The sequence below is a fragment of the Delphinus delphis genome, chromosome 2 (assembly GCF_949987515.2).
Source record: "Delphinus delphis chromosome 2, mDelDel1.2, whole genome shotgun sequence".
NCBI lineage: Eukaryota > Metazoa > Chordata > Mammalia > Artiodactyla > Delphinidae > Delphinus > Delphinus delphis.
The window spans coordinates 33097577-33219472 of record NC_082684.1 but is presented as its reverse complement, the minus strand read 5'-3'; the positions used below and the strand labels follow the sequence as shown (position 1 = coordinate 33219472).

Here is a 121896-nt window from a genome sequence, read left to right as displayed (position 1 = left end):
AAAGGACCTTCCAAATTCTTTTGTACCAAAGATCTTATTTGAAACATAAGTAAGGGGTCACCAAGCTAGCCTATGGTACACCTAGGACTAAAACCCAGGTTCCCTACCTCCTAGTCATCCCAGTTGCCCGAGAACATACTAAATGCTCTGTCTTTAGGTAGTGGCCTTTGTAAAGGTATGTGATTCAGAAATGGAAGGAAAGACAAATGCTTGGTCACGGATTTAGAAATTTCCTCCACTGGACACAAATATAGGGAAAGAAATCAGTAATTCCAGGAAAAACCTGAAGTCCAATTCCAACTGAAAAATAGCATGTGCGTGCACACACACACACACACACACACACACACACAGACACTGGCACTGGCAGAAGACAGAAGACGGACGTCCGTAAAGTCTATTGTCTGTCTCTCCTGCTGAGTCCAGCAGAGGCTGTGAGAGGTGGCACGACCCCCCGCTCTGCTGAAGAACCCGCGGCCCTTGGACTCACTGTCACTGGGATGCAGGTAGAGGCAGGCATCTTTGGGCAAGAGAAAGAAATGCCAACCTAGACTAGAGGAAGAGGACAGTCTGTGCAGGGACACGGGGACAGGGATGCCAAGGGAGAGCAGAAGTTGTGCCTGGCCAGGCCACCACGGAGCCCTGCCACCACTGGTCCCAGGAGCGCTGGCAGCCCCAACTGTTTCTACCACCTACCAGGATGAAACACCCCAAGATTTATGTGCTGACAAAACGGCAGCATGATTTTAAAAATTCTCTCTGCTTTCACATCAGCTCCAGACACTGTGTACAATTTCAGTGTCCAAGCCAGACTGATGGGCCTTTTGATCGCTTCAGAGGGTGACTCCAGTGAGAGGGGACACGTATGACTATAAACATTGGCTGTAGAAACCCTCAATTGCTTTGAAATGGTAAATTTCCAGGCAAAGTGGATCTGATGTCACACGCCTCCTGCATTAACAGCTTTTTCTTCCTCTTCAATTATTTTGGCTGGTAAGGGAGTGGAAATTACACTTCAGAATATATCGATGGGTATTTTCAGCCTTGCTGAGAGCTTCAAATTATATACCAATCCTGGGAACATTCTCTTAGTTTCCACTTCCCAGTTTCTCAAGGAAAATGGAGGTTTCGATTATAGGCACCATTAGATGGAAGGAAATGCAGGACAAGGACCACGGGTCTCTTTTCAATTCAAATGCTCTCTGGTCTTATCACCTGACCTATTTTTGAGCCAAATTTTGTTCCGGCCCTAGGTGTAGAGGTCCATCCTAACATGTACGAGATGATGAGGTCCTTGATAAAAAGACAAGTATGTCTAACAGCCTGGGTCCAGGGCTTGAATCAGGGCATCTGACAGGCAGGGGAAAAAAAAAAAAAGCCAGTTCTGTCTCTTCATCTTCACACAAGGGATCCAAAAGTCCTGATCTCTGGTACACACGGCCTCTCCCCCGTGCTTAGGTGCTGGGTACACGGGCAGCCTCCCAGCTGCGTCTTTGCCCCAGCTGTGTTCTGGTTTTCTCTTCTCGACCTGACTGGCCTCTTCTGCTCTTCACCTGAGGACCAGACCTGGATTTACAGCTCCCTTCCTTGGCAGACCACAGAGAACTCAAGTTCAACTGAACAAGTCTCCCGAATCTGCTCCACGTCCTGTGTCCCCATTTCAGTTAGTGGTTACCTTACACCAAGGTACTTGTCTCCTACACGAGAAACGTACGTGTTATTCTCAAATCCTTTCTCTCGCCTCCGCCTCCAACCGATCCCCAAATCCTCTGAGTCTAACCCTCTTTCTCTTCTGCTCCAGTGTTTCTGCCCTAACCCAGGCTCACAGCACTGCTTGCTGGGACTGTTGCAAAGTCATTGTAATCCCCCACCACTACTCTCCAGCCTCTTCACTAAAATTTATAACTGATCATGTCATTCCCTGTTACAAAATCTTGGGTGGCTCTCCGTGGCTTACCAGAATAAGTCCAAACTTCTTACAAAAGCATACAAGACATCTGTTAACTGGCCCATCTACCTCTCTAATCTCGTTACCATCACCACTCCCTACCCAGTACACACCACCCGCTGACCATTTCCTGGTCTCCCTCCCATACACTTCCACACGTTAGTTCCTTTCTTTGCTCTTCCTCTGTGCAGAATGCCCTTCCACATCTTGTCCACCTGCTTATCCTTAATACTCAGCTCTCAGATGACTCCTTCCTTGGATGAAGTCCCCTTTGTGTTTGACTAGAGTTCTGTTATACCCTTTTGTGACCGTCTGTGCCTATTTCCCCATTATCAGTTACCGGGCTCCTCGGGCGGTGGAATCAGGTTTTGTTCGTTTTTGTATTCTTGGAAGCTAGAAGTGCTCGGCGTGGTAGGCATTCGAGAAGGAAAGGGAAGAAGGGGACTGGAAATACCACCCTAATGGGCAAACAGGCATTGGCTTACCATCTGAGTGGGCTAGGTGGCATTTTAGTGGGACAGAATGGGGAGTAGCAACCAGCCTGCTGCCCTAGATACTTATTCATTCATTTACTCATCGCACAGATACTTAGTGAGGGCTGCCATGATGGCCCATGCTGTGCTGGAATCTGGTGATACACAAAAGAAGGCTGCCAGGCCCAGAGGGACTCCCATTCGAGGGCAAGAGACAGGCATGTAACAGGCAGCGGCCTGACATTTTGGGCCAGCTGGTCTGCTCTGAGGATCTTTGCCACTCAGCTCCACAGAGGCTGTGGAGGAGGGGAAGGGGCGAAGGAGACAGGCAGTGAGATAGGGAGGTCAGGTAGGCCTTGCAAAGGGCTCTGCCTCCAGGACCAATTCTGCTGACCAGCTGGCTTTATTTATGCATTTCTCCTTTGTAGGAATTCCTTGCTGTTAAGAAAAAGCATGTGACACATTTCTAATTAGCCCTCTAACTCTGCAATCCTATTATTCCCAAATGTAGCAGTTGGGTCATTTCATGATCAGTAATAACGTTTGTAGTTCCTGCAGTTATTCACCAAATTGGGGTCATTCCTTCCCTGACTTCTGGTGGAACCACAGAGGATTTTCTCATCCCCTCATCTGGGGCAGCGGGGTTTGGCTCCTGGCCCCATGGTTGGGGGGCAGCCAGCTGCTCCTGTGGAAGCGCTGGGAGGGAACCTGGGTTACTCACTACACCGGCCCACACTGACCCAGATGAGTTGCGCCCTTTCTCTGGGCTCTAGTCCTGCACCATCTCTCAGGTGCTTGACTTAAGACAGAAATGCATGCTGCACTGAGTACCCTGCCCATCTTCTTCCCTCCTTCCTTCCACCAACAAATACTAAATGAAGGACTTCCCTGGTGGCGCAGTGGTTTAGAATCCGCCTGCCAATGCAGGGGACACGGGTTCGAGCCCTGGTCCGGGAAGATCCCACATGCCGTGGAGCAACTAAGCCCGTGCGCCACAACGACTGAGCCCATGCGCCACAACTGCTGAAGCCCGTGCACCTAGAGCCCATGCTCCGCAACAAGAGAAGCCACTGCAATGAGAAGCTCACGCACCACAACGAAGAGTAACCCCCGCTGGCTGCAACTAGAGAAAGCCCACGAGCAGCAGCAAAGACCCAGTGCAGCCAAAAATAAATAAATAAAATAACAATAAACTTACATTAAAAAAAATACTCAATGAGCATGGACTATATACACCAAGCAGTGTTCTAAGCACTGGGGAGACAGATGAACAAAACATACAAGAACCCCTGCCCTCATGGGGCTTATACTCCAGGGGCAGAAACTGATATAAAAAGCCACGGTTCTCAGACAAACAGAATGATGACTAATAAAGAACTGAGTTCCTTTCAAAGAGCCAGGTCCTCAACTTGATCTATAATGGTTCGTAGAAACTTGACTTATAAAAAGCTTTTCCTTAGATACGCTGGTGCATTAAGTGGGGACAGTGGGTAGCATACCTGCCACCTGGTGGCTGGGTGACCTCTGCAGCCATCCGTCTCTTCATCTGTGAGATAGAGAGGGTGGAGCCTTCCTCACAGGGTCGTCGTGAGTGTTCTGAGATGGTGTATTGGCACAGTGTCTGTTTCATGGTAACGTACATTCTGTTCACCATCCCTGGCTCCTCTTTCTTGCTTCGAGCAGACATGGGAGTCTAATCAGTTCCCTTCAGCCTCCTGCTGGACCCCTGCTGCAGATGCAGACAGGACAAGAGGCTCCTGAGGTGACCCAGAGTCTCGAGGGTAATGGGTAAGCCTCGAGAAGGTAAGCCAGCGAGAATGGACACCCAGCAGAGGCTGCGGCCGTACACTCTGCCTCTCCCCTCCCCCCCAGCCCCACTGAGCAGAGGCTCTGGAAGAGGCAGCCACGCGCCTGTGGGGCAGGACAGTCATCCCTGTCGGAACTTGGGTGTGGCTGAAGAGGCCTGTCTGGGGTCTGTTCTCCTTCGCGGCCCAGGTGAGCAGTCCCCCGCAGGTGCCCTGGCGGGCCCTTCGGGAGTCCCCGTCACCCCAGCAGCCAGCAGCACTGCCTGTGAGAGTGGGCCTCCAGGGGACGCCGGTGGTTACCAAGCACTGGATTTTACTTGCTTCATTTCATCCTACCTTTCCCAACAATGCTGCAAGTTAAGGGCTGTCACTGCCCCATTTTACCGTTGAGGAAACCGAGGCTAAGAGAGGGAGTAAGAATTTGCCCAAGCCACTCTAATATGTGACGGAACCAGCATTTGAATTCAGGCTGTCCAGCTCCAGAGCTCGGGCTTCACACTGACCTATACCCTTTCTGCCCTCTGTTAACAACCCCAATCCCCAGATCCACACATCAAACTCACAGGGGCAGACAGTTCCCTGGGCCCTCTGGGAGCGCCGGGGCCACACGGCACTCTGCCCAGCTTACCTGAGTGCTGGCTTCAGCAGCTTGAAAGAGAAGGGGACCGTGCCTGAGAGCAGTGACAAGGGAGACAACTGCAAGTCCAAAATGGCACAGCTGGAGGGACCTTGGAGGTCATCTCTCGGCAACCCTTCTTTTACCGAAAAGAAAACGGAGGTCCAGAGAGGGAAGTGAGGTCCCTACATGCAGAACTTCTACCACCCTGCAGACTGCCCAGTGGCCTCAGAAGCCCGGCACGGAAAATGGATTCGAACCCAGTCCCTCCACCCACCTGTTGTATGACTCTCAGCGATGGAGGGCTTCACTGAGCCTCAGCGTCCTCTGCTGCAGGTCGCGGGGGCTTTAGAGATAATGCGTGTGAGATGTCAGCACAGCAGCTGGCACCTGCTAGGTACTCAGTGAACTGTAGCTATTATTATCACTCTTGTTGGCTCCGAAGTTCAATGATGTTAGGCAACACTACCTCTCTTAGGTGTTGCTTTGATTCTGTGGTTCTGCTAGCTAGGCCCAGAGAGGGAACAATGTTCACAGCCACCTCTGAACGCCGAAATCCATCTCAGGGAGGGCTAAGGCTCAGCTCGGTGCCTCTTTGGGATTAGAATCTGGAAGAATGACCGTGGGCTGTAGCCGAGGTGGCAGCTGCAAGTTCCCAGCTCTTCCAGCGTGCCTGTGGCTTGAGACCCATCACTCAGCCTCTGTCTATATCAAATTTCTGTGAGTCCAGTGAGCGAGGTAATCACCTGCCACCTTACCTCCACCACCCACACCCAGGGAAGTTTATTGTGCTCATTTAAGGAAGGGCTAGCTATGAAGTCTAACACCTTCCAGAAAGGCTACACTCCTAGGGGTTTTGGGGGGTTTCTCTTTGTGGTGGGGGGTGAGTAGAGAAGACTTCTCTCTGAGACAGAGCTACCTGGCGGTGACAATTTGGTGCAGATGTACAGCATCCTCACCACTGAGCCCTGAGGAATAAGGGGTAAGACTTGTAGAAACTTGCCAAGTTCCAGCTCCTTCTTCCCTCCCTCTCCTCATGGAGCCCTCCTTCTGGAGCCATCAGTAACCCATCAGCCTGATTTCGGTTTGGCATGGTCCAGCTTCATCCTCCATGCCTAGGGGTGACTTTGGAGCCTCTCACTATGGGTTGATGTGATGTCTTTGGATCCCACGTTCTCTCACCTGGTTCTTTCAAGACCAAAGGCAGCTAGACCTAATAGACCAGGCTGGGATGAGAGAAGCAGCCTATATCAACAAAGGGTCATTCCCCAGGTCTTCCCACCTGGCTGACCTGAGAGCCTGTATGGGGGTAGGGACACCAGAAGGGCAGTGCCCTTACGTTTCCTCGTCATCTAGAGATGGCTGTGGGGCCTGATTCCTAAGGAGCAAGTCTCCCTAGCTTCCCACAGAGGACATGACCACTGGGTCTGCCCCATGATTGCTGCAGAAACAAGCCAGTGGCTTGACAGGGGTTATCGTGGTCTATGGAAATGAATCCTGGTTCCCTACTGCAGTCTAATTAAACTCCCCAGGCAAGGGAGACCTGGGAGAGCAAGGCTGGCCTGCATCTCCACACCATCTCCTATTGCTCCTGACTGCCACGCAGCTCATGCCTCAGATTCCCTGATATTCTTCTTTTTTTGCGGTACGTGGGCCTCTGACTGTTGTGGCCTCTCCCGTTGCAGAGCACAGGCTCCGGACGCGCAGGCTCAGCGGCCATGGCTCACGGGCCCAGTCGCTCCGCGGCATGTGGGATCTTCCCGGACCGGGGCACGAACCTGTGTCCCCTGCATCGGCAGGCGGACTCTCAACCACTGCGCCACCAGGGAAGCCCGCCCCGCTATTCTTATAGATTTCTTTGTGAGGCCCTCTTTTACGTGTCCCCTTCTTTCTAGGGTCACTTTCTTGGTAGGGCCATTTTTGGACTTGTCCTCGTGGTTAGTCTTCTGAGTGAGGAAAGGGTATTGCAGTTAAAACAATGACTTTTCTGCAGCAAAAAACCCATTCAGGTTTTCTTCCTTCAATTCACTTCACTCCAACCGAAGTGTACTGAGCAGCTATTACAAAAGTGCTTCACTCCTGAGTGCTGGAGAAACAGGGAAATGCTGATGGGGGTGGTTGGGGGAAAGCATGAACTGTGACCTCACCATCTGCCTGATTCCCGAGGTAGCTTCATTCAGAGGCCAGGACCTAATGTGGTCCTTCAGATGAGCCAGTGCCCAGGAGTACCAGCAGGATGCAAACAGCCTGACAACCCTGTGTCTCACATGAAAGGGCTTCCTGAGTCCAGACTCGCCCAGCCTGACCAACTTCAACTCCCACCAATAACTTCCCAGCATCCTGGGCCGTGGCACCGCCAGGTAGATCTCTTCCTTGAAAACATCAAGCACTTTCATCCTCTGGACCTTTGCTCATGCTGTTCACGCAGCACATCCTGCCCTGTTCTCCCTTTCCTGCCTCTTAAGAATTTATTCAAAGGAGTTATCTACCTTCTGTGAGAAGCCTCCCCCTAAGACCACCTCGCAATACAATATTTTTCCTCTGTGATCCCTGCTTAGTTTGTTTATTTCACATCTGAGTGTCTGTTCTGTCCCTGACACTGTGCTGATCTCCTAGAACTAATTTAGCCCACCTTCCCTTCTGCCCGGAGTGAGAGTAGTTCACATCAGATTCTCAGTGCCACCAGGGCTGGGGCACAATCTCAATGATTTCTGTGTCCGTGTCTCTCAACACGGTGTTTTGCACTTTGTTCAAAGTGTCAGACGGAGAGGTGGTTTCTAGACTGGGCTCTGCCCACTAATTAGTCGTGTGGTCTCCAGCGAATCTTCCAGCCTCTCTGGCCGCCTCCCTTCTTCCTGATGAAATGGTGATGATAATACCCCAGGGTTGTCCAGGGGACAACGAGGCGGGGTGGAAAGAAGCATCATGAAAGCTGGGAGCCCCAGGCCAACGGAAGAGGGGGGGTGGTTGTACCCCCATTCTCCTTTCACTGGCTATGAAACAGCGTCTCTTCCCCTTCGCTCTCTTCGAATGTCAAGTGCACCAGCTTCCAATCCCTCCTCGGGGCGGGACCTCCGGCGGCTCGGAATCCTAGGCTGCGGAGGATTCCGGTGCAAACTCCAGACTCTCCTCCCGCCCAGCCGTCCCTTTCCAAAGACACGCCAAACACACCTTAAACCCTGTTCCAGAGCGCAGTTCAGAGCGCAGTCCAGAAAGGCAGCTCCGCAGCGCGGGCCCGGGCCGGGGTCGCGCATCTCCAACCGGTGACTCAGGGCCGCTCGGTCCGGGGGTGGGTGGAGGTAGGCGGGACAGACCAGGGCCGCGCGCGGGCAGCCGCCAGGAGCTCGGTCGCCGAGCTGTTGGAGCCGAGACTGGCTCTGGCCCGTCGCCATTCCGCCGCGGGCGTCTGCCTCGCCGGGCCTTCCTCCGGCGCCGCTTTGCACCCGCTACGCTCCTCTCTCGGGGCGCAGCGGCCCCGCAGCCGGCCGGGGCTGGAGCGGGGGGCGGGCTCTGCGCGCGAATGAATGGGCGCCCGCGGGAGGTGCGCGCCTCGGACTGAAGGGCATTAGGACCGTGAGGATCGCTCCGTGCTCCTGTCTCTCCCTATCCCCCCCCCCCAACCCCCCACCTCTCTCCTTTTTCTGCTCTGCGGGACTGAGCAGCCCGGCGCGAGCGAAAACAAACAGCTGAGGCTGCGAGTGCCCCCGCCCCGGCTCCAAGAGCACGCCGGCCCGGGCCCCTACTCCGGGCGCCCAGCCGCCCACCATGAGGAAGATCCGCGCCAATGCCATCGCCATTCTGACCGTAGCCTGGATCCTGGGCACTTTCTACTACTTATGGCAGGACAACCGAGCCCACGCAGCATCCTCCGGCGGCCGGGGCGCGCAGAGGGCCGGCGGGAGGCCGGAACCGCTCCGGGAGGACCGCACCATCCCGCTCATTGTGAGTACGCGTTGCGAGCCGAGCGGCCGGCCGGGGAGCCGCGGCGCGCGTCCTAGCCCCGCGCGGCAGCAGAGGGCGAGAGGCCAGGCCGGGGGCTGCGTGCCCGCCGCGCCCCGCCGGCTTTGTATACGTTGGAGCATTCCTGTCCGTTGTTATGGCAACCTCTGTCGGGCTAGCGGGGCCAGGGCGCACGGATGGAGGGAGGGTGACAACGGGTGGGGGTTGGGAGAAAGTACTGCAAGTTTGGTGGGCCCGGCGTGCACGCGCGACTGGGAACGTGGCGGCTCTCTGGGTGCTGCGCAGCCTGGGCCGGGGGCCGAGGGCCGAGGGCCGGGGGCCGAGGACTAGGGGTTGTCCGCGTCTCATCCGCCCCCGAAGGCGGCTGGACCTTGCGCGCGGCGAGCCGGCAGTGGGAACCACACGCTGCTAAGCGCGTAGGTGGTTGTGCGCACCCCACTTCAGCCCCTCGGGGGCAAAGGACATGGGGTGGGTGCGCTGGGTGAGGCAGGGTCGCTAGGGACTTGCTGGACTTTGAGCTCCCTTCTCAGTCCGGGTCAACTTGAACCTGGTTTTTGGGGGGCACGGAGGACTCCCCACTATCACCCCCGGGGTTCTTCGGGTCGGGGAAAGGTCTTGTCCTGAAGGCGTCTCACGCCCCAACACCAGTCCATCACGACGCGCTAACTAGCAGTGTCTGCGCCCAGGCTCGGAGATTGCCTCTCACGAGGTCAGCCCCGCGATGTCAATGCGAGCGGGGAAACCAAGGCGGCGGGGCACGGCGGAGGTGCGGGGGAGCCCCCCAGGCGCTCCGGGGACCTGGGCTGGGGCGTGCCTGTCGCCGCCTCCGCCCGGGCCCCGGGAGCCGGCTCTTTGTGGCAGGGGCACCTGTTGAGACGGGAGGCTCTGGAACCCGCGAGAGGCGCGCTCAGGCGGGCCGCAGTCTTCCGATGGGGGTGGATGGTGGGCGAGACTCTTGGGCGACCCGACTCGCAGGACAGACTGCTGGGCCCGGTGCAGCCTGGCCGGCGGGGGCCGGAAAGAAGGAGAGCAGAGTGAGGGGTTGAGGGTGGGGGAGTGGAGCAGGGTGGCCATTCTGAAAGATCTGGGTCTGGGGAGGCAGGGGTGAGGAGCTCCTGGAGAGGCGCAGGGTCAGGAGGGCAAAGACTTGTGTGGAGTAGACTCTGAGATCTTTGTGCCAAGGCAGCTGAGCCCCAGGAATACGGTGTGTTGTTTGTAGTGGCAGTTGTAGGCGTGGAAGTGCTCTCGTAGTCCCATCCTGCCCTAGATTCCCTTTCTTGTTACCTACCCGGAAAGAAGTGAAAATCCCCTGCAAAAGAACCATATTTCCAGGCTTTGCCTGAGGAGACCTTGGGGTTTGTGGGTTTTCCCCAGCCCCACTCCCCCATTGCCAGATCCCCGTCTGGTTGAGCTCTCTGGGGGTGAGCCTGATTAGGTGGAGTGTTCCCTTCTGGGCTGAGGGTCCCTGCCACTAAGACACTGTTTCCAAAGCACTTGTGGATGTTTGGACGGAAGGGCTGATGAGGGAAAGCCTCCTGTGTTAAAGACCCCAGAATGTTGGGATCTAGGTGGACAGATTCAAGTTGGAACTGGGCAAACCAGGAGTGGCCCCATACCCCCAGGGAGCTCCCACAGCAGGGACTCATCCAAGCTGCCCTGTTCTTACGTTCTGAGAGGGCCAGCTCTGGTCCAGGGTAGGCGGGCCTGGAGTGGCAGGGAAGAGGCAGGCTGCCCAGATGTTCTGTCCTTCTCTGTGGTGACGTGATGGAAGGAGGGTCTGAGCTGGAAGAGGAGGAGGGGAGAGAGGAGGGGGAATGGAAGGGAAGAGCACAGAGATACTAACTGCTGCTCAAAGCCTGAGGCTGGTCTCATCACAGGTGCCTCTGCTTCAGAATCCGGGAAAGCCACTCAGACTGAGAGCCTGGGAATGGTGCCGGGGGCTTGGGGGGGCATTGCTGGAGGTGGGCGACACTCGTTTTGAGTGGTGGCAATGGCAGGTCATGGGGGCTGCAGTGAACATCCTCTCGGCCCTCTCCCTGTTCCCATGGGGTTTGACTTACTGCAGATTAGAAGAGGGCTGTGAACTGGAAGCCGAGTGAGTTTAAAGTGTGAAGGAGTATCGGCGAGCCAGGAATGGAGGTGCAGGAAGAGAGGGAGAGTGGAAGTTCCTGGGAGTGAGCCGCGAGCCTTCTCTGGCCACTCGGGGCATAGCCAACTCCCTCGTTGTTCTTAGGCTTTAAGCCCTGAATGTCTGTTCCATAGGCATTGATCCCCAGTCACACCCTGCTTTTGACACAGCCTTGCATTGTATTCCCATATTCGGGGTATTTCGCTTCAGTGGGACTTCCAGTCATCGGCCTGTCTCCTCATTGAATGCAAGCTATCGTGCAGGGACAATGCAGGAAGCTTCTTGCATCCCCACCTTGATGAGCACAGCAAGACTTAATAAGTATTGTTACACGAGTGAAGTAGGATTTCTGCCCAACTCTGGGAGCAATGATCCAAGCTTCATATCCCACTAATACTTTATTCCAGCTCCAGCTGACTATAACTAGAGAGCCAGGGGAATGTGTGTTCAGCTTCTCTGGGAGGTAAACCCTTTGTTCAACTTAAAAGGGGCAGGTGCAGCTGAAGATTTAATTTCTCTTTGAAATCTGTGGTTAACCTCTCACTGGTCTTCTTGCCATTCCAGAACACGTCTCTGTCTAGTTGGACCAGAATGCGCTGCATGTGGATTTTCAGATTCTTAGGGAATGATGTGGCTAGTCCGGCTGACAGAGGCTGAGAAAATTCAGACAAGCATCATCATCACTCCCCTGGGGAATCAGAGAGCTGAGCTGGAAAAGGGAGGGTCTGCATAACAGCCTGGGCCAGGAGGCAGCTCCGTCTTCACAATGTCTGGGTGATTCCAAGCCAGCCAAGTTGTTTCTGGACCTTGGAGACAATTGTTTGGCATTGCAGGGTGTCGGCATGGCAACCGTATGGCCCAGATATCTCAGGGAGGTCCTAATTTTTAATATTCTGCCCTGTTGTCAGCCCATGTGTCATAAATTTTGATGTGAAAAATTGGTTATAGAATCTGTAAAACTAAAGGGAGATACGGACTTCATCCATAAATGGCTGCTATGATGTGGCAGGGTTTGTGATTTTTCCATGCTGTACGTATGGGCAAGGCAGTGGATGTGGGGGTATCCACTTGAATCTACATTGATGCTCACTGGCTCTGGACTGCATCCAAAGCAGGAAGTGGAGCAGACACAGCTGGCCTTCAGCCTTTAGGACTCACAGTCGGGAAGAACATTTGTGGTTGGTTTGGTTTTCCATATGCTAATTCTCTAATAGGCATGGGTGGGATGCGAAGGTGTTACATGGAATTTCACTTTACAGACATATTTTTAAAAGACTGTCCATTGTGGGTATTTTCAGGATAGGTGTACTCATTTGCAACGTCTCCTATTTGAAACCATGAACGTTTTAGGCAAGAGTTTTCCTAAACTGGAGTTTTTTATCCTACAGTTGGGATACTGCTGAGTGAGCATGGACAAAAACTTACATCTCTGGACCTTGGGTATTTTATATGTTAAATTTGGGTGAGGGAAATTCCCTGGTGGTCCAGTGGTTAGGACTCTGCGCTTTCACTGCGCAGGGCATGGGTTCGATCCCTGGTTGGGGAACTAAGAGCCCACAAGCCTCACGGTGTGGCCAAATAAATAAATAAATTTGGGTGAAATGGTTTGTTAGGTGTGTTGATCCTTGGGTAAGCTGATGATAGCTTCCTTTCTAGAAGCAAATAAATGGCTTTAAGAGAGTTCTTTTGAATGGTGTTGTGAGATTTGTGGCTAGCTGAGGGATACCCCTGTCCAGAGTTGGTCCTGTAGTAACCCCTGAGGCTGCACAGGGATCCCCACTTACCTAGTAGAAGGGAACAAAGAAGATGGCTTTTCCAGCACTGTTCTCTGAGAGCAGAGGCTTCAATTAAAATAAATATAAATTAAATTATATTTAATTTGTGTAGGTGCCCAGTTCTCTTTGCCCCACAGACACCCCCAGTTCCCTTTGCCAAAATGTCTGAACTGAAAGAGCTTGGTTTCCCATCCCGTTCCAAGGAATGGAACTGTGGCTAGCGGGTAAAAGTTGCAGGGAGAGAGATTTGTTTTTACCAGAAGCAACACTTTCTCACTGAGCTGACTGTCACAGGAATGGTCCAAAGGCTGGCCAGGGTTTCTCTTCACACTCCCTGTGGCCAGGTCAGCGCTTTCTTCCAGCAGCAGTGGGAGGAGGAGAAAAAGGCCCGTGGTCCTGACTGTCTCGGAAGATGTTAGACAGCTCTGTAACCGAGTCTGAAATAGGGCCCAATTATTATACTGCAAGAGACCTGGCGCCCTGGGAAGCAAGGCTGGCTGAACACACTGAGGCCAGGGAGGAGGGTGATGAAAAAGAAACCCATAACTGCCACAGTGCTGTCCCCTCCCTGTTCCTTTGGAGCTGCCAAACAGGGAAGGAGAGGGGGCCAAGGCTGGTCAGAGGCAAGGCTGCAAAGCCGGAAGTGCTGGTCTCAGGCTCTTTCCTGCTCCCCAGAACGAGGCCCACAAAGGTTTTCCACCCACCTGAGGCCCCTTGAGTCTGACCTTCCCATATACCACTTCTATTTCCCTCATCCAGCCTGGGGAGAGTTTCCAGGTGGCCTGTCCTGCGTCCCGGGGCCTTGCCCATTGCTTTCCAGGGCGGTGCCGGCTGGCAGTGCCCCTGAGCTGTGTTTATGGAGGAGACTGAAGCCCAGGCCTGCCTGGCTCCCCAACACCCTGAATTTCAGCCACACCCTTTGCCAGTATCTGGTTAGAGACAGTAAGGCCACCGGAGGACTTCTGTGAACATTTCAGAACCGGTAGGAGTGGCAGACAAGGGGTGTTTGGGGACAGAGGGGGCCATCATTATACTCTGTAGGCAAGATAAGGCTCAGGCCACAGCTGGGGAGACACCGAGGCAAGTCTGCCCCAGGTATGGCCTTTCCACTTTTCTGGACCTATTAGGAAGAGCTGCAAGTTTAGCCTAAGGGCACCAGTGCCACTTCCTTGCCATTCCATGAAGTGAGGTGTGGCTCCGTGCAGATGAAGACAACACTGTCTCAGAGCACAGGGGTTGGGGGGGGGGGGGCGGTGACCACATCTCTTAACATGCTCCAAATTGTGGGCCCTGACGTTGCGATTCACCCAGGCCCTAGCTAGGCCAGGTCCAGGCAGAAGGAAACGGCTCAGGATGGAAACGGATGTTGGCTACCAGGGATGAGGAGGTGAAGGGATAGAAAGAGGATGCAGAATGAAGGCCAAGTGATCCCTCTTCCAGGCTCAACCCTACTCTCAAGGGGCTGTGTTTCCATAAGTGAGTCACTTCCACTCTCGGGGTCTTAGTTTCCTCATCTGTCAGATGAGGGTTGAACTAGAGGATCTCCAAGGTCCCTCCCAGCTCAAACCAACTTTGACCTTTTGGACCCATTCCTGCAAAGGTGAGGTGGCCCCAGGCCAGGGCTCGTGGTCTGATGGTGCTTGGATTAAGGAGAATAGGGCCGGGGGTGAGGTGTACAAAGACCAGACCACTTGTGTTCAGAAGAGCATGAAACCAGTTCTCATAAGGAATAAACTGTACCAAGCCCACCCCGCTCTCTTCTCTTGAAACACTGTCTGATGGAGGGACGCAGCTCGCCTTCTGCTGAAGGAGAATTCCATTGTATTTGTGCGTGTCTGGGAGGCATGCAGACACATGTGCAGGAGTGTCTCTGGGTGGACTTCAGACTCGCAACAATCCGGGAAGACCAGAAGGACTTTGCAACAATCTGCAAAGACCCCTGAGTAGAGAATTCATAGTCTCAAGCTCTTGGACTTTATTCAGAAGACAGGCATGGAATTAGGCCACAGCCTAGAAATCCGCTTTTTTTGGCCTCATTGCGAGGCATGTGGGATCTTAGTTTCTCGACCAGACATCGAACCCATACCCTCTGCAGTAGAAGCTCACAGTCTTAACCACTGGACTGCCAGGGAAGTCCCCGAAATCCACACTTTTTGTAAAAATCAGTTTAAGGAGTTCAGAAGGTTGTCCATCTCCTGGTAACCTTCAGGTTTTCATAGGTTACATATACAGCAGATTAAAAGAAGCAAGATGAGGGCAGAGCTAGGAGCTGCTGATACACTGAGAAGTGACAGGTGACAGCAAAGGACCAACCAGCCATGTGAGGTTGGAGCAGCCCTCCTCCCACAGGTACACACTGGTCAGAAGTGCTGAAGGCATCGTTTATTCCTTCACTTGACAATTATTTACTGAGTACCTACTGTGCCAGGACTGTTATAGGCTCTGGGGATAACAAAACAGGCAAAATCCCTGCTCTCAAAGAGCTCACATCCTAGTCGGGGAGACAGACCATAAATAGATATACTATACAATGTGTTAGGTGATGGCAAACGCTATGAAAATAAAATAAAGTGGCAAAAGGGGACAGAAAGATGAGAGAAGGATGGCCAGAAAAGGCTTGTTGGATAAGATGGTGTTTGAGCTGCAGCATGAATGAAAAGAGTGAGCCATGCAGACATCTAGGGAGAGAGTGTACCAGACAGCCAAAGCCCAGGGCAACTATCTCTACAGGGTAAGCAAGGGTAAAAGTGGCCCAAGGTGAAAGCCCAGATCATCAGGCCTTGTAGATCATGGCAAAGATGGGCTCAGAAACATGTTCCTGAGTCATCAGGAAGTGATCAATTACATTCAGTGTACTGGCTTGGGATGTCAGGGAGCTTATGTCATTCAGTTCAGAAAGATTTCCAGCAGTGTCGTCAGATATATTAGTAAGTGTTGGTTCTTAAAGAGGTAACTAGGTTCTTTGAAAAATGTTCTATGGCTGGAACACTTCATTTCCCCACAATGTGAGATCAGTGAGGTACTTGTGTGTCGTGTGTGTGTGTGTGTGTGTGTGTGTGTGTGTGTGTGTGTGTGTGAGAGAGAGAGAGAGAGAGAGAGAGAGAGAGAGAGGAGGCTGGTGAGGGGGGACAGAGGGTGCTAGTGCCTGAAGAGATTTAAAAGACAAAAGATAATGGAGCCCTTGTTGAAATGTTGCAGTAGGGCAGGACGGGAGGCTGCTCTTGGGGAGAGTTTTGTGCAGGAAGGAGAATTCCTCTGTGCGCTGGTACCTGATCCAGCACCCCTTTGTTTCTTCGTCTGGTTCATCGTGTTCTCTTCAGGTGCATTCGGGACTCCGGAAAAGATGTTTTCTGGCAATGCAGGAACTTGGAATTCTTGCCCTTTCCTGCCCTCTTCTGTACAAACAGACCCTGGAGGCTGAAGCATCCAGGGCCTTCCCGCAGACAGGGAGGTGGGCACCTATGCCTGGGTGGACACCTGAGGCCTGGCAGAATCAACGAACCCACACAGCTTTTTGTTCAGGCAGGAGGTGGGTGAGAGGGGCTGCTTTCTGGAAGTGGGCTCTGCCTGGGCCTGTCTGAGGCCATGTGCACTGATGTTTCGTGGATTTCCCAGTGCCCGGGAGACTGGTATGATGGGGCTTCATGTGGCCGGCAAGCTGCAGCCATTCTATTTTTGTGGTTCAGGTCACACACCTTCAGTCCCAAAGCCCTGTAAGTCAAGCGCTTTTAGACACCGCTTTTCAGACTTCAGATTTCCATCCCTTTATCTTCTTACAGCAGCTCCGGCTTTTAGCTTCTTTAAACTAACTGCTGGGGAGGGCTTCTGACATTTCAAGGTCTTTAATTTCAAGAGGGTCTGGCCTTGATGCCAGAGGGAACCTATGTTGCCTTCCAAAGTGGCCAAGTCAGTTCCAGGGGGCTTAGCTTCTGCTGCCTCATAAGTCTGCGACCAGATTCTTTGCTTGGAAGCCATCTTTTCCCCTTCCTGTGAAATCCCTTACTGGGTGCTGGGGGACAGCTGGCGGGGGGTATGGGAGGCTGGAGGCATCATCCCAGCGTTTGGGGTAGAGCCCAGCCTGAGGCTCAAGGAGAAAGAAACTGTGATTGATTAGTGATGTCTGCTGTGGTGCTGGTGGCTTGAAGGAGTAAAGTGGTAGGACTGAGCCACAGCCCCCAGATAGTTCACCAGCCCAAGAGGCCAGAGGAAGAAAGGGAACCAAGGGACAGAGCGCACCCTACAGGGACCAGGGAAGGCGATGGAGGACCTTCTGGAGCCACAGGCCAAGAGGGATTCCAGATAGGAGCAGAGGTGCCCATAGTAACGTTTTAGTACCATCTTGGTGCCACCTTGTATGGGCATGAAAATGGCAAGGGCCTTCTCCCAAAACACCAAAAGGAAATGACTTGCCCCTGGATGAACCCCCAAATTGCCCACCCCTGGTTTTTTGCAAAGCAGAAACACAGCATCACCTAGACAACCCTTCCAGCCAAGCAGGGTCCCTGAACCACACCTGGGCAGGGGCACAGAGCCAGGTTGGGGTGGACTAGCCCAAGAACTGCAGAGCATGGAGCCTGGGAGATCTGAACACCTGTGCTGGGACACAGCTGAGAGCAAGCCAAGCTGAGAGAGTAAGAAAGGGCCTGGTCAGAGAATGAAACCGGTTGTGAGGCCCACACCTGAGCAGGAGTGTTCAGAAGAGCCAGGCCATGGGTTCCCTGAACATAGTCACAGGGGCTCTGATGGGAGATGGCAGCTGCCCACAGGTAGGGAGAGCCCTGCAGGGTCCAGACCTGCACTGACCAAGGTCAGCAGCCACCAGCCCCATGTGGCTATTGGGTGCTTGAAACGTGGCTAGTGCAACAGAAGAAACTGAATGTTTACTTTATTTAATTTTAATTGATTTAAATTTAAAAGCAGACACCCATTTCAGTTATTGGAAAACTTCTAGGAGTGTTTAGAAGAACTTCAGTATATGGAATCTACATTTTCAGCTGTAAATTTTATGAAATCTCAATATAGATAAAATATTTCGGGTGAAAATTTAGTATCTTGTTTTTAATTTGATTTTTAAAATATTTATTTATTTGGTTGCACTGGGTCTTTGTTGCAATAGGTGGGCTCCTTAGTTGCAGCTTTGTGGGCTCCTTAGTTGCGGCTTCATGGGCTCCTTAGTTGTGGCATGCGAACTCTTACTTGGGGCATGCATGTGGGATCTAGTTCCCTGACCAGGGATCAAACCCGGCCTCCTGCATTGGGAGCGCAGAGTTTTACCCACTGTGTCACCAGGGAAGTCCCAAAAATTTAGTATCTTAATTGAAATGTGCAGACTTCCCTGGTGGCGCACTGGTTGGGAGACCACCTGCCAATGCAGGGGACACGGGTTCAATCCCTGGTTCCAGGGGGATCCCACATGCTGCGGAGCAACTGAGCCCGTGCTCCACAACTACTGAGCCTGCGCTCTAGAGCCCGAAAGACACAACTGCTGAGCCCAAGTGCTGCAACTACTGAAGCCCACGCGCCTAGAGCCTGTACTCCGCAACAAGAGAAGCCACCGCAATGAGAAGCCCCTGCACCGCAGTGAAGAGTAGCCCCCTCTCGCCTCAACTAGAGAAAGCCTGCACGCGGCAATGAAGAACCAAAGCAGCCAAAAAATAATTTAAAAAAGAAAGAAAGAAAGAAAGAAATGTGCTATGAGTGTAAAGTACATACTGGATTTCAGAGACTTAGTACAAAAAAGAATTAAAATACTTTACTAATATTTTTTATATTCTGTGTTGAAATAATATTTGGATATATTGGGCTAAATAAAATATATTATTAAAATTAATTTTACCTGTTTTTTTCCTTTTTTTAATGTGGCCACTAGAAATTTTAAAATTATATATGTGGCTTGTATCCTGTTTCTTCAGACGTCGCTCGTCCTTACATGTGTTCACGACCCCTTTCTAAAGCGCTATGAGGTTGTCAGCAGAAGGTTATATATAAACTAAAGAATGTGGCTGTGTTCCTAGCTTACCTTGACTTCAGGATGAGTACTTTCTGATCCAGCTGCTGCTGAGTCTTTAGTTCCTAATTCACCATTATCTATGGGCACAGACACCTCCCAGTCTGGGCCCTCATCCTTATACCATCATTAAAACCAAGGTCAATGTTTTCTTTCAGTGTCTTCTCTTTTTAAAGTCCCTTCTAGGGCTTCCCTGGTGGCGCAGTGGTTAAGAATCTGCCTGCCAATGCAGGGGACACGGGTTTGAGCCCTGGTCTGGGAAGATCCCACATGCCGCGGAGCAACTAAGCCCGCAAGCCACAACTACTGAGCACCCACACCTAGAGCACATGCTCCACAACAAGGGAAGCCACTGCAGTGAGAAGCCTGCACACTGCAATGAAGAGTAGCCCCTGCTCGCCACAACTAGAGAAAGCCGTGCACAGCAACGAAGAACCAAAAGCAGACAAAAATAAATAAATAAACCCAAACAAACAAACAAATACATAAAGTCCCTTCTAGACATACAGATGGCCAAGAAGCACATGAAAAGCTGCTCAACATCACTAATCATTAGAGAAATGCAAATCAAAACTACAATGAGGTATCAGCTCACACCAGTTAGAATGGGCATCATCAGAAAATCTACAAACAACAAATTCTGGAGAGGGTGTGGAGAAAAGGGAACCCTCTTGCACTGTTGGTGGGAATGTAAATTGTGGAGAACAGTATGGAGGCTCCTGAAAACAGTATGGAGGTTCCTGAAAAAACTAAAAATAGAATTCCCATATGACCCAGCAATCCCACTACTGGGCATATACCCAGAGAAAACCGTAATTCAAAAAGACACATGCACCCCAATGTTCACTGCAGCACTATTTTCGATAGCCAGGTCATGGAAGCAACCTAAATGCCCACTGACAGACGAATGGATAAAGAAGATGTGGTACATATATACAATGGAATATTACTCAGCCATAAAAAGGGATGAAATTGGGTCATTTGTAGAGACGTGGATGGATCTAGAGACTGTCATACAGAGTGAAGTAAATCAGAAAGAGAAAAACAAATATTGTATATTAACACATATATATGGATCTAGAAAAATGGTACAGATGAACCAGTTTGCAAGGCAGAAATAGAGATACAGATATAAAGAACAAACGTATGGACACCAAGAGGGGAAAGTGGCGGGGCAGGGTGGTGGTGGTGGGATGAACTGGGAGATTGGGATTGATATATATACACTAATATGTATAAAATAGATAATTAATAAAAACCTGCTGTATAAAAAATAAGTAAAATAGGGCTTCCCTGGTGGCGCAGTGGTTGAGAGTCCGCCTGCCGATGCAGGGAACACGGGTTTGTGCCCCGGTCCGGGAAGATCCCACATGCCGTGGAGCGGCTGGGCCCGTGAGCCATGGCCACTGAGCCTGCGCGTCTGGAGCCTGTGCTCCGCAACGGGAGAGGCCACAACAGTGAGAGCCCACGTACCACAGAAAAAAAAAAAAAAAAAGTAAAATAAATTCAAAAATTCAAATAAAAATAAAATTGAGGTATAATTGAAAAAAAAAAGTCCCTTCTAAACTCTTGCTGTGATGAAAATCGGTTTTGGAGGAGAGGTAAGAGCAGTGGAGGCAGGGAGCGTTTTTACTCCCTTGGAAACTAGAGGGATTAGTTCCAGTCTGTTGCTTTTGGTGTTTTGTCTTTGTCCTGTTAGAGCCAGAATGACAAATAGGTCTCAGCTCTACTGCCACCTCAGAACCTGTGGAAGTGGTGTCCTGGAGCACTGTGGTGAGAAGGATTCTGAAGCTGCATCCAGACTGAGTGGGAAACAGGCAGTTGATTAGCCATGTCTGTAAAGGGCAAGTAAGGGGACTGTAGAACATGTACATTGTATTTACTGATCCTGCATTGATGAAGCTGCCTTATCCGAGAGATTTTCTCCACTTAAAGCACATGCTTTGGGACTTCCTTGTGGTCCGATGGGTAAGACTCCGCACTCCCAATGCAGGGGGACTGGGTTCAATTCCTGGTCGGGGAAGTAGATCCCACATGCATGCTGCAACTAAGAAGTCTGCATGCTGCAACTAAGAATTCTGCATGCTGCAACTAAAAGATCCCGCGTGCCACAACTAAGACCCGGCGCAGCCTAAATAAGTAAATAAAAAGAAAGATATGCTTTAAGACATTGACCACTTTGAAGAAGCAGGGATGAGCCTTGTATTGAGTCAGATGTGCAGAGGAATGTTCTTTTTTCTCCCTTTGGACATGGTACATGTTTAATATACAAGAGATGGGAAATCAAAAAGGACCTGAAAAATCACCCTAAAACCCACCATTCAGGCTTACCACTATTAACATTTTGGTGAATAATCAATTCAGATCTTTTTTGGTGGATTTTTCTTAGTGAAATCATACATTTTATCCTGCTTTGTACCTGGTTCTTTTCATATAACACTTTATCTTTCTATGTCACCTTTCTATGTCATTGTCTTCTTCCAAATATTTTTTAACGGCTGCCTAGAATTTCAGTGGGTGAATGTTCCATAGATTATATAATCACAGTTCATAAATGATGGATATTTACATTAGACTGAACAATATGAAACTGTTCTTTTTAGATGAAAAATAGTCAAATGTTCGCAGTTTCATATGGTTCAACCAAATGTTCTCCTGTTTTTTATTTTCGTGAACAACACAACAATGAATATCCTTGCAGGTAAATCTTTACACATAGCCTTGATTAATTCCTTAGATAAATACCTGGAAATGGAGTTGTTGAATAAAATATCAAAAAATAAAGACATAATCTGATAGGGCTGGGATTAGGGTGAGGTGAGTGAGGTGAGCGCTGTAAGTGCAGGGCTGGATCCTGTCTTTAAAATTTTAATATTTGATTTAAGAAAATATTTCAGGGCTTCCCTGGTGGTGCAGTGGTTGAGAGTCCGCCTGCCGATGCGGGGGACACGGGTTCGTGCCCTGGTCCGGGAGGATCCCACATGCCGCAGAGCGGCTGGGCCCGTGAGCCATGGTGGCTGAGCCTGCGCGTCCAGAGCCTGTGCTCCGCAACGGGAGAGGCCACAACAGTGAGAGGCCCGCGTACCAAAAAAAAAAAAAAGAAAATATTTCAGTAAAATATAATCTATGTTGATTCCTGAATTTTTTTGGTGCCCCTTTACATTTTGCACCTGAGTTCCTCACTTCTCTCACACTAATCCCAGCCCTAGATAACAGTAGTATTTACCTTTTTGAATTGTTATGATGAGTGACTGCGCGTAAACCTCTCAAAACAGCATCCACGGTGAGCACAATAAATGTTGTGTGCATTTCCACTCGGAAGGCATTTGTTTTCTAGTGCGTGACAAGCACTGAACTAGAAGTTGGGGTGCAAAGGTGAATGAGCCCCGGCTCCTGCTCTCTAGTTGCTTGGGCTTGGAAGGGAGCTGATGAGGGTGGGGAGGTCTGTGGGTACCATCACAGGGCATGTGCTGAGTAGAGCAAAGTCTTTGCCTCCCTTGCTGAGAGGGTGATGATGTGGCTGAGACTTTATTTATTTATTTCACAAGACAACTTCAATTAAAAACTTTTATTACATATATATACATTCTTTTTTATATTCTTTTCCATTATGGTATATCAGGATATTGAATAAAGTTCCCTGTGCTATACAGTAGGACCTTGTTTATCCATTCTATATATAACAATTTGCATCTGCTAATCCCAAATTCCCAATCCATCCCTCCTCCCCCCCTCACCCCTTGACAACCACAAGTCTACATCTGTGAGTCTGTTTCTGTTTTGTAGATAAGTTCATTTGTGTCATATTTTAGATTTCACATACAAGTGATATCATACGATATTTGCCTTTTTCTTTCTGACTTACTTCACTTAGTATGATAATCTTTAGGTCTATCCATGTTGCTGCAAATGGCATTTAAATCTTTTTATGGCCGAGTAGTATTCCATTGTATATATACACCACATCTTCTTTATCCATTCATCTGTCGATGGACACTTGGGTTGTTTCCATGCCTTGGCTGTTGTGAATAGTGCTGCTATGAACATAGGGGTGCGTGTATCTATTTGAATTACAGTTTGGTCCGGATATATGCCCAGGAGTGGGATTGCTGGATCACATGGCAACTCTATTTTTAGTTTTCTGAGACACCTCCAGACTGTTTTCCATAGTGGCTGCACCAACTTACATTCCCACCAACAGTGTTGGAGGGTTCCCTTTTCTCCACACCCTCTCCAGCGTTTGTTATTTGTAGACTTTTTAATGATGGCCATTCTCATTGTAGTTTTGATTTGCATGTCTCTAATAATTAGCAGTGTTGAGCATCTTTTCATGTGCCTGTTGGCCATCTGTATGTCTTCTTTGGGGAAATGTCTATTTAGGGCTTCTGGTGGCCAAGACTTTAAAGATGAGCATATGCTGGCTGAACATGGAGAGAAAGGAATATCAGGCAGGAGGTGTGGCCTGAGCAAAGGCATGGTATGCTTTGCCCAATTCCAGGTCATTTTCTAAGGTTGTAGCCTGGAATGGGGGGTGCGGGGTAGGTCAACAATGAGACTGGGTGGGCGGGGGAAGACCCTGGGATTCCACCCTGAGCCGAGCATTCGTTCTGTTCCCAAGTCTCACTGACTACAGGAGAGCTCAGCCTAGGATGGTCCACTTTTACTCCCAGGCGTGCCGCTTTCCCTGGGTAACAGAAATGGCAGTATTGATGCCTAATATTGATTTCTTCTTCTTATTTTCCTATGTTTAATTGCAGTAAAATACACATAACATAAACTTTACCATATAAACCATTTAAAAATGTACACAGTGGCATTAAGTACATTCACACTGTTGTGCAAGTGTCACCACCATCCATCTCCAGAACACTTTCATCATCGTAAACTCAAACTCCGCACCCATTAAACACTAGCTCTCTATTCCTGCCAGCCCTTGGAAAGCACCATTCTACTTTCTGCCTCAGTGAATGTGCCTCCTCTAGGTACCTCCTGTAAGTGGAATCATACAGTACTTGTCTTTTTGAGACTGGCTTATTCCACTTAGCATAGTGTCCTCAAGGTTCCTCCACTTTACAGCATATGTCAGAATTTCCTTCCTTTTCGTTGTTTTGTTTTTGTTTTAATTTTTGGATTTTATTTTATTTATTTTTTTATACAGCAGGTTCTTATTAGTTATCCATTGTATACCTATTAGTGTATATATGTCAATCCCAATCTCCCAGTTCATCACACACACCCCCAACCCCTGCCACTTTCCCCCCTTGGTGTCTATACGTTTGTTCTCTACATCTGTGTTGCAATTTCTGCCCTGCAAATGAGTTCATCTGTACCATTTTTCTAGCTTCCACATATATGCATTAATATACGATATTTGTTTTTCTTTTTCTGACTTATTTCACTCTGTATGACAGTCTCTAGATCCATGCATGTCTCTACAAATGACCAAATTACATCCCTTTTTATGGCTGAGTAATATTCCATTGTATATATGTACCACATCTTCTTTATCCATTCGTCTGTTGATGGGAATTTAGGTTGCTTCCATGACCTGGCTATCGAAAATAGTGCTACAGTGAACATTGGGGTGCATGTATCTTTTTGAATTATGGTTTTCTCTGGGTATATGCCCAGTAGTGGGATTGCTGGGTCATATGGTAATTCTATTTTTAGTTTTTTCAGGAACCTCCATACTGTTCTCCACAGTGGCTGTATCAGTTTACATTCCCACCAACAGTGGAAGAGGGTTCCCTTCTCTCCACACCCTCTCCAGCATTTGTTGTTTGTAGATTGTCTGATGATGCCCATTCTAACTGCTGTGAGGTGATACCTCATTGTAGTTTTGATTTGCATTTCTCTAATGATTAGTGATGTTGAGCAGCTTTTCATGTGCTTCTTGGCCATCTGCATGTCTTCTTTGGAGAAATGTCTATTTAGGTTTTCTGCCCATTTTTGGATTCCGCTGTGTTTTTTTAATATTGAGCTGCATGAGCTGTTTATATATTGTCAAGATTAATCCTTTGTCCATTGATTCATTAGCAAATATTTTCTCCCATTCTGAGCGTTGTCTTTTTCTCTTGTTTGTAGTTTCCTTTGCTTTGTAAAAGCTTTTACGTTTCATTAGGTCCCATTTGTTTATTTTTGTTTTTATTTCCATTACTCTAGGAGGGGGATCAAAAAAGATCCTGCTGTGATTTATGTCAAAGTGTTCTTCCTATGTTTTCCTCTAAGAGTTTTATAGTGTCTGGTCTTACATTTAGGTCTCTAATCCATTTTGAGTTTATTTTTGTGTATAGTGTTAGGGAGTGTTCTAATTTCATTCTTTTACATGTAGCTGTCCAGTTTTCCCAGCACCACTTATTGAAGAGACTGTCTTTTCTCCATTGTATATCCTTGCCTCCTTTGTCATAGATTAGTTGACCGTAGATGTGTGGGTTTATCTCTGGGCTTTCTATCCTGTTCCATTGATCTATATTTCTGTTTTTGTGCCAGTATCATATTGTCTTGATTACTGTAGCTTTGTAGTATAGTCTGAAGTCAGGGAGTCTGATTCCTCCAGCTCCATTTTTTTCCTTCAAGACGGCTTTGGCTATTCAGGGTTTTCTGTGTCTCCATACAAATTTTAAGATTTTTGGTTCTAGTTCTGTAAAAAATGCCATTGGTAATTTGATAGGGATTGCATTGAATCTGTAGACTGCTTTGGGTAGTATAGTCATTTTCACAACGTTGATTCTTCCAATCCAAAACCATGGTATATCTCTCCATCTGTTTGTATCATCTTTTATTTCTTTCAACAGTGTCTTATAGTTTTCTTCATGCAGGTCTTTTGTCTCGCTAGGTAGATTTATTCCTAGGTTTTTTATTCCTTTAATTGCAGTGGTCAAGGGGAGTGTTTCCTTAATTTCTCTTTCAGAGTTTTCATCATTAGTGTATAGGAATGCAAGAGATTTCTGTGCATTAATTTTGTATCCTGCAACTTTACCAGATTCATTGATTACCTCTAGTACTTTTCTGATGCCATTAGGATTCTCTGTGTATAGTATCATGTCATCTGCAAACAGTGACAGGTTTACTTCTTCTTTTCCAATTTGTATTCCTTTTATTTCTTTTTCTTCTCTGATTGCCAGGCCTAGGACTTCCAAAACTATGTTGAATAATAGTGGTGAGAGTGGACATCCTTGTCTTGTTCCTGATCTTAGAGGAAATGCTTTCAGTTTTTCACCATTGAGAATGATGTTTGCTGTGGGTTTGTCATATATGGCCTTTATTATATTGAGGTAGGTTCCCTCTGTGCCCACTTTTTGGAGAGTTTTTATCATAAATGGGTGTTGAATTTTGTCAAAAGCTTTTTCTGCATCTATTGAGATGATCATATGGTTTTTCTTCTTCAGTTTGTTAATGTGGTGTCTCACATGGATTGTTTTGCATATATTGAAAGATCCTTGCATCCCTGGGATAAATCCCACTTGATCATGGTGTATGATCCTTTTAATGTGTTGTTGGATTCTGTTTGCTAGTATTTTGTTGAGGATTTTTGCAGCTATATTCATGAGTAATATTGGTCTGTGATTGTCTTTTTCTGTAGTATCTGTGTCTGGTTTTGGTATCAGGGTGATGTGGCCTCATAGAATGAATTTGGGTGTGTTCCTTCCTCTGCAGTTTTTTGGAAGAGTTTGAGAAGGATGGGTGTTAGCTTTTGTCTAAATGTTTGATAGAATTCACCTGTGAAGCCATCTGGTCCTGGACTTTTGTTTGTTGGAAGATTTTTAATCACAGTTTCAATTTCATTACTTGTGATTGGTCTGTTCATATCTTCTATTTCTTCCTGGTTCAGTCTTGGAAGGTTATACCTTTCTAAGAATTTGTCCATTTCTTCCAGGTTGTCCATTTTATTGGCATAGAGTTGCTTGTAGTAGTCTCTTAATATGCTTTGTATTTCGTGGTGTCTGTTGTAACTTCTTTTTCATTTCTAATTTTATTGAGTTGAGTTCTCTCCTTCTTTTTCTTGATGAGTCTGGCTAATGGTTTATCAATTTTGTTTATCTTCTCAAAGAACCAGCTTTTAGTTTTATTGATCTTTGCCATTGTTTTCTTGATTTCTGTTTCATTTATTTGTGCTCTGATATTTATGATTTCTTTCCTTCTGCTAACTTTGGGTTTTGTTTTTTCTTTCTTTAGTTCCTTTAGGTGTAAGGTTAGGTTGTTTATTTGAGATTTTTCTTGTTTCTTGAGGTAGGCTTGTACTGCTATAAACTTCCCTCTTAGAACTGCTTTTGTTGCATCCCATAGGTTTGGGATCATCATGTTTTCATTGTCATTTGTCTCTAGGTATTTTTTGATTTCCTCAGTGATCTCTTGGTTATTTCGTAATATAGTGTTTAGCCTCCATGTGTTTGTATTTTTTATGTTATTTTCCCCTGAAATTGATTTCTAATCTCCTAGCGTTGTGGTCAGAAAAGATGCTTGATATGATTTCAATTTTGTTAAATTTACTGAGGCTTGATTTGTGATCCAAGATGTGATCTATCCTGGAGCATGTTCTGTGCGCACTCAAGAAGAAGTGTAATCTGCTCTTTTTGGACGGAATGTACTATAATATCAATGAAATCTATCTGGCCTATTATGTCATTTAAATCTTGTGTTTCCTTATTAATTTTCTGTATGGATGATCTGTCCATTGGTATAAGTGAGATGTTAAACTCCCCCACTATTATTGTGTTACTGTCGATTTCCTCTTTTTTTTTTTTTTTTTTTTTTCTGAAATCATTCTTTTATTGTTCACACACAGATTTGCTATTTTCTGGACTTTGTCTAACTAGGAGTCGAAGTTCCCATTGGACGAAATGTGCCCAAATTCCTGTCTTGCTCCAAAGGCTAAACTGGGAATTCATGAATGTTTTACATATTTAAATTTTCATAGACGGCTCAGATGATTAAAGCAAAACTTCTAAAAAAATAGGCATGTGCGCTTTCCACTCTTAGGCCGGTCAGTGCATACTCCGTGTGACCCCGCTGAACTCTGTAAGCTCCTGAACAGAAGGTTTCTTTCCCAATATTTGGAGATGCTGCAGGTCATGAACTCATGCAGTTGGAGCTGTTTAAAAACTTTGTTCAATTTGTCTGGGTGCCTCAATGTCTATGAGAACCAATATTGGCATTTTCCACACTGGAGGCTTGATGTCTACGAGAACCAATATTAGCATTTTCCATATTTTTTCATGGGTATAGTTTCAACATCATCGTCATATACATCTTCAGAATCCATTCGACGGTAGTACTTAGCCAGCTTTACGGCAAAAATGATAGCCGGAAGTAAAAATGCGGTAGCTTTTCCTATACCAAACCAAAACAAATTCAGGGGGTCAATAATGTAGCTGCACAGAAAGACATCAATAGCCGAATCTAGAGCGGTGGCCACTGGCTTGCAGGCTGCCATTTGCTCAGTGATAGAGATTTTGACCCACTGCAGATAATGTTCAAAGTAGCTGATTATCGTATTCCCATACTTCTTACTTTCTTCAGCAATAATTGTGGAGATTCGGTTTGTGATGAAGTCCTGAGCAGAATCCAAAAAGCGAATGATATTGGCCACTTTCACCCCCAATCCACTGCTTTTCTGTTGAAGCTCCTTCAATTTTTGGTGCACAGCACTCATTAATTTTTGCAAAGGAATGATTTCGTCACGATGAATATTTCTTAAGATTCCTGCATTATTTTTCAGGGTCTGTTTCAAATTTCCTGGGGGCAAATGGTTGGCTTTTACTTCTAGATCATTTGCAAATGATAAAAGATTCACTTTTGTGGGATTTTTCCCAGTCGCAGCCATGAAGGCACCATAGTCTATTTTGTCTATTCCTGAAGAACTGAAATCCATAAGGTTTCTTCTTCCTGCCTCATCCAGCAGAACTATATTGTCAATTCTTATATTCATATTTTCAAAATTATTATTTATGTTTCCGGTATGCTCTTTAATGCTGAGATGTTCACTGATATTGTAGGTGTTCTCTAGCTTAAGTGTGGCATAAATGCCTTTATTTTCTTTGCAATCACTGTAAACTTGTTCAAAAGTGAGATGAATATCTGGTTTGTTAAACACCATGCCAGAGAGATAGTATTTCCAATCGGCATTTAGTAAATATGGCGTGTCCAAAACCTGGAATAACATTTTGTTTTGGTAAGGTTCACAGACCAGTTTTTCCACATTTCCACCAACAACAAAAGTCAGAACCACGATGGTCATCAATAGCCAACAAAAGAAGAAACTGAATCCAACCCCGACCATGAGGAAGATGCCTCCAGTGTTTGAGACGCAGCCTCGTCTGGTTGGGGTGGCATTCTGGTTGTAGCCGTACGTGCCACACAACAAGCCCAGGAAATAAAAAATCACTATGAGGGTCAGTAAACAGCAGACAACCAAGGAACCCAGCCACCTGTATGAATCGTATTCTTCCAAAGTGGGTAAATGGCGGTGGATGTAATTTTCAGTGTCATTAAGGTAACGAATGAAATTTGACAGCTTATCCTGAATAGGAATATTTTTGCTTATATTTTTGATATCAGAACCAATGGAATCCAACGTCATTTTGACATCTGATACGACGTTCACGGTTTCATTTTGCACTATCCCAGGGATAGCATTGAAAGATCTATAGCCCTTTTGGACTAGGCTGGACAAATTTGTTTGAAGAATATCATTAAGGTTACCAATTTGTTCATCCAAAGATGGGAGCTGATCAAAATCGATGCTGCCATCCAGAAGGCTTAGAGAGTTCATAATGTTGCTGCAGGTGGTCATTACCGGATGCACGGAGCACATGGGGTCAGTGAGTGCTTGCTCCAGGTTCCCTTTAACGTTACTCAGGCTGTTGCTAAGATTTGCAGATAACTGTCTCATGTCCGTTAAGATACTGTTCACTTCGACCAGGGTTTCTCTGGTCTCTTGGATTTCTTCTGCCATGGCCTTGATGTCATCCAGCACAGGGACCACTCTAGGTTTGAGCTGTTTGAAAATTCCATCTCCCAGCAATAACTTAATATTGTCCAGATCTGAGAATGCCCTTGCCTTCGTGGTGGTATACTGGTCCAGTACATAGTCAATTTGCCCTGGAGTTGCATTCAGGAGGGTTCTCAAGTCGTTGAAATTACTTTCTGACAATTTCCGAGTCTTTTCAATGTGAGTCCTTATGTGTTGGTTCGCCACAAAACCATAGATGATACCAAAGCTTATAAATATACAAATCACCAAGAGGGAGAGTGTGAAGTAGCTCTTGAGGGCGGCCCCATTTTTCTTCTGTCGCTGGTGCATTTCTCCACCACACTTGTTACAGCAACGACACAAACTAAAGACAAACCCCACCAGAGGCATCAGAATAATGAACAGCAATCCCAGGACAGCACAGATAATAATCCCGATCTCATAGTAGATAATCTTCTCATAATCCGTTGACAGGTCAAACTCCTTCTGTACAACTTTTCTTAAAATATCTTCAGGGAAGGCATTCGGCTGCACCATGTGGAGGAAGATGTGCACAATTTGAAAGAGGATGCCAGTAGGTCCAGCTTCATAAGAATCTCTGGTCTCATAGCTCGTTGGAGGAAATTCAAATTCCAAACCATCAGCAATGTATGCGGATGATGGCGGCGGCCCCTCTGACATGGTGTCCCCATAAAGCCCCAGCAGCAGCAGGAAGCGGAGGAGAAGGGCCATAGCTAGCAAGATGCCCCAAACATGAGGCAGAACTGGGGACCTCCCTCTTCAGAGGTTCTGGAAGCCTTGGGGAAGACAGGAGTGCGTTTCTGTGCAGTAGAGGCGTGGCGAGGTCTGAGTCTGCGGAATCCTTGGCTTTCTGGCTGGGTTGGCATGCGGTGAAGGGTGGCAGAGAACCTTCTCGGCTGTGGTGGGGGGGGACGGTCAGTCGATCAAAGCACCATCCCGTGCGCCCGGTCCAGCTACCGGTCAGCCCTCGCCGCCGCTGCCGCCCCCCTCTTTCCTCCCAGCCCTGCTCGCCCGGCCCCCGCTCATGAATGATTTATGACTCGGCTTCGGGGACCACCGGGATGGCTTCCGGAGAGGCCGCTCCGCTGTCCCGCTGCCCCGCGCGCCGGCCAGACCCCGGAACGGGGCGGGTCCGGAAAGGCCCGATTTCCTCTTTTATAGCTGTTAGCAGTTGCCTTATGTATTGAGGTGCTCCTATGTTGGGTGCATATAGATTTATAATTGTTATATCTTCTTCTTGGATTGATCCCTTGATCATTATATAGTGTCCTTCCTTGTCTCTTGTAAAATTTTTTATTTTACAGTCTATTTTATCTGATATGGGTATTGCTACCCCAGCTTTCCTTTGATTTCCATTTGCATGGAATATCTTTTTCCATCTCCTCACTTTCAGTCTGTATGTGTTCCTACGTCTGAAGTGGGTCTCTTGTGGACAGCATATATATGGGTCTTGTTTTTGTATCCATTCAGCCAGCCTGTGTCTTTTGGTGGGAGCATTTAATCCATTCACTTTTAAGGTAATTATTGATATGTATGTTTCTATTACCATTTTCTTAATTGTTTTGGGTTTGTTTTTGTAGGTCCTTTTCTTCTCTTGTGTTTCCCACTTAGAGAAATTCCTTTAGCATTTATTGTAGAGCTGGTTTGGTGATGCTGAATTCTCTTAGCTTTTGCTTGTCTGTAAAGCTTTTGACTTCTCCATCGAATGTGAATGATATCATTGCCGGGTAATCTTGGTTGTAGGTTCTTCCCTTTCATCACTTTAAATATGTCATGCCATTCCCTTCTGGCTTGTAGAGTTTCTGCTGAGAAATCAGCTGTTAACCTTATGGGAGTTCCCTTGTATATTATTTGTTGTTTTTCTCTTGCTGCTTTCAATAATTTTTCTTTGTCTTTAATTTTTGCCAATTTGATTACTATGTGTCTCGGCATGTTTCTCCTTGGGTTTATCCTGTCTGGGACTCTTCTGTGCTTCCTGGACTCTGGTGGCTATTTCCTTTCCCATGTAAGGGAAGTTTTCGACTATAATCTCTTCAAATATTTTCTCACGTCCTTTCTCTCTCTTTTCTCCTTCTGGGACCCCTGTAATGCAAATGTTGTTGCGTTTAATGTTGTCCCAGAGGTCTCTTAGGCTGTCTTCATTTCTTTTCATTCTGTTTTCTTTATTCTGTTCCACAGCAGTGAATTCCACCATTCTCTCTTCCAGGTCACTTATCCGTTCTTCTGCCTCAGTTATTCTGGTATTGATTCCCTCTAGTGTAGTTTTCATTTCAGTTATTGTATTGTTCATCTCTGTTTGTTTGTTCTTTAATTCTTCTAGGTCTTTGCTAAACATGTCTTACATCTTCTCGATATTTGCCTCCATTCTTCTTCTGAGGTCCTGGATCATCTTCACTGTCATTATTCTGAATTCTTTTTCTGGAAGGTTGCCTATCTCCACTTCATTTAGTTGTTTTTCTGGGGTTTTATCTTGTTCCTTCATCTGGTACATAGCCCTCTGCCTTTTCATCTTGTCTATCTTTCTGTGAATATGGTTTTTGTTCCACAGGCTGCAGGATTGTAGTTCTTCTTGCTTTTGCTGTCTGCCTTCTGGTGGATGAGGCTATCTAAGAGGATTGTGCAGGCTTCCTGATGGGAGGGACTGGTGGTGGGCAGAGCTCAGTAAAACTTTAATCCACTTGTCTGCTGATGGGTGGGGCTGGGTTCCCTCTCTGTTGGTTATTTGGCCTGAGGCGGCCCAACGCTGGAGCGTACCCCGGCTCTTTGCTGGGGCTAATGGAGGACTCTGGGAAGGCCCACGCCTAGGAATACTTCCCAGAACTTCTGCTGCCAGTGTCCTTGTCCTCACGGTGAGACACAGCCACCCCCGCCTCTGCAGGAGAACCCCCAACACTAGCAGGTAAGTCTGGTTCAGTCTCCTATGGGGTCACTGCTCATTCCCCTGGGTCCCGATGGGAACACTACTTTGTGTGTGCCCTCCAAGAGTGGAGTGTCTGTTTCCCCCAGTCCTGTCGAAGTCCTGCAATCAAATCCCACTAGCCTTCAAAGTCTGATTCTCTAGGAATTCCTCCTCCCATTGCCGAACCCCCAGGTTGGGAAGCCTGACGTGGGGCTCAGAACCTTCACTCCAGTGGGTGGACTTCTGTGATACAAGTGTTCTCCAGTTTGTGAGTCACCCACCCAGCAGTTATGGGATTTGATTTTATTGTGATTGTGCCCCTCCTACCATCTTGTTGTGACTTCTCCTTTGTCTTTGGATGTGGGGTACCTTTTTTGGTGAGTTCCAGTGTCTTCCTGTCGATGATTGTTCAGCAGTTGGTTGTGATTCCAGTGTTCTTGCGAGAGGGAGTGCAGAATTTCCTTCCTTTTTGAGGCTGCACATTTTCCACCATATGCATATACCACATTTTGCTTATCCGTTCATTTGTTGTGGACACTGGGTTGTTTCCAACTTTTGGCTACAGTGAATGATGCAGCTATGAACGTGGATGTATAGATATTTCAGTTCTTCCAGGTACATACCCAGAAATGGAATTGCTGGATCATATGGTAATTCTATGTTTAATATTTTGGGGAGCTGCCATACTGTTTTCCTATTCTTATTATTTTTACCAGATAAGAGAGCTGAGGCACCAGGTACACTGCCTGCCCCTAGTGATGCTGGTTGACTGAATGAGTAACTTGCCTAAGGCCCCACAGCTAGAGGTGGGGGAGTGAGGTCAGAACAAATTCAAACCCAGGGGCCAACCCAGGGGCCAAAGGCTCTTTATCTCCAGGCTATTCCCATTTCCTGAGAGGGCCTGGCTCTCATCAGTCCTGGGAGGAGTCTCACCCTCCCTTCTCCCTTCCCTCCTTTTGGGGCAGAATCTGAGGATACAGCCCTTAGGGAGCCCCCCAACCCTTTGCAGCAATTAGTTCCAAAGTTGCCAGTGATAACTGTGACTCTTAGGAAAAGAAAGGGGCAGGCAGGTCCAGCCTCAGTCACCCACGTTCAGGAGAAAAAGAGCAGCTTGGGCTGCTCATGACTAATGAAAACTTGGGGCCTTCGCCCCATGCCCACGCCACTCCCCGAGGGCCCAGGCACCCGCTACTGTGTCATCAACCCAATCACGCTAGAGATTACTCCTCCTTAGCTGATCCTGCACTCCCAGCAGACAGGGTTAGCGTTTGTACCTGACCTCCACGGTGCCTGGTATGTGGTGAGCACTCTGATTCTGGGATATTTGAACCTACAGGGCCTCCTGTATGATGGGCCCAGGGCAAAGAACTTTACCCATGTTCTCTGACTTGACTCTGTGAGCTAGGGACTGTTAGTGTCTCCATTTGACAGATGAAGATACTATGGCTCAGAGAGCGAGCGACCTGTTTGCTGTTGCAGCCAATCCTCTGCAGTGCTGGGATAGGCAGCAGGGGGCTGCTCACCACAGACTCATACAGGAGAGGGGAAATCCATGGCCGCTCCAGGCTCGTTAGGTTTGGGAGGTCTCACTTGAAGCCCCCACTTGAATCCCTAGATTAGGCAGGAGGAAAAGAGGGGTGATTCCAAACCTGGTGGACCCCTGTGCCCTGCTTGTCCGCCTTCCCCTCTTTGCAGGGTTCTGTGAGCTCCGGAGGTGGAAAGGGCTCTCCTTTGTTGCGAACAGGGCTGTGTGGTCAGGACACCAGCCCAGCCCTCCATCCTCCTGGACTCCACATGCTCCCGTGACCCGGGGAGCCCTGACTGCTCAAGACAATGACATCACTCTGTTCTCTCAGGACGCAGGCCTGTGGCATTTCTGAGGCCCGATATTTCACAGGCCTGGGGAGCCCCACTAAGTCCGCCATCACTCCAGACACAGTTCTCTGCCCCAGCATGGGGGTGTTGGTAGCAGCTGAGCCTGTCCTCAGGGCCCGTCTAAACCACAAGCCACCACGATGGTCATTAGAGAAATGATATTCCTTCTAAAATAACTTCCTGCTGGTGAGTACTTGCATACACAGAGCATGTCAAAGACCAGGTGTTAGGACTATTGATTTTCCATAAGTTACGTGGTGGTGGTTTGCCCCAAAGGACCTCTGAGAGACATCAGAATTGATAAAGATTATGTTTGCACTTGGTAGCTTTTTTTTCTTTACATGCAGACAATTCAAGCTGCACGGTGAGGTCAGTACCCTTCACAGGGGCTTGGAACCTGGGACCGCCCTTGTCCTCTAGAGGCGATTCCTTGCATCGTTCCTTTGCACACTACCAGCTTGGACACGTTGTATGTTGGAGCACACAGGCCTGAAGTCAGCCAGGCCCAGGGTCAAATCCCCTACTTTATTGATCTCTTAATGTTCCCTCTGTTCACTGCGTCCCAGCCACACTGCCCTCCTGTCTTAACATCAGGAAGTCAAGTTGTTCTGCCCCAGGTCCTTTGCACAGGTGGTCCCCTCTGCCGAGAGCCTCCACCCCCACCCCAGAGCTGACCATACTGGCTCATCTCTCCTGCCTTTTACCTTGCTTTATTGCCTTCCCCACACTTATCACTCCTGCAAATGATCTTGATTATGTGTTCTTTACCGCTCTCCAACTCACCCCCTTTACCTGAGAGCTCCCTTCTGTACCACCAGAGCAAGACCTGCCATGCAGCTACCTGTAAATATGTGTAGTTACCATGGGGCAAGTGACCTGACCTCTCTAAGCCTCTGTTTCTTCATCTGTTCAGTGGGCATAATTACTCATGAGGGCTACATTAAAAGAGATATACCATACACATGGGGGGTGGCATAGAGCAGGCGCATCACAAATGGTGAATCGCTAATGTCCTTCACTTGAGTTCCTGGAGAGCAAAGAGCACGTCTGTCTCGTGCTCTGGTAGGTTACAGGCACCGGAGAGTGTTTACCTACCAGTAAACATTGACCGAATCAGCGGGAAGCTGACCATTATTGGTAAGGCTGCTGTTTCTTTGCTCACAGCTTGGCCCTTTGTGGGCCGTATCACCCGTGTCTTGGTTGCCAGGACATCGGAGCGTCTGCCAGATTCACACTTGTCCTCTTACAGGTTTTGATTCTTGGGCTCAGGCGAGTAAGGAGCTTGGTGTAATACTCCAGGAAGCTTGTCCAGGGTAGGAAAGATGGGGTGATGGTCATCACAGGAGTTAAGACCGTGGACCCTGAAGTCTAACTGCCTTGGGTTTAAATCTAGCTTCACTGGTTATTAGCTGTGTGATCTTGGGCAAGTTACTTAACCTGTCTGTGTCTCAGTACCTACATCACAGGGTAGTTATGAGGATTTGACTGTTTACTATAAGTAGTGCTCTTAGAATGGTGCCTGGCTGTTAGTAAGTGCTATGTTAAGATTGTTATTATTATTATCCCTCTGTTTTCTCTGCTTCCCTGTGTTGTGTCTTCACTCACGTAAGATACAATCATTAAACACCTACAATGCATCCAGAACTGTGCAGGGTACCAGGGAATCAAAGGTGAACCAGTATCCTGGCCCCTGTCCTCAAGGTGCTTACAGTCAGGCGGGAGAATACATGATGACAGAGGTGTGGATAGATACCAGGGGACGACAGACCTAAGAAGAATGATCAGGGCTTCCCTGGTGGCGCAGTGGTTTAGAATCCACCTGCCAATGCAAGGGACACAGGTTCGAGCCCTGATCTGGAAAGATCCCACATGCCGTGGAGCAACGAAGCCTGAGAGCCACAACTACTGAGCCCACGCACCACAACTACTGAAGCTTGCGCGCCTAGAGCCCATGCTCTGCAACAAGAGAAGCCCGCGCACTGCAACGAAGAGTAGCCCCCGCTCGCTACAACTAGAGAAAGACCGCGCGCAGCAACGATGACCCAGAGCAGCCAAAAATTAAAAAAAAAAAAAAAAAAAGAATGATTCCGCTCAGCCGTGCCCCCTCCTGGTTTGGAAAAATAGATTCCTGCCTCAGGGCGCTCACACCTGCCTTGCTGAACATCTCTCTCTGACCCTCTCCTGGGACTAGACTCATCCTGACTTCTCATGGTCAGGGGCCATGGAGACCTGCATCTCTTCCTTCTCTCCCACCCAACCCCCGCTTCAGTTCCTCCAGGAAAGGCTGTCGGCTCTTCGGCCACAGGGAACGGGGAGCACAGCCGCCTCCTTGATGCTGGCAGTGGGGCCATCCTGCCACCTTCCAGCCTCAAGGACCCTGGACCATCACTGTCAGCAAGGACAGAGGAACACAAATGTCGGGGAGTGGGGTTGGCGGGTTGGTGGCACACAGATAGGTATAACTGAGGAACCCTCAGCCCCGCCTCAGCTCCTGGGGCTGCCACTTCAGGTAACTCGCCCTGCCTGGTGTGTTCCGAGGAGGTGATGGTTGGGAGCCAGAGCAAGGAGGTTCTTTTCACGTGGGCTGCTCGCTTGTGACAAATGCTCCAGGGCAGAAAACTTACCACCTGGCCTCCGCTGAGCAGGCACGTGCGCAAACGCCGGGACTCCCGGCTCTGCACCACAGCTCTGGTTCCTCAGCTTACCGTGAACTTGGGCAGATTACATCTCTGTCCTGCGCCTGTTTCCTCAACTGCAAAATGGGGACAATGCGGAGGATCAGGTGAGATTATGTGTTGAAACGTGTGGTACTGGGCTTGGCTTTATTATCACTTGTTATGCTGGTGTCATTTATTATTGTCATCATTTTCCAGGGACATTTAGGCCACACCTACTGCCCATCCCACGTGGAAGCAGGATCTCATGTAAGAAAGGTCCTTTCATTTTCCTAACAAACTATCCTACATACCATTGTCTGCATTTACATTCTAGGGAGGCTGTTGTAGTTTGTAGGGAGGAGAGGCCCCCAGGTTTCCGCAGACGCCGGACACCTGGAGTTGCAGCTGCAGTCGAAGGGAACTGAGGCCTTCTCTCCTGTCCTCCCTCAGGGACCATGTTGTCCTCACACAGAGGCTTGTGTCTCCTGGACGCACACTCGTGGTCCTCACTAGCCCTGGCTTCTCTGTCCTTCTGCTGACATGTGGCCCGTGACTGTGGTGACCCAGCCCCAGATCTGCCTTGTGGCCTTCACCTCGTGTCTTTGCCCAGCCAGTGCAGTCTCTCAGTGTTCTACTGATCTCGGAGGGACAGCAGTGAACCGTGGCTTGAAGCGAGATCTTAGTTCCCTGCCCAGGAATTGGACCTGGGTAGCCTGGATGAAAACCAGGAATCCTAGCCACTAGTCCCCCAGGGTCTACAGGCTAGAAGCAAAGTTCCCCTGGCTCTCCCCCCTACCCTTTGAAAGCAAAAATATTTCAAGGAGGCAAAAACTGTAAAAACAGGTGCAAAGTTTATCATTAGAGACACGGTACAACAAGGGGGAGAGCACACAGAGAAACAGTTTATTTATCTAAGACTGAAGCAAGGCAGAAATACACACCCGGAGAGAAAGAGAAAGGGTATGGGCTTCGTCCTCCTCTATAGAGGTGATTTAAATCCCTTATACAGGACAGTCCTTCCAGGTCTTTGTTTACCTTTGGCCAATTATCTAGTTTCTTTTTTCACACCTGACCTGCCCTAGGGCCCTCCCCAGTGTGCCTGCGCAACTTTTTGCTAAGATGGATCCCACCGCAGAGGCCCCTGGGGGTATGTCCACAGATTATTAGGGGGTGGCGCCCCTCCCTTTTTGACCCCCAAGGAGCCTTCCTGCGCATGTGCAGACAGGGAAGTTTTCCTTGACCCCAGGAGTGGTCATCTTATCTCTTTACTTCAGCAGAGCTCAGCTTCTGCCACTAGCTTTGCCCTTAGAGTGTCTGGGGGGAGAACAAAGCTTCACTTTTACTCCACTTGACAAACACCAGCTGTGCAGCCCAGGGGCCCATCTACCTCCTACCTTACTACCTCCTGAGAGAGCCTCTGATCGGCCCAGCCCCTCCCTCTGAGCCCGGCCACAGAGGTTGAATGTCACTAGCCAAGGCCTAGATGGGCCACCTTTGGGTCAGTGTCCACACTGGCCAGATGGCTGTGGCAAAGCAACCAGAGTCGTGGGGCGCAGATCACATAGATTACGGCAGCTGGGGCTATGGGGATGCAGTGGGCGGTGGGCCCCTTAAGAAGGAGGCGGGCAAGGGAACTCTCTGGAGGGATATTAACGTTGTATTTCTCGGCGAGGATTTGGATGGCACAGGTGTATGCATTATCAAAATTCATCTAAAGGTACACTTAAGATTTGTGCATTTTACATCCACACACAAAACCTTAAACATGTTTTGAACTCTAGTTCATGATATGCATGCTGAAGTGTTGAGGGGTGATGTATTTCAAAGCTTTCTTTGAAATACATCAAAGAATTAAGGTGGATTGATTGACAGATGGAAGGATGGATGGAGGGATAGATACACGATAAAGCAAACACAGCAAAATGCAATAGAATCGGGGTGGTGGGTACATGACTGTTCACTGTATAATTCCTTCAAGTTTTCAGTACCTTTGAAATTTTTTACAATAAAATGTAAAAGTTTTAATAAAAAAGCAAGGGAGTGTGAGTGGGCAGGTGCTGCCTGACACGATTTGTTCTTCCTCCAGTTAGAAACACAGGACACTAGCGCCCCGGGCCTGCTACAGAAGGCTGAGCATCTCTTGTCCAGCCCCTAACTGCTGTCAAAAGCTGAAATGAGTTGATGAATAATTGAGAGAGTCTCCAGGATATGTGGGTCGCTCACCACTCCTGGTTTTCCAGATCAGGTCCCACATCAAGCTAGGTCCCCAGGAAGTGGCATAGCTGGTCCCCAGGAAGTGGCATAGCTGGTGCAGTTTTGCTTGCTGTTGACAAGTCTTTTCAGAATTACAACTCTGCGTCACACCCTCACTTTTATAGACCCCCTCTCAGCATCTTTTGTACCATCAGCACTGGCATCATTGTTGTATTTCCACTGTGTGAGAATCCCCAAGATAAAATCCCCTCAGGTCTGGTTGCTATTGTAGACCCAGCTCAGTAGGCCTCTCCTAGATGCTCAGTAAGTGTTTACTGGCTAAATGGAAGACTGAGTGAGTTGCAGAATTCAGTGGAGGAAAGAAGCATCTCTCTCTTGACCGATGGATAGCTTTCTTTAAGCAAAGACTGAGAACTAAGCGTCGCACAGTGCTTCCCTTTTGGTGTGGCTAGAAATTCAATATAGCAATTATTACTGCTCCTGTAGCCTGGGGTCCCTCACCAGGAGTGGGAAAGCTACCCACTCCCTCTCTTTTACGACTCTGGATTTTTTTGTCTTCTCGTATCTGACGTTACAGGGAATACATAACAAATAAATGAACAAAGTCAAGTCCAATTCTTTCATTTTGCTGTTGAGGAAAACAATTCAGAGAGGTTAAGCGACTTGCCTGAAGGTGAACAGCAGCCTCCTGGACAGCAGAGCCAACACAGATCCAGCCTTTCCTGCTTCCACAGTTCTTTCTCCTGGATCACACTGCCTCTTGTATTCAGATCGGAGGCGAAACTACAGCTTGGAAATGATGCCACTGCCTCTAAAATGAGATACACTAGCCGAAAATCCTAACTGTGTAGGGTCCAAACCAGCAGAAAACTCTCCACTTGATCCTCTTCTGGGTATTGAGTGACTACTTCTCAGGACGCCCAGAAAGCTCTCCAGAACACCAGGAGCTCTGCATTGTCCCTGAAGTCTCCTGAGTCCTGGAAGACTGTGGTGCTGAGAAGCCAAAACGTTTCTTGGAATCAGTGACCCTGCACGTCCAGAGCAAACTAGCACAGGTGTCTGCCACTGCCTCCATCAGGTCCCCACACCCTGCTTCCCAGCTGCACCGGGAGGGAGGGCCAGTCAGATCTGAAGAAAGGACCTGGCAGGCCACCTGGTAGCCTGATTTACAAGGAAGAATTGAAGGATGGAGAGACCATCCCTTGTTTAAAGCCACACAGTCTGTTTGTGCAGACGAGGGCTGGGATGCAGGCCTCCAGGCATCCCAGCCACAACTCTTCCCACCATATCACGCTGCCTCTTCACAAAGCCACGGAACAGTTGTCCTGCATTAGGGTGAACCAGAAGGCAGTTGGAACGGGTTGACAACCGACTTCACAGAAGCCTCGGATACAGTTGTTGGTGGATGAATTTAGTGGAGATGCTACCAAATTGGACCAGCACCAACACGTCAGGCCCAGGAGACCACAGCACTCCTACCAGTAACCCCAGCACCAGTGCATCCCCAAGACCCAGCGTGGCTGGTGGCATTGACTTTATTCCTGCATTGAGTGAGCACCTAGCCTGGCCTAGTGAATTGTGGTCCCAGGCCTCACTAGTTTCCCACCTGGAATCACTTGGAGATAATGAGATTTGTGGGCTTTTCACGGGGTACATCCTCAAGGACCAGAAGGCTCCAGCAGGTTTCCATCAACCCAGAACTCAATGGGTTGGAAAATAGTCTCCACAGCCTCAGAAACTCAAAAACTCAAGCCAGGGTCTGGAAAAGTCAGCACCTAGAGAGAGAGGGAGTGTGTACGTGACCCAGGCTCATGTTTGGGTCTGACGACGACGTGGCTTTTTTCTCGGCCAGTGGATAGAGGTCATTAATTATTTTCCCTCTGGGGCCTCTGAGGGAGGCCTTGGAGAGGCTTAGTGGCTAAGCCCACCTGGAAGTCATCACTTTGATGGGATCGCCATTTTGGAGTCTTTGGTCTTAAGTTAGCATGACAGAGTTCAGTCGTAGGCGAATGTACTGCTGGGATACCTGGGAGGCTGGGAACCAGCTGCTTCAGGTGATCAAAACCTCCGAAGGCTTTACTTTGCTAGAAGGCTCACCGTCTGCACTTCTCTGTTGCTGGTCTCAAGCCTAAGGCCTAGGAGGGCCTTGTTGGCCCACTTAAGTCCCGTGGTTGCCCTTTGGTGGGAAGAAGTTGGATGTCTCCAAAGGGGCCTGAAAGGACCCCTCTGGCTTCCGTGGTAATGTTGGGGAGTGGGGTGGGAGGAGATGCTTGGATTTACCTTCTCACTGAGGTTGCCCTCAGAGACAAGAGGCATTTCTCTAAAAGGAAACCAGGGTGCTCCTCAGAAGGGGAAATAGATGCTGGGCTTCCCAAAACAAAGGCTGTCTCCATGCCCAACGTAGAAATTGTTCTACAATTTATTTTTGTTAATTAATTTAATATGAACATGTGGTTTGTTGGTCATTGTCAGTGATGTAACCTGTAAGATTCTTAAAAGCGAGAGGCAGTGCCACAATGCTTTATTGCTACGTACCCATACGTGCATCTGTGTCCACAGAACTCACATTTGTAGACACTTTGACCCACACCATCTCGCCTGATCTTTGCAAGATCCCTGGGAAGCAGTTTTACCGGATTCGGCGCTCCCAGGAGAATGCCCCTTTGCTTCAGGAAACCAACATCTTGGACGGCTTTGCAGGCAAACAGGAAGGTGGGGGAAGAGAAAATTGTCTCAAGACATGAGAAATGAACCCAGGCCGCCTGCACTGGGAACAGCTCTGCAGGGGCGGACTCCCAGAATCATCTGTCCTTGATGCCTCCCCAGAGGAGCGGAGACATCGGCCTGGGCTTTACCCTTTGGTTTCACTGTTGATGATTTTAAGATGACAGAAGCAAATGAAAAAGTTATAAAAATAGTAGGGCTCTCATTGGCCCCCAGATGCTGCGGTGGAGAGTGATTGAAAGATTCACATTAAGAATGTGGCCCCTGAGAGCACCTTCCTTCGCTCAGACCCGCGGAGGAAACTTCCCTGCACACTTTACCTCTGGTCTGGGAACAGAATCTCAGCCCCGGTGGTAATGGTCCCAGAAAATTACCAGCCCTTGGAAATGAGGACGGAGAATGAAAATGCTATTTCAGCCCTATCTGGAAAGAATTAAATGCACAAACCCTCCATCCCAGTTCCATTATTGATGACAGTTAAACTGTGTTACAGACGCATACATCAGCTGGGAAGGCACCCCACACACAGCTCTCGGAACCCACGGAGCTCCTGGGACACTTGTGATTCTCGGAGGAGGCCCCTGTGCCCACAGGGAGGGAGAGAGGGGCTTCCAGACCCCAATTCTCAACTTCAGTGGCCTTTACCTTAGGGTTAAATCATAAGGGAGATTCTTTTTGGAAGGGCTGGTCTTTGCTTTTTTTCTACAAGACTTAATATTTTAAACATTTACATAGATCAATACCTTGTAGTAACCTATAATGGAAAAGAACCTGAGAAAGAATATATATATGTATATATAAAACTGAATCACTTTGCTATACACCAGAAACTAACACAATATTGTAAATCAAATATACTTCAATAGAAAAATTATAGTCACTATAAATATTTAAAATGCAGAATGAATTCAAGAAAATAAAAATCACCTAAAATTCTGTCAACAATTTTTTTTATATAGAAATGTTTGAAGTTGGTCCCCAAAAATCTCTTGGAAGGACCTGACTCGACTTCCCGTGTCTCTACAGGGGGTGATCCCAGGTAGGCCAGCTGTGTTGGTGAGGATACAACCCAGTGAGACCAGGGCCTGTCCCCACCTCTCCTGCTCTTGGTCAGGGCGGTGGGAGGGGGTTTTCCTCCCACAGACATATGCCAGGCCCTGACCTTGACTCTGGCCTGCCAGGCCTGTGGTCACAGACCACAGGGCACAGAAGCTCGGGCAGGAAAGTGAGTACATGCCGCAGCAGGACAAGCCCTCACCTCTGCCACGATGAGCAAAAGTGATATGGAACAGAAAGCCCAGGGCCCCGGGCTTCAGTCTCCCTTCACTAGCTGTGCAATCCCCCCTTGAATCTCTCCATTTCTCAATCTGTAGAAACGCAATTATAATACACACGGGCTTAGATGAGATAGTGCACGTGAAACTGCTTTACAGACTGTCCAATGCCGTAAAAGCATAGGGAACCACAGTCGTCACTGTAGTGGGTATGGTAAGTGGAACCCCACAGGAACTGCTAACTTGAGAGGGGTTTGGATGCCCCTCCTGGGCACAGATCAGGTGGCATCTTGCTGTGTCCCTCTTTTAAGACAGGAACCTGGGGTGGGAAAGGGGACCTGTGGATGGCTTTGTCTCAGCCTCAACGCTAGCTTAATAATAGTGCTATTTGTGGAGCAGTAACTCTATGCCCAGCACCGGCCTAAGCGTTTTACACACATGATCTTGTTTTCTTCTTCCAGCATCCCTGTGGGATAGTTACTGGGGCACAGAGAGGTTAAGTAACTTGCCCAAGGCTACACAGCTAGTCAGGGGCAGAACCGGGACCCCCACATAACTTGTCTCATTCTTAAGTTAGTGCTCTTAGCCCGTTGGCCAGACCACCTCTTTGTTTCCCATTATGACCTGTACCCTGGGATGGAGGGAAAAGGTGGGTCAGCTGCTTGATGGCATTGCTCGTGATGGGCCCTGCTCCTCCTGGGAGAGGAGACCGAAGCCGAGGCAGGCAGGGCAGGGAGTGGAAGCACCATTCCAGAGCCCAGGGGAGCGTAACTGACTGCCCCTCAGCTGTCCCCTGTCCCCCGTCTCCTTCCACACCCTTCATCGGTCTTATGGCCACAGAAGTCCTTCTTTGTGCCTAACTTGGCCAGCCTCCTGGCCCAGCCTAGACCCAGCTGCTCTTCTGCTCTCTGGGGAGATGGAGAATTATTCCATCGTACCCACAATAATCTTCTACCAAACTCACAGATCTACGTAAAGCCCCTCCTTCCTTTGGTCTTTAGCGTAGTGAGGTTGGCTTCCCATCACCCATCTGGTTTGCAGGCCCTGTGGAGAGGCTGGCAGATGCCTCCTGGGGACAGTGACTGTAGTTCCCAGCTCCCCTCCAGGGTGAGGACAGGGTTGGCCCACTGGGCAGCCTTGTCCCAATGTCGAATCACAGTGTTGGGACCACAAGACATTTGGTTAATCTTCCTCTACAAGTGCAATGCTTCCTTAATGATCTACAATGAGAAATCTACCCGTAGATGATAAGAAAATTAGATAGAAGACAAGCGCCTCCACTTACTAAGCCCTAAGTGTGTGTCGTGAACTTGTGCTGATCACTTTATACATATTATGTAATCCTTTCAACCCCCAAGCTGGTCCTCTTCTTTTTTTAACCCATTTTACAGATGAGGAAGCTGAGACTCAATAGAAGTTAAGTATCTTGTCACTGATTGGACGGCCAAATTTGTGGAGGAGCTGGGATTAAACTCGTTCTGTTTCGCCGTAAAGACTGGGCTCCGGACGCCTCAGCACACTGTCCCACCGCCTTGCAAAGAAACCCAGGCACTTAAGTACATATTAGGAATAGCATTGACTTCTCCCTACTCTCTCCATTCCTTCATATCTAAATCAGATAGAGAAGAGATTTCTTTATGGCTGCTCTGTAGGGTTTAGCACTTTCCTTTCAGACTATTTCTTAGACAGGCTTGGCTCTTTATTCTCTGAACATTTCAAAATACAATTGGACGAACACAAGCTATTTGAGTCAATTAGATGGTGGTTTCTCCCCTCTGTAGCGTTTACTGAGTACTTAATGTAGGTCAAGAACTTTGTATTAATTATTTTTATTTAGTTCTCATAATAACCTGAGTTAGGTGGTGTCATCGTGAGGTATTGCAGTCAGGTGGTTAAGCACTCGGCCCTTGAAATCAGCCTACCTGCTCTTCTGCTTGCTAGCTGTGTGAGCTGGTGTGACCATGGGCAAGTCACTTAACCTCTCTGTGCCCAGTTTCCTCATTTGGAGTAATGCCTGGCATTCGTTATTACAGACCCACTTTACGGTGTGGACATTGGAAGGAAGTAGCTTGCTCAGCTGAACTGGGAGAGCTGACATTTTAACCCAACGAGTCTAATAATGCCAAGACCCTTGCACTTAACCACTACCACTCCTTAGTAGCCCCAATTCTTTCGCTTTTTTTAAAAATTAATTTTTAGGGCTTCCCTGGTGGCGCAGTGGTTGAGAGTCCGCCTGCCGATGCAGGGGATGCAGGTTCATTCCCCCGTCTGGGAGGATCCCACATGCCGTGGAGCGGCTGGGCCCGTGAGCCATGGCCGCTGAACCTGTGTGTCCGGAGCCTGTGCCCCGCAACGGGAGAGGCCGCAACAGTGAGAGGCCCGCGTACCGCAAAAATAAAAAAAAATTAATGTTTACTGGAGTAGAGTTGATTTACAACGTTGTGTTAGTTTCAGATGTACAGCAAAGTGAATCAGTTATACATATACATATGCCTCCACTCTTTTTTATATTCTTTTCCCACATAGGTCATTACAGAGTATTGAGTAGAGTTCCCTGTGCTATACAGTAGGTCCTTATTAGTTATCTATTTTATATATAGTAGTGTGTATATGTCAATCCCAATCTCCCAATGTATCCCCCTCCTTACCCCCTTGGTAACCATAAGTTTGTTGTCTACATCTGTGACTCTATTTCTCCTTCACTTTTTAAAGCGACTTTAATGAGGCATAATTTACACACCATAAATTACATTCTTTTTTTTTTTTTTTCCGGCTGCACTGCGTAACTTGTGGGATCTTAGCTCTCCGACCAGGGATTGAACCCACGCCCTTGACAGTGAAAGCACAGAGTCCTAATCACTGGACTGCCAGGGAACTCCCCAGATTCATTCATTTTAAGTGCACAATTCCATGACTTTTATTAAATTTATAGAGTTGCGCAGCCATCACCATAAGCAAGTATAGAGCATTCCTGTCATCCCAGAAAGAGCCCTCCTGCCCATTTACAGTCACTTCCCCTTCCCAGTCCCAGCCCTAGGCAACCACTCATCTACTCTCTTTCTCTATGGAGTTGCCTTATCTGGACATTTCCTAGAAATGGAATCATACAATATATGGTCATGTGTCTGGCTTCTTTCACTTAGCATGATATTTTTGAGGTTCATCCAGGTTGCAGTTTGCTTATCGGTAGTTTGTTGCATTTTACTGATGATTAGTGTTCCATTGTATGGATAGACCACATTTTGTTTATCCATTTACCAGTTGATAAACATTTAGATTATTTCCAACATTTGACTATTATGAATACCTTTTATTTTATTTATTTTATTTTTTTATTTTTAAATTTATTTTATTTTTTTATTTTTGGCTGTGTTGGGTCTTTGTTGCTGTGCGTGGGCTTTCTCTAGTTGCAGCGAGCAGGGGCTACTCTTCTTGGCTGTGTGCGGGCTTCTCATTGCGGTGGCCTCTCTTGTTGCGGAGCACAGGCTGTAGGCGCACAGGCTTCAGTAGTTGTGGCACGCAGGCTCTGTAGTTGTGGCTCGCGGGCTCTAGAAGGCAGGCTCAGTAGTTGTGGCGCACGGGCTTAGTTGCTCCGCGGAATGTGGGATCTTCCCGGACTAGGGCTCGAACCCATGTCCCCTGCATTGGCAGGCAGATTCTTAACCACTGAGCCACCAGGGAAGCCCCTTTTATTTTATTTTACTAATTAATTTATTTATTTTTGGCTGCATTGGGTCTTTGTTGCTGCGTGCGGGCTTTCCCTAGTTGCAGCGAGCGGGGGCTACTCTTCGTTGCGGTGCATGGGCTTCTCATTGCTGTGGCTTCTCTTGTTGCAGAGCACAGTCTCTAGGCGCGCGGGCTTCAGTAGTTGTGGCTCACGGGCTCTAGAGCGCGGGCTCAATAGTTGTGGCGCACGGGCTTAGTTGCTCCGCAGCATGTGGGATCTTTCCGGACCAGGGCTTAAACCCGTGTCCCCTGCATTGCCAGGCGGATTCCCAACCACTGCACCATCAGGGAAGTCCCATGAATACCTTTTACATTTTTGATAATTTACTGTGAAAAATTCTCAAACATACAGTGTACCCCCACAGACCCATCTGCGAGCTTCAGCGTTTAGCGTTAACATCCACCGTCGTTGCTTCATCTAGATCCCTCCCAGACAACATATCATTGCACTCCTTAACTTCTTCCTTTAAGCATATAAATTTTTATTTAACTTTAATAAGTTATATATTCATAAGATTCTAAGACCAAAGAGTATAAAAAGGTATACAGTGAAACGTTTCATTCTGGAAAGTTCTATGTCCCATCTGCTCAGTTTTCACTCAGTGCCCTCCAACTTCTGTTATTTTCATGTATTCTTCCAGAGTGCATATGTAAGAAAATAGGAATATATAGTCTTTGCCCGCGTTTTACATAAATGGTAGCATGTTTACTATAATACTGTTTTGTACTTTGATGCTTTTAACTTAATAATATAGCTTAAAAATCTTTCCAGGGCTTCCCTGGTGGCGCAGTGGTTGAGAGTCCGCCTGCCGATGCAGGGGACACGGGTTCGTGCCCCGGTCCGGGAAGATCCCACATGCCGCGGAGCGGCTGGGCCCGTGAGCCATGGCCGCTGAGCCTGCATGTCCGGAGCCTGTGCTCCGCAACGGGAGAGGCCACAACAGTGAGAGGCCCGCATACCACAAAAAACCCCCAAAACTTTCCACATCAGAACATAGTTTCCTTATTCTTTTATCTTTATTTTTACAGCTTATACTATTCCATTGTATGGATGTACCATAGCTTAGTCAAACAGCCACCTACTGGTGGACATTTGGGCTGTTCCCAGTTTTTTACTATTATAGGCAATGCTGTGGTCCATAAACTTGTATATACATCAATTCTCACTTACACAGAATATCTGTAGGATACATTTCCTAAAATTGAATTGCTGGGCCAGACAGTATATGCATTTGTAGCATTTGTGGTTTTCATTGGTTCGTCCTGTTTAGCAGTTGTACCATTTTATACCCACCAGCAATCTATGCAAGTATTTGATTCCCCATTGCCTCGCCAATAGTGTGAGCTATCCAGTTTTTTAACCTTACATAATAGTTCTGTTTGTCAGCTCTTGCCTCATTTTCTTTCTTTCTTGCCCTTCTTATTTTGCTTTAGTTTATACATTTTTTTTTTTTGCGGTATGTGGGCCTCTCACTGTTGTGGCCTCTCCCGTTGCGGAGCACAGGCTCCGGACGCGCAGGCTCAGCAGCCATGGCTCACGGGCCCAGCCGCTCCGCGGCATGTGGGATCTTCCCGGACCGGGGCACGAACCCGCGTCCCCTGCATCGGCAGGCGGACTCTCAACCACTGCGCCACCAGGGAAGCCCATAGTTTATACATTTTTACGTTAAGAATTTTTGAATGAGTTATTGACTGACCACCTTGAGTCAGTTTTTAAGGCTTTTCTTGGCAACAGTTCTTTGAGATATAATTCACACATCATACAATTCATCCATTTAAAGTATACCCTTTGATGGTTTTCAGTCTGTAGCTCATTTTTAACGCTCATCTCTGACCTTTTATAAAAGCTTTTTTTTTCTAATTACAGAAGTAATACATGTTCCATTCAGAAAACTTGGAAAGACAAAAATCAAAGAAAAAAAGAAAACATAGTGCCATCACCTAAAGATATGCATTGTTAACAGTTTTTTTAATTTTATTGAAGTATAGTTGATTTACAATGTTGTGTTTAATTTCTGCTGTACAGCAAAGTGACTCAGTTATACATATATATTCTTTTTCATATTCTTTTCCATTATGGTTTATCACAGGATACTGAATATAGTTCCCTGTGCTATACAGTAGGACCTTGTTGTTTACCCATCCTATATATAATAGTTTGCATCTGCTAATTCCAAACTCCCAGTCCTTCTGTCCCCCAGCACTCCTGCCCCCTGCCGGCAACCACAAGTCTGTTCTCTATGTCTGTAAGTCTGTTTTTGTTTCATAGATATGTTCATTTGTGTCATATTTTAGATTCCACATATAAGTGATATCATATGGTATTTGTCTTTCTCTTTCTGGCTTACCTCATTTAGTATGATAATCTCTAGATCCATCCATGTTGCTGCAAATGGCATTATTTCATCTTTTTAATGGCTGAATAATATTCCATTTTACACACACACACACACACACACACACACACACACACACATATATATATAAATGGGCAATGTATATATACGTATACGTAAATGTCAATGGACATTTAGGTTGTTTTCTTGTCTTGGCTATTGTAATAGTGCTGTTATGAACATAGGGATGTATGTCTCCTTTTGAATTAGACTTTTGTCTGGGTATATGCCCAGGAGTGGGATTGCTGAATCATACAGCAACTCTAGTTTTAGTTTTTTGAGGAACTGCCATGCTGTTTTCCATTGTTAACATTTTTTTAAACAAGAATGATACTTAATATATATACTGTGCTGGGGTTTGCTTTTATCTTTCTCTGTTCTTTTGTCTCTCAATTATGTCTTCAACATTCTAGGTCTGCTAATCAACATAATTATCATTGATGATGATAACAGTAGCAATAATAACCACAGTACTCCCCACTTACTGTGAGATTGCAGTGTGCCGGGCACCTGTGTGTTGCATACTCTATGGGCTTAATCCCAGTTAATCCTGGAAATAATTTTATGGCATTGGTACTATGCTCATCACATTTTACAGCTGAAAAAAACTGAGGCTCAGAGGTTAAGTAATCTTTTTTTTTTTTCTTGCGGTACGCGGGCCTCTCAGTGTTGCGGCCTCTCCCATTGCGGAGCACAGGCTCCGGACGCACAGGCACAGTGGCCATGGCTCACGGATCCAGCCTCTCCGCGGCGTGTGGGATCTTCCCGGACCGGGGCACGAACCTGCATCCCCTGCATCGGCAGGCGGACTCTCAACCACTGCGCCACCAGGGAAGCCCGGAGGTTAAGTAATTTGCCTAATATTAAACAGTAAGAGAAGGAGCTGAGGCTTGAACTCTTATCTGTGTGACTTCAAAACCCCTGGTCACTAAACTATACTTCAGATTAAAGACGTTCAGGATTGGTTCAAATAAACGGCTTCTCTTGAGACCAATCAGGAGGACCCAGGGGTTACAGCGCCCTTGTCAAGAGCAACCGTGGGGCCTGCCAACACACTCTGTTCGGAGTGGAGTTGTCTCAGGCCCAGTGCCCTTTTTTCTCCTGGCTGTGTGTGGTCCCCTCTCTGCCCCTTGAAGTCCCCCTCCCTCCTTCACCTTTCAGAAAGGGGGTGGAAGGGGTAGGTGGGTATTGCTGGAGACATGGCCTACATCACAAGAAGAGTGGGGACCCCTCTGGCACAAGCTCTTTATAGCTCTCCCCACCCCAACCTGTTGGTGGAGAATTGTGGAACAACTGCAAGAGCACTGGGCGCTGCTCCTCACAAACACCCGCCCGTCCCCCACTCACTTCCCACATCCCCCCACCATGTTCCAGCCTCTCAGACACTTTAGGGGTATCTTCCCCTGGGTTCACCAAGCCAGATAGCCAGCGGGAGGCTTGCGGCTGCTTAGCGGGGAACAGCGGGCTGGCTGCTTGGTTGCCATGGCAACAGCTGTTGTGAGTAAGTGGTCGCTGTGGCAGAAGATTTAATTTAATAAACTAAATTTGGGGGCCCAGTGGGAAGGTCTGGTACAGGCTTTACTGGGTACCTTCTGTGGCGCTGGGGCTGTAGCAGGGCATGTGTCGGAGGAGGGCTTTTGTCCTGCAGAGGTAGGCCCGGTGATGAGAACTACATCCTGTGTCCTCAGAGATCCTGAGACTCGGCTCTAGACGTCACCCATGAGCGGCCGGCTGAGGCCTTGCACCGCTGCCTGCAGCTCAGAGGTATCAGAGCAGCCCTACCGCTGGGAACAACTGGAAAATCTGGACAGAGTGTGCAGACCTTCTGCGTGAGGTCGAGACTGAGGTGGACAGGGCAGGTGTCCACCGCTAGGGATCCATCTCGGTGTGTGCAGTGGCCCTGGGGAAGCAGAATGCTGTTTCTGGGTCTCCGTGCTGTGATTAAAATAACAAACTGGAAAGTCTATGCTTCCGTTCTTTCTTGATCTACTTCAATCAGGTTTTTGTCCCTACTATTCCTTTGAAATGCTCTTGTCAAGGTCACCAATGACCTCCACATGACTAGATCCCGTCATTAAATCTGGGTCCTCATCCTTCTTTTCTATCAGCTGCTTTTGACACTGTCGGTCACTCTCTCTTTTCCTCGTCACTCTCGGCTTCTGAGAGACCGCACTCGGCCGGCCATTCCCTCCCCTCTCTGTGCTGGGGCTTCCTCCTCCCTGACCCTTAAACTTTGGAGGGCTAGGACTCAGGGCTTGGTCCTCTTGTTTGTTCTGTCTTCTCTGGCTCCCTAAGGAATCTCACCTAGATTCTTAGGTTCCCAGGAAACAGGCTCTGAGACAGAGATTTACGTGGAGCCGGTTCACTGGGAGTGCCTGGGGATGAACGCCTGTGAGGGACTGAGGGATGCTAGGGGCACAGAGGGAGAAGTTGCACCAGTGATGCCATTGCAACAAAGGCTCCAGCCAACAGGGCTGGGATCCAGGGAGCGCCAGGCACCGCGCTTTGCGGAATTATCTCAGTGAATTCTCATAAAGCCCTCGTGGAGCAGATTTTGTCAGTGTCCCCATTCTGCAGGTGCAGAGGTTGAGGCTAGGTAAAGCTATCCAACGTGCCCCCTATGAGGAGCTGGGACTCAGACCAGACGGGCTGCCTCTCAGAACCCTACACAGAGCCTCTGAAAACCATACTGAACCTACTGTATAGCACAGGGAACTCTACTCAATACTCTGTAATGGCCTACATGGGAAAAGAATCTAAAAAAGGGGGGATATATGTATATGTATAACTGATCCACTTTGCTGTACAGCAGAAACTTACACAACATTGTAAATCAACTATACTCCAATAAAAATATTTTTAAAAATTAAAAAAATAGGGGCTTCCCTGCTGGCGCAGTGGTTGAGAGTCCGCCTGCCGATGCAGGGGACGCGGGTTCGTGTCCCGGTCCGGGAAGATCCCATATGCCGCGGAGCGGCTGGGCCGGTGAGCCATGGCTGCTGGGCCTGCGCGTCCGGAGCCTGTGCTCTGCAACTGGAGAGGCCACAACAGTGAGAGGCCCGCATACCACAAAAAAAAAAAAAAAAAATTAAAAAAATAGAACTGCAAAATAATAAGCATATTGAGTAAAACTCTTGGGCCAGGTCCCTTGGAGGTCCTGCCAGAGTCTACAGCCCTGGCACTTACTCCCCTCACCACTGGCATCCTAGGATGAACCCCCGCAGGGCTCCCAGGGCCTGTTCCCAAAGCCTGTCACCTTCCTGAGGAGAGGGGACACATCCCTCCGGGGCTCTGGGGCAGGACCTGAGGCCCACAGAGCTGTGGGAGTCTCCTGTTTCACTTAAAGATGTATGAGAAGTTTGTACCTACTTCTTGTGTAATAGAAAAATAGCTAGCTCCCAGATCTTTCAACAAAAGGAAGATGCTCTGTGATTATCTCATGTCTTTGGCTGGATTACCTCATATTCTTGAGGTTCATGGGCCTTCCTTTGATAAGCACCGACGTCCCCCTTTACTTAATAGACGTGGGCTCTGAGAATGAGGGCAGGTGGGCAGATTCTCCCTTCCCCACACCCGGTCCTGGAGCAACTACACTCCTCCCCCCATCCATCTTTTCTTTCCTCCCTGATCAGTCACGGTGACTCACACTGCCCTGGGCTGGCTGCCGAGAACCTCCAGCTTCTCTCTGTGTGGCTGTCAGGGTGAGGGTGGTAGAGGTGGTGCCAGAGGGGCCTCCCCTGGGTTCCGTCCCTAAGACACCAAGGTGGCCATGTTTCAGGGTCTGATGGAGCTGTTTGCGGTTGATGAAAGAATTCTATCAGCTCCAGAGCAAAATGAAGGGATGAAGACCTGCCCAGCTGGTGGCTTTCAGCACATATGTGTGCAAACTTCAGGGAGGGACGTTTCTTAGGGTGCTGCCATATGTCACAAATGGTTCAGAAATTTGCACACAAAAGAAGTCCATGCCGAAACAAGCAAATCTCTAACCTTTGGGGTGAACCCCTCTGCCTTCTTAAAGAGCTTTTAGGGCTTCCCTGGTGGCACAGTGGTTGAGAGTCCGTCTGCCGATGCAGGGGACGCGGGTTCGTGCCCCGGTCCGGGAAGATCCCACATGCCGCGGAGCGGCTGGACCCTTGAGCCATGGCCGCTGAGCCTGCGCGTCCGGAGCCTGTGCTCCGCAACGGGAGAGGCCACAACAGTGAGAGGCCCGCGTACCGCAAAAAAAAAAAAAAAGAGCTTTTATATTTAAACATTTAAAGTAGACGTGCATGTGCCACATCTGCGCATGCACGCACACACGTGTGTCCTGATGCACACAGCATGCCCACGTCCTCACAAAAGCTTGTGCCCATGTATATACATAAGCATACCTGTGCAACCCACCAGCATACCCGTGCAGACAGACATACGCACCCCTGTACTCATACAAACATGCAGACTCAGAATGGAAGCCCTGACCGGAGTCTGCCTAGAGCGAAGCCATTCTCTCCTTTGCTGTCCCTGGGGTCACCAGGGATCGAGGGGACATTATCTGATCTCTCGGAAAACCATTCTTGCCTTTGCGCACTCAGAGCCCAGGGTGATGTTTGAAGCCTGCAGGAGAAACTTTGCATGTAGATTTGGGGGATGGCCATTGAGGCATCTGCAGAATGTTCACAGCATCCATTGTGGGGCTGGAGGGAAAGAGGGGTAGGCTGGCTTTAGATGCGACCCCTTGGATTTCACTGACTTTTGAAGTCCTGGGTGTCAGTTTGGGGCCCATGAGAGGAGGGCTGAGGACTAGGCTCTTGGTGGGTGGTGGCAGGTGGAGGTGGAGGGGGGCCTGGTCTGGTGTGGAGTCCCTGGGACAGGGCAGGGAAGGAGTGGCTTCCCAGTGGCAGAAGCCAAGAGCATCGGTTGGTCCATCCCTGAGAAGGCCAATTAGCAGTGCTTCGTTTTAGGGCCGTGGGCTGTGCCCCTAACTGGTCCAACTGGAGGATGCCAGAAGGACTGGAGCTTGGCAGACTCCTCCAATGGAATAAGAGCTGCTCAGGACGGGGGTGGTGGTGGTGGTGGTGGTGGTGGTGGTGGTGGTGTGAGGGGGCTTCCCCCTGAGAACCAGGGGACTCTGACAGTCCCGTTCGTGCTCCCTCATCTCATTCATAGCCTCAGATGAAGTACCTCTATTTTCTGGGCCTCGTTTTCTCTGGGGACAGCTCTTTGCTCACGTGACTTCATTTAATCCTCCTGGGAGCCTGAGGTAGAGGCAGGAATTGTGCCCATTTTATAGCAAGAACGTCAGGTCAGACAGTTCATGAGGGGTGGAACGAAGAATTAAAGCCCATATTCTTTCTTCTTTAAAAAGGATTGTTAGATTTTCAAAAGTCACAAAAGCAACATATGCCTGTTTTTTGGGGTTTTTTTTTTTTGCGGTACAGGGGTCTCTCACTGTTGTGGCCTCTCCCGTTGCGGAGCACAGGCTCCGGACGCGCAGGCTCAGCGGCCATGGCTCACGGGCCCAGCCGCTCCGCGGCATGTGGGATCTTCCCGGATCAGGGCACGAATCCGCGTCCCCTGCATCGGCAGGCAGACTCTCAACCACTGCGCCACCAGGGAAGCCCAACATATGCCTGTTTTAACACGTGCAGTGATACAGAGCTCTCTAAAGAAAAAGCTAAAACTCTCTCTTCCTGCCCCTTTTCCCCATCCCACTTCAATCCCATCTCCCTGAGCTAAATATTAACAGCCTACTATGGAATTTCCTATTCTTTTCTCTATGTTCATAGAAGTGCATATACACATATACATAGCTAGCTTTCTCTCCCTTGCTCTCTTTACACAGAAAATGGAACCTTATAAATGATTCCTCAACTTGCTTTTCCTCTTAAAATATTGGGGACATCTCTTCAGAACAGTGTGCTTAGATGTACCTCTTCCTTGGAATGGCCTTAACACAATTGTTTACCCATTCCCCACTAATCGGCATTCAGGGTGTTTCAAATCTTTGCCAGTATACACAATGCTATAATAAACACTCTTATACATAGGACTTTGCACTCATGCCTTTATTTCTGTTGCATAAAGTTCCCAAACTAGGATTACCGGTCAAAGTTTTGTATATTTTAAATTTAAACACACCTTGCCAAATTATTTTCCCCCAGGTGGTGGAAATGAGTACCTCCGCTAGCTGTGTTTCCTGCAGCCTTATCAGCACTGGATGTTATTATTCTGTTTTCACTTTCGCCCATCTGATAGATGAAAATGGCATCTTATTTTATTTTGATTTTTTACCTATCAGTTGTTTCATATGTTCATTGGCAATTTGTATTTCCCCTTTAATGAGTTGTCCATATCCTTTGCCCAGTGATTTGGGTTGTCTTTTTCATATTTCAGAGATTAATTTTTATCTGTCAAATGTGGAATAAATAATGAGTTATTAATTCAGAGGATATTATTCTGAATTTAATAGTATTTCTGCCATAGGAAAATTGTTAATTTTTGTAAAGTCCAATCTATTTACTTTTTCCTTAATGGCTTATGGGCTTCCTGCCTTTCTTAAGGATCTTCCTCAATGTTCAGTGATTCTAAATTTTATTATAATATTTTTATTGTTTTAAAAATATTTATATTTAAAATTCATCTGGAATTTATTTTAGTACCTGTTATGAAGTGAGGACCTAATTTTGTTTTCTTCCATATGAGTAGCCAGTTATGTCAACACTATTTATGCCAAGCTATCTTCCTTATTGAATTAGAATGCTCATATGTCACATACTGAGATCTCATATTTCTAGATCACATTTTGTTCCACTGATCTGTTTTGTCTTTTCCTCAGCCATTACCATATTGTTTTGATTATAGTAGCTTTAGAGTTAGTTTTTTTTTAAATTTTTATTTATTTATTTATTTATGGCTGTGTTGGTTCTTCGTTGCTGCGGGCAGGCTTTCTCTAGTTGCGGCTAGTGGAGATTACACTTCCCCGCTAGCAGTTGCAGTGCACGGGCTTCTCATTGTGGTGGCTTCTCTTGTTGTGCAGCACAGACTCCAGGGGTGCAGGCTTCAGTAGTTGTGGCTCGCAGGCTCTAGAGCGCAGGCTCAGTAGCTGTGGCACACAGGTTTAGTTGCTCCGTGGCATGTGGGATCTTCCTGGACCAGGGCTCAAACCCATGTCCCCTGCATTGGCAGGTGGATTCTTAACCACTGCACCACCAGGGAAGTCCTAGAGTTAATTTTAATAACTGGCAAGGCAAATCTCTTCCATTGTTATTTGCCTTCTTTTGGGGGTATGGGGCAGGGGAGAGGTCTATTCTAGAGAGCCCAGGGCTCTTTTCAGATGTTCTTCCAGATGAACTTTAAGATCTTTCTGTCAAGATGAAAACAAAGAGAAAAAGCAACTGGTGTTCACACTGGAAGGACATCCGTTTTAGTCTTAACATGAGCTTCCAAGCCCAGGCTCCTGCCGCTGTACAGGGCTGTCGTAGGCACTTGCTGGTCTTGTGATCCTCTGAGTACATAAGAATGAGGTGAAAAAGATAAAGGTGGCTTTAGCCCGAGCTTGGAACTTGCCCTATGCAGAATATTGTTGTGTTTTTCCCTAGGAAAAGAAACATAAATTTGTGTTATGTTCATAGGGTTTGGTGATTATGTTTTGGTTTAAAATGTATAGTGGATTGGAGATAACTTTGTGTCGGTTACCACGCTCCAAAAAAATACCCTGTTCATTCCTCCTTGGGTATGTAGGTTAAGTTTGTTTGTTTGTTTTTTAAGAGATGCCAAGATGTAGAGCTGCTAGATAGGAGGGTGTGCACGTTTAACAGTCCAATAGCTACTACTAAATGACCCCGCCCTCCGTGGGGCTGTCCTCCCAGGCTCCCAGCCCTCTCCCACACCTTGTCAACCCTTGTCAAGGGTTTTAAGGGCCATAAAAGAGATTGGTTCATGTTACTTAAGTCCCTGCTTAAGAGCTATTGAAAGGAGTGGGCGGCCAACTTGGAGTTGACACAGTACTCTGTATTCCACTCCCACACCCTCTCCCTGCCCCACGCAGCCATCCCAGGCACAGATCATACAAAGCAAGAAGTACCAGCTTTGGATCTCCCTGTGGTTCTTCCTGTCAACTCCAATGTTTTTCAACAGCACTCAGGGTGCAAAAAGCTCTTCCTCTGCATCTTTCTCTCTCTCTCTCTCTCTCTCATACACACACACACACACACACACACACACACACACACACACACACAGCTTAAAAGTGCTTGCTGTGTGATGGTGCCCTGGGAATGCTGCGCTAGATTCTATCCCTGGCTCTGTTGCTTTTTTCAAAGTCTATATTTAACCAGTTTGGCCCTGAAGGGAATTAACCAAGTCAGGGCTCCAGTGAGTGCCAGAGGCTTGGGATTACACCAGAGGTTCTGACCTGGAGTCTGAGAATGGACCTCAGGGAGTTTGTGAGCCTCAGAAACCGCCTGCAGCGGCATTTGGGTTCATGTGTGCTTTTTTTTCTTAGGCGAGTCCATAGCTTTAAATAGAATCTCAGAGCAGGTGTGAGACCACTGCCCGACCCCCGCAGAAAAAGGTTAAGAACAACTGCCACAGGGACAGAGTAAGTAGCTTTATGAGCAAGCAGAATAAAAGAATGGCATTCTAGAATCTAAGGAGGGATTCTTAACAAGAAGGACTGAGAGGGGGGACTGTATGCAGAATTTTCTGTGAAAATACCTTCTGAGTCTAGGACAGAGAGACTTCATTAGATCCCCAAAGAGTTCATAACTTCCAAATTGAAGAATCTCAGACATAGAGGCTTAATGATGTTAAAGTACTAATGGCATCTGAGAGGCTAGATATTTCTAATAGCAATTTTTTCAAAATAAACGCATTTAGTTCATCATAGAAAATCTGAAAAAGTCTTCTAGAAATCTTCTAAAAATCACCTATAATCCCAACATCCAGAGATAATAATTAAAAAAAAAAAAAAAGGATTCTTGGGAATTCTCCGGCAGTCCAGTGGTTAGGACTCTGCACTCCCACTGCAGGGGTCATGGGTTCGATCCCTGGTCAGGGAACTAAGATCCCCTGTGCCTCGCAGCCAAAAAAAGGATTCTTCCAGAGTGTCTGTATCTTTCTCTCACACTCTCCCATTCTCTCTCTCCACATATGTGTGTGTGTATATGCAAACCTAGAATCGTACTGATTTTTTAACATGAATTTTTCTACTTATTATTTTATAGCGCTGTCTCCTGTTGTTAAATAGTTTTCTAAAACAGTGTTTTTCAACCTTCTTTTAGCAATGGAACCCTTATTTTCAAACCAAATCTTATGCAAAGGCTAAAATATAAAATAAATAAAAGATGTGATGTTCTAGCTAAAACATAGGGAGAGAAGAAACACAATTTGAAAGCCCCTGCTCTAAAAATACAAGTTTTAATGGCTACATAGTGTTCTATTATATGAACGTGTAGGGTGGCCAGATTTAGCAAATAAAAATACCAGATGTCCAGGTAAATTGGAATTTCAGGTAAACAATGAATAATCTTTTAGTATAACTATGTTCCAATTTAAATTTCAGATAAACAACAAATATACTTTTTTAGAATAAGTATATCCCATGCAATATTTGGGATATACTAAAACATTTTAGAAATTCTTATTTAACTGGGCAACCTGTATTTTACATGGCAACCTTATCATGTGCCATAGTTTACCTAACTAAGATCCCATGGTCGGACATTTAGATTATTTCCAATGTTTTACTAGTATCAAAAATATTGAGCGGTATATCTTGTACCCATATCTTTATATATTTATTAGTTTATAACACCTTAGGATCAGAATTACTATACCAAAGCCTGTAAACATTTTAAAGTCTTTTGCCAAGTTGTTTCCCCCAAAGGAATGTACTCTCGAGGGCTGTGTATGCAAGCACCTGTTCTAGGAGGGGTTAAACATGCGTCAATCCATTATTAGTGGCGTATGTTAGGTGGTCATTCTGCCCCTGCAAGACCCTGAGACATTAAGGTTCAAAGCTGGCAAATTTGATCCATGGGCTCTGGGATTAGCCAAAGGGGGCTGGTTAGCTCAATAGCAACTGGGTGCTTGGGGTCAGGGGTCCAAGTTGATAAGCAATAGGGTAGAGATGTACAGGCCTATAAAAGGAGAAGGTGTCACCAGGATAGACTTCACCCACAAGAAGTAAAGGAAGCTGCAAAGAGCTAGGCCCATTGTAAGGCATTATTTTAAGTAAGCAGCCTTGCGTTCCCTAAAGACAACCATTCCAAGCAGGGGAAAGGCTACAGAGGAAAAAATCTCAAAGGAGTTTTTTCTACTTGAAAAATAAAAATTACCTAAACATAGTAATAACCGAAAGGATGGAAAATCACTCATAATCTCCCCATCCTAACAAATCGCTGTTTTTATTTTTTGATATGCCTTTCTTGTCAAGCTCCATAATTTTTACATAACTGCAATCACAGAGTATATACAATTTTTATCTTGCTCTTTCCTCCCATTATTTTTTAAATTTATTTATTTTATTTAGTTTTATTTTTGGCTGCGTTGGGTCTTCGTTGCTGCGCACAGGCTTTCTCTCGTTTCAGTGAGCGGGGGCTACTCTTCATTGCGGTGCGCCGGGCTTCTCATTGCGGTGGCTTCCCTTGTTGCGGAGCACAGGCTCTAGGCACACGGGCTTCAGTAGTTGCAGCACGCAGGCTCAGTAGTTGTGGCTCGCGGGCTCTAGAGCACAGGCTCATAGTTGTGGCACATGGGCTTAGTTGCTCCGTGGCATGCGGGATCTTCCTGCACCAGGGCTCGAACCCATGTTCCCTGCATTGGCAGGCGGATTCTTAACGACTGCGCCACCAGGGAAGCCCCTTTCCTCCCATTATTGTGCAAGTAATTTTCTGTGCTGCTACACAGGTTTCATAGCTAATATTGCTAATGTTATTTTTTCTTGATTTCACAAGTAATAATTATTCATTAAGACAAATTAGAACATCTAGATAAAAATGGAATCACAATGCACATATTAATTTGTAGCCTGTTGTTTTTTTTCACTTAACTGTGTATGGCGAACATCTTCCCATGTTAAAAAAATACATTTCTACATCTTTTAAGATAGTTGCAATGTATACTGTTGGTGGGGGGGTGTACCAAAACTTATTGAACCAATTCCCTGTTACTGGAAGTCTATGGGATTTTCCTCCACCATCTTTTGCTATTGTAAATGGAATCCATTTTTAATCATTTCCTTAGGACAGATTTCTAAAATTAAATCATATGTGCACATCTTTTTCAGACTCTTGATACACACTGGTAAGTTTACCTCTAGAAGATTTGTACCAGTTTATACTCCCTCTAATAACATGAGAGTGTATTTATTTCCCCCAGCCTATGACAGTTATAGTAAAAGGTTGCCAAATATTCTTTTTAGTTGATGGAACATAATTTACTTAATCTTTTCTCTGCTGTTGACATTGGATTGTTTCCAAATTTTCATTCTTATAAATAAGACTGTCATGAACATCTTTATGCCAGTATTTGTCTATAATTAATTATGTGGTTAAAATAAGAATCCTAGATGAGAAGGCATATTTACACGTCACTCCCTTCTTCCAAAGGTTAAATTTAAATCTTCTGGGTATGTGGGAGATTTGGGGCCCATTTGGTACCCTGCCATGACTAAGGGAAGATAATGGACAGAATAAAATAGAAAAGGCCATGTGCCAAAAGATATAGCACTAAAAATGTACTGCCAGACTGTTTTCCAAAAGGGTACTAATTTAATAACCATTCTGTTGACTTAAAAATTAATATAATCCTCAAAGATATTAGTCAAGGGAGAAAAGCACTGTCTGCCATTTACCCACCGTAATGTCATTTCCTGCAAATGACTCAAACCACAATAAAACACACATTTCTGTCCCTCCTGGGCCCAAAGCTAGCATGTCCATCTGCCTAGCTCCTGCACGTGGCAGAAGCCACAGTGGGGGTCTCAGGTTCACCCGCTTCCTGCAGCTCCCCCATTCTAGAGGTCCTTTGTATTCTTACTTCCTGTTCAAACCCAAGGCCCCAGAAGGAGCAAGTACCATTTTGGTGACACTTAATCAGAGCTGCTGACCATTCTTCCAGCTCCCTCGGAACCTGGATCTCTGGGGAATAATGTACACACCTTCCTAATGTGACAAACACCCTCCCTGAGCACCTACCATGTATCAAGGTCACCTATGAAGACGCTCTTGGCTCTCTAGAGGGCCTCCGTGATCTGCAATAAATATGTCTTGAAAATGATGAGGTGAATGGATGTAGTTATAGTTCATTTAATGTTCAAGATGGAAGAGGCCTCAGAGGCCATCTTGTTCAACCCCCCTCCTTTTATACAATCATTTAGTGAGGGCCTCCCATGGCCCGGATGTGATGTATCTTACTGAATACGCTTGACACCTCTGGGTGGTAAGTATCATCACCTCCTTTCTGCAGGTGAGGAAACTGCTATGCTCAGAGGTTAACCCAGGCGCTGCAGAATGGCTTGTGGGCTAGCTAGCCTGAGGGGCTCCACCGACAGCCCTTCGAAGCCCTCCTTGGCCCGCCCACCCCTTTCAACCAAATTACTAAGTTAAGCACTCAACACCAGGCACTTTTAAAAGGTTGCAAAAGCTTAAAATGGACAAAATGAAAAGGAAATGACACCAGTCGCCCGTGAACCTCCCCACCAACCTCTTCAGAGTGTACTTCTCTGGTCGGTACCTGAGATGAGGTTAATGGCCCCTGGTCAGGATTTGCCCTGCACCCCATTTTCAGTTGTTAGACTCACGCTTTGGGGAGAAATCAGGAGAAACCCAGCTGGCTCTCAAGCATTACCTGAATGATGGATTCACCTGCAACAACACCCCTATCCCTGCTCTCCCCCGACCTTACATACTCTCTCTTCATCTGGCTCTTGATTTGTATCCTTTGTAATAAACTGGTAACCTAGCGAGTTCTCTGAGCTGCTCTAGCAAATTAATTGAACCCAGTGAGGGGGTTGTGGGAACCTCTGGTTTTAAGCCAGTAGGTCAGAAGCACAGGTTACAATGTGGGCTTGCAGTTGGCATCTGAAGTGGAAGGCAGTCTTGTGGGACTGAGCCCTCAACCTGTGGAATCTGATACTACCTCTAGGTAGATAGTGTCAGGATTGAGTTGAATTATTGGACACCCAGCTGGTGTCCAAGAATTGCTTGTTGGTGGTTTGGGGGAAACCCCAGCACACCTTGGATTTGGGTCCCAGAACCCTTTATCTGTCTTTATTACAGGAGTCTCAGCTAAGAATTCAGAAGGGCAGAAGGAAGATTATTTTTCCTCCCTGAAACTTCCCTTCCCGTCCTCTCCATCTGGTGCTTCTGCCCCTGGTTGTTACTTCTGCCCCCAAATGTTACAGCTGAGGAAGGGCTTACTTTCCATCAATTTATTTATATCTGAGATTCACTTTGAAGATGCTAATGTTGGTGATGACAGTAATTAGCTCAACTCTTCTGGGTAGAGAGGAATTAAGCTTCATCTGGTTTTTAAAAATAATTTTATTGTAAAAGAATAAGTACTTATTTACAAAAAAATTCAGATTTGTATAAACAGAAAGGTAAAATTCTTTAGTCTTCCAGCCCACTCCTGTGCCGCCTGCTGGAGGTGACCACTGTTTAGCAGTTTGCCGTGTATTTTTGCAAACAAATCTATGCATTTAGATATGCATGTTTTTATGAACTCTTTATAGGAAATGAATCACAATATTCATACATAACTTATTCCTTCTAACATTTGTTCAGAATTCTACTGTAAGGATAAACTGTAATTTATTTAATCAGTTCTCTACTGATGGGCATTTAAATTATTTCCAGCATTTTAAATAAATACTACTGTAATTAAGATACTTGTATATTTAAAATTCTCATGTGAGTTTAATTATAGAGTGAATATCTAGAAATGTAAGGTGATCATATAATCTATCACGTAAACTAAGGCAGATTCTAATTCAGAGGGGCTCCTGAGAGCACAGGTATGTACTGAGACTGTCTCAGGAAAACCAGGTATGTGTTTATACAAAATTGAAACTTCTACCGAGTCAAAAAGTAGCATTTAAAATGCTGATGTTGTCAGGCTTGGTCATACCAATTTATAATCCACCAACATATAAGGGCTTCTGTTTCTTCAAACTTTCAAAATACTGAGCATTGTAGTAATAATTATTTGCGAATTTACCAAATTAGTAAGAAATTGTATCATTTTAACTTGCATTTATATAATAATCAGTGATGTTGAACATCTGTCATTTATTATTGGCCATTTGTATGTCATATATATATTTTTTAATATTTATTTATTTATTTGGCTGCATTGGGTCTTCATTGCTGCGCGCGGGCTTTCTCTAGTTATGGCGAGCAGTGGCTACTCTTCACTGCGGTGCACGGGCTTCTCATTGCGGTGGCTTCTCTTGTTGTGGAGCACGGGCTCTAGGCGTGTGGGCTTCTGTAGTTGTGGCACTAGGGCTCAGTAGTTGTGGCTCGCGGGCTCTAGAGCACAGGCTCAGTAGTTGTGGCGCACGGACTTAGTTGCTCCGTGGCATGTGGGATCTTCCCAGACCAGGGATCGAACCTGTGTCCCCTGCATGGGCAGTCGGATTCCTAACCACTGTGCCACCAAGGAAGTCACAGTATGTCATATTTCTATGAACTACTTGTTCATATCCTTTATGGCTACATTTCTGTTTTTAATTTATAAGAAATTGAGCCCTGGAAATTAGGTGGCATCTTTTTTTATTAATTGAAGTATAGTTGATTTACAATGTTGTGTTAACTTCTGCTGAACAGCAAAGCAGCTCAGTTATACATAGATATACATTCTTTTTCATATTCTTTTCCATTGTGGTTTATCTTAGTACATTGAAGATAGTTCCCTGTGCTATACAGTAGGACCTTGTTGTCCATCCATTCTATATGTAATAGTTTGCATCTACTAACCCCAAACTCCCAGTTCATCCCTCCCCCACTCACCCCCACTTGGCAACCACAAATCTGTTCTCTATGTCTGTGAGTCTATTTCTGTTTCATAGATAGGTTCATTTGTGTCATATTTTAGATTCCACATATAATTGATATCATGTGGTATTTGTCTTTCTCTATCTGACTTACTTCACTTAGTAGGATAATCTCTAGGTCCATCCACGTTGTGCAAATGGCATTATTTCATTCTTTTTTATGGCTGAGTAATATTCCACTGTATATATGTACCACATCTTCTTTATTCATTCATCTGTTGATAGACATTTAGTTTGTTTCCATGTCTTGGCTATTGTGAACAGAGCTGCTATGAACATAGGGGTGCATATATCTTTTTCTTTTTTAATTTTTTGAAAATTTATTTTTTGGCTGTGTTGGGTCTTCGTTGCTGCGTGCGGGCTTTCTCTAGTTGCGGCGAGCAGGGGCTACTCTTTGTTGGGGTGAACAGACTTCTCATTGCGGTGGCTTCCCTTGTTGCAGAGCATGGGCACTAGGCGTACAGGCTCAGTAGTTGTGGCGCACAGGCTTAGTGATTCCGTGGCATGTGGGATCTTCCCAGACCAGGGCTTGAACCCGTGTCCCCTGCATTGGCAGGAGGATTCTTAACCACTGTGCCACCAGGGAAGTCCCAGGGGTGCATATATCTTTTGGAATTATAGTTTTTCTGGATATATGCCCAGGAGTGGGATTACTGAGTCATACAGTAGTTCTATTTTTAGTTTTCTGAGGAACCTCCGTAATGGCTATGCCAACTTACATTCCCACCAACAGTGTAAAGAGGGTTCCCCTTTCTCCACACCCTCTCCAGCATTTGTTGTTTGTAGTTTGTCTACATTCTTTTGAATTCTTGGTTCTTATTGATTCATAAGAGCTCTTTGTATATTAAAGAAGTTAGTTCTTTGTTTGGCATATATTTGGCTAATATGCTTTTTTCCCAGTGTGATATTTGTATCTTGACTTTCTGGTGTTTTTAGTCATAAAATCTTTAAGTCTTTATGTAGTTTTTAAAATAACATTTGAATTTCATGTCCAAGATTGCCAAAAAGCAAGAATAAAAAGTAAACAGTTTTTTCTTTATACTTCTTAGTTTCTTTTTTAAATTAAAATTTTGGGGCCACCTAGAATTAACTTTGGTTTAAGAAATGAATTCAGCTTTATTTGTTTCCACGTTGTCTAGTCACTTTTCCTAGCATCATTCACTGAATAGCACATCATTCCCTTCCCCCTGCCATTTGAATTGCAACTATATCTTATGCCAATGCTTCATATTTACATGAGGTCTATTTCTGATCTCTCCATTTTCTTCTATTGACCTGTTTGGTTTTATGCCAGTAGTATCTTGCTACATAGAGCCTGCAGTCTTTGCTGTGTCTTAATATCTGTAGGTCTATTTCTCTATCTTTATTTTTTTTCAGATTTTCCCTGATTGTTCACTCATGTTTAAGCGCTCCCAGCTGAATCCTTCCTGTCCCCACCACCGCCCCTCCCACTGCCAACACAGTTGTTTTTTGTTATTTAAACAGATTACACTGAGTTTGTAGATTAAGTCAGGGAGGAGTCATACCTTAACATCACTAAAACTTTTTCAAGAATGAGCTATGTCTTCCCTTTAAGATTCTGTTTAGCTACAGGCTGGCCATCAAGGAAAACGTGGATGAGCATATATAATACGTGGCTCATTTAGATTACGTGACAACGCGTGACGTAGTTGTTTGTTGTTGCTCATTAACAACGTATGGTTCGGTGCATTGTGCAAAACTGCAGTGAATGTGGTACATAAGATCACACTTCCATGGATCCCAGCACATGCATCTGTGATACGCTGTGCTCAGATGATCTGTGTCTCTGATTTCTCATTGAATAAAACTGCATCTTTAGCATATCCCAGGAGAAGTCATCAAAAGGGCTCTATTGGTTAAAAAATATTAGTATTATCCCTGCTTCCAGATTTTTACGGCCACTTTGTATACTGTACCTAGATAAAATGCTGGGCTGCAGGGGAGGTGAGAGTCCAGAGCATGGTCCTGTGGAGGGGACAAGTTGTACCTGTCCCAGCGGTGGCCCTTGAAGAAAGTTGCCCACGAGGCAGGCTGCTTTTTCCAGTTCCCCTTCCCAGCCTCCTTTTTCTTTATGTTTAACCTGATTTTAAAAGTCTGCCTTGTTAAAGAAGATGTGGCACATATATACAATGGAATATTACTCAGCCATAAAAAGAAATGAAATTGAGTTATTTGTAGTGAGGTGGATGGACCTAGAGTCTGTCATACAGAGTGAAGTAAGTCAGAAAGAGAAAAACAAATACCGTATGCTAACACATATATATGGAATCTAAAAAAGAAAAATGGTCATGAAGAACCTAGGGGCAAGACGGGAATAAAGATGCAGACCTACTAGAGAATGGACTTGAGGATATGGGAAGGGGGAAGGGTAAGCTGGGACAAAGTGAGAGAGTGGCATGGACATATATACACTACCAAATATAAAATAGATAGCTAGTGGGAAGCAGCCACATAGCACAGGGAGATCAGCTCCGTGCTTTGTGACCACCTAGAGGGGTGGGATAGGGAGGGTGGGAGGGAGGGAGACGCAAGAGGGAGGAGATATGGGGATATATGTATATGTATAGCTGATTCACTTTGTTATAAAGCAGAAACTAACACACCATTGTAAAGCAATTATACTCCAATAAAGACGTTAAAAAAAGAAAAAGTCTGCCTTGGGAATTCCCTGGCGGTCCAGTTGTTAGGACTCTGCGCTTTCACTGCTGAGGGCCTGGGTTCAATCCCTGGTCAGGAAACTAAGAACCCACAAGCCGCACGGTGTGACCAGAAAAAAAAAAAAAAAGTCTGCCTCTGTCATGCTTTATCCCATTGATGGGTCTAACCTAATTGTTTAATTACATTAGTCATGAACCACAGGTAAAGTACTTCTTAACGTGACCCACAATGCCAATAACGTACTGCATCAGCCACTACACAGATTTGGCTCTCTGTTCTGAAAAGTGTTACAAACTGAGGTGCTCAGCCCATGATCAGGGCCTTGCTGAGTGCTAATGGGTTGAATTTTATCCTGGCCCAGCTGGTCCCGACCTCAGTGTTGAGACGGGAGGCTATTGCCGCCTTCAAAATCGTCGTACTCTTTATGTTCTATGTGTTACCTGGCCCATTATTGCTTTTATTTTTTCAGTTAATATCTGACAGGTTCAAGTTCAATAGATTCTGAATATGAAACACCAGAAGTGCAACGATAACTTACAAACATTGACATATTACACCTGTGTGACTAGAGCAGAACGGGGTGGTGACCCCCACCGTATGTTGGCCAAGAGGGTGTGTGTTGGGCCTGGGGAGCCCTGAGAGCTGTCGCGGCAGTTCTTTCCGCTGACATCCTTTCTCTCAGCTGCAGAGCGTGGCAGTGTTGTTTGGGGGATTGAGAACGATCCAGCAGACAAGAACCTGAAGGGGAATCAACTTTGTCCCCCTTTTGATGTGACTGCAGCTCAAGGTCACCAGGACCCTGGAGGCATCCCTGACTGAAAAGACCAAGCAGGGCCTGGGCTGACCTGAGGAGATCTGGTTATGTGCTGTTTTGGTCTGAGTAATACAAACTCTTACGCTTTCCGTTTTTCTGTCTTCTTTCTAGCCGTAAGCAGAGAAGTGTTTCCATGCTCATGTTAGGCCAAGAGATGACAGCACTGGGCAGGTCCCCATCAGAGTCATGAACTGATGCTTTGAACCCTGAGCCCAGGAGGGAGGCCGCCTCTGGCCTGCACTTGTCAGGGCCTGGCTGTGGAGCTGAGGGACTCAGAGTTGGAAGTGGGCTGCCAAGCACATCTGGCCCAGAGTAGTCTGAAGGCACACAGAGGTAGCTTTGTGTTTAGGCTTTCCAGACGGACCGCCTCAATTCTAGTCCCAGCCCAGCCACTCAGCAGCTGTGTGACCTTGGGCTTGTTGTTTTACCTCTCTGGGCCTCAGTTTCCACCTCTGTAAAACAAGGGTAAGAAGAGCACCTATTTGGCAATAAGACTACTTGAAGATAGAAATAAGCACCTCGTATAGCATCCAGCCTATGGTAGGCCCTCAGTGAGCAGACAGTATCGGTTCAGATTAGAAGAGGCCTAATCTTTCCTCATGTTCTGCGGCAGCTGTGGCTGGGAGGGTCAGGCAGAGATCTAGTACCCTTCACAGACCCAGGAATGCTCTACTCAAGCTGGGTAAACTGATAAGCAGGTGGAAACTGAGCTATCACACCACGTATTCCTAGCATGGACCACCTTCAGAATCCCTCCATCCCTACATGGCCTCTGGGCTGGGTAGAGAGTGGGAAATGAGACTCAGAGAGCTTGACTGGGCCTGGAAGCTTCCTGGATCTGAACACAGGTGGTCTGGAACAGTGGGCCTGATGCCTTGTCCCAGCCTTAAATAGAGGATCCTAGTTGGCTCAGATATCTAAGAGGATGGGAAACGTGCCCTCTCTCTTTCTTGGTGAGATCACCATAGCCACTAGAACTCCTTCTTGGTGAGACCACTGGTATCATAAAGCTGTGCAGTCATTAGCACCCTGGAGAAGTCAGGTCATGGTGGGAAATCTAACTGGAAGTTCAAGGTGGGCCTCCCAGGCAGCCCCTACCTTGTGCTCCTTGGTATGAAATTGAGCTAGAACCTCCCAGGCCTGTGAGCATAAGTGTTGCAAGGTGGGATTTCTATAGTAGCCTTGGGGGCTCTAGCTGAGTCGCAGCTGGCTCTGCTGATGGTGAAGCTCTGGGTCAGTACAAATAGAGGCCAGAAAACCAGACTCACGGTGAGGCTCCTGGGAAGGGGTCAGGGGAGATGGCCTAGGTCCCTCCTCGTTCTTGGTCTTGTGATTTTAGCAGCCCATGACTAGCCGTCGCTCACCACCCTGCATCCATTCGAAGCAGCTGCTCAGCCTTGGTAGCACATTGGAACACCTGGAGAGCTTTAAGAACCCCTGATGCTTGTGACCCACCCCTAGAGGTTCTGATTTAATTAGTCTTGGGTGGGGCTTGGACGTCAGGATGTTAAAAATCTTCCCACGTGATTCTGATGTACAGCCAGGGTTGAGAGTCACTGCTAAAAAGACAGGCAAGCTAATGATAATTAATATATAGTTTATGTGCAAGTTACCATGCTAAATATATTATCTATATTATCTCCTTTAATCCTCACCCTAATCCCCATTTTCCAGATGAAGAAGCATGCTCAGAAAGGGTAGGTGACTTTCCAAGGCCAGAGAGCAATAAGCACTGACATTTTATCCCAGGGCCATGGGATTTCAAAGCCCAGGCTGGTAACCCCTATGACAACTACTTTTTTTTTTTTTTTTTTTTTTGCGGTACGCGGGCCTCTCACTGTTGTGGCCTCTCCCGTTGCGGAGCACAGGCTCCGGACGCGCAGGCTCAGCGGCCACGGCTCACGGGTCCAGCCGCTCCGCGGCATGTGGGATCTTCCCGGACCGGGGCACGAACCCGTGTCCCCTGCATCGGCAGGCAGACTCTCAACCACTGCGCCACCAGGGAAGCCCTATGACAACTACTTTTGAGGCAATGTGTAAAGGAAGATGGGGACATATCTGGGGCAGGCCCTTGGTAACCTTAGGTGAGTTCCGCCTGTGCCCAAGCTGAGGTTGCCAGCCTGGTGCCGCCCCTGGCATCTTGTCTGGTTGAGCAGGGGCACTGGCTGTCCAAGAGGGGTTGGCTGCTTCCGCAGAACCCAGCAGCTTGCGGGGAGACCCAGGGGACCCACCTTTTCACACGGGAGAGGTGGAACCCAAGCCTGTGCTCTCCGAGATGGTGACTCATGCTCTGTTTCCCAGCTCTCCTGATGAATGGCAGTCTTTCAACTTGGGACACAGCATCAGATGAAATTTTTGTCCTAGGGGAGTCGGAAGTGGTTGGGAATCACATTTTGTTCGCCAGGTGTTTGGCGTTTAAAGCAGACTCAGAAAAAAAAAGTCAGGAGTCATCCATAAAATAGGACCAGAGCCTTTTTATTTGCAGTTTCAGTGACTTTAGTGAAAGGCAAACAGCAGGTACCTGTTTCACTGGCAATAAAAGGAAATTGGGCAGCAGTCATTTAAAAGGGGTTCGAGTTGTTTAAATCTGAAATTTAGGGGTACATGTGCGTATAGGTTCAAAGAAAGTTTACAAGGCTTGGAGATTTGGGTTGAACTGTTTTTGATGAAAATGACTTGGAAAATATTGTCCTTTCTTATTTTCGACCTTCCCCTTGGCTGTTGGTTTCCTAAATTTAGCAGTCAAGAAGAAATAAGCAAATCTAGCTGGAAAAAAACTGATACAAGTCAGGCAGGTTTCATAGTTTAATCGGAGTGATTGACTGAAGATAAAAGTCTCTAAGATGAGAAATAATTCTTCCCATTTTATAAAGCAGAGTCATTATTTCAGCTTAAAAAATTTCAGATGTGATTGACCTTATTGGACATGGAAGTGCTGGATTTGACACTTCCTGAAAAGACAGACTGGTGATGGTTAGGAGGCAGCTGCCTAAACGTCACCAAGAATTCTCGGCAGGAGGCTGGAGGGCTGTGGGAGCCTCCTCAGGCTGTCACTCACCATCTTCCCAACGCTTGTTCCTCACCATGGCAACCCAAGGACCTCTTAACTCGTTGTCCAGATGGAACCCCCTCCTGCCCCCCGCCCTTCCCAAAGCCTGGCCACAGCCCTGCCTGCTGGACAAGGCTAGGAATGCCTCACCCGGCTCTGGGCTCAAGTCCCTGGGCCAGATGCCAGAGAACAGCCTGAAAATCTTGGCATGGATGGCTTTCACCCACACTGTGTCATTGCCATTGGTGGCTCATTTGTGGGTTTTTGGTTTTGATTTTTGTTTCTTACTTCTGGAGAATGGCTTGCTTTTCATTGAAAGGACCGAAGGACTGACATCTCAGAACTTTTGGTTATGAGAGAAGAACAGCCAACTCAAACTAGTTCAAGAGAAAAAAAAAGGACAGATAGGTAGGTAAATAGTTAGATAGACAGATATAGAGAGATAGAAAAGCCCCAAAGTGAACTTGGATCAGATATAATTGGCTCCAGGGACCCCAAACAATATCATTAGAGCTCTTTCTTTCCATCTCTTGGCTCTGATTCTTTCTTCTTGGTTTCATTCTCCAGACAAGATTTCTCCATGTGAGGGGCAGGAAGACGCTCGCCTCCCAAGCTGACCAGTGCTGACAAAAAGAGCTCAGTTTACAGAAAAGTCTCAGGGTGGATTCTGATTGGCCCCGATTGAGTCAAATGACCGTTCCTGAACCAGTCCCCTGCGTCTGGGAGTGCAGTGACAAGATCACCCTAGCCGGGGTCTTGTGCCCACCCCATGGTGGTGATTGAGGTGTTGGTGGGATGGGAAGACAGTGATTAACAGCCTTGCCAGGAGCATGTGAGTGAGGAGGTCCCTAAGACGAGCAAAACCACCCTCACCTTCTTGGTCCACTTCAACTCCAAGCGTGTGTGAGCTGAGTGTGGGGAGCGGGGGAGGGGGGCAGGGGGGCCGGGAGATGCTTGTCGGCATGACAACTCATCACTCACATACTCATTAGCCATTGTTTTCCAGTCGCATGGGGCACTGTTCTGGGCTTTGGGGTCCAGCATTAAACAAAACAGACAATCCCTGCCCTGGTGAAGCTTATATTCTTGTAGGAAGAAGGAGTCAAAAAGATAACATTAATAACAAAAGTGCACATCGAACATCCGATGATGCTACGTGCTATAAGGAAAACCAAAGCAGGCGGGAGGATGGGGAAGGCGAGGGTGGGGCTGAGGCCACAGTTTCACAGATGGTGGCTGGGGAAGGCTCACAGAGGAGCCAGGTTTGAGCAGAGCCCTGCAGGGGGTGAAGGAGGGAGCCATGCAGACAACTGGGAGAAAAGCCTCCCAGAAAGGAAGCAGAAGGAATAAAGGGGCTAAGGAGAAGGTGCTGGCAGGCTCAAGGAACCTCAGGAGGCCAGTGTGGCTGGAGCAGAGCTAGGCAGGGGGCAACAGTAGAAGCTGAGTCCAGCGAGGTGACAGGGCATCCGCTCCTGGGCCGCTGTGAGCTCTGGGACTTGTGCCCTGAGGGAGAGTGAAAGCCACCGGAGGTCACGTGTGGTGTCAGAGGATCCCATTTGTCCACTGTGGTTTTCTCCCCACTTGATTGTAAGTAAGGTGAGAGCAGGGACACTGTCTAGGTATCCATTCCTTCATTCACTCCGTATTCATTCCTTTTTTCAGTAAACATCTGCTCAATACCTACTATGTGCCAGGTGCTAGGAGCTCACTATCTAGTGGAAAAGAAAGAGAAGTAAAGCACAGATGTCAGTGCCATGTGGTATAAGAATTCCACAGACAGTCCCAAATGCCCTCACCCCCTCCAGAAAGGACAGCAGTGCGAGTCCTCCTATCCAGTGGCTCCGACTGGCTCCAAGCCCAGGATCTCGGATCTCTCAGGCTGATCCAGATATATCTCCTTATGGTCCCGCAGCCTAGAGCCAAAGGATGTATTTACCCCTCACCGATATGCTTAGTAAGCAGTGTGGCTGGGAGAACAGGATCACACAACACACTTCCCCTTTGGAAGAGGGGAGCAGGGAGGCGGCATTCACTGGCCACCAGTGCCTGGTGCCTGCGCCATCACCGGACTCCTGCCCCAGCCGGGGTGGGGTGGGCGAGGTTCCATGGCCAGTTCTCCAGCTACCCGTGATCTGAGTTTGAGAGTGGAGGTTTCTTCATGATCCTCCATGGCCATGCCTGGCATGGGATGGGGGAGGAAAGGGGAGTGACCTAGATTCCTAGATTTCTCTTCTGGGGGCCATACTTTTTGTTTATTTTCATCCTCCCAGCTTCTTGCACAGTGTCTGCACAAACTAGACTTTCAGTAAATAATCTGTTGATTTAACACTAGTGGCATGTGCATAGGACACTGCCTGTGAGACCCAGGGCGGGGGTCTGCTTCAGGCTGTGGAGCATGGGGGAGGGCACTAGGGGTGACCCCTGGATTTGTCACCTGGAGGACCAGCAGGGTGGGACTGCCCACCTCTGCAACAGGCAGCACAGAAGAAGCAGCTGCTTTGGGGATGGATGAAGAATTCATTTTGAGGCATTGAGTTAGAGGTAGCCACTGGGACACCCAAAGGCCTGGAAGTCTCAGAATCAAAGACCAGGGCCAAAGGGAAAGGAGAGTTCAAGAACTGGAGGGAAATGAGCTGTGGTGTGGGTGTGTGGATAGATATCAGGTAGAAGAGCTCAGGGCAGTGACTGGGGTGAGGCCAGAGAGGGACTGGATAGAGGGGTCACATCCTATCCTGCCTCGGTATCACCTCCACTCCGCTGCTGCAGGGCCAACTGATGTTTCAGCTCTAAACCCCGGGGATGCTGGGTCAACGTGAAAGCAGAGCTGAGACCTCTGGGAGGGAGCAGACCCTTGTGCCCTTCTTCACAAGGTGTGTCACAGGTGAAGGGTCTAACCTCGGAGGAGGGTTGGACCATCAGAGGCTACAGGTCTGAGGGAGGGAGAAGCAGACGCATCTTTGAGGATGTCTAGCTCAGTTTTGAGTTCCTGAGAGGAACTTCTCTAGAGATGCTCTTCCACAGCCTTCTCTGTGGCCCTGAAGAGGCTTTGAATGAGGCGCAGGAAGGCAGCAGGCTGGGGATGGGGACAGTGTCAGAACCATTTCTTCCCCTTCCTGGCACATAGGTGGTGCTCAGCGGAGTTTTGCTGAATGAATGGGTGGATGAATGAATGAGCAAGTGGAGTCAAGCCTCTGTAAACAAGTGAATGAATGATCAGGTGATCCTTGGAACTTGCAGAAGGGTGTCCTAGTGTCCGGTACCTGGTGGCTCTCGATCAATGTTTACTGGGCAATGGATGAGTGTGGGTTGAGAGCTAGGAGGTTTCCTGACCCACAGCGTGGCCATAAGTCCTAAATAAATAAGCATGGTTATTTCTCTCAGTTGACTGGCGGGGTTAATTCATTGGCACGCTCTCCCTTTGGGAGCTTCTGCAATTTTTTTTCTTATTTTAGCTCCTCCACCATCAGCTGGAGGCCGCTTTCCATTTGCCTGATCCCGGGCTAGGTGGACGTGGGGGGCAGAGTTAGCACCCACTCTTTTCTCTGGTGGGAAGGGCACAAAGGAACCCTCATCCTCACTCTCACAGTTAACAGCGTGGGTCCTTCTAGCAATCCAGGATTCAAGCCAGAACCTTCTTCCTCTCTCTCTCCTCCCCACTCCCTCCTTCCTTCACTCCTTCTCTCTATTTTTTTTTAGATGTCCTTACCTTTTTTTTTGTTAATTTTTGAATTTTATTTTATTTATTTTTTATACAGCAGGTTCTTATTAGTTATCCATTTTATACACATTAGTGTATATATGTCAACCCTAATCTCCCAATTCATCCCACCACCAACACCCCCTGCCACTTTCCCCCCTCAGTGTCCATACTTATGTTCTCTGCATCTGTGTCTCAATTTCTGCCCTGCAAACCGGTTCATCTGTACCATTTTTCTAGGTTCCACATATATGCGTTAATATACGATAGTTGTTTTTCTCTTTCTGACTTACTTCACTCTGTATGACAGTCTCTAGATCCATCCACATCTCTACAAATGACCCAGTTTTGTCCCTTTTTATGGCTGAGTAATATTCCATTGTATATATGTACCACATCTTCTTTATCCATTCGTCTGTCAATGGGCATTTAGGTTGCTTCCATGACCTGGCTATTGTAAATAGTGCTGCAATGAACATTGGGGTGCATGTGTCTTTTTGAATTACGGTTTTCTCTGGGTATATGCCCAGTAGTGGAATTGCTGGGTCATATGGTAATTCTATTTTCAGTTTTTTCAGGAACCTCCATACTGTTCTCCACAGTGGCTGTATCAAATTACATTCCCACCAACAGTGCAAGAGGGTTCCCTTTTCTCCACACCCTCTCCAGCATTTGTTGTTTGTAGATTGTCTGATGATGCCCATTCTAAATGGTGTGAAGTGATACCTCAGTGTAGTTTTGATTTGCATTTCTCTAATAATTAGTGATGTTGAGCAGCTTTTCATGTGCTTCTTGGCCATCTGTATGTCTTCTTTGGAGAAATGTCTATTTAGGTCTTCTGCCCATTTTTGGATTCAGTTGTCTGTTTTGTTAATATGAGCTGCATGAGCTGTTTATATATTTTGGAGATTAATCCTTTGTCCATTGATTCGTTTGCAAATATTTTCTCCCATTCTGAGCGTTGTCTTCTCGTCTTGTTTGTAGTTTCCTTTGCTTTGCAAAAGCTTTTAAGTTTCATTAGGTCCCATTTGTTTATTTTTGTTTCCATTACTCTAGGAGCTGGGTCAAAAAAGATCTTGCTGGGATTTATGTCAAAAAGTGTTCTTCCTATGTTTTCCTCTAAGAGTTTTATAGTGTCCCGTCTTACATTTAGGTCTCTAATCCATTTTGAGTTTATTTTTCTGTATGGTGTTAGGGAGTGTTCTAATTTCATTCTTTTACATGTAGCTGTCCAGTTTTCCCAGCACCACTTATTGAAGAGAGTGTCTTTTCTCCATTGTATATCCTTGCCTCCTTTGTCATAGATTAGTTGACCGTAGATGTGTGGGTTTATCTCTGGGCTTTCTATCCTGTTCCATTGACCTATATTTCTGCTTTTGTGCCAGTACCATATTGTCTTGATTACTATAGCTTTGTAGTATAGTCTGAAGTCAGGGAGTCTGATTCCTCCAGCTCCGTTTTTTTCCCTCAAGACTGCTTTGGCTATTTGGGGTCTTTTGTGTCTCCATACAAATTTCAAGATTTTTTGTTCTAATTCTGTAAAAAATGCCATTGGTGGGCTTCCCTGGTGGTGAGTGGTTGAGAGTCTGCCTGCCGATACAGGGGATACGGGTTCGTGCCCCGGTCCGGGAAGATCCCACATGCCGCAGAGCGGCTGGGCCCGTGAGCCATGCTGCTGAGCCTGCGCATCCAGAGCCTGTGCTCCGCAATGGGAGAGGCCACAACAGTGAGAGGCCCACGTACCACAAAAAAAAAAAAAAAAAAAAAAATGCCATTGGTAATTTGATAGGGATTGCATTGAATCTGTAGATTGCTTTCGGTAGTATAGTCATTTTCCCGGTATTGATTCTTCCTATCCAAGAACATGGTATATCTCTCCATCTGTTTGTATCATCTTTAATTTCTTTCATCAGTGTCTTATAGTTTTCTGCATACAGGTCTTTTATCTCCCTAAGTAAGTTTACTCCTAGGTATTTTATTCTTTTTGTTGCAATGCTAAATGGGAGTTTTTCCTTAATTTCTCTTTCAGATTTTTCATCATTAGTGTATAGGAATGCAAGAGATTTCTGTGCATTAATATTGTATCCTGCAACTTTACCAGATTCATTGATTAGCTCTAGTAGTTTTCTGGTGGCATCTTTAGGATTCTCTATGCATAGTATCATATCATCTGCCAACAGTGACAGTTTAACTTCTTCTTTTCCAATTTGTATTCCTTTTATTTCGTTTTCTTCTCTGATTGCCGTGGCTAGGTCTTCCAAAACTATGTTGAATAATAGTGGTGAGAGTGGACATCCTTGTCTTGTTCCTGATCTTAGAGGAAATGCTTTCAGTTTTTCACCATTGAGAATAATGTTTGTCTTATACGGCCTTTATTATGTTGAGGTAGGTTCCCTGTATGCCCACTTTCTAGAGAGTTTTTATCATAACTGGGTGTTGAATTTTGTCAAAACCTTTTTCTGCATCTATGGAGATGATCATATGGTTTTTCTTCTTCAATTTGTTAATATGGTGTATTACTTTGATGGATTTGCATCTATAGAAGAATCCTTGCATCCCTGGGATAAATCCCACTTGATCATGGTGTATGATCCTTTTAATGTGTTGTTGGATTCTGTTTGCTAGTATTTTGTTGAGGATTTTTGCATATATATTAATCAGTGATATTGGTCTGTGACTGTCTTTTTCTCTAGTATCTTTGTCTGGTTTTGGTATCAGGGTGATGGTGGCTTCATAGAATGAGTTTGGGAGTGTTCCTTCCTCTGCAATTTTTTGGAAGAGTTTGAGAAGGATGGGTGTTAGCTCTTCTCTAAATGTTTGATAGAATTCACCTGTGAAGCCATCTGGTCCTGGACTTTTGTTTGTTGGAAGATTTTAAATCACAGTTTTAATTTCATTACTTGTGATTGGTCTGTTCATATCTTCTATTTCTTCCTGGTTCAGTCTTGGAAGGTTATACCTTTCTGAAAATTTGTCCATTTCTTCCAGGTTGCCCATTTTATTGTCATCGAGTTGCTTGTAATAACCTCTTAGGATGCTTTGTAGTTCTGTGGTGTCTGTTGTAACTTCTCCTTTTTCATTTCTAATTTTCTTGATTTGAGTGCTCTCCCTCTTTTTCTTGATGAGTCTGGCTAATGGTTTATCAATTTTGTTTATCTTCTCAAAGAACCACCTTTAGTTTTATTGATCTTTGCTATTGTTTTCTTTGTTTCTATTTCATTTATATCTGCTCTGATATTTATGATTTCTTTCCTTATGTTAACTTTGGGTTTTGTTTGTTTTTCTTTCTCTAGTTCCTTTAGGTGTAAGGTTAGATTGTTTATTTGATATTTTTCTTGTTTCTTGAGGTAGGCTTGTCTTGCTATAAACCTCCCTCTTAGAACTGCTTTTGCTGCATCCCATAGGTTTTGGATCATCCTGTTTTCATTGTCATTGGTTTCTAGGTATTTTTTGATTTCCTCTTTGATTTCTTCAGTGATCTCTTGGTTATTTAGTAACGTATTGTTTAGCCTCCATGTGGTTTTTTTTTTTACTTTTTTTTCCCTGTAATTGATTTCTAATCACATAGCATTGTGGTCAGAAAAGATGCTTGATATGATTTCAATTTTGTTAAATTTACTGAGGCTTGATTTGTGACCCAAGATGTGATCTATCCTGGAGAATGTTCCATGTGCAGTTGAGAAGAAAGTGTAATCTGCTGTTTTTGGATGGAATGTCCTATAAATATCAATTAAATCTATCTGATCTATTGTGTCATTTAAAGCTTGTGTTTCCCTATTGATTTTCTGTTTGGATGATCTGTCCATTGGTGTAAGTGAGGTGTTAAAGGTCCCCCACTATTATTCTGTTACTGTCGATTTCCTCTTTTATAGATGTTAGCAGTTGCCTTATGTATTGAGGTGCTCCTATGTTGGGTGCATATAGATTTATAATTGTTATATCTTCTTCTTGGATTGATCCCTTGTTCATTATGTAGTGTCCTTCCTTATCTCTTGTAACATTCTTTATTTTAAAGTCTGTTTTATCTGATATGAGTATTGCTACTCCAGCTTTCTTTTGATTTCCATCTGCATGGAATATCTTTTTCCATCTCCTCACTTTCAGTCTGTATGTGTCCCTAGGTCTGAAGTGGGTCTCTTGTAGACAGCATATATATGGGTGTTGTTTTTGTATCCATTCAGGGAGCCTCAGTCTTTTGGTTGGAGCACTTAATCCATTCACTTTTAAGGTTATTATTGATATGTATGTGTCTATGACCATTTTCTTAATTGTTATGGGTTTTTTTTTGTAGGTCCTTTTCTTCTCTTGTGTTTCCTACTTAGAGAAGTTCCTTTAGCATTTGTTGTAGTGCTGGTTTTGTGGTGCTGAATTCTCTTAGCTTTTGCTTGTATGTAAAGCTTTTGATTTTTCCGTAGAATCTGAATGAGATCCTTGCTGGGTAGAGCAATCTTGGTTGTAGGTTCTTCCCTTTCATCACTTTAAATATGTCATGCCACTCCCTTCTGGCTTGTAGAGTTTCTGCTGAGAAATCAGCTGTTAACCTTATGGGAGTTCCCTTGTATGTTATTTGTTGTTTTTCTCTTGCTGTTTTCAATAATTTTTCTTTGTCTTTAATTTTTGCCAATTTGATTACTATGTGTCTCGGCATGTTTCTCCTTGGGTTTATCCTGTCTGGGACTCTTCTGTGCTTCCTGGACTTGGGTGGCTATTTCCTTTCCCATGTTAGAGAAGTTTTCGACTATAATCTCTTCAAATATTTTCTCAGGTCCTATCTCTCTCTCTTCTCCTTCTGGGACCCCTATAATGCAAATGTTGTTGCGTTTAATGTTGTGCCAGAGATCTCTTAGGCTGTCTTCATTTCTTTTCATTGTTTTCTCTTTATTCTGTTCCGTGGCCGTGAATTCCACCATTCTCTCTTCCAGGTCACTTATCCCTTCTTCTGCCTCAGTTATTCTGCTGTTGATTCCCTCTAGTGTGTTTTTCATTTCAGTTATTGTATTGTTCATCTCTGTTTGTTTGTTCTTTAATTCTTCTAGGTCTTTGTTAAACATGTCTTACATCTTCTCGATATTTGCCTCCATTCTTCTTCTGAGGTCCTGGATCATCTTCACTGTCATTATTCTGAATTCTTTTTCTGGAAGGTTGCCTATCTCCACTCACTTAGTTGTTTTTCTGGGGTTGTATCTTGTTCCTTCATCTGGTACATAGCCCTCTGCCTTTTCATCTTGTCTATCTTTCTGTGAATGTGGTTTTTGTTCCACAGGCTGCAGGATTGTAGTTCTTCTTGCTTCTGCTGTCTGCCCTCTGGTGGATGAGACTATCTAAGAGGCTTGTGCAAGTTTTCTGATGCGAGGGACTGGTGGTGGGTAGAGCTGGCTGTTGCTCTGGTTGGCAGAGCTCAGTAAAACTTTAATCCGTTTATTTGCTGATGGGTGGGGCTTGTTTCCCTCCCTGTTGGTTGTTTGGCCTGAGGCCACCCAACACTGGAGCCTACCTGGCTCTTTGGTGGGGCTAATGGCGGACTCTGGGAGGGCTCACGCCAAGGAGTACTTCCCAGAACTTCTGCTGCCAGTGTCCTTGTCCTCACGGTGAGACACAGCCACCCCCCGCCTCTGCAGGAGACCCTCCTACACTAGCAGGTAGGTCTGGTTCAGTCTCCTATGGGGTCACTGCTCCTTCCCCTGGGTCCCAATGGGCACACTACTTTGTGTGTGCCCTCCAAGAGAGGAGCCTCTGTTTCTCCCAGTCCTGTCGAAGTCCTGCAATCAAGTCCCGCTAGGCTTCAAAGTCTGATTCTCTAGGAATTCCTCCTCCTGTTGCCGGACCCCCAGGTTGGGAAGCCTGACGTGGGGCTCAGAACCTTCACTCCAGTGGGTGGACTTCTGTGGTATAAGTGTTCTCCAGTTTGTGAGTCACCCACCCAGCAGTTATGGGATTTGATTTTATTGTGATTGCGTCCCTCCTACTGTCTAATTGTGGCTTCTCCTTTGTCTTTGCATGTGGGGTATCTTTTCTGGTGAGTTCCAGTGTCTTCCTGTCGATGATTGTTCAGCACTTAGTTGTGATTCTGGTGCTCTCGCATGAGGGAGTGAGAGCATGTCCTTCTACTCCACCATCTTGAACCAATCCCCTCCTTCCACTCATTCTCTCTTTCCTGCAATGGATTGCGAGTCTGTGGGGACCCATCTGTCCAGTCCCCGGCATGGCACCAAATAAGAATATCACAGTGCGGCAGTGCAGCTGTTGTCACCATCCTGAGTATGTGTGTGACACAGGGCTGGGCCCAGTACACATGAGGAAACCTCCCTCACTGGCTGTGACCTCAGGGAGCTCAGGGACTGGTTCCTAGGAGGCATGAACACTACAGAGAGGCAGCCCTAGGAGACAGGCACTCCCTGGAACCTTTGCATTCCTGTCCCATGAGGCTGGGAGCTAGGCTCTCAGGGGAATGTGGAGGCCCTGGGCTGCTGGTGGATCACCCAACACATCCATGTCCTCTCCACAGGTCGAGCTGTCTTCTTGGGACTGTCCCTCTAGAGACTAGGCCTGTGATGGAGTTCTCATGCAGGGATTCTGTGCCTAGACAACTCTCACCCGCCTTCCTGCTGCCCCTGTGGGCCCACAGCTGCTACCCGGGCTGCTGGTCCAGTGGAAGGGGCGGAGTCGAGATGCACTCACCGTGGATGATATTTCCAGGCAACATCCGGCTGGCAGTGTGTTTCAGATAATGAGATGTCAGCATCCATCCACTCACCCATGCGTCTCAGATGTATCTTTCCCCAGTGACTTTCATGGGGGGACTTTGGGAGCACAAAGCAGGGTGTGGCTAAGAGGAGGGAGGCTGGGCCATGGCATCTGTCATCCATCACTCCCCAGCACTTAAAACCAGGCTGCCCGGGAGGTCTGACGTGAGCTATTTCAGCAGCAAACACAAGTCCCAGAGAAGATGCGTCACTGCCCGTGCATTTGCATCCTAGCAGCTCTGACATTAGCCTGTGAGGGCCCACCTGACCTCACAGGTGGTTCTCTGGGCAGCATCTCATCCCAGCGTTGGATGTTTTACTGATCAGGCACCTCCTTCATGCCTAGCCCAGTGTCAGGCCCAGGTTTATCCCTAGGAGACTGTCATTCTGCAGGTTGCTTGGTGACCTCTCAGGACACCTCATCTTGGGGGTCAGGTGCCCTCCAGGTGTCACCATCTCCATATCCAGCGAAGAGCCCTGGTCAAGAGTGTGAGCTTCAGAGTCAGAACAACCATTTTGACTCCAGAAACCTGTGACTCACTAGCTCTGACCTTGAGCTTTTTTATTAATAGGTTTATTTTTTAAGAGCAATTTTAGGTGCACAAAATTCAGCGGAAGGTACGGAGAGTTCCCATGTACTCCCTGCCCCCACACGTGGGGGTACCGTCACGAGCCTCAGTTTCCTCATCGGTGCAATGGGGGAAATAACGATCTCCTGCTCACAGGTACAAATGAGGTAATGCAGTTGGGTCCTACCGCGTCGTAAGTGCTTACCACACAGTGGCTACTTTATCCTCTTGCCTGTGGCCCCTCTGATGCTGACCTTTGTCTCAGGTGACAGGAACACCCTCGAAAGGCTTTGATGAGAAGGCGTACCTGGCAGCCAAGCAGCTAAAGCCTGGAGAGGACCCCTACAGACAGCATGCCTTCAACCAGCTGGAGAGCGACAAGCTGAGCCCTGACCGGCCCATCCGGGACACGCGCCATTACAGGTGTGGCCTCCATTGTGCCGGTGGAGAAAGAAAGGTGGAGGGAAGGGCCAGCACCAGTTGGCTTTTCTTTCAGTCATGTGGATTTAAGAAATGAGGAAGATTTCCTCAGACTCGGTCCAGCTCTTGAGACATTCAAACCCTTACCATCTGTCGTTTTCCTGACTCATCTTTATTTCATTGACCTCCTGAGAGCCTGAGAGGTCCAAGGAGACTTCCCAGCGAGGCCAGAGAGGCTCCTATATACCTCAGGCTGGAATCCCAGCAAGAGTGACCTTCCAGGGGACCACGGGGAGGTCTGAAGGGGGTAGGCTAGCCTGGCGTTCTTGGTGCCCGTCTGGTGATGTCTGAGGTGAAGGGGGGCCGCCAGCCCTGCCTGCACTGTGCAAACAGTAGAGTGCTGTGCGCCGCCCCACTGGTATCCCTCTCCTTCCTCTCTTCCTGCCCCACTGCTGCCACTTCCTCGGCAACTCCCAGAAATGCTCGGCAGTCTTTTGCTTTTTGTTCTCCCAGAGTGGTAGGTGGGAGAGGCCCTAGACCAGGATCAAGGACACCTTCCATGCTGATCCCAGCTCGGACTCTGCTCCGTGTGAGCGGGCAAGTCATCAGCCCCCTCCCTCGTTCATGCCCTTGTAGTGTCCCGTCTGGAGGATACGAGTCTCCACCTTCAATCTCTCCTCTTGCCATAATGAAAAAACAGTCACCGCTGGAATAGTCAGAGAGCAATTGTAATAAAGAAGATTGCCATGAAAACTAGCACTGCGGCTGCCTTCACGCTGCGGCCCCAGGAGCACCAATAAATGCATTCACAGAAGCAGTCGCAGAACCGACAAGGATGAAGCCTGGCAGGGATGGATCATTTTAATTCCCTTTTCTGAGCATGGGGAAGCCAATGGGCCCAAAATGTGGTGTCTGGAGAAGGCAGAGCGCAGAGCTGCTGGGCGAGGGAGTGAGGTAGGGGGAAGTGGTTTGGTGTCTCCTCAGAGACTCGGTTTCCCCTAGGTGTCCCAGGGCCCGTGGGAAGAGTGGGACTGCTCCCCTGCCTGGTGTCACCACGTGGCTGTTAACGGTGTCAGCGAGAGGGAGGAATTCACGGGAGGGCAGGATGGGAACGATTCCTCTCTAGATCCCACCAGATGTCAGGAGCTGCTACATCCGAAGGAAGAAGCTACAGCGTGTCAGAGACAAAGAGAGGCCATTTTCCCTCTTCTCCCCTCCACCATTCTGTCTCTCTTGGCTGCCCCATCGGGCAGGGAGTTCTGTCTGTTGGTCCAGGGCTTGATCCTGGGGCCTGTGTGGTGCCTATACACGTCGATCCCTCCTCAACACTTCAGTGACTGTGGGGCTCCGAGTGCTCTAGGTCTTTTGTAAAGAGCATCCAGGCCTGGGAAGGTTCCCCAACCCGTGCTTCCCTCCAAGGACTCCAGGCTGGGCAGCCTGAGCGGGGTGGGCATGGGTGTGGAGGCCCAGGGCCCACGCCTGGCTTCAGGGTGCAGCAGGCCGGCCAAAGAGAAGCTTAAGCCTGCCCTGAGATCACTCTCCCAGCTGCCTTCTGACCTCTCTGCTCTCTTCTCAGTTGCCCATCCGTGTCCTATTCGTCGGACTTGCCGGCCACCAGCATCATCATCACCTTCCACAACGAAGCCCGCTCTACCCTCCTGCGCACAGTGAAAAGGTAAGCCCCACCTTGGACCTTTCATCTCTGCGGTGCTGTTCCCCCAGGCCTCGGGGATCTGCTGGGCCCTGGCAGGGGAGGACACTGAGACTGGGTGCTGTGGCCAGACAGCGTGAAGACCAGCGGGCACTGGCAGGGGGGGTTCTGCCCTTCTGAGAGGCTGAGGCTGGTGCATCAGGGTCAGGGAGACCCAAGAAGTCCAACTGTTAGCGAGATGCACAAACACAAGGTCAGGTCCCCAGGACTCGGGCAGAAATGCAGGGGTCAGGAGCCCAGGGCGATGGGGATGGACTTGAGGCCTCAGGTGGATGGATGCCAGCCCAGTAGGCACCTGTCAGCGATTCAGAGAGCGGTGCTCCTCCTGTTCTCCTAAGCTTGGCCCCGTGGTCAAGTCTGACTTCTACTCACCTCATTTCTTAATGAACTTAGATAAGAATAGGATTCGGGGGCTTCCCTGGTGGCACAGTGGTTGAGAGTCCGCCTGCCGATACAGGGGACATGGGTTCGTGCCCCGGTCCGGGAAGATCCCACATGCCGCAGAGTGGCTGCGTCCATGAGCCATGGCCGCTGAGCCTGCACGTCCGGAGCCTGTGCTCTGCAACGGGAGAGGCCACAACAGTGAGAGGCCCGCGTACCGCAAAAAAAAAAAAAAAAAAAAGAATAGGATTCGGAATGGAGTACCCAGGTATTAAAGAAGTTTAGGTTTCCTTCACCAGGGCGTAAAGGAGGAGGAGGGATGGTGGGAGGGAAAGAGTTGGCAGGGGAGCTTTCTGAGAACATCCCTCCTGACCCATCAGGCCAGAAGGAGCCTCGCTAGCTTTCCAAGCAGACAGCTTCGGGGCCAGCGGGTGTTGTCCTCAGGTGGGCTTGTTAAGCCCAGGTAGCCAGAGCAACTAAGGTCCTGCCTCAACAGCTAAACTAGGGCAGTCCCTACCCCCTATCTGAGGTGGGTCCCAAGTACCTGAGGGTCCAGGCAGCAGGGTCGGCAGGGTCTTGGAGGAGCCTGAGGAACACACTGCCCCTCAGCCATTGACCAGGGCCCGGAAGGTTTGCTAGAAGCTGCCCGTGGCCAGTGTGCTGGCTTCCGAGGTGGGCGGTGGGGGAACCCACGGCAGGAAGAAGGAAGTAGAAGGTGGCCCCTAAATCTGGGCTCCTCTGTCCCCATCACTCCTCCAGCGTCCTGAACAGAACTCCTGCCAGCCTGATCCAGGAGATCATTCTAGTGGATGACTTCAGTTCAGATCGTAAGTGTGCACCTTCTTTTTTTGCACCCCTTCACACCCCATTTCCCCGGAATGCCAAGGGAAGCGCTCTTGAGGTTGTTCTGGCCATCACAGGCTGACCTCTGCTCCCCACAGGGATCTTCAGTCTTTTCTAGGTGCCCTCCCTGGCTCTGCTCTCTGGTGCAAAAGGAGTGGTGTTGCTTTGATGGGACACCAGTGAGATGACATTAAAAAAAAAATTAAACTGCATCAGCAGCAGCCTTCATTACCACAACTGCCGTGTGCAGAATATTGTCCCCACAATCTAGCGCCGAGGCTGTTGGACCGGTGACAGTGCTGGCGCTCTCTGGTGCCCCCTGGCGGGTAATTCCACAAGTACAGGCAGTCCTCAGTCTGGCCGGGGAGTGGAGGACAGGGCAATCCTTTGGCCAGTGGAGATGGCCACTCTCCTCCATGCCTCGCCTTCCCCTGGGCCTGGTCTGGAGAAGCTCCTGGGAGGTTCCAGTAGTGGTCGAACCACATGTGGTCTGACGTCAATATCTGAATGAGCTTGCTTCCTTCTCTCCACCCTCAGCTGAAGACTGTCTTCTCCTGACCAGGATCACCAAGGTCAAATGCCTGCGCAACGACCGGCGGGAAGGTAAGTTCTTGGACCCTAGGTGCCACCTCAGAGCTCTTTTGATCTAGACTTCTGCACCTCCCCGCTCCCTTTTGGGGCCATGTCATACCAAGCCAGCGTGGTCCTGCTGCCTTCCTGGTGGCCAGGACCAAGGTCTGGGGAAAGACCCTCTTGCTATCTTGGGTCAGCCCCTATCACAGTATGACTTCCGGCTGCCTTCGTTGTCTCTCGTGAGAAATGGGAATAATAATAGTACCCTTTCTGTCCTGCACAGTTGTTTTAAGGATTAAATGCTTTGAGAAAACCACAGGGCAGTATAAAGCAGATGTGACCTCACTTCCAATCAAGAGGTGTTTTGGAGCACCGACTACAGCATAGGATTGTACACGGCACTCTAGGGGACACAAAAGAAGTATAAATGTGGTCCCTGCCCTCGGAGAGCTTATTATGGAGCTGAGGCTGGTTATAATTATATGGAGTAGAAAGGAGATGGAGGAGAGGGGAATGATCGGAGAGGGTGCCTGGATTGGGTGAAGGGGTTGTGAGACAGATGAATAGGGCACAAGGGAGGGCGTTCCAGGCCCAGGGACTCTGCAAGCAAAGGCATCAGTCCGGCCTGGGTACAGGAAGTACTAACAGTCTCTCCCTACGTTTCCTGCATTCTCACCCTGTAGCATTCACTCTGCCCACATTCTCATGTTCAGTCCTCATAACAGCCCATCATTCTGTTTTGAAATAAAGAAACTGGGGTTTAGGAAGGTTCAGTAATTTGCCTGGAGTGATGAATAAAGGAACCAGGATTCCACCCCGGGGCAGGGGGCCCACCCAGAGCCCAGCCTCTTAACCTCCCTCTACTTAGTCTCCCTTCCTGGGAGAATTGGGCCTGGTCAGCACAAGGAATGAGTGGGGTGAGGATAGATGATGGGGGGGGCATTTAGACTTGATAAAGCAGAGAACAGGGAGCCACTGAAGGTGAGAGAGGGAGAGAGACAGAAAAAGAGAGAGAGAGAGAGAGAGGAAGGAAGAAAGGAAGGAAGGAAGGAAGGAGGGAGGGAGAGAGGGAGGAGGGAGGGAGGGAGGGAAGGAAGGAAGGAAGGAAGGAAGGAAGGAGGGAGGGAGGGAGGAAGGAGGGAGGGAGGGAGGGAGGAAGGAGGGAGGAGGGAGGGAGGGAGGGAAGGAAGGAGGGAGGGAGGGAGGAAAGAAAGGAAGGAGGGAGGGAGGGAGGAAGGAGGGAGGGAGGGAGGGAGGAAGGAGGGAGGGAGGGAGGAAAGAAAGGAGGGAGGGAGGGAGGAAGGAGGGAGGGAGGGAGGAAAGAAAGAAAGGAAGGAAGGAAGGAGGGAGGGAGGAAGGAGGGAGGGAGGGAGGAAGGAGGGAGGGAGGGAAGGAAGGAGGGAGGGAGGAAGGAGGGAGGGAGGGAGGAAGGGAGGGAGGGAGGGAGGGAAGGAAGGAGGGAGGGAGGGAGGAAAGAAAGGAAGCAGGGAGGGAGGGAGGAAGGAGGGAGGGAGGGAGGAAGGAGGGAGGGAGGGAGGAGGGAGGGAGGGAGGAAAGAAAGGAAGGAGGGAGGGAAGGAAGGAGGGAGGGAGGGAGGAAGGAGGGAGGGAGGGAGGAAGGAGGGAGGGAGGGAGGAGGGAGGGAGGGAGGAAAGGAAGGAAGGAAGGAAGGAAGGAAGGAAGGAAGGAAGGAAGGAAGGAAGGAAAGAAAGAGATGTGATGGGTGTATTTAAGAAAGTCTAGTCAGGCCGAAGGGACCTTCAAACTGGAATGGAAGAGTCCAGAGAGAGCTCTCTCCCAAGCCCTGGGTTGCAGGTGCCTTTAGGCCTGGGAGTATGCTGTTCCCTGGGGTTTTACCCAACATAGATGTAAATTTATGATTAGGTGCTTTACAGCTCCCTATGGAGTAGAAGGACGGGGCAGTAGAGTGCCGGGCAGAGGTGTGGCCAGGGAAATCTCCCCACACCAGTGGCTGCTCTGTCAGGGGCAGGACCATCTGGGTCTCCTCCCTCCTGATCAGGCAAGTCCCCAGCTCTGACCAGGGTGCTGCCAAAAGTGAGGCCATTTTTTGACAGTTGACGAGCCTTCGACGAGACTGGGGAATGAGGTGGAAGCAGAGTAGAATCTCTGCACATGTCGGTTTCCTGGGCACCACGCACTGTCCCCAAGAGGCAGGGATTATTCTCTCTGAATCTTCTGGATAAGAAAACTAAGGCTCAGAGAGGTTAAATAATATGCTACAGTTAGTGAAGGGGCTGGCATACTAACTCCAGCTTGTCTCAGTCTAGAAGACTCTCTGCATGTCGTAGAGGATAGTGCAGCTGGAGAGGACCACCCTGAGGTTCCTGAGTGGTGGTTTCTGGCTCTCCTTTGGTACCAAACCACACTTTATGGCAACTTCTGTTCACTAAACTCTGACTGTTCATCATTGTGTCCCCAGAGTCCAGTGTCTGGCATGCAGAGGGCACTCAGAGAATAACCTTGGAGTAATGATGGTTGATGGATGGGTGAGAGAAAGAAAAAGAGGGAGGGAAGAAATCAAGAAATACAAAGTAAAGTTAAATCACAATAACTCAGGGAAACCTCAGCCTTAAGGGGCGGAGAGCCCTAAGACTTTGGGGGGACGGATGAGCAAATTGGCTCAGTCCCAGCACCATCCTTTGTCCCTTCCCATTGCAGGGCTGATCCGGTCCCGAGTTTGCGGGGCAGATGTGGCCACAGCTGCTGTCCTCACCTTTCTGGACAGCCACTGCGAAGTGAACACCGAGTGGCTGCAGCCCATGCTGCAGCGGGTGAAGGAGGTAAGTCTGTCTGTCCCTGGGGGAGCTCTGGACGTGCCCACATGTTCTTGGCATGAGGGGGGATGATGAACGGTCTCTGGAGTTGGGCAGGCAGAGTAGGAAGCCTAAATGGTCTGCTCCCTCCTGAGTAACTTCACCTCATTGAGCTTTCTCATCTGAAAACAGGGATAATTGTAATATTTGTCTGACTGGGTTGTGGTGAGAATTAAATTGGCTGAAAGCCTGGGTGAGCCACAAAGCTCCTACTACGAATGGGTGTTGTTGTTTTCCTCCTGAGGGAGTGATGAGTGAGGGTGAGTCAGGCTGGGAAGCCTGAGAAGGAGGGAGGAGAGGATGGTGTTCTCAAGCGGGGGGGGCCCTCCCATGTGCCTGCTGTTCTCTAGAATGGGGAGGATTTGGACATATGGAACATAGGATGAGGTGATTTCAACTCAACCATAAAAGGCAAATAACCCAATTTAAAAATGAGAAAAGGGCTTCCCTGGTGGCACAGTGGTTAAGAATCCACCTGCCAATGCAGAGGACACGGGTCCAAGCCCTTGTCCGGGAAGATCCCACAGGCCACGGAACAGCTAAGCCCATGTGCCACAACTTCTGAGCCTGTGCTTTAGAGATCGCGAGCCACAACCTATGAGCCCGAGTGCCATAACTACTGAAGCCCGGGCACCTAGAGCCCATGCTCCGCAACAAGAGAAGCCACCGCATTGAGAAGCCCGCGCACCGCAATGGAAAATAGACAAATGGTCAACCAGCGCATGAAAAGATGCTCAACGTTAAGTCATTAGGGAAATGCAAGTCAAAACCACAATGAGGTACCACTTGATACCTACAGGATGGTTATAATCAAAAGGATGGACAGTACAAGTGCTGGTGAGGATATAGATAAATAGGAGTCTTTATACATTGCTGGGGAGCGTGTCAAATGGTGCTGTTCTCCACTTTGGAAAACAGTCTGGCACTCCCTCAAAAGTTTAAACATAGAGTTACCATATGACCCAGCAATTCCACTGCTAGGTATATACTCAAGAGAAATGAAACATGCCCCACACAAAAACTTGTGCCTGAGTGTTCAGAGCAGTGTTATTCAGAATAGCTGAAACATGGAAACAGCAAAATGTCTATCAACCGCGAATGGATAAACAGCATGTGATGTATCCATACAGTGGAATACTGTTCAGCCATAAAAAGAATGAAGTAATGATACATGTTACAATATGGATGGACTTTGAAAACCTTATGCTAAGTGAAAGAAGCCAGTAACAAAAGCTGCATATTATATGATTCCATTTATATGAAATGTCCAGAATAAATAGATCCGTAGAAATACAAAGGGGATTAGTGGTTGTCAGGGGCTGGAGGGAGCGGGGTATGGGGAGTGACTGCTGATGGTACAGGGTTTCTTATTGGGGTGCTGAAAATGTTTTGGAATTAGAGAGTGGTGACGGTGCCATAACCTTGTGAATATACTGCAAACCACTGAATTGTACACTTTAAAATGGCGAATTTTATGGTATATCAATTATATCTAATAAAATTGTTATAAAAATGTGAATTAGGGCTTCCCTGGTGGCGCAGTGGTTGAGAGTCCGCCTGCCAATGCAGGGGACATGAGTTCGTGCCCCGGTCCGGGAGGATCCCACATGGCGCGGAGCGGCTGGGCCCATAAGCCATGGCCGCTGAGCCTGCATGTCCAGAGCCTGTGCTCTGCAACGGAAGAGGCCACAAGAGTGAGAGGCCCGCGTACTGCAAAAAAATAAAAAAAAATGTGAATTAAATCTCAATACAAAAAGTCTATAAAAAGGATAAGGTGAGGCCCCCATAGAACACTGTGGGAGACCGTGGATTTTTCTCCCTGATCCGCCATGTCCCACAATTTTGTCGTCCTGAGACGGAGTGTGAATTGAGGGGCAGAGCTGGATTCCAAGTTGCAGACAAGAGGATTTTGAGGGTCAGCACAGAATGCAGAGAGAGGAGGGAGAAGAAGCTCTGTTCCATGTCCCTCCATGGAGGGAGAAAGGAAGAGAACAGACATCCTGCTGATGGAGGGCAATTAAGTTTTGCACGTGGTATATGACAGAATCCACCACCACCACTATCCCCCCACCCCTCACCCCCAGAAAAAAACCTTTAGTAAAGTTGGCATATTACCCACCAATGTTTTGGAGGTGGATTTGTGTCTGGGAGATGATGAAGGGAGCGTGAGTCTGACTTTGAAGTGGATGTGGCATGAGAGGAGTGCCACCCAGGTTACACAGAGCCTGCAGCGTCCCTGCCCTTAAGCTGCCGGTTGTCCAGGTGGGAAGACTCAACCTCAACATGTACAAAGACGGACGACAATTAGTAAAACAACAGCTCACACCAGCAACAGAAGATCCACGTCAGGCAGCATCTGATTCACTGTCCCAGGAATTGTCTGGTCTATAACTGTGAGAGCAGTTTAAAAGAGGAAGAAGTCCTCAGCCTGCAGCAGTCAGGGAGGGCTTTACTGAGGAGGTGAGATCCTGGCAGGGCTCAGCATGATGTGAGAGGAAGAGGCTGGGAGAGCATCGTGCCCATGAGACCCAAGAGGGACCTTCCGGGAGCCTAGATGTGGTGATGCAGGACAGCTCCTGGGAGCCTAACGTGTCCTGCAGGAGGTGCTGAGTGCCCGATGCCTCGAAGAGAACTTCTTCCCAGAGCAGGCAGTTGGGCCTTTATTCACAGAGTCCCTGGCCTCACGCCATCTCATGTGTCCTCTCCTAGGATCACACCCGCGTGGTGAGCCCCATCATTGATGTCATCAGTCTGGATAATTTCGCCTACCTTGCTGCATCTGCTGACCTTCGGGGAGGTGGGTCCGGCTCCCAGGGGAGGGGCTCTAGACCTGAAAGGAGGCAGGTGAGGGCAGGCAAAAGCCCTGGCTTGGTGCTCTTCTTCCCAACTGTGCCAGAGCGTCTCACACCCCCACCCCCTTTACCTCTACAAAACGAAAGGGGATTGTGTAGAGCCATGGGGTTGGGGACGAAGGGCCAGGGCTGGCAGTTGCAGGCTCCTGGCACAATCAGGGACAGGGCCAAGCTAGTCTCTGATCTTTCCCTCCCCCCAAACTTTGACACATCCTTCTCAAATACTGCCAGCCCCGGGGACCATTGCCACAAGTCCTGGCAGAATAACATGAAATGACTGCTGTCGTCTTGGGGGTGAGGAAGGGGGAGCCCTCAACTTTGCACGGCTTCCTAACCTGTACGTCTGGAAATGGTCTAGACCTGGCCGAATATGGTAGTTATTAGCCACATTTGGCTACTGAGCTCTTGAAATGTGACCAGTCTGAACTGAGATATGCTGTAAGAAAAAATACACACCAGGTTTTGAAGACTTAGTATGAAAGAATATAAAATATCTCATTAATAATTTTTTGTATTGATTATGAATATGATCATCAATGATAATGATTGAAATGATGGTATTTTGGATATATTGCATTAAAAATACATTATTCAAATTAATCTCATATGTTCTTCTTACTTTTTGACATGGCTACTGGAAAAATTTAAATTGCATGTGTGGCTTGCGTCTCCGGCTTGCATTGTATTTCTTTTGGGCAGCTCTGGTCTAGACTTTAGAACTGTGCTGTCCAATACAGTAGATAATAGCCACTTCTGGCTATGTAAATATAAATTAATTAAAATTAAGTAAAATTCAAAACTCAGTTCCTAAGCTGCCCTAGCAGCATTTCAGGTGCTCAATAACCACATGTGACTAGTGTCTACCATGTTGGACAGTGCAGATATAGGACATTTCCGTCATTGCAGCAAGTTCTATTGGGCAGGCTGCTCCAGAGAACCTGTTGCCAGGAGCTAATGCGCAGAGTGGATTTCCTATTTGGGGCTCGGATTTCCAATAAATGGACACAGTTGTTAGTTAGATGTTGAGGCTGAGTGGGATTCTGAAGGGAGCCAGGCATTTCTCCTTAGGGAAATCACCTCAGGGCCTTTGCACTTGCTGTTCCCCCCACCTGGAATTCCCTTTCCCTACATGTCTGCATGGATCAGTTCTTCATTCAGGTCTCTACTCAAATGTTACCTCCTCAGAGAGCCTTTCCTGGCTACCCTTACTAGAATAGCATGGGTACCCCTCCTTTCTTTTCTTTTTGTTTTTTAGCACTTTACAACCCCAACTGACATATTATCCATTTACTGATTTATCTTTGTAAGTCTTTGTCTTACCCAGTAGATTGAAACTCCATGAGGACAGGGACCTGTCTCGTTCTGAATGAAGGAATGACTACGTGAATTGCCCAGGGCCCTCTACAAGCTGGGTTCTGATCAAGGGAGACTCTCGGGGGGGGTGGAGTGAGGGGACAAGAGCCCCCGAGCCGCATCCTCACCCTAGTCTGGCCCTTAGGATTTGACTGGAGCCTGCATTTCAAGTGGGAGCAGATCCCTCTGGAGCAGAAGATTGCCCGGACAGACCCCACCAAGCCCATAAGGTCAGGACTGCTGTGGGCTCTGGAGAGACCCCTTCCTTGCCTGAGTCAGGGGCTTTGGAGGCTCTTGGGAGGGCCACTGCAGTTGCCAGGGCTCCTAGGGGTGCACGATCCCAGGGCTAACTCTGTTCTGGGCCCGGGGGAGAGAGAGGCCAGAGGCCAGCAAGCGGGCCAGATATCCGACCCCAGTGACTCTGCAAGTGGGGGATGCTAGGGCAAATGGCCTGGGCCCTGGGGCCGTCTAGAGGGGTTCAGATCTTCCAGCTCATGTGTTGCTTCTTTCCTCTCCTTGTTCCCAGGACGCCTGTCATAGCTGGAGGAATCTTCGTGATTGACAAGTCTTGGTTTAACCACTTGGGAAAGTATGATGCCCAGATGGACATCTGGGGGGGAGAGAATTTTGGTAAGTTGGGAAATAACCACAGTAATAATAATGGGTAACCTGGGTTGCGTGTTTTCTATATGTAAGGCCCTAAGGATGTTACACATATTGACTCCTTAAATCCTCACAATGGATCTCTGAAGTAAGTACTATTATATCTCCATTCTACTGGTAAAGAGACTGAGGCACAGAGAGGTTAAGTAATTTGTCCAGAGCCACACAGCTAGTCAACAAAGAGATTAGGTGGTCAGGGAGAACCTGTGGCCACATGGCTAGACACGTGTATGGAGGAAGCACATGGCTGCTTCTCTACAAGAAAGGCTGGGGGTGGTGTGTGCAGTAGGGGGTGGCAGTAGGGGGTGGCGGTTAAACGTAAGCAATGGGGTCAGATGGCCTGGGTGCAAATCCTGGCCCTACCAGCTATAAATTGTTTGGCCCTGGGCAAGTGAAAGCCTCCCTAAGCCTCAGTTTCCCCAAGAGGCTGTTATAAGTACTAAGTGAGATGAGGGGGGTGAAGATACTGGCAGCCATTATTATTATTATGAGGCCATAGGAACCCTTTAGCCCCACAAGGAAAGGGAAGAGCCAGTGAACCCCCAGGGTCGCTGGTGAGGTTCAGGTGAGATAAAGGCTGGGTACAGATGGAACATCTGATGTGGGTGATTTAAGGGGGGGTTTATAAAAGGGCCTATTTACACGGCGTGGGCAAGTTACAGGGAACCACAAGGGCCAGGGTAGGGCTGGGCTGGTGACTGCTGGGAAGTGTAGCCACCCTCAGGTCTGAAACACAGGGAGGGAGTGCTCCCCGACAGTAGCTGTGGTCTTGGGGCGCCTGCAGCCAGTCCACTGTGCCAGGTGGAAGGTGTCAGGGGATAAACACCCACCCTCACTCTCCCCCGACCTGCTGGCTGAACTTCCTCACATAGGAAGGAAGCCCAGGGGTGCAGCCCACACAGGCAGCCTCCCAGATGAGGAGCGTGGTGGAGGAGGGTGGCGATCGATCCCAGGGATCCAGGAGTGGGCCAGGGTTTGTGGGGGCAGGTACCTTGAGGCTTGTGAAACACAAAGGCCTGTCCTTGCTCTGGCAGTGGACCCAGTCAGTCCTTTGCAGAGCCCTTTCCCACTGCCTCCTTTTTCATCCTGACCAGGTTTTTTGCAAAGTAAATAGGGCTGGTGGTATCTCACCCATCTGACAGATGGGCAAACTGAGGTAGACGCCGCCTTCCAGATCTCAGCTGGGAAACTCCACGTCTGACAGGTGTAGGTAGTGCCTTTACAGGAGCCACTTAAGTGTTGTGAGGTGTGATCCAAGTCAGAGTCTGTGTTTCTGGGAGGCAAGGACCAGGTCTTTCTTCCCTCTCTGACTAGGGCAGTGGGACAGATGGGCAGTGGGGCTCCAACTCAGGACCAGCCGGAGTGGAAACAGGCGTGGGATTTTCTCCCCTTTGTAACTTAATGCTTGGAAACCGTTTCCAAGCAGGCATTCAGAGGAGTAAATTCTGGGAACTGGGGTGCAGTGACCCTTCCATTCTGACCTCCTTTTATGTATTTTGGGCCTAAGTGACCTCTTTTGTGTTCTCCATCTCAGCCTGAAGGGAGCTTTGGCAAATCCAGTTTCCTGTAAAGATTCAGAGGGCTGGGAAACTAATGGTCTCTGCTGCATCCAGAAGCCTTTTTCTTTTCTCCTTCCTTCCTTTTTTTTTTTTTTTTTTTTTTAAGGCTGGGGCCTGATGGAGAAACAAGTGAATGATCAAATAGCTAACTTCAAACTCTGCCTGAGGCCAGGGCTCAGTGATTGGGGAATTGAAAGGTGAACCACACAGTGGTTCTAGGGAGGGTTTTGTTTCTTCGAAAAAATTCAAAGAAATTCCTAGGCTAGCCGTGGTGCTCAGACGTTCAGCTGCTGGGACTAGTTTTGAGCCAGGAGACTCTCGTCACTAATGGGTTTGGGCCTTTCAGAACTGTTCATTTGGGGCTTCCCTGGTGGCGCAGTGGTTGAGAGTCCGCCTGCCGATGCAGGGGACACGGGTTCGTGCCCCGGTCCGGGAAGATCCCACATGCCGCGGAGCGGCTGGGCCCGTGAGCCATGGCCGCTGAGCCTGCGCGTCCGGAGCCTGTGCTCTGCAACGGGAGAGGCCACAACAGTGAGAGGCCCGCGTACTGCAAAAAAAAAAAAGAACTGTTCATTTATGGAAGGAAGGGAGATGCCCAAACCCAGACTCGTTCCTGTTTCCCCTGAGAGAGCCAAACGCCAGAACCCAGAGGCCACCTTGAGTGAGGGTGGCAAACGTGAAAACCTTGGGATTCTCATTAGGGATCCTTTTAAAAGGTAGTCAGATCATGTTACTGAGCTGCTCAAGACCCTGCAAGGGCTTCCGCATCACTCAGAGCAAAACCCGGAAGTCCTTACACCATCTGCCCTTCCCCCACAAGCACACACCGCCAGCTCCGCCCTCAGCTCCTCCTGCCCTCCCCGCACCTCGCTCCGCTCCTGCCTACTGTGCTCTTACCTCTAGCTCTGTGCCCTTGCTTGTCCCTCTGCCCGGAACGCTCATCCCTAAGAGTCACGTGCCTCTTCCTCACCTCCTTCAGGCCTCGGCTCAAATGCTCCCCCCCCCCCCGTTCATCAAGAACATCCCTGATCAGCCTCATTAAAACTGCAGCCTCACCCCCAACTCCACTCACCTGCTTCAGTCTCCTACCTGCTTCGCAGATGAAGTATTCTACTCATTTTCTTGTCTACTTGTATTTTGGTTTCTTCTTTTACTGAGTTCCTGCCTCTCCCCACTAGAGCGTAAGGGATTCTACAACGGCGTCTGACAGATCATGATCTGGTTCAAACAGTGGGACTTGCTGGACAAAGTGAACTTTACACTGCAGTTCTGCACCTGAGCGTGGAGGTGACCTTGGAGAGGTCATTTAACATCTTTGAGCTTCACAGTCCTTATCAAAAACATGGGGAGGGCTTCCCTGGTGGCGCAGTGGTTGAGAGTCCGCCTGCCGATGCAGGGGACACGGGTTTGTGCCCCGGTCCGGGAAGATCCCACATGCCACGGAGCGGCTGGGCCCGTGAGCCATGGCCGCTGAGCCTGCGCGTCCGGAGCCTGTGCTCCGCAACGGGAGAGGCCACAACAGTGAGAGGCCCGCGTACCGCAAAAATAAAATAAAATAAAATAAATAAATAAAACATGGGGATCATAACACCCAATGCCACATGGTAGCTGTGAGAATTAGACATCAGCCATGAAGAGCACGGAGTGAGTGCTCAGTAAATGGACGATGGTTACCGCTTTTGTTGTTGCCGTTGTTGTTTTTTTTTTTTTGGCTGTGCCATGCAGCTCGTGGGATCTAGTTTCCTGACCAGGGATCGAACCTGCCCATGCCCTCGGCAGTGAAAGCGCAGCGTCCTAACCACCGGACCACCAGGGAATTCCCTGTCATTGCCATTGTTGATAAAAATGACAATAAGTAATAGTAATGTGGACAGTATGGACTATGTGGGATGAAATGACCTAACTAACATAACAAAGTTAATCTGAAAGAAATGGTACCAGAATGCAGATCTCCTGTCCCCAGTTCTAAATCTCAGTTGCCGAACCAGCTGCAGGGCTCTGACCAGGAGAAGGGACAGAGGCCTGGCAGTTTGCAGGCAGACCTAGGGAAGCCCATTAACGTAGCCAACCCTGGGTGCGGGTCCAGATATGCCTAACGTCCAGTCGTGGACCACACTGGGAAGTCACCGGGTGCACTTAGGCTGGCCAGGAGGTAGGCCTTAGCCCTGCCGCCTCCGCCCCCCACTCTGCTAGTCCCTGGGAGGTCCCTGAGCAGTCGCTCCAGATGAGAGCCCCCAGACCTGGCCAGGGACCACAAGTGTCCTTACAGCCACCTGGGGAGTAGGAAGAGGAACCAAGGCTGGAACTCATGAAAAAAAATGGTCTTTCCGTTGTTTTTGTTTTTTTTTAATTAAAAACAAAAAAACAAGGGCTATGGATTTTCTGGGACAGGAGGGAGGTGTTTTAATGTCAAAGGGTGTCCAACTTCAGGGTTAAAATGAAAGAAAGTAGAAAATCAGAAGAGGTTCGGCCAACTGCTAAGGTGGGTCCTTGCCGGAAGTGAGGATTGTTGAGTGGAAAACAGAGTAGGCAACTTGTGACGTCCCCTTCTGGGGGGCAGGATGGCCACTGCTCGCCTCTCCCAGCACTACTAGGGACCACAGTCATCTGTGAAGGCTCGTTCAGCGTCACACCCCCACCGAAAGGAAGTATGTCTCAGTAGGGCCACTGGTAGCTGTAAATGGAGACCCCCGGGGCCATGAGGGAGGTCTGGGCCAGCCAGAAAGATGCCAGCGGGTATGTGTGTGTGGGATGTGTGTGTGCACAAGCATGGAGGAAGCAGTCAGGAACACGTGCAAGGAGTGGGTGCACCCCGTGTAAACAGGCCCAGGAGCTCTGACACCAGCATATGCCTCCAAGGAGACACCAAAGGCAAGGGAAGCCAGCTCCTTCCCCCTTCACTCCGTGGGGACTTGCCGAGTGGCTCCTTCCCGTCCTGATGGCTGCCGTCTCTGCAGAGCTCTCCTTCCGGGTGTGGATGTGCGGTGGGAGCTTGGAGATCGTGCCCTGCAGCCGGGTGGGCCACGTCTTCAGGAAACGGCACCCCTACAACTTTCCTGAGGGCAACGCCCTCACCTACATCAGGTGGGTCACAGTGCAAAGAGCACCGCGCTAAGAGCTAGGACACCTAGACCCCAGCCCTGTCAGTTACCCAAGGGACTGTGGGTAGCTACCCCACCTTTCTGGGCCTCGGTTTCCCCATTTGCCCCCCATTCTGGGATCCCAGTACTTTCAGTCTGGAAGGATGAAGCTGGGAGTGTCTCCACCAGGCCTCACTTGTTTTGACTGTCCTTGTCCATGAGGGTCTTGGAAAACCAGCCAAATGACCAACTGGAAGCTGCCCTCCACTCACTGGGTCCCTAGTACTAGTCACAGATGCCATGTCCTGACCCTGACTTGGTCAGCGTCTGCCCATCCGTGTCCCCAGCCATAGCGTGCACTTCATCTTGAGGGGCAGTGGGCAGGGTCCTAGAAGACCACCCCCATCACCCGCCCCCCTGACGCTGGTGGCAAGGGGAGAGTGGGAGGAGCGTCATGGACACTGCTTCCCGAGGATGAGTCTTCATCTTCTAAGGCTCCCTTGTTGCCAGCGGTGGCTTCCCAGGTCTAGCTCATCAAATGGCCTGTCTTTTTGTTTTGCTTCCCCTTATCCCATTTTAGTTGTTTTTATACTTGTAAAAGTGATACATGTTTATTGTAAAAATTCAAACTATATCATATATATTATATATTTATCTGTACATATAGTATATTATACATTATAATTTTTACTCTTCATATCACATAGAGAGAAAAAAGTGAAAGTCCCTTTCACCCAGTCTTACTCCTATCCACTTGTCTCTCCAAAAGTAACTACTGCTAATAGATTTCTAGCCTATCATTTCAGGTCTTTTAATTTATTTTCATATATATATATATATATATATATATATAGTTTCTGTATAGAGATGCATGTGTTTGTGGGGTGTTTTTTTTTACATTTTTTTAACTTTTTATTTTATATTGGAGTATAGTTGATTAACAATGTTGTGTTAGTTTCAGGTGCACAGCAAAGTGATTCAGTTATACATATACATGTGTCTCTTCTTTCTGTGTTTTTTATATAAATGGGGTCGCACTGCATGATTTTTCTGCAGCATGCTTTTCTGCCACTCCACACTAAATTGTAGACGTCCTTCAGCGTCAGTATGTACTAACCTTGGTGTTCTTTTTTGAGGCTGCCTAGTACTCCATCATGTGGACATAGTTCATTATTCTCCTATTGATGGGCATTTAGGTTGTCACGAATGTTTTATGACACGAGTATTCTTGTACATGTCCCTTTGCCCACATGCTGGTATTTTGGTAGAATAGGTTCCTCAAAGTGGAGTGTCAAAGAGTACCCATACCCACAGAGCTGATGGATGCTGACAGATTGTCCTCCAAAAAGACTGTTCTCATTGATACCACCCCAATCAGCATTCTTTCACGTGCACTTCTGCCTCCGCACCCTGAACTTCACAGAGCTGATCTTGAGCCCAACCCTAACTCTGTCACTGCCCTGGTGACCTTATTTTGCTCCTTCCTACCCTTTTAGGAATACCAAGCGCACTGCAGAGGTGTGGATGGATGAATACAAGCAGTATTACTACGAGGCCCGGCCCTCGGCCATAGGGAAGGCCTTCGGCAGGTGGGCCCCTCTCCCAGCCCCCCTTGGCCTTCCTCCACAACCTTAGCAAAATACAAAATTGCGTGTACACCAGGGAAGCGCTCAGGGTCTCCTTAGCACCTGAGCTGCCCCAGGCCACTGGGCTCTTCCAGGCCTGTAGGGTATACGACGCAGAGACAAGGTTCTGGTCCTTGAGGAGGATGCAGCCTCATAGGGAGAAATAACTAGGGAGGGCTCGCTTATGAGAGCACTGCCGGTCCACAAGCTGCCTGCAGGACAGACATCTGTGGACGTGCTTAAGGACGGCTCTCTGTAGAAAATACTCGGGGGTTTGACTCCACCCCTTGCTGTTCAAAATCTGACAGTGATCTGTTAGCTTATTTTTCTGCCCTGGACTGTTATGACTACAGTCTAGTTAAGCATTTTCAAAATGTGGATTAATTGTGAAATCAATTTAGAGAGTCGTGACCAGTTTTTTTTTTTTTAAACGATAGAGAACTAGAATATTACAGATTAGTACGGAACAGAACAGAACAGAACAGCTGATGGCAGTTACGGATAGATATTGTTTTGTGAAAATTCTTATTTTGGTTGTATGTTTGTAGCCATATATGCCCATGGGTATACTTGGTCACAATGTATTTATTTCTTACTTAATGCTGTGGTCAGATAGGTTTGAAAACATTATTAGCGATCATCAATGAATCTCCCTCTATTTGTTTGTATCTATCTCTTGTTAAAAAAAAAAGAAGTTATGTCACTATTTCTTTTAGTGGGGAAGTAACATCTGCTGAGGACCTACCCTGTGCTAGGCACTTATGTCCCCTTTATTCATTTGATTCTCACAAAAACCTTTGGAGGTAGATGGTTGTGTCCCCACTTTACTGAGAACAAACAGGCTCAGAGAGGCGGTGAGGTTATCTGTCAGTGGCCGTTATGGTCAGTGGAGCTGAGGAAGGTGTCCATGGACACATCAGATGGTTTTTATCTGCCAACTTTATGGAAAGATGTTTAAAGCGTGGTTTTCTTGTTGGTAGACACTTTCTGCTCAGCTGGAATGCAGGAAAGGAAAACTTCTAGTTCATTAAGGCTCTGCTCTCTCTGTGAAAATAAGGACCAGATAGTGGTATCCTCACCTGAGGTCTCAAGGAGTAAGAAGCCGAGATTAAAGCCTGGCCCCCGTGGGCTGGGCAGATCCTGAAAGGTGAGCAGGAATTTGAGGAGAGAAATAAGGCATGGCCAGGAACCCTGGGAGGAGCTTGCAGGTCAGAGAATGACTTAAGGCAGGGACCAAGGCTGGAAGGCAGCCTTGGACAGCTCCTGGCCCTAGCTCCCTGGGGTAGGTGGAAAGAGGGGGCCAGCCTCCCGGGCCTTCTTATGCCCGCTGAGCATTGCCTTCTCCTCCAGCGTGGCCACGCGGATCGAGCAGAGGAAGAAGATGAACTGCAAGTCCTTCCGCTGGTACCTGGATAACGTCTACCCAGAGCTCACGTGAGTGCAGCCCTCAGCTCGTGCATCTGGTCTGGGTGGGGGCCGGCAGCTTGGGGACCCTTCACCCTGATCTCTCCCCAGCCCAGGCAATCTGGCTGTTTCTAGCTGTCAGTGTTTGTTGTCATGTGAAGGGTCTGGAGGAACCGGGAGGAGGTTACCAGGAGTTAAGAGTGAGGTGTGGTAGGAACCAAAGTTTAACAGACCGGGCCTTAGAGCTAGAAATGGGCATTGTCCCCTTAGGACAACAACAGTGCATTATGTAGCAAAGGCTGCAGAAACACTCATTTCCTTTGACTCTCCTCTCTTCCTTCTGGGAGTTTATCCTAAGGAAATAAAGCAACCAAAGCAAAAAAAAAACCTGTTGACAAATAAATGTCCACTGTAGGCTTCTCTGCTGTGAAAAAATTGAGAAAAAACTAACGATAGGGGCTGGGTTTAGTGAATCATGATGCGTCGATCTAAACAAATATGTGTCAATTAATGTTATAATCATAAACCGTGAAAAAACATGGGGAAATGTTTGCTCCAGCAAATGAGGAAGCAGCATGCAAATGGTGTATGTGCGTGGGTGACAGGACGGCGGGCAGTAGCTGTAATGACAGGGGTAGGGAGGGCAGAGCTGTTTCTTTTTTTCCTCATTTCAAAATCTTTCTCAGCATCCTGGCTACATCATTCCTCACCTCCTCCAGGTCTTGACTCAGCTGTCCCCGCTGCGTGAGGCTCCCCCAAACTCTGCATTGGCCGACTGCACCTTCCCCAGCATTCCCTGCTTATTTTCCTCTGTCACCCTTATTGTCATTCAGCATATATGTGGCCAATTAATTTTACTGTCATCTCCCAACACTTGACAGGAAGCTTCGTGAGGGTAGAGGTGTTTATCTGTTTTGTTCACTGCCTTATCTCCAGCCCCTAGAACAGTGCCTGTCACAAAATGGGCACTTGATAAATATTTTTAACTGAATAAATTGCATAGTCAATAAGCATCAGTAATAACTTTGAAATTAGCATTCTCTCTTCTGGAAATGTCACCTCGGGGAATGGGTTATTCCACTGCTGTCTCCCAAGGATGCTATCATGGCTTTCCAGAACACTCCACCTCTCAGAGCCTGCAGATCCTCCAAGGAGGCAAATCTCTGTCCTTCAAGGGCAGATTTGATTTTTGGAAAACAGCCATAGTTAAGTTGTAGCCAAGTCCAGTGAGTAAGCTGGTTGATTAACCCAGATAATACAATCCTGGGTCCCAAATACAGGGTGACAAGACTGAAACAAGTAACAAGGATAAACTGACTCTGCAAGCAATGTTCAAGGAATTCCAGAAGGGTCTGAGCAGCGGCTGCATCCTTGGAAAAAGTTGGCAGCCGGATAACCCCAGCTCCCCAGATGATGGCTGTGCATGGAAGAACATTACTTTACAAACTTGTAATAAATGAACCGCTTCCTCAAGTGGCCACTTTTAAGGGGACAGTTTCATTCAGACATGTCATTTCTGAGGGAAAAAAGCATAGTCTTTCTTTATGTTGTGTCAGAGTTCATGCTATCTGGTTGGAGTCATGGACTCCAGGCCTCAGACAGGAGCTGGGGAGCTGGGGGAAGAGTTGGGAGGATCGGGGATGTGCCTCTCCCCACACCCCAGTCCCCATGCAATCCCTTGAGGACCAAGAGGAAGAAGTAGTTTATAACTACCGTAAGTCTGGATCTATCACAAAGACAGGAGAGTGGATGAAACCAGCCGTGTGATATGAGGAGCGTAAGTCATCTTCCGTTTGTTTTGTCACTGTGTGGACGTTTAAAAATGACTTTTTGTTGTTAAGGTAGAAATTGCAGTTCATTCCTATCCAGTTTACTCATCCTCGGTCTGTTCCTTCATGTTCTGCCTCAGTTCTCAGGGCGAGGGGCCCGGAGTGGATCAGGTTGTTAATTAGAAAGGAGATCTATAGGCCCAAATGATACCATGTTCCTCCAAACAGGATCCTAATAGTTGGGCCACACTTGCAGATGGTCAGTGGAGAAACTTAGGAGGCTGAACAGAGAGGTCTTTGCTTTCCTAGGCCTGCCTGCAGTACTGCTTTTCCAGATCAGAGTTCTGTGGCTAGCCTCAGCAATTGCTAATGTATGACTTTTATTAGGATGTTCAGGAACAGTTGTGCAGGCTGTGCATTGCACAAGCACACCATATGTGAAGGGTGCTGGTCACACAGTATTGTACATTTATTACTACAATTCCTGGCAAATGACAGTAAAAGTCTTCTAACAAAAGACTTTTTTGTCTTTTTTTTCATAATGTAGAAAATCATCTATATTATGATGATTTTCTAACAGATGGAAGTAAAGTGTCTCAAGAAAGGGATGCCTACTGCTGTTTCTACAAAGGCACCATAAGGGCTAATGGCAGCCCAGCTTCGAGGTGGTCCACAGAGAGGAAAGCAGATGCAGACTTAAGAGGGCTACCAACAAATAGGACAGCTTAGCCTGGCTCTGCCAGAGAGCAGAGGAAGGGTGGTGATGGCCATCCCAGCTGCTGCAGGGCTGCTGCTACCACTCAGACACCTCAGGAGCTGCATCTGGTCTTGAGATTGCTGCCCAAGCCCCGGGTTTCCTGCATAAGCATCAGTGGGCAGGCCTTTGTTGTCAGTGACATTGCCACACTTGGACAGTACACATCTCACCTCTGAAAACCGATCAACTTGCACATCTTCCTAAGCAACAGCGGGTAGGGAGGGGAAGAGAAGAGAAGGGTCTGAAACAACCTTGGCTTCTCAAAGAGGCTCCCGCAGGACCTTGTCTCTGTATAGAGGGGAAGTATAACACGTTGCCCCTGGATGAAGCAGAGGGGGTGGAGCTTTTGCCTCCCGACAGCCTTGCACCTAGCAGGTTGCAAACTTACATCCTACAGTGATCAGACAGACAATGTCAATAAGTCAAGTGGGTGGGGATGACCGTAGGGAGTGGAGGGGACTGTGGCAAACTGAAATGCACAAGCTCCACCCATAAGGGGGCAGCTGCTGCTCATGACAGTGTGTTAGTGCCGTGCTGGAATGCAAGTTCGGTGTGGCAGCCTGACCTTGCTATGTTTTCCAAAGAAGCTGGATTTTTGGTGTGATGAATTGGGAGATTGGGATTGACATATATACACTAATATGTATAAAATGGGTAACTAACTAATAAGAACCTGCTGTATAAAAAAATTTTAAAAATTCAAAAAAAATTCTAAAGTTCAAAAAGAAAAAGAAGCTGGATTTTTCTGTGTAAACTTGAAATCTTAAAATACGGCCAACTAATTAAAAGCACCAATAATCACACTGTGCAGGTCAGAAAAAACCTGTCCAAGGCCAGATTCAGCTTAGGGGCCAACAGTTTGCAGCCTCTGTTCCAGAACTGCACGACCTCTTACAAGGGGGTGTGGGGTTCTGAAGGGGCACTGCTACCAGTAGTGTGGAGGGAAAGTGAAGGGCTCTCCTTGAGGCTCTGTGAGAGCGGGTAGGTTCTGGGAATCCGGGGGCTTCCAACCAGCCCTGAGGAAGGAAGACCTGGTTTGGTCAAGGTCCTGCAAGATGTCCACATGAGACAAGAGAGTGCCGGAAATGTTCTGATCCATGCCCCCCGCCCAGTTTCTCTTCCTGACAGAGGTAACAGAGGCAGATAGGATTAGCATGTGGTCAGACTCCAAGCCCTCCTGGTTCCCCATCATGCCCTGTGGGTCCGTAAGCCAAGTGCGTGTATAACCTTCTAAACCCAGGAATACCAGCCCACATCAGCTGGGGCCAGCATCCCCCTTAGGTTTATTACCCACAGGGTAAGACAGTGTGTTTTATATCTGTGTGTGTGTGTGTTTAAGCATGTTTTTCCTGTGCATACAAAATGTTTTAATAATACACTATTTTGAAACATGCCTCTTTTACTTAACTGTATGTTTTGAACACTTTCCCACATTACCAGAGTCATTTTTAATGGCTAAAGGTTTTTTCCATCCTACAGATGAATCAGAATTTACTTAGCCCATCCCCTATTGTTGGATATCTAGGAATTTCCAATGTTTTCAGTATAAGCAGTCACTCTGAATGAATATCTTTTAAACTAAATCTCTGCACACATATTTAATTATTGCCCTAGGATACTAAGTTACTGGAAGTGGGACAAAGGTGTGCACCTTTTTAAGGCTTTTGATACGTAATACCACACTGCCCTCCAGAAAAGGTGGTCAGTTTATGTTCTCACCCAATCCCACAGCTATTGCCAATACTAGGTAGTGATATTTAAAAATATATATATGTATATCTATATATATGTATATGTGTATATATATGCATAGATATACACTTAAATATATAAATGTTTTATGTATGTAAATAAATCATACACACACACACACACACACACACATATATATACACATATGGTAAACAAACAGTGGTACCTCTCTGATATGTATTTCTTTAATCGTTGGTGAGATTGAACACATTTTCATATTTGTGTATTTTACATTTGCCTCTTCAAAGTGACCCCTTCCCTGTCATTTCGAGATTGTTTATTGAGCCCACATTTGGGCCTCAGCCTCTCCCCAGCCTGTCCTCTTTCTGGGCTGGGGAGCCCTGGTTTCTGGTTTGAACCGTCTCAGGCCTGGCCTCCAGGGCAGGCCCTGGGGCTCCCGGAGCTGCCCAGAACCCAGTAGGGCGAGGCCCAGTCTTCCCAGAGGCACCCCTGCTCACCTCCCCCTGCTGCCAGGCCTGCTCCCCGGCTCCCCTCCCCACAGACACCTGGGTGCCCCGAGAGCTGGCAGGGCGCTACCCTCTGGGTAAGTGTGGGTAAGCCCGGGGAGGGCAGAGGACAAGCCTGACTGCTGCCTTTTCTCTCAGCGTCCCCGTGAAGGAAGTGCTCCCCGGCATCATTAAGCAGGGGGCTAATTGCTTAGAATCCCAGGGCCAGGACACGGCTGGTAACTTCCTGCTCAGCATGGGGACCTGCAGAGGGTCTGCCAAGAGCCCGCCGGCGGCTCAGGTAGGTGGCTTAGGGCCCCCAGGTCAGGACCGGGCACGGGTGGGGGCCTCCCTCTGCCCGTTCTCATCTTCCCTCTGCCTACACCTTCCACAAACCCACTTTCCCAAGGACCCTGCAAGCTGTCCCCTCCCACTCTGCTCCTTGGGTCTGCTCCCACCATACTCGGTCGCCTTTGTCGCCTGTCACACAGTCGCCCTATGGGCACCACCTGCTTTCTCCTTGCAGAGGTAGAAATGCTGCCCAAACAGAGTCCAGTTCTCTCCTGGGATGCAGCTGTGGTCCGCCTGTATATACAGGGCCTCCAGGACGCCTGTGTACACACGTGCGCAACATGAGTGCTGATGCACCATGGTGAACTAGAGCAGGTCATGGAGACCCCGGCGTGGACTGGCTCCCTGGCTGCCCTGCTCCCATGTCCTGTCTTTCTCCCCATCCCCTGAGCATCCCTTCATACGTCCTCTGGCCAGTTCCAGCTAAGCTCCCCCACCCCAATATTTTATTATGAAAAATTTCAGACAGAGAAAAGTTGAAAGAACTGTACAGTGATTACCCATACACCCATCCCTAGTATTTGTAGAAAATTTTACCAAAATACACAGTGTATTTGCTCTATCTACCCATCTATCCATCCATCCATTGCTGTACTTGTGGACTTGGCCTTTCTGCTCCCTGTCTTGCAGGCGTGGCTGTTCAGTGACCATCTCATCCAGCAGCAGGGGAAGTGCCTGGCTGCCACTTCCACCTCCATCTCCCCCGGGTCCCTGGTCGTACTGCAGGCGTGCAACCCAAGAGAAGGCAGGCAGGTAAGCCTTCTCGCCCATGGGCACGGGATGGCGGCAGCCCCGGGGAACACAGTGCGGGTTTGACATACAGACTCAAATAAGCCCTCCAGAGTGAGGATTTGGGGGACCTAAGCCAGTATCCAGGTCAAGTCTACTGTTTTCCTCATGAGGAAGTACGGTAAATCCTTGTTAAATGTCCATCCTGCATCCCGTGGCTCCTTGCGGGCAGGGACTATTTATCTTGTCAACACTGTATCCCTAACCCCTGACAACCAGCACAGCCAAAATAAATGTGAGCTTTTACTGGGAAGCTGTGCTAGGAGTGTTACATAGGTCGTCTCATCTAATTCTCCCAGCAACCCAGCAACGTGCGCCCTAGTACTAACCCCATTTTAGAGGTGAGAAAACTGAGGCTCACTGAATTTAAGAAACATATCAGATCACGTAGTGGGGAAGGGGTGGAACTGAGGTTCAAACCCAGGTCAGCATGACTCCTAAGCCCACAGTCTTGCCCCAGCATATAGTAGGTGCTCAGTAAGTATTTCTTGACTGCTGGCTGATTGGGGAAACAGATCCAGCCACAGTGTTTTCCAAGCTGGCATGCTGGCCTCACGTGAGCACTGCCTTTTCCATTTGCCAAACACTCTCACGTGCCCTATTTTCATGAATCCTGGGAGACACAGGTCAGACCTGCCTGTTGAGGAAGAATCGGATGCTCAGGGCACACAGCAGCCAGTGACAGTCAGCCCCACTCCATTCCTGGCTGGGAGGGCTGCCCCTCTGCCCGGGAATGGACACAAAGGCCAGAGCTCTGGTCCAGTCCTTCCTCTGCCCACACCTTCTTGTAGCTCCCCCTGTGCCTGACCCTGGCCAGCTGCGGGGCAGTGCAAGGGGCAGAAGAGTGCCTGGCGTTTTGATTCAGCCACGGGCTTTCCTCCCACCCCTGTGCTGTTGCCTGGGTCGGCTCTTTCTTTAGGGATGACCGGCAGTTTGCTATTTTATTCTGGAAAAGCAGCCGGATCCTTCCTCTCCCTTCAGCCTCCGTGTGTGTGTGTGTGTGTGTGTGTGTGTGTGTGTGTGTGTGTGTGTGTGTGTGTGTGTGTGTGTGTGTGTGAGATAGGGGGACTCAAGTGCCCTCACCCTCCCATCACTCTTAATCTCTGCAGGGACGGCGACCAGTTCCCATTAAAGTGTGTAGGTAACCGGCTGCACAGCTGCAGGCAGAAGCTTAGAGCTCAGGAAGAAGAAATCTTGTTTGAAGGAGTAAAGGATTCACCTAGTCCAGGACTCAACCTCAAGGGCCTACAGAGTGCAAGTGGGGAAGCCCTAGAGGAGAAGAGTTGGGCCCAGGTGGGACTATGGCGAACAGGAACTAGGCTGACTAGCAGAGAGCAGGTCTTCGGCCACAACCGACTGATGCCACCAAAGAAACCAGGCCCATGTCTAAAGGGAAGTTGTAAATGCAGGTTTCTATGCGACGACTAAGCCACATTTTAAATAAGCACGTGCAGGCCAGACAACATGCATCTCTGGGCTAGACTCAGCCCGTGGGCCTCTGACCTAGACAGTGAGTTCTTCGTGCCAGCCTACGGAAGCCAGAGCGTTCAGGAGGAACGGACTTCAGGCTTGCAGGTGGGGTGTGGCCACCTCTTCTGTAAGGACACACAGACCATTTAGATGGGGGTGTGTCCGAGGCCCACTTGCATCCACGTGTAATGAAGGGATGAACGCTATGATTATTATTAATCATTGTTTTCTCTTTCCCCTCCTTTCCTGCCTCTCCCCACAGAGATGGAGGAGAAAAGCCTCTTTCATCCAGCATTCAGTCAGCGGCCTCTGCCTGGAGGCCAAGACCACCCAGCTGGTGGCCAGCAAGTGCCAGGCCGACGTCCCAGCCCAGCAGTGGCAGCTGCTGCCGCACACATGACCGTAGCCTGGGGCCTCCTGTACCTTTTGCATGAGACTTTGGGACCGGAAGGGGGTTAGGGTGGGGGAGTGTAAAGCGGGCCGTTTCCATCTCCTCACATTTCTGCCGGAATCATCAGCAAACACCACTGCCACGACACACGAGTCTCCAAAGCTTGTACGGGGAGGACGCAGGGGTGATGCCCTGCTGCCCTGGCCGCCACCCCGGCCTTGCCTGGGGAGAGGAGCAGGTCAGGATGCTGGACTGCTACTGGGCAGAGACTGGGCAGGAGCCCTGGCCCTTTGTTACCTCCCTTCACCCTTCCGAGGTCTGGACAGTGGTTGGGGGCCTCCCCTTGTTGGCTGGGGAGAACGAGGGCAGCAGCCCACGCGGGTCCCGCTGGGCCAGGGGTCTGCCTGTGGGATCGGGCACGAGAGGAGAATGTGGGCAGTGTGGACGGGGGGGCAGGCTGAAGGTGGAGGAAGGGGCAGCCTGCGGGGCAGGTGGAGAACAGCAAGAGGTGAGCAGCTCAGTGGCCTGTCCCAGGCAGCTGCTGGGTTGGGGGCGGGAGGGATAGGATCCAGGGCAAAGGATGGGTGATCTGCAGAAAGACGAGGACGGAAGAGCAGCATAGCACTGAAAAGGCTGGGTCGCTCCCCGGGGACCTAATTCCTCCCACACGTACCAGCCCCAGGGACAGTGCCTCCGGTCCTGCGCTCTGGTTCCCACGCCTCAGCAAGGGGCTGAAGGGGGATCTCCAGGGGCAGCCTCAGGACACAGTTTATTAAACAGATCCCACTTCTATGTGGATACGTGTCAGGACAAGACCTCTCCCTTGGGCCTTAAAGACCAGCGGGTGTCCTGGCTCCCTGCCCGGTCGTACCGTGTGGACCCCATAAGGACAGACACCACTGAACAGGCCCATCCCTCTTAGTTTTTGACTCCTGCCTTCTCAAAAGCCCTTGCCTCTGTAGATACAGTGTTACAGGGTCGGGGGCAGGGCGGTAAGCACGGGACCTCCATTCTGGAGCATCCCTAGGTCATGGCTAAGCCAGCCAGGCTGGAACTTGTCCTCACCCCGCCCCACTGCAGGAGGGAGGCCCTTGGGGCTCGGCTGCTGCAGTGGCCTGGAAGCTGGCTGGAGGCCCCAGTCTGTGCAGAGCTCCCAGTTCCTTCTCACAACCACTGGGAGTCTCTCCCCTCCCCCAGGGCCTGGTCTTGGAACCGCTTCTGCTGTTTCCCACGTTCCTCTTCCCCCCGCCCCACTGGCTCAGGCAGTGTGATCTTAGGGAAAAGACTGGTGGTACCAGGAACCCTGGTGGGTCTCCCACCCAAAGCAAATCAGCCTGGAGCCCCTAGGGAGTTCATGGATTCCAGAAGGCCTAGGAATGTCCTGAAATGGTCCCCCAAATATTGCATTGTGTGCATATATGCATTTTCCTGAGGAGAGGGTCCATGGATTTCCCCAGCTTCTTACAGAGGTCCCTGATCGCCAAAGGGTCTGGATTGGAGCTACCAGTCACTGGAGCTGCCATGCCCCTCCCCCTCCCTGCTGTGCCTCAACTGCTGTGGTCCTGCTCCCTCCATGCAGCCCTTGGGGCCGTGGTGCCCACACCCACCCTGGAGGGCTCTCGGTGGTTTCCTCTCGCCTCCTGGCTCTGGCTGGCGTGCTCTCAGCAGTGTTCCTGTGCCCTAGCCTGAAACCCTGCGCTCCCCAGCACGGATCCCTTGGCCCCCAGGGCAACACTTCTCCCATCCTCTGTGTGATGTTTCATCCACCGCCATCTCCCTTGTGCGTTTCCACCCCAGTGGGTAGTGTGGACCTTTGGGGACAGGGAACGTGGGCATCTCTCAATGAATGTAAGAGGACTGCTGCTCAGAGAGCCTTTGAGAGGGCCCCCTCCTTTCATGTGATCAAACCAGGCTCAGCACTTGTCAGCTGTCCTTTGGGACGCAGCCCTATTCTGTTTTGCTTTTCCTCTTCCTGACCAAAGCATGTGCCACTCGCTGCCCCTGAGGACCTCATCTTTATGAAGAACTCCTGGAATAAAGCCACTTCTCACATGCACACGTGCACCAGCGCCTTCCTTTCTGACTCCAGAGCCAAGGCCTTCAGTGCCACCCTCCCTCTATTCTGGAAAATTGAAACTGAGCACGCTCAGCTCTCACCCCTCCTGCACCTGGTAGCTTGCTCCTCGGCCCACGTGCCCCCCCATACGACCCCAGGCGCTCCTGGAAGACAGGCTGGCTGCTCTGGGGGGGAGCCATCAGGTGGGGCAGGCTGGGACCAGAGCCCAGGCTCCCAGGCACCAGCCTGGTCCCTCTGAACTGCCCTTCCTTTCCTCTGCCACGCAAGACGGAAGTGGTAAAAACGCAGGTGGGACGATTTTCCTAGGTCGAAATAGCAAAGTAATTCCAAAAAGAGTTCTACCAGCCTAGCCTTGTTTGATGGGGTAGCAGATGCTCTGTCTAATGTTTCCATGGAAACCAATGGAAAGCCCCCACCATTTCTGTGATCAGAAGCTGAACCTACCCAGGTAAAAATAAGCACTGCCTCGGTGCGCACATGAACAGTAGTGGGCAGGCCAGCGCGCCACTAAGTCTCCCCGAACACAGCCGTTCCCACCCCCGCACCCACCTGGTCTCAGGGCTGCTCATACAGGATTCTCCAGAACTGACCACCAGGCCTGAGGGGCCCAGAGCAAAGCCCTGGCTGGTGACAGTTCCGAGCACACAACGTGGCTGCAGAGTCTGTCTGTCCCTCGTCCTCTCAAGGAGTGCAGCACACTGCCTGCCGCCTTCTCGGGCCCCTTTCCCGGCCAGGCTGAGCCAGCTTTCCACTTGGCCTCTATTTTCACTCCTAGCCTGAAGGGCTCTGGTGCTGGCTTCTCCCGAGTCGTGCTCTCTCTTGCCCTCCTCCAAGCCTACCTCTCCAGAGGCCCATTCTCTCTCTCACCGCCCCCCCCCCGCCCCGTTTTTTCCTGGGAACTAAGACTCTTTGCCCTTAGCCAGCCCCTGGAGGAATCAGCAAAAGCCCTGGGGCCAGCAATTAACCATGGCCTTGGGCCTTACGTAACTCTAATGCGGCAGAAGAGAGTCTTCCAGAGCACATGGGAAGGGGAGAGCGGGAGGGGTGTCTGCATGGGGCCAACCTCCCATATGTCAAGTGGGGAGGGGGTCCCCCGTCCCTGGGCATCTGTGACTTGCCTTCACAAAGGCTCCTCCCGGCCCCTCGGTATGGGTCTCCCCACTCACAGTTGGGAGAATATAACCCAGGCAACATCTCTGTCCTCCCGGGGGTCTGGCACCCCCAGGCCTGGGGAGGATATCTTCCAGCGCTGAAGGGGTGTGGTCCTCTCCCACCATGGGACAGGAAAGGAAAAACCTGGAGAGGAAGGGCTGGAGTTCACAATGTCCACAACTTCATTCCCGACAATGTTCTCAATGTCTGTGGTATTTCTGTGTGTCCCCCTTGATAGTCTGAGTCAGTTTCCTCCAGAACGAGGGAGGGGGACCAGGGCAGCTTCTTTCATCTTAAAAGTCTTCGCTGCCAGGCCCTTAGCAAAGACCTTGAGATGGAGCAGGGTGGGCCGCTCTCTCCTGACCTGGCAACGAGTCTGTGGGCAGCCAAGCTGGATTGAGCCATCTGGGGACAGCCCTCTGCTGTGGAACTCAGCCCCACGGAGTGTGGGCAAGGGTGTAGCAGGAGTGGGGATCCGGAGACCCCATCAGCCAGGTCCATCCCGCTCTGCCACTTACTAGCTGGAAAGTTATTTCATCTCTCAGCCTTGGTTTCCTCACCTGTGCAATGGGGGTACTCATAGCTCTCGAGGGTCTTTGTGAGGACTGGCTTATTTAACTACTGCGAAGCAGCCAGCCCTTTCTAAGGGCTTAGTAAGTGTGTGTTATTGCTGTTATTAACAAGCGTTTTCTGAGTGCCTGCTGCACGCCAGGCACTTTCCTAGGGGTGAGGACACAAATATAAACAAGGCAAATGTTCTAGAACTAATGTTCTAGCAGGGGAGATGGACAGATAAATAGGCCACCGTAATACCAGAAGAGAAAAGCTACAGGGAAGGCGGGAGCTATGGGAGCAACACGGAGGGGCCTCTCACTGTGGCCTGGGGGCCGGGGAGTCATGGTGCTTCCAGGGCAGCTGGAAATGACATTCTGGGCAATGCCTGTCTCGGGCCGGGTAAAGGGCGGGTTGGATGAGGCCTGGTGAGGCCCGCTGGCCATACTAGCCCAGCTGGAGGCTCAGCGGGCAACTACCAAGTGGCCTTGGCTTTCTACCCTAGTGCATTGCAGCATGGTGGTGATGTGGACCAGGCTGTAATCACAGAATATAGATAGAAAATACAGGAGCCATTTAAACCCAGACAGATGGGCCTTCTGCTCCTTGAGCCAGTGACCACTCCTGCAGGGCTCAGTTTTCTTAGTGTGGGGAGGGCAAAAGAAAGGGTGGGATGAGATGGCCTGGAAAATGCAGTGATTCTTATCTGGAGAGAATGAATACAAATGACCAGCAGGTGTTCAGAAAGGCTCGCTTTCTTCTTGCTCCCTGGCTTGGGTTCTCTCTGACCGCTCAAGCCGTCTGAAAAGCAGGCCTGTCTTTCAACAATTCCTCTTTCAAATAAGTTGTCTCTCAAGGTGCGTCCAGATAACCCGCTGGAATCGCTTGAGGTGCTTGTAAGTGCGTTTGTGCCCGGGCTCCCACCCAGACCTGCTGATTCCCAGTTCACCTGCATGATGACACGTGGCCCGGCTGATACGACGCATGTTGAGTCCACAGTGCTCTGAAGCAGGAGGGAGAGAAAGCCGCGCAGGGTAGAGTCAGGACACAGTGCACACAGGCCGGCTCTGGACTGTGTACACTGAGTACAGCGGCCCTCGACCCCACTGCGAGAAGGAGAAGCCAAAGGGGAGCTGGATGAATGTGGGGACAAGATCTGGGAGCCAGACATCGGAGCCAGACCGGCGCCCCCATAAGGAGAAATGCCCCCAGCTGGGAAACCCTCTTTGGGAGGGGAAACCAGGGCTGGCAGGAGAGTCTGGGGTTCTGGGTCCAGAACCAGGAGGGAAGAGTCTCCAGGGCCTCGTCGGGACCTCTGCCACTGTCCGGGTGAGAGGCGGTTGCCAGCGCAGCCGGAGGCTGGCTGCAGCACGGGTGACCCTTGGCCCCAGCGCTCTGGGGTAGCTGCATAGCTCCGGGCTCCTCTGCTTACAGGCAAGGGCAGACCTTGCCTGGATGACTCTGCTCTCCAGAGCCTCTTCTCCACAGGGGTGGGAGAGTGGGGGTTGTTAAGTCAGGTCACAGTAAGCAGTGGGGGACAGCAGGTGTAGCAGCAGAGTGGTGCTGGGGGCCCTCTCCTGGGTGTGTGTGTGTGACCTCAGCCCTGGGCTCATGTCCTGCGGCTGTCGGGGGAGGGCAGGGGACTGACGGATACTGGGAAGGTGAGCAGGCTCTGGGCAGCGGTTTGGGCTCCTTGTGGATACCCTTCCTGGGTCATGCAGACTCTCACACCTGTGGTATCCTCACCAAGCCCATAATGTGCTGAGCGCCGACCCCACAGAGGGCACAGAACAGGCTCGGAGGAGCCGTGTCAACCACCGACGGTCAAGGCCATCCATCCCTGGACACCAGGCAGCCAGGCCAACCTCAGCTCCCACCCTCTGTTCCTCACTCTGCAATCCAGCCACACCGCTCTGCGTCCTGTTTCTGGAAGGTGCGGTCTGCCTTCTCTTGTCTGTACTTTTGTGTTTCTTCCACCCTCTACTTGTCATCTCCAAGGGTTGAATGCTATCCCTTTTCCAGGCAAATGCTGCTTCCATAAGGAAACCTGCCCTATCTCCCACCTGCCTGAAAGCATCTCTCTGGCCTGTTTCTTCCTCGTCTTGAATGTTCCTCTCCAGCTGAAGTGAGCACTTTCCTCCTTATGCTGGGAGGTGGACTTTTTTCTGTTGGACTGCAGCTCCTTGATTACAGGACCTATGTCTGCTCCAGCTTCATACAGCACTTCCCAGCACAGTACAATACAGCTGCAGCACAGAGCCCAGTTCTCAGACTCACCGTGAGTGTTAGCTTGTCGAATGAATGAAATGAAAGATTCTAGCTGCATTTCATTGGTTGGTTGGTTTTTGTTTTGAGTGATAAGGCATTTTTGCATTTAGGAATCAGTACACAGCATTCAGAAGGCACCCAATCTCTATTTGTTCATTTTCCCTCTCACTTGTCTTTAAAAGCTTAGGATCTTCAAATCTCCACCCTTCCTACTTATTAGTTGTCTCTGAGCCCTCAGCAACAATGCACTGGTGGATTAATGGATTGAGCATTTCCTGGGATCCCAGAACTGAAGAGGGCTACCATGTGCCTTGTCTCACACCCATGAGGCAGGTTCTGGTGTGCCCACCTTAGGGATGAGGGAGTGGCGACTCAGTCAGGAGAAGAAACTTGCCCAAGGACAAACAGCAAGGTGTAAACTCAGTCCCACAGAGGTGCAGGTGAGTGGTTCTCAAAGTGTGGTCCCACAGACCAGCAGCCTCAGCATCGTGTGGGCACTTACTAGAAATACAAACTCTTGAACTCCACCCAGACCTATTGAATCAACACTGGTGGTGGCGTTCAGCCACCTGAGTTTAACAAGCCCCCAGGGGATTCTGATGCACCCTCAAGTTTGAGAGCCACTCACTGGTTTGGTGACTGAGATGGGTCCTGGTCTCCTACTGGAGGGCATGGGTCACCACCTGGCACAGAGGGCTCAGAGAGCTGACGCTGTGTGTGGCAGACCTGGCCTCTGCTAAGTAGGCTGCCAGATATCTCCGGGGCAGAGGGTGGGTGGGCAGGGGGCTTGGCCACGGTTTGCTGCTGAGCCAGATGTCACATGCCAGCTTTGCTTTGTATGATTGATGAGTTTCTTCCCCAATACCAGCCACAGATGGCCGACTTGGTTATAGAAGAGTTTCCACCCCAGAAGATTCATGAATCGAGGAATCAGTGCTGCACCTCCCAAGCCCACAGGATGGGCATACATTTTGCCATGAGTTATATGACTAAGTCCTTTTTATGGGTCATCCAGCTGATGACATTCATAGCCAGTACTATCACTTATCCACCAGTCACTGACAGTCACACATTTCAACTTCTTTAATCCTAACAACAACTCTATCAGGTAGGTGTTTTATCATCACCCCGTTTACAAAGTAGGAAATTGAAGCCCAGAGAGGCTAACACACCTGCTCAAGATTACCCAGCTAAGCTGGAGGTAGAGCCAGAATTTGAACTCATGAGGTCTGACCCAGGGTCCAAGCTCCTTACTGCCCTTCATTGCCTTTCATATATTAGTTCATATCCTCTTACTAACTCACACTTCTGTATTGTTATTTCCCCATCTTGCACTTAAGGAAACTGAGGCCCTGTGCAAAGCTCTCAGTCTTATTCCAGGGCCCAAGGTTTGTCCCCTTCCACCCCAGTTCCTTCCATGGCTGATTCCTGAAGCCTGAGCGTAGGGTGGGCCAGGATTGGCTCCACTATCATCTTCTACAGATGTAGAAACAGGCTGAGAGGCTGAGACGCCCAAAGTCACAGAGCAGGAAATTGGGAGCCCCAGGAGACCTGAGAACGTAACCTTCCGTGACACAGTAACAGAGGCAATTGCTGATGTCTCTGCCTGGTGCCAGGCTCCCCCTCCAATGCTCCGGCCCCACAGGCCAGGGTTCTCTCCTACACTGTCTGCTTTCTCCCTGCAGCCTGGCCAGGGTACTGTTTTCCACACACCTTCCTGCCAGTAAGTTTCTTTGTTCTGCATTATTTCTCCTCAGCCCCTAGTTTTGTGCTTGCTCAGGTGGAATCTCCTATTGCACACTAGCCCCTGTGGCTTTGTCCAGCTCGGGTGGGGATTGAGGGTTCTTTGTGGAGCCTGGGAGATTCACCCAGTTCTCACCAGGCACCTAGGTGGTCTTGTATGCTCATCAAGCACCTGGGCTTGTTTTAAATTTATAACCCAATGTGTCCGTCCCAGTTATTTCTTGGCTGTGTACCATGTGACAACAGGGGTGGCGAGGAGAGTTCTGGCCTGGCAGTAAGAGAACAATTGCTCCAACTCTAGCCCAGCCCTTTATGCGCCAGGTAATCTCCAGCACGCCACTTAGGCTTCCTGAGCCTCAGGGTCCTCAACTGTAAACAGGGGTGATGTGGGCAGAGGTCACATGAGAAAATGTCTGTGGTCAGAAACTGGAAAGCATGTGCAGCCTTCTGGAAACTATCAGGGAGGGTTTCTCTGACCCTGGGCCAGGCCAGAGCTGCCAGACCCTGAGCCTGTGGGTTTCCCAGCTGCTAAGGACGTTCTCCAGCCAACAGGAGACGGCCTCGCAGCTCAGACGTGGGGGCCCGAGTCCTGGCGTCCGCTGTGTTCCTGAGCTGCTGGTCTGGCTCCGAAACTTTGCTGGTACCACTTGCTTTTACCTTTGAGAAGCAGAGAAGGTTGACTCAGCAGGGGACTTGATGTTCCAACAAGGCTTTGAAAAGCTTCAGCCTGGTGGGGAGGGCCAGGATGGGAGCCGGGAGGGAGGGTTACGAGGCAGAAGCGTGGTTCCATCTGGGGTCCTCTCTCATTTGCGTCCCCGGCCTGACACGGATCAGGGCTCATGGGCCCACCCCCTGGAGCAGAGGGGCTGCGATGACTGTCCTAGGCCCGCGGCCTCTGTCGTTGGAGGCTACACAGGCACGACCTTGGCACTCTCAGCAGGCCTGAGGGGGCATGACAAAGCCACACTTTGAGAAGGCCCCACAGATATTAATCAATGACACAGAGAAAGCCCCTGTGTCATTGTCGGGAGGCCCCTTCCCAGCCCAGGGTTCGCTCTGCCTGGTGGGGCAGAAAAACCACACTGAAAGCTGTGGCCCGGCTGTTTCTCTGACTAGCTGGATAACCTACAGCAAGTCACCTCACCTTTCTGAACCTCAGTCTCCTCCCTGGTAAAACAGGGAAAACACTACCTGCTTCTTAGCGATGTAGTAAGAGCTGAACGAGGTGACATTTGTGAATGGACAGGAATAAACAAAGAAAAGGGGGCATGGTGCCTAGAGGGGTGCCCAAACTCTGTGAGGGGGGAAGTATTTGTCTCGTTTGCAACTGGACCCCCAGAGCTTGACGCAGAGGATGTGCTCAATAAATGTGGATGAATGAACGAATGAATGAGTGTAGCTCAGTGGGAAGCAAACGAGTCTCCTTGGGAAGGCCTTGACTCCAACTTTAGCCCCAGCCCTGGTCCAGGGTCCCCAGGACTCCAAAAGGGGGCATGTATTCAAGATAGGTACATGTCAGGCTTGTTAACTTTGCAGACAGAGGAGTCCTGGCAGGCCCAGATCTGAGAGATGGACAAATGGATGTAATTCATGGGCAAGAATGCTGGGAGCTTCCCTGAGATTCTCCACCTCCATCCCTAGCCACTGGGGGAGGGGTCTTCCTAAAGGTTCCCTGAGCGTCCATATTTCTCCCTTTTACCTTGAATCGGGGTTGTATTCTACATTCCCACTAGAATGCAAACTGCAGGAAGATAAAGACATATCCACAGCACCTGGTAAACACCTAGCACATGGTAGGTGTTCAATAAATGTTTGTTGAATGACTGAATGAGTGCAATAAAGCTTCTGTTCTCTCAGTTCTGAGAGTCTTTAGCCTTAGAAAGCAGGGTTTGGTGTGCAGGTCAATTTTTTCTCAGCTTTCTCTTCTAAACTGGCTGTTGATTTGGGTTTTCAAGGAATCAGGTGAGGTTTGACCAGTGAAAATACTTTTTCATCAGGCAGGGAGACCCAGCATTTGCAAGTTAATGCCAAATCAGTGCCTGATTAAACAGACAATGAATGTGAGAACAAGGATAATACAGCAGAGATGATGCAGCAAATACAGATGGGGATGCACCTACCTTGTTAGAAAACTGCCTTACATACTAATGAATACATTAAAGGCTAAGGCAGTGAAAACGGCAGCTTTGGGATTATCTAAGGTTTTAGTTTAAACTGGCAGGCAGCAGAGAGAAACTGATGAAGGCTTCTCTGTGGTCCAAGCCTTGGTCTTCTTGAAGTTTCTGCCCAGGGCCATGTCCCGGCTCAGGGTGTTGGAGTCTTCAGTATTTGCATACAAATTGCAAACATCTACAAAGTCTTCCCTCAAGCAATTTTTAAGTAAAATATTATTGCTTCCATGAAGGCTATAATTCCTTGGTTTTTCTCCTCAGTATTCTTCTCACTTAGCAGTCACTCACACTGACCCAGATTTTCCACCTGGGACTACACAGGAGAGTGGGAGGAGCCAAAGGGAGAGGGGCAAAGAAGGGAGTGGGCAGCTGGGCCACTGGGCCTGCTTTTCAGGACATGCAGAACCGGACCTAAGGGTTTTAAGTATTATTTCATTTAATTCTCAAGCCAGCTCTGTGGGGGTAGACATTATCATTATCTCCATCTGTAACGAGGAAATCAAGGTTAGCAGATGTTATGAGTCGCTCAAAGTCACACAGCTAGGAAATGGCAGGACCAGGGCTCCAAGGATGTCTGGCTTCCAGAATTATATTCTTGAACCACACTATCTCTGTAAATCACTTACCCTTTCCAGAGCTTTAAATATACAAGGCAGTCTGGTCCAAATTATTAACGGTGATGTGCAGAATCTACTGATTTGTCCCTCGGCTGTTTTCAAATCTGGATGTGCTGAGGAGATGCCTGGAGTTGTCTTTAGGGTGCGGCTGGCTACATAATGTGCAGGATTTGGTGCAAAATGAAAATATGGGTCACCCAATGCATAAACTATTAAGAATTTCAAAACAATCACAGCAGCACGGGGCCCTGCTAAGCACAGCACCCTGAACAAACTGCACGCATTGCACACCTGAGAAGCCGGCCCTGAGTCAGGGTTCTTGGTGGAAACATGTCTGTTTTGTCCTGGAACAAGGCATTAGGTCTGGCACATGACAGACATTTAAAAACTGTTGGCTGGGGCTTCCCTGGTGGCACAGTGACTGAGAATCCGCCTGCCAATGCAGGGGACACGGGTTCGAGCCCTGCTCTGGGAAGATCCCACATGCCGCGGAGCAACTAGGCCCACGAGCCACAACTACTGAGCCTGCGCGTCTGGAGCCTGTGCTCCGCAACAAGAGAGGCCACGATAGTGAGAGGCCCACACAACATGATGAAGAGTGGACCCCGCTTGCCACAACTAGAGAAAGCCCTCGCATAGAAACGAAGACCCCACACACCCAAAAATAAATAAATAAAATTTAAAAAAAAACAAAAAACTGTTGACTAACTGAATGAACAATAAATACTCACCTACTACTACACACCAAGCAGTGCTCTAGGCACAGGGGATATAGCAGTGAGCAATACCTACAAGGTCCTGATATGGAGCATATATTCTAGAGGGAGAGAAAAAAAAGTAACCCACAAGATGTACCAGATTATTCTGAGATACTAATAGGTGTTATGCAGAAAGTAAATGGTGCCTATGGGACTCAGTTACTAGGAAGGTAAGGGCTAACTTCAGATGGGGCAGGAATTGGAACTGATGCAAGACCTGAGTGCTAGGAGAGGACTGTCTGGGGAAGAGCATTTGGGCAGAGGGAGTAGTGAGTGCAAGGCCTCGCGGGAGACGCCCTTGGCCAGAATGAAAGAACCGCACAGCTGGGCGGGTACCTCCGTACTGGGGTTTCCTGTGTGGTGAGCTAGAGTCCTGAGCTCTGCTCCCCACCTACCTGTCCATCCTCATTTTGTTCTGCTCCCCCTTGCCGTCACTGTGCCAGTCTTCTCTGAATTCCTCAAATGTACCAACCTCTTCCCCACTTAGGGCCTTTGCACAGCAGATCCTCTGCCTGTAACATGCTTCTCCCCCACTCTGGCTGGCTGGCTCCTTCTCATTTTTCAAATCTCAGCTTAATGTAAGGCTTATTGGGGCCTCTGCCTCTGCAAGCTCCAATAACTCAAAATATTATTCTCTCTCAAAAAAACCTAATGGTTTCCTTCATAATAGTAACCACATTAGTTTTGTGTGTGTGTGTGTGTGTGTTTTGCTTTTTTTTTTTTTTGCCGTGCCAAGCGGCACGCAGGATGTTAGTTCCCTGACCAGGGATCAAGCCTGTGCCCTGAAGGGGAATGGTGGAATCTTAACCACTGGACCTCCAGGGAGATCGTCGTAACCACACTAGTTTTACTTTTGACTGTAAGCATCATGAAGGTATCATGGATTGGGATTATGTCTATTTCATTCATTTATGAACCCTAGTTGAGGTAATAAAATGAAGTTGACCCCCGAGGCCTACACTCTTTTATAATGGAACCAGATTAATAGGCAAGTGCAGGTGAGAGTAACTCCTTGATACCATAACTCAATTAATTAGCTAATGGATTAATTAATCAACATCTTGAGAACCTACTGATATTATTTAGAAGGAACTAGGGATTCCAATATGAAAGATTTGGTTCCTCCTTCAAAGAGCAGAGAATATCGAGGGAGGTGGACAATCACACCAACAATTCCACACAGTGGGATTAAGAACCATGACAGGGCTTCCCTGGTGTGCAGTGGTTGAGAGTCCGCCTGCCGATGCAGGGGATACGGGTTCTTGCCCCGGTCTGGGAAGATCCCACATGCCGCGGAGCGGCTGGGCCCGTGAGCCATGGCCGCTGAGCCTGCGCGTCCGCAGCCTGTGCTCCGCAACGGGAGAGGCCACAACAGTGAGAGACCCGCGTACTGCAAAAAAAAAAAAAAAAAGAACCATGACAGAGGATGCTACTAGAGCTCAGAAGATAGAAGACTGGAGGGATCAGGTGATCAGGGAAGG

The 121896-nt window shown here is 48.5% G+C and overlaps 2 protein-coding genes across 2 annotated transcripts; one reads left to right on the top strand and one right to left on the bottom strand.

The window, feature by feature from the left end:
* The first annotated feature begins 8415 nt into the window (after positions 1-8415).
* GALNT16 (polypeptide N-acetylgalactosaminyltransferase 16) lies at positions 8416-111126 on the top strand. The gene is made up of 15 exons (XM_060003400.1): positions 8416-8784; positions 82321-82478; positions 84052-84150; positions 85327-85394; positions 85948-86013; positions 88662-88783; positions 91526-91613; positions 93167-93251; positions 93548-93651; positions 98201-98327; positions 99820-99912; positions 101299-101382; positions 106236-106377; positions 107058-107180; positions 108949-111126. The coding sequence occupies exons 1-15, from the start codon at positions 8608-8610 to the stop codon at positions 109084-109086; spliced, it is 1674 nt and encodes a 557-aa protein (XP_059859383.1). The 5' UTR covers positions 8416-8607; the 3' UTR covers positions 109087-111126.
* Positions 27472-30416, bottom strand: LOC132419503 (prominin-1-like). Its single transcript, XM_060003399.1, has one exon. It carries the CDS (start codon positions 30414-30416, stop codon positions 27906-27908), a length of 2511 nt encoding a protein of 836 aa, XP_059859382.1. The 3' UTR covers positions 27472-27905.
* Positions 111127-121896: the final 10770 nt, after the last annotated feature.

Excerpts from the sequence above, each read along its gene's own strand:
- GALNT16 (XM_060003400.1), top strand. The coding sequence starts at position 8,608 with ATGAGGAAGATCCGCGCCAATGCCATCGCCATTCTGACCGTAGCCTGG. Across the intron at positions 8,785-82,320 it reads ACCGCACCATCCCGCTCATT|GTGACAGGAACACCCTCGAA; the intron begins GTGAGTACGCGT and ends CCTTTGTCTCAG. Across the intron at positions 85,395-85,947 it reads GGATGACTTCAGTTCAGATC|CTGAAGACTGTCTTCTCCTG; the intron begins GTAAGTGTGCAC and ends CTCCACCCTCAG.
- LOC132419503 (XM_060003399.1), bottom strand. The coding sequence starts at position 30,416 with ATGGCCCTTCTCCTCCGCTTCCTGCTGCTGCTGGGGCTTTATGGGGAC.